The sequence below is a fragment of the Erpetoichthys calabaricus genome, chromosome 13 (assembly GCF_900747795.2).
Source record: "Erpetoichthys calabaricus chromosome 13, fErpCal1.3, whole genome shotgun sequence".
Classification (NCBI taxonomy): domain Eukaryota; kingdom Metazoa; phylum Chordata; class Cladistia; order Polypteriformes; family Polypteridae; genus Erpetoichthys; species Erpetoichthys calabaricus.
This window is the reverse complement of record NC_041406.2, coordinates 65,555,607-65,699,785: the sequence shown is the minus strand read 5'-3', so window position 1 is coordinate 65,699,785 and position 144,179 is coordinate 65,555,607. Positions and strand designations below refer to the sequence as shown.

General features: G+C 38.0%; 1 protein-coding gene across 1 annotated transcript; it reads left to right on the top strand.

Moving 5' to 3' along the window:
- Positions 1-25,116: 25,116 nt before the first annotated feature.
- On the top strand, positions 25,117-114,374 carry hepacam2 (HEPACAM family member 2). The gene is made up of 9 exons (XM_028817094.2): positions 25,117-25,890; positions 54,844-55,200; positions 59,757-60,041; positions 81,072-81,365; positions 99,177-99,302; positions 103,825-103,846; positions 103,937-103,971; positions 105,497-105,570; positions 109,631-114,374. Exons 1-9 carry the CDS (start codon positions 25,830-25,832, stop codon positions 109,745-109,747), a joined length of 1,371 nt encoding a protein of 456 aa, XP_028672927.2. The 5' UTR covers positions 25,117-25,829; the 3' UTR covers positions 109,748-114,374.
- Positions 114,375-144,179: the final 29,805 nt, after the last annotated feature.

Here is a 144,179-nt window from a genome sequence, read left to right as displayed (position 1 = left end):
CACCAACGTGGTGCAAAGCCTGTCTAGATGAACCCTCTGATCTCATTGTTTTGGAAGCATGTGAATGCAAAGACTAAAACTGTTAATATTAGCTAGAGTAGATTTTGAGCAGATGTAGGAAAGTCTAACAAGGATAAACTGGGATAAGGTTTTAAGCATGAAGACAGCTGAGGAACAGAGAATCAGGTTTAAAAATGTTTTATATTAATGCAAGACATGCACATACCTATATCTGGAATTAGTAGAAATTTTATAAAAAAATATCAGCAGTGGGTTAATAAAAAGTTGAAAAGAAGCTGCAGAAGGAAAAAGACAGCTGCATAAGGTGTGTAAGTCGAATAACTCCTAAAGTGAATTGTAGGGCATATGAGGGCAACCATTAAAAAGGATTTTAGAAGATAGTTGGAGAGGAATATAGCAGATAAGGGGAAAGATGACCCAAAGAGATTCTTTCAGTATTTTAGTAGTAAAAGAACAATCAAGGAGGAGGTGAATGAAGTGCATCAGGAATAGTAAAGGGGAATTTAAAAAATACAGACAGTTAAAGAGCGAATTTTCTAAACTCACATTTTTCTGTGAGTGGATAACCTCCCAGCGGTAAATGGCACCACTAAGGAGGTCCTGAGTGATTTAGAAATTGCACGGGGAGAAGAAGGAGTACTGTTCAGATTAAATGAGCTGAATCAAACAAATCACCAGGGGCCTCATGTATAAACAGTGCGTACGCACAGAAATGTTGCATACGAACGTTTCCACACTCAAATCGCAATGTATAAACCCTAAACTTGGCGTAAAGCCACGCACATTTCCACGGTACCTCATATCCTGGCATACGCAATTTCTCCGCTCGGTTTTGCAGACTGGCGGCACCCAGCGTCAAAGCAGTGCTACTGTTCCTGTGTGGTCACCCTTTCTTTCTTAGATCCACATTCGTGACGCGGTTTTATAAATAAACTGAAACTAACTGCTTATTGTTTATTAGTGTAATGCATCTGATTGTAATTAACCCGCAGCAATATAATGGTCCAGGTAATAGCCATAGTATTCCAAATACCATAACTGCTTTAGCATTGTTACTCTCATTGCATCTTCTTCTTCTTTCAGCTGCTCCCGTTAAGGGTTGCCACAGCAGATCATCTTTTTCCATACTACTCTCACTGAACCACTTGGAGTATTTATATCACTGTATCTAAGTGGGGAATCACAGCAGCAGCTGATTGGAAAGAGAATTATCGGTATACAGCATGAAGCAGACGCTGCCTCAGCCACGGCAAAACGCTTCAAAGCCTTTCCTGTATCAAGTCGCGGTTCAGAAACAGTTTCATCCCAAGAACTATAAACGCATCAATCAGTCCATCAATCGCTCATATCGCACTGTAAACTTGCACTACAGTTATAATATTGCACAACCTGAGTCACTTTATAAAGCGCGTATTTACATATGATGACGATATCATTTTTAAGATGAAATGCAGCAAAATATGTTGATTATATTATACAGATAAAACTTTAACTTCATTTAAATAATCTGTATTATTAATAATTAAACATGTGAGGACACGGTGTCGCAGCGCTAGCTAGTTCAAGGATTGTTCCTGCATTGTTTTGTATTCTTGCTGGTGCTGACGCAACACTGGAAGGATAGATGGATAGAATAATTAAACATGTACTACGAAGATATTTCAATGTTCCTTAAAAGTTTTGAAGAATCGGCGTTCTAAGCTTACAGATGGCTTCATGTCTATTACAGAGCTGATTGTGTGGCGATTGGGTATTTGGAGAAAGAAAAGTAAGGACAGGAATTGGAGGTTAGTATGTTTGAAAGAGACAGTACTTCTGTAATAAATTATTTCATCGAAGGTCGCGCATGGTGCAGCAAGCCTCTTGCATGAGACATGAACAAGCACTGCGCCACCATGTTCCAATGTTTAATAACATGCTTTCATTCCTATCATCATGAAAAAGATATCACGTATACATCTCAGTATTTTAATTATTCAGAGAGCTGTAATATCACGAATGTAATGGATTCTGTGTTCTGTTGGAGAAAGAGAAAGAACGGAAGCACGTAGTGATTCACCCACATAGAGCACATAGAAGATCAAATACAGAACAAAGCATTTAACGTGCTACTTTAGTTATGATGGGATTTGAGAAACCAGTAAATTAAACGATTTTAAGATGAACTTTACGATGTTCTACTTTAATGGCAAAATAAACTGCGTGATTAAAGTGGAAATTTCGAGATTAAAGTTGACATTTTGTGCTTTTTTCCCACTGTGTGCCTATTTTTTTTGTCAGTACCCTAATAAGCTTTCATATGACACTCAGACAGTCCACTACGATTTGATATGTGACTTCTTTTTTTATTTCGGGCACTATGCAACTTTGTGAACTTGAGCTTTCGAGTTTCTCCGACACTCTGTCACTTGATCAACTTCATTTTGTTGTTTATACCACTGTTTAAACCAACAAATAGTACGTTTTTCCTTTGCCTCCACTTGGTATTCACTGAAGTTCTTATATTTTCCCCCGTGCTTTTCCCATTGTCTTTTCACGGAAGGCTGAGCTTAAGGGCTATTTATATTGATTTGCATATTCAAAGAGGCGTAATTCTGGGAGGAGTTGGGGCAGGACAGAAGGCGCGTGCACGTGCGTTACTTTTCATGCTGATCGGGATTTATGTAGTGGAAGAACATGAAAGTTTGTGTACGTACAGATTCCTGCATCTGGATTTTTCTCTGCATACGCACATTCCCGCTTTTGTGCTTACGCCATGTTATAGTGTGAGTTCTACGCACGCCGTTATACATGAGGCCTCAGGACCAGATAATATTTGCCAAGTTCTTAAGGAGGCTTGTGAGTAGATATATAAACCCTTGACACATATTTTTAGGAAGTCATTGCACACTGGGGAGATTCTGAAGGACTGGAAAATGGCAAATATTAATATTATAAAAAAGGGTGAATAAGTGGGTCCAAGCATCTATAGGCCAGTAAGCTTAATGTGCATCACAGGAAAATTAATGGAAGGAATTATTAAGGATAAGATTGAGCAGCACATGGCAAGTATAGGAGTTATTCTGAACAATCATCATGGGTTCAGAAGAGGGAGGTCATGTTTTACCAACATACTAGAATTCTATGAGGAGGCAACAAAAGGATATGATCAAAGTGGAGTGTATGATATTATTCATCATGACTTTCAGAAAGTATTTGATAAGGTGCCACATAAGAGATTGGGCATCAAAATAAAAGAAGCGGGAGTTCAGGGTGATGTGTGTAAATGGGTGCAAAAGTGGCTCAGAGAAAGGAAGCAGAGGGTTATGGCATGTGAAACCTCATCAAAATTAGCCGATGTTAAGAGTAGTGTTCCACAGGGGTCAGTGCTAGGGCTGCTGCTATTTTTAATATATATATATACAGTAAATGATTTTGATAGGAATATAAGTAACAAGCTGGTTAAGTTTGCAGAAGATACCAAGATAGGTGGATTGGCAGATAATCTGGAATCCGGTGAATCTTTACAGAAGAACTTGAATAGCATGCAGATTTTGGCAGATGAAGTTTAATGTCAGTAGATGTAAAGTATTACACATAAGAAGTAAAATGTTAGATTTGAATACACAACGGGAAGTCTAAAAGTACTGCTTATGAAAATGTGTAAAAGACTGGGGATGTTACTGAGCCCCAAAACCCCAGACAGTCCCATGGGCAAAATAAACAGTTTTATTTTCACAAAATAACTTATTACTGGTCAATCCGCAGCCTTTCAATATACAATCCTCCTTTTCCTCCTCCAGGTGAGCTTTGCCTTCTACCTCCTAACTCTGACTCCCTGGAGGAGGCTGGACGGCTCACTTTTATGTTAGACCCTCTCCTTGTCGCACCCTCCAGCTGTACCCAAGGAACCTGACAGGGTTGTCCCTCAGGACTACAACTCCCATAAATTCCCAGGTCCACAGCAGCGGAACAATGCCATCTATCATACTGGAGGAGGAACTGCCAAGGATACAATTGCCCCTCCTTATCGATTAAGTTATCCCGTTGTAAGGGATGTTACTTCAGTTCCATCCCAGCCGGGTCATGCCTCCCTCCATACCATTCTTCCATTACTGCATCCTGGCTGGGAAAGAGTCTAGCATAGCATTCAGAAAGAATTTAGGAGCTCTAGTGAACTCAACACTATCAACTTCCAGACAATGTTCAGAAGCCATTAAGAAGGCTAACAGAATGTTAGGTTATATAGCACTCTGATGTGTGGTGTGCAAGTCCAAGGAGGTTCTGCTCAGCCTTTATAATGCACTGATGAGGCTTCATCTGGAGTACTGTGTGCAGTTTTAGTCTCCAGGCTTCAAAAGGACGTGGAAAAGGTACAGAGAAGAGCAACAAGGCTCATTCCAGGGCTGGCGGGGATAAAGAAGAAAGATTAAAAGAGCTGAGGAGACATGATTGAAGTGTGATGATTGAAACACAGGGACACTGTTGGAAATTTGTTAAGGGTAAATTTCTCACAAACAGAACATTTCTGAAGGCCTGTGCGTTGGAGCTGGGGAGTCCTCTACAGCACATCTTCAACCTGAGCCTGGAACAGGGGAGAGTCCCAAGGTTTTGGAAAACATCTTGCATCACCCCAGTCCCAAAGGTATCACGTCCAGGTGAGCTGAATGACTTCCGGCCTGTCGCTCTGACGTCACATGTAATGAAGACCATGGAGCGGCTGCTGCTTCACCACCTGAGGCCATAGGTCCGCCACGCCCTCAACCCTCTGCAGTTTGCATACCAGGATAAGGTGGGAGCGGAGGATGCCATCATCTATATGCTACACCAATCCCTCTCCCACTTGGACAGAGGCAGTGGTGCTGTAAGAATTATGTTTCTGGACTTCTCTAGCGCCTTCAACACCATACAACCTCTGCTTCTTAGGGTAAAGCTGACAGAGATGGGAGTAGATTCATACCTGGTAGCATGGATCGTGGACTATCTTAAAGACAGACCTCGGGAACTGCAGGTCTGACATTGTGGTCAGCAACACAGGAGCGCCGCAGGGGACTGTACTTTCTCCGGTCCTGTTCAGCCTATATACATCGGACTTCCAATACAACTCGGAGTCCTGCCACGTGCAAAAGTTTGCTGATGACACTGCTATTGTGGGCTGCATCAGGAGTGGGCAGGAGGAGGAGTATAGGAACCTAATCAAGGACTTTGTTAAATGGTGCGACTCAAACCACCTACAACTGAACACCAGCAAAACCAAGGAGCTTGTGGTGGATTTTAGGAGGCCCAGGCCCATCATGGACCCTGTGATCATCAGAGGTGACTGTGTGCACAGGGTACAGACCTATAAATACCTGGGAGTGCAGCTGGATGATAAATTGGACTGGACTGCCAATGCTGATGCTCTGTGTAAGAAATGACAGAGCCGACTATACTTCCTTAGAAGGCTGGTGTCCTTCAACATCTGCAATAAGATGCTGCAGATGTTCTACCAGATGGTTGTGGCGAGCGCCCTCTTCTACACGGTGGTGTACTGGGGAGGCAGCATAAAGAAGAGAGACGCCATATGCCTGGACAAACTGGTGAGGAAGGCAGGCTCTATTGTAGGCATGGAGCTGGACAGTTTGACATCCGTGGCAGAGCGACGGGCACTGAGCAGGCTCCTGTCAATCATGGAGAATCTACTGCATCCACTAAACAGTGTCATCTCCAGACAGAGGAGCAGCTTCAGCGACAGACTGCAGTCAATGTCCTGCTCCACTGACAGACTGAGGAGATCGTTCCTCCCCCACACTATGTGACTCTTCAGTTCCACCTGGGGGGGTAAACGTTAACATTATACAAAGATATTGTCTGTCTGTATACCTGCATTGTTATCACTCTTTAATTTAATATTGTCTTTATCAGTATGCTGTTGCTGGAGTATTTGAATTTCCCGTTGGGATTAATAAAGTATCTATCTATCTATCTATCTATCTATCTATCTATCTATCTATCTATCTATCTATCTATCTATCTATCTATCTATCTATCTATCTATCTATCTATCTATCTATCTATCTATCTATCTATCTATCTATCTATCTATCTATCTATCTATCTATCTATCTATCTATCTATCTATCTTTTTCTTTCACAGGAATAAGCTACCAAGTAGTGTGGTAGACAGCAGGATTTTAGGGACTTTCAAAACTCAACTTGATGTTTTTATAGAAGAACTAAGTGGATAGGACTGGTGAGCTTTGCTGGGCTGAATGGTTTGTTCTCATCTAGATTCTTCTAACGTTCTGTTATAATAAAGTAATGCTACAAAAACTTTAAATAGGGCAATAATGTAATATTTGTGCCGAAAGACTCAACTGATGTAAGCGCCAGCTGGTGTCCATCCCGAGCCACTGTTTGCTTTCACAGCTCTTATCAGCTGCACCCCATGTACTACACGGCTCATCTCTCCTTCCATCATTTGCAGCACAGACCTTGTGCTTTGCACACCTGCTGATATATTCCATTCTTATCAGTCATTTTGTAAACTCTACAAAGCAAGATGTGAGAGGAAAGATGAAAAATAATTATACTAAATGCAGCTGAATCACAGCATTAAACAGAGAGAAACCATACAGGCAAACATTGCTGAAATCAGAATTGGCACAGGAATATATTCAATCTGGAATTGACTCAAATCTAATTTGAAAAACATTCATTATATTATAAATCCTTTCTTTGAATAGACGTATCCCATTATAGGTTTGAAGGAGGGGCTGGAGCTTTTTTTAGCAGCACTGAGCACAAGGCAGGATTGAACCCTGAATGGGGAGATTTTAGTAGAGCTGATTTTAAGTATAACCAGTAAAAACATCAAGATTGGATCTTCAAATATACCATAACTAATTCTATTTCTAAATAGTTAGTATCCTGAATCACAGTACTACTACAACACAATGAGAATTACCCAAAAAAACTGAGTTTTAATACCAGAAAATCAATGTATTTCTCAAGATATTCCATCTCTTCCAAGTTAAAACAACTGTTTCAACGTCATCTTTACTATTGATATTTCTCTAAGATTGTTTTTGATGAGGGACACAGTGGTTAGCGTTGATGTCTCTTAGCTATAGAGACCTGGGCTCAGTGGTTGCCATCTGTGTAGATTTTACAAATATTCCCTTGTCCGTGTGGGTTTTGTCTCAAAGATGTGCAGATTCGGTTTATCAGTGCCTACAGTGGCCCAGCGTTAGCAGTGTAGCCATCTGCGTAAATGTACCACACTATAAATGAGTGCCTCATCCAGGACTGGATGCTGCATTAAGTGTGATGCTACTCAGAGATGGTCTGTTTCTTTGCAGGCTTACAGAATGAATGGGTGGATGGGTGGATATTCTCTCAGGAGTGTGTTCATCATGTCTGTGTTTTATGTTGTCGTGAATGAAGAAATAAATACAAAGTACTCTCGGCTGTTTTCCTATTCTGAACTAACCTGCCCTTCATCATCCTCTTCTCAGTCAGGGGCCAAGTTTACTTTATCTGCTGACTGAGTGGGGACTGTTAATAATCTAAATATGTGTGAGGAGCAGACATGTGCCCTGTGAAAAGTGATGGACTTCCCGGAGGTAGTGTTGTTTCAACCTGGCACTCATTTTTGGCACGGTATATTTTGTTTGATGGATATAAAGAAAACAGATCTCTGCAACATGGTCTACATTAATTACAAGTCTAAAACACAAAGTAATTGGTTGTGTAAGTATTCACTCCCTTTAATCTGACACACCTAAATCATCATCCCATTGGTTTAAGAAGTCCATTCATTAGTTCAGTGGAGATCACTTGTCTGTATTCAAGAGGTTTCAGTTGACTGGAACATCTAACTTGTGGTGAGAAGGTATTGTGGTCTAACCTAAACAATGAAGACAAAAGAACACACCAAGCGACTCCATGAAGAGGTGATTGAAAAGCACACGTCAGAGGATGGAGACATGAAAATATGTAATTCACTGAATATGCTGCGATTATTTAAATGAAGTCTGCCTCTGAAAGTAACTGGACAAGTTGTATATTTGACAGGACGCTATCTAAAGTGCCACACTTCTTGTGCCTCACTCTAAATTTTGACTTCTATTATTTGTTAATTATGGACACTATAAAGTGTGGGTTTTATGGCTTGCTTAAATATGTCAGTGGAGTGGATGACTCAGGATTGAGAATTTGATGTTATGTGTTAAAATAATAAGTGTCCCTAACTAAATGAGGTATTGTGCACAAAACATAGATTTTAGTGCATAAGCTACTTTTATATTCAAAAATTAAATGTTTACAATTAATTGTAACTTTAAAATGGTTATCAGTGTAATTCTATTTAATACAGTAGAAAGATAAACTAAGTACATAAGTCCATGTGAGCGCTATCACGATGACAAAGGCCATACTGGCCATATAATTGCTAGTTACTCTAACAAGCACATTTTGTGATTTAGAAGGAAAGCCAGAGTATCATCATGATTTAATGGTCTTTTTCCATTTTTTAACATGTTAGTTTCTTGACACCCAAATCTTTTTCCTCCACACTCCACAGTACTGAGCATCCCTTGGGGAGAGACCCATTCTTTTCATATCACCTGATCCCACCATGTCTTCTTTGGTCTTACTTTGTAGCCTCACCCCTCAGCCTCCATCTTGGTGCACCTCTTTACCCAATCACCCTCTGCGTTTTCTTCCACTTTCCCAAGCCAGCTCAGTCTGTTTCTCCTTATCGCAACACTGATCTCCTTCACATTAAGTCTTTTTCTTAACTCAGCATTTGTCTTATTCTCTTTCCATGGCAATCAATACACCCGGCTAATCGTTCTCATCTGTGTTCTTTCCAGCTTTGCTTCATCTTACACTTTCATCAGCCATGTCTCACTCCCATGGAGCAGAAAATTCCTCCCACTGCTTTTATAAGCTTTAATAACAATAATAATAACTCTTTATGTTTATATAGTGCCTTTCTTATTACTCAAAAGCACTACCCATCAATTTCAGACATCAACTCCTTTAGAAGTCTGAGTGGGAGACATCCCCTAGAATTTCTTCTCTCCTCAGTCTCATGCTGGCTCTCACTGTGGTGCATGCACCTTCATTTGCAATCAACATGTCATATATATGGTAGAACACTCTTATTCTCTTCAAAACTCAGTTGCTGATATCTAAAATTGCATGTACCATTTGTGCATTCTGCACCCCTTAACACACTTTCTACAAATAAATTTGCACTTTCTTCCTCCAGACTACTTTTCACACCAATACATCTTTTATGCACCTACTTCTGACCAATATCTCTACTTCTCACACATCCAGCCACCTTCTGACCCTTCACCTCTTACCATCACCTTGGTCTCTCCTGCATTTACCTTGAGACCTTTCACTTCCAAACAAGCTTTCCATTTCAGTCTCTTGTCCATCAGTTCCACCTTACTTTTCTCAATCAAAATGACTTCATCAGCATACAAGAGTCTTCATGCTCTTCTCTGGTCACCACCTCCATCACTAACATGACCACCAACAAACTTAGAACACATCCTTGCTGCAGCCTCACCTTCACTTCCAACCTTTTGCTATCCCTGTCTGCTCTCATGACCACTGTTCCAGGTAGCTAGAGGAATATCCACATAGACACAGGGTGAAGGTACAAATTCCACAAAGACAACACATGGAATCAGGATGACAGCCACTGCACCACTATAGCCTGTCTTTCTCCTCCTTATTAAAAACCTGACAAGGAGCTGTACACTTCTGGTAGTTGAAGAAGGTTGTCTCATAAGCAATTTTTGCTGTAGAAAGGAGAACTTTGACTGCTGTTTGTGTGTATGTGCCTAACAATTATCCAGAATCTTCTTCCTTTATAGAGACATTAAATTTGCCCCTTGAAAAAGCAGCATTTAACGACTCTTTAGTCTTACTGAATGACTTCAGTGGTTATTTGGAAAACAACACAAATACTTGGAGGAGCAAGACATGGAGAAGCTCAGCTTTCATCTCTAGAAGATCTTCTACTAAATCTCAGGATAGTTTGGGTGTACAGAGTCTAAATGCACTGCATTCAGTACCTCAGTATTGGAGGACGTTTATTGGTGTCTTTCATGTTGGTAGACATGTCAAGTTGAAGGAAAAGGCCTTCCGTTTTAGCAGATACAGTTTTAGATTTGACTGAGAGGTATGGGCGAGTGAAAAAGGCAGCAGCTACAGCAGTGGCTGAAATGAAAGCCCGTGTGTAAGTGAATGCTTTATGAGACCATGAAGAATGACTTTTGAACAACTTAAAAGAAGTTCTGGCAACCATATGATGACTCAAGGAACTGAAGGTGGAATAGTGCCCGGACTTTTCTCCCCTGGGGTGGAGAAATATTAACTTCAACAGAGAATATTGTTGAGAGGTGGAATTAGCATTTTGATGAGTTCCTAAACTCAGTGAATACACCCTACTCAGACGAGACAGTATCAAAAGCATTTTTTGGTGCTGGGCCCAGCTCTGTTGCTGACGTCGCTATAGTAATTAATGAGCTCCAGAGCAGCAAGGCCGCAGGGATGGATTATATTTGACCAAAAATGCTGAAAGCATTGCATATTGTGGAAGTGTTTTTGCTAACATGCATTCTCATTACTATGTGTAAGGCAGGGATTGTGCCTCAAGAAAGGAAGACAAGAGTAGTGGCCCCAATTTTAAAAAGATGGGGCAAGAGTGTGTGTTTCAGTTAAGGTGGGATAATACTCCTCATCCACTCTTTCAAAGCCTATACCAGATAACTGAAATGGAGACTTCATCTGATAGTTGAACCTTAGGTCCATGAGGAGAGATGCGGCTTCCATGCTAGCATAAATACCAACTCTTTACCTGAGCACAAATATTGGTGGTGTTTGTGAGATTTGACAATAATGTCTACAAGTGCCTTGTATATTTTGGAAATGCTTATGACAGTATCCCATAGTATTTTGATGGAGGTGCGGATATATGCCATGCTGTCCTTGTATTTGCAGAGTAAGTGTTTTGTTTGAATATCTGGTGTTGACTCAAGTCTGTTCAGTATGGACATTGATCCCAACAAAGGGTGCATCCTATCTATTCATGATTTTTATAGCATGGGCAATATGGCGCAGTTGACTGAGGATGAGAGATTATCCAGAGTGAACGTAAAGATTGCATCTTTGCCTGTTTGGACATGAGTTTGTTCTATTGACTTCATCAGGCTAAAACTATGGAATATTCTACACCGTAGTGTGATGTGTATGGGATGAGAGCCAGTGCTTCAAAATCTGAGGTCATTGTCCTCTCCTGAAAAAAAAGACTGACTTGATCTCATAGGTAAGGAGTAAGCAATTGCCCCAAGAAAAGGATTCCACGTACCACTGGGTCTTGTTTATGAGGAGGGTAGAAGTGATTGTGAGATTGACCATTGAGCTGTTGCAGTTTCAACTGTTTTGTGGATGTTGTACCATAATATTGTGGGAGAGTAGGAGCTTTTGATTTACTGATCAGTGTACCAGGGACCTTAGTTAGACAATACAGAGGGACCTTGGAGTAGTACTGCTGCTTCTCTGCATTGAGAGAAGGTGGTTTTGGCATGTAGTTAGGATATCCCTGGGTGCTTCCCTTGTCAGGTGCACCAGGCTTAGCTCACTGGGATAGGACCCAGGGGAAGAACCTTGATATACTGGAGGAATTGTATCTCTGAGCTGTCTTGGAAGTGTCTAGGAATTCTCCAGGAGGTGGTGATAGAAGCTGCTGAGGTTTAAGAGGACAGCTCGGTTGCTACCGTGACCTCTGATCAGGATAAGCACAGAGAAAATGTTGAGGATGAATAATTTAGTATCCATTGTTAGTGATAATGGACATTCAATAGGTGTGCTTGAATCAACAATAATGCCAGAAAGACCATAAAACATTCTGCATTTCTGCCTCTTTCACCTAGGCCTTTCTTCCTCCTGCCAATCAGACCTTTGTCCTGCTCACCACCCGACTCCATGTTCAACCTTGGCCTGGCTGAAGCAGCTTGTGAGCCCCTGACAAGGAGCTTCATTCAAGGTGACTCAGGTATAATGCCCAAGGTCAAGGCTGGCTTCTGAAATTCCTGGGGTTATCTGTGAAACACTCCACCTTGGGGTATGTAGGGTCCTTGCAATTTTTAGACTCCATGTCTTATTTAAAGGCCAAGTAACTCTTCCCATTATAATGTGTCGAAGAAACCATGAATAAAACCAAGCTTTCTGTTGCCACCTTCCACACTGGGGAAGCTCCTGCTGCACTCATCTATGTAGCCCAGCATTCTTCCACCTGAGCTACTTCCTTCCAAACTTCACTTTTCAAACTTAATAAGATACCAATCTGAGTGGTAAAGGGCCACTTACTGTGATTATCTACATTCTCAAATTTCGTAAGCACCAGTTTACACTTCTATTATTAGTGTTAGTTATTAATAAAAAATAAAAGTGCTACTGTTTGTGTTGCAGGGTTTTCTTTGGGGAGGCAGGCACCTAATTGAGTTGTCATTGTTATGATGTTGTGACAGTTGCTACAGAACATTTTCTTCAAAAATATCCAAATTGAATTAATTCCTGGGATAATAAAAAGCTGGTGCGTAATATACATCATAATCCAAGATTGTGGATATCCTCAGAAAACAATCTCACACGTGTATGTGTTTAGTTGTTGTGCTTTAGATTGCTTGGTTTCTGTCTCTTTGCTTTGTCTCCTTACTACAATTCTTTGATTTGCACTTTGGTACCAGTGAAAGATAGGACAGATCTCTGGTTTTGACTTTGCCTTTGGTTTTCATTTTCTCTTCTGATTATCCCCATTTCTCAGTCCACCTTTCACTAGTTTTCTGGGGAACATCCCATCTTCCTACTCATGGTGCATACCACTACCCACTGACACCTCTCTTCTCACTAATTTTGCTGGGGCACCTTACATAATTATTGAGGACATACTATCTCACCAAAAGCTACCAACATAAATTCAGCTCTGATGTCTTACAGCTTGGGTCCAGTCTTGAACAGCATACAGTAATATACAGCTCAAGTTGTGACTGGATCCTTCCTGTTCACCCCATTTATTGTTGCAGATATGGAGGTGACAAGTGTACATCAATGTGGAGAGAATTTCATCCATCTTCCTTTCCATTTTTGAATACTTTTTAAGGGTAGAGCTGCAGGGACCCAGAGCTCTTCTCAAGAGCTTGCACACCTTTTGATAGCAAGCTCAATTTAAATTAAAAAACAAAAGTGTAACATTATCAAAGATTACATTTAATTTCTGCAAAAGTACTGAACTACTGAAAGCAGAAATAAAACAAACCACAAATTACACAAAAATGCAGCACAGTGCTTTCAAACCAGTTTAATTCTGGAACTCCTGCAAAATTCAAATATAAATGAATGACCACAGTACTTAAACAAACCAGTAGGTGGCACTGTAAACTGAGTAGCGATTCTTTCTTTTTTAGGCTACCAATGCCTACCCTTTTTGGATAAAACAATTTCAACTCTTTCTAATTTTTAACTGTGAATCTTCTCATTCCTATTTGTTTTAAACAACTCATATGCGGGAAAATATCTGTTAAGTTTGGTAATCGGCTTCTACCTGACCTTGCTGCAAATTGTAATAGAAGGGGAAGAAGATGGTTAATAATTATATTTGTGTTTTTGTTTTTAGAAGAGTAGGTGACAGGGCTTAGTACCCTTATTTATAGCCATTAACCTGATGAAATGCTGCCTGCATTGGACAGCCATGTTAGAATTTAATCGGTTGGATGTTGTGACAACAATTGACAGTAGAGGTAGGCACAGGCTAACAATTACTTGACTAAAATGACTAAAATATAACAAAACATATTGAAATGAATTGCTCACAGGGAATTATACTGTACTGTAATATTTAGGATTGGCTTTAAATATGACTCTATTACTACAAAATTAAAACAGCCTTCCACATTTTTTGATCTAGACTGCTTTTTCTAAACCAAAATGAATAACTACTGGAACTGGACTCAACTTGCGTATATCAATAAAATATTAAAAAATCCAAACAATCAAGCACATTCTGATTTCCTTTTGAAAATATAACCCTTATAATTTACATTATACTGCTGATTCAGTATTTTATCCGATAGTTAATTTACTTTTTAAACAATACAATACATTTTTACATAAAAGAGATGTTATTCTCTTAGTAATTAATATCCAGCTTCACCTTAGTGAATTTTACCAGAACTTTCCAACTGGAAAGTTGAGCTTTTAGCTCAAGGACCCCCAAAAGTTGTAGAATAAATTGTTCTTAACCCTGGGTGCACACAAAGCACTGGTTTTGCAAGACACCTTTTCTGTGGTGTTGTTCTAAGTATGTTGATAGCGGGCAACACTCTATGTCTTCTCTGGAAGAGTATTAGAAACACACAGATGCAACCCTACACCAGTCTTGATCAGACAGAACTTCCATGAGCTGGAGGAGCAGCAGCTCCACTGTGCCTGTCAGCCCAGATGCCACACACTTTGTCTTCCCTAGTTTTCAACCCTATTCCTCTGCTATAGTTTTATTACACTCAGTGGCAGCGTCTCAGTTTTGAGCTGCTAACATTTTACAGTGTCCTGTTTCATCTGACCTCCAAAGCTCCATTATTATTTGAAGTGTATTGTAGCATATTTGCATACAGTCGAATTATAAAATGAACTCACCTTTAAGTCTTTAGGTCTTGAATTGCCCTAAAACATTAATCATTATTCTTGGGGGTGCAAAACCAGATGTAGAGTATCCGAGGGGTGTTTGGTGTAGAAAAAAAAAATAAGAATCACTGATCTTCAGCAGGAGTCTCCAACTCCAGTCCTGGAGGGCCCAGGTGGCTGCAGGTTTTCATTCTAACCCTTTTTCTTAATTAGTGACCTGTTTTTGCTGCTAATTAACTTCTTTTAAATTAATTTTAACTGACTTGCTCTTGAAGATCCAGACACCTTAATTGTTTCTTTTTCCTCAATTAGCGGCCAAACAATAATGAGACACAAAATGAACAAAAGCAAACTGTGTCTGTCGATCATACAATATCTAAAAATAAAGAAAGGTGAAGGACTCAGGAATGCTGATCTGCTCAGGTCCCCAAAACATTTTAACAGTGGTCTTAGAAAAGAGAAAATCAACAATTTCAGACATGTATGCCATTGCACAACAAGAGCAACAAAAAGCCATGGAATTAAAGAACGAGTTTAATTAGCAACAAGAATCAGAGCTGAATTAAGCAACTGGTTGGAGTGAAATTGGTTGGAGTTTCAGGCCCTGAGTTAGTTGGTCTTCTGTTGGCTCACTCACTTCACATTTCAGTTCTGTTTGGGTGCCATTTAAGGAAAGAAATGAAGCAATTCAGAGAAACGAAGAAGAAATTCAGGGGAACAAATTTTAAAAAACAAGTCAATTAAAATTAAATCATAAGAAGTTAATTATCAGCAAAAACAGTGCACTCAATAAGAAAAGGGTTAGAATGAAAACCTGCAGCCACTGGGGCCCTCCAGGACCGGAGTTGGGAACCCCTGATCAAGCCAACTGCATTATTTATAGCCAACCTAAAGGCTCCCTACTTTCATTTTGTATCCCGTTATTAGAGTAGCCGATCAGCAACTTTTACTGTATCTCTTTTAATCATTTCAACAAAAACACAAGTACAGTCATCATTATGAGCTCTTACTGCATTTCCTCTGTTTTCTTTCTCTTCTTGGTATCATGTTGTGCCACTGGGTAGAGAAGTTGTGATGGGCACTTCTGTTGAACTCTGCCTTATCGATTTGTTTGTGCTTATGAATCGATTCATGTGATACATTTACATTTACATTTTGCTTGACATATGCTTTTATCGAAGGTAACTTACAAAAGAGGTAAACATCATCGAGTAACATTAGGCCAGGGCCTGCTTGTTCAGCAAGTGGAGCAGGACAGGTAACAAAAAGTTGATTGCCACAAGTGAAAAAGATGCAATAACTAATAAATTTACAATCACTGATTACAATCTGTAAAGCAATTAAACTTAATTTAACAGCAATATAAAAGATCACAGAGCAAAGTTTTTTTTCTCAATCATTTAGACAGATACTCATAGAACAGATGAGTCTTCAATTGCTTCTTGAATACATTAAGGGAATCAGCAGTTCAGATGGAGGTGGGCAGCTCATTCTAACAACTAGGAACTACACAGGAAAAGAGTCTGCATTGAGACTAGAGGCGGCATCACCAGACCCTGTTCCCTGGAAGACCAGAGTGGGCGAGAAGGGGCTTAGCACCTCACCAGTATTTCCATATACTCAGGTGCTCACCCACTGACTACACTGTAGTCAAGCATTAGTGACTTGAACTTAATTCTACGGCAGGGAGCCAATGAAGTAACCTGATGAGAGGAGTGTCATGTGCTCATCTCAGCTGTTTAAATACAAGATTGGCCACTGCATTCTGACCATCTGCAGCAGCTTGATAGCACATGCAGGTACTCCTGCCAGAAGCAAGTTGCAGTAGTCCAGATGTGACAAGACCAAAGCCTGATCCAGAAATTATGCTGCATACTCTGTCAGATAATGTCTGATCTTGGAGAGGCTGTACCTGCATGAACAAGAAACAGTAGAAATGTGTTCAGATAAAGATAGCTGCTCATCAATCACCACCTCAAGATTACGTACTGACCTGACAGGTGTTAGCGACAGTGAGCCAAGCTGTACGGAGATGAGGAGTTGAACAGATTGGCTGGCTGAGATCACAAGAAACTTGGTTTTTGCCAGGTTGAGCTGTAGATGGTGGTCCTTCATCGAGGTTGAGATACCAGTAAGACACGCAGAGACTGTAGCTGATATTGTGTTGTCCTCTGGAGGGAATGACAGATGATAGCTGTGTATCATCTGCATAGCACTGATAAGAGAACCCATGGAATTGGAGGATGGAGCCTAGTGAAGTGATGTACACCTCAAAAAAAAAAAATTTGTGAATCGCCCATTACTAATGGGAAATAACACAGAGACAGTGGGAGCCTTGGAATTCAAAGATGCTAACATTTAATTAGTTGTTCATTAGACTGTCTGTAGAAAGCTCAGGAGTTTTCATAAAATAACAGTGATTCACTTCACTCCAGAAGACTTGCATAGTTCACAGATTTCAATCCTGTAGAGCATTCTTGAGATAACGGTGAAAGGCAAGTTTATAGCCAAAAACAATGCAGGTACTGTGTAATGCTGTTAAGTCTGCATGAACAAAAATGTTTCAGTAACACTTTAATTTAGGAACTGCAAAACTGCATCAGTTACTCATTTACTCCTATCTAACAAGACCATAACAAAGGCTTCTTTTGGTCTAAACAGCACTTGAAAGCATCAGTTAAGTAATTATTCATTTGTGTAATTTGGCCTACTAAAGTAACTTCACTTTGGAATGGCCTAAGGTGGCTTAAGTTTCTCTTGATATTGCTGTTTCATTATAAGACCTGTGAATTCTTCATATTCACAAGTAATTTTACCAATTGCTTCATATGCCACTCTTCATAAAGATGAATAATTGTTTTTATGATGCTTTGTAATTATTTAGACCATGTAGGACAATAAAGACAAACAGAATGTGATCCCCGTATATTGTAGAACATTGTTTGTAAAAAGAGAAGCATTTGTCTTCACAGACATGGAGCCAAAATGCCTCAAAATGATGGAGGAGGTGGTTTTAAAGGTGGTAAGGCGGGCTCAGTAGACCGGAAACTGGAAGTGACATCATCGGAGACAAGTCCATCAATTGGCTTTTCTGCAGAGAGAGGAAAAGAAAAGGCAGTATGTGATGGTGACATCCTTGGTTTGGAGTGTACTTGCAAGTAAATGACGTTGAGGTTGGCACCCAGACGCATGAGTATGACTACCAAAAAGAAGCTTTTGTTAAAGTCTTGTCACATAACAGCATAGGAGTAATAGACTAAAGCGTTACCAATGTACTATCTTGAATTCACACCCTTAGGGTGTTCTGCATGTAAAAGGGTTTCTGACCTGGTGCTTGAAAGGTGTATATAATAAAATTGTCAGTGAGCATATATTTATTTGTATATACAGTACTGTGCAAAAGCTTTAGGCAGGTGTGAAAAAATGCTGTAAACAAAGAATGCTTTCAGAAATATAAATAATGATTGTTTATTGTTATCAATTTCCATCCATCCATTATCCAACCCGCAAATCCGAACACAGGGTCACGGGGGTCTGCTGGAGCCAATCCCAGCCAACACAGGGCAGGAACCAATCCCGGGCACAGGACACACACTAGGGCAATTTAGAATCACCAGTCCACCTAACCTGCATGTCTTTGGATGGAAACAGGAGCGCCCGGAGGAAACCCACGCAGACACGGAGAGAACATGCAAACTCCACGCAGGGAGGACCCGGGAAGTGAACCCAAGTCCCCAGGTCTCCCAACTGCGAGGCAGCAGCGCTACCCACTGCGCCACCGTGCCGCCCTGTTATCAATTTACAAAATGCAAAGTGAGTGAACAAAAGAAAAATCTAAATCAAATCAATATTTGGTGTTACTACCTTTTGCCTTCAAACCAGCATCAATTCTTATAGGTACACTTGCACAAAGTCAGGGATTTTGTTGGATTCTAGTCAGGTGTCTGATCAACCAATTATACCACAGGTGCTAATGATCATCAATGTCACACGTAGGTTGAAACACAGTCATTAACTGAAACAGAAACAGCTGTGTAGGAGGCTTAAAACTGGTTGAGGAACAGCCAAACTCTGCTACCAAAGTGAGGTTGTGGAAGACAGTTTCATGTCATGGCAAGATTGAGCATAGCAACAAGACACAAGGTAGTTATACTGCATCAGCAAGGTCTCTCCCAGACAAAGATTTCAACGCAGACTAGGGTTTCAAGATGTACTGTTCAAGCTCTTTTGAAGAAGCACAAAGAAACGGGCAACATTGAGGATCGTAGATGCAAGTGGTCAGCCAAGGAAACTTAGTGCAGCAGATGAAAGACACATCAAGCTTATTACCCTTCGAAATCAGAAGATGTCCAGCAGTGCCATCAGCTCAGAACTGGTAGAAACCAGTGGGACCCAGGTACACCCATCTACTGTCCGGAGAAGTCTGGCCAGATGTGGTCTTCATGGAAGAGTTCCAGGAAAAAAGTCATACCTCCGACGTGGAAACAAGGCCAAGCGACTCAAGTATGCATGAAAACATAGGAACTGGGGTGCAGAAAAATGGCAGCAGGTGCTCTGGACTGATGAGTCAAAATTTGAAATGTTTGGCTGTAGCAGAAGGCAGTTTGTTCGTCAAAGGGTTGGAGAGCGGTACAATAATGAGTGTCTGCAGGCAACAGTGAAGCATGGTGGAGGTTCCTTGAACGTTTGGGGCTGCATTTCTACAAATGGAGTTGGAGATTTGGTCAGGATTAATGGTGTTCTCAATGCTGAGAAATACAGGCAGATACTTATCCATCATGCAATACCATCAGGGAGGCGTATGATTGGCCCCAAATTTATTCTGCAGCAGGACAACAACCCCAAACATACAGCCAAAGTCATTAAGAACGATCTTCAGCGTAAAGAAGAACAAGAAGTCCTGGAAGTGATGGTATGGCCCCCACAGAGCCCTGATCTCAACATCATCGAGTGTGTCTGGGATTACATGAAGAGACAGAAGGATGTGAGGAAGCCTACATCCACAGAAGATCTGTGGTTAGTTTTCCAAGATGTTTGGAACAACCTACCAGTCGAGTTCCTTCAAAAACTGTGTGCAAATGTACCTAGAAGAATTGATGCTGTTTTGAAGGCAAAGGGTGGTCACACCAAATATTGATTTGATTTAGATTTCTCTTTTGTTCATTCACTGCATTTTGTTGATTGATGAAAATAAATGATTAACACTTCCATTTTTGAAAGCATTCTTTGTTTATAGAATTTTTTCACACCTGCCTAAAACTTTTGCACAGTACTGTAAGTTTAAATATACATATCTGTTCATTTGCTGTATTTAACAATTTCTCTGTGCAAATGCAAGGACATCAATCTTACCCATTAAAGTAAACAAACCCAATCAGCCAGTTAAATACTTCAGGAAGCAGTAGTAGTTGTAAAATTTTAGATGAAGTAGAAGGAAGGTCACACTCCAATTGGAGAAGATGCTGTGGAGTCAAACATTTTATATTTTTTGGAGTGATCATCATTGATAACATGAATTGGGCTCAACATATCTCAGGTTTAATGTAGAATTCTCATCAAAGCCTTTACTTCCTTAGATATCTGAGGAAAACATGGTTGTCTCCATCTTAGCTCACCAAGTTCTACAGTTGTTCAGCAATGTCCATCTTCACTGGCTACATAACGTCCTGATACAGAATCTGCTCAGTTCATTACAGCAAAATGTTACAGAAGGTGATGAAAGTGACTCCCAAAAATACTGATACACACCTACTTTCTTTTCAGAATATACAATATACATCACTCTCTGCCTTAGAATGACAAATTATAGTATTAAAGGCTTAGCACATCCTGCCCTGTCACTTTTCACCTGTCTCTATCCTGGCAAATGTTACAAGACCTTTAGCATTCACATTGGTAGATTTAAAGATAAGCTTAGGGCAATGAGGTTGAGTATCTTTTTAGAGGAGAAATGTAAAAATCTGGGGTCTCATGCATAACGCCATGCATAGAACTCACACTATAACATGGCGTAAGCACAAAAGCGGAAATGTTCGTACGCACGAAAAAATCCAGATGCATAAATCTGTGTGAACGCCAACTTCCACGTTCTTCCGCTACATAAATCCCGGTCAGTGTGAAAAGTAACGCACGTGCATATACCTGCTGTCCCCACCCAAACTCCTCCCAGATTTACGCCTCTTTGAATATGCAAATCAGTATAAATAGCCCTTAAGCTCAGCATTCTGTGAAAAGGCAATGGTAAAAGCACGGGGGAAATAGAAGAATTTCAGCAAATACCAAGTGAAGGCAAGGAAAAATGTACTATTTGTTGGTTTAAACAGTGGTATAAACAACAAAAGGAAGTTGATCGAGTGACATAGTGTCGGAGAAACTCAAAAGCTCAAGTTCACAAAGTCGCACAGTGCCTGAAATAAAAAAGAAGCTGTCAGATATCAAAGTCGCCGTGAAAAGGCGAGTCGTAGCCCACCGTCTGAGTGTCATATGAAAGCTTATTAGAGTACAGAGAAAAAAAAATGGCACACAGTGGGAAAAAAGCACAAAATGTCAACTTTAATCTCTAAATTTCCACTTTAATCACTAAGTTTATTTTGTCATTAAAGTAGAACATCATAAACTTCATCTTAAAAACATTTAATTTACTAGTTTCTAAATTCCCATCGTAACTAAAGTAGCACGTTAAATGCTTTGTATTGTATTTGTTCTTCTATGTGCTTCTTAAATCGGCTTTCTCTTCCTCCAACAGGACATAGAATCCATTATATTCATGATATTACAGCTCTCTGAATAATTAAAATACTGAGATGTATACGTGATATCATTTTCATGATGAATGGAGTTAAAGCATGTTATTAAACATGGGAACACGGTGGCGCAGTGATTGTTCATGCCTCATGCAGGATGCTTGCTGTGCCATGCGCGACCTTCGATGAAATAATTTATTGCAGCAGTACTCTTTCAAACATACTAACCCCCAATTCATGTCCTTACTTTTCTTTCTCCAAATACCCAATCGCCACACAATCAGCTCTGTAATAGACGTTAAGCCATCTGTAAGCTTAGAACGCCGATTCTTCAAAACTTTTAAGGAACATTGAACTATCTTTGTAGTACATGTTTAATTATTCTATCCATCCAGTGTCGTGCCAGTCCCAGCAAGAATACAGCACGTGGCAGGAACAATCCGTGAACGGAGTGTCAGCTCCTTGCTAGTGCTGCGGCACCATGTCCTCACATGTTTATTTATTAACAATATAGATTATTTAAATTAAGTTAAAGTTTTAGCTGTATAATATAATAAACATATTTTGCTGCATTTCATCTTAAAAATGATATCATCGTCATATGTAAATACGCGCTTTATAAAGTGGCTCAGGTTGTGCAATATTATAACTGTAGTGCAAGTTTACAGTGAGGTAATTGTACTTATAAGTACAAACAGTTCTACAAGGAGCACTTGATGGAATGATTGATTGCATTTATAGTTCTTGGGATGAAACTGTTTCTAAACTGCGAGGTCCGTACAGGAAAGGCTCTAAAGCATTTGCCGTATGAGAGCAGTTCAATAGACAGCATGGCTGAGGCCGTGTGTGCTTGATGCTGTATACCGATAATTCTCTTTTCGATCAGCTGCTGTACAGCTGTGATTCCCCACCCAGATACAGTGATATAAATGAGCAGAGTGGTGCAGTGATAGTAATAAGTAAAAAGATAATCCGCTGTATCAACCCCTAATGGGAGCAGCTGAAAGGATAAGAAGAAGGTGCAGTGAGAGTAACAACGCTAAAGCAGCTATTGTATTTAGAATAGTTTGACCATTCTGTGGACCATTATATTGTTACAGGTTAATTAATATCAGATGCATTAAACTAATAAACAATATGCCGTAAATTTCAGTGTATTTATAAAGCCGTGTCAGGGATGTGGATCTAAAAAAGAAAGGGTAACCACACAGGAACAGTAGCACTGCTTTGACGCTGGGTGCCACCAGTTTGCATAACCGAGAGGAGAACTTGCGTACGCCAGAGTTGGAGCTACCATGAAAATGTGCATGGCTTTACGCCAAGTTTAGGTTTAATATATCGCGATTTGAGCATGGAAACATTCGTACGCAACATTTTTGTGCGTACGCACCGTTTATACATGAGGCCCCTGGTGATTGAGTTTGATGACTGGCTCAACCAAACTGCCACTCAGCATTAGCAAAGGTGATTGTACTGGAAATCAAGAACAGCAAAGGTTCTTCAGCATCAGCATCCATTTAGAAGGTAGAAATTGAGGTGGTCCAGTCTTAAACACCCCCTTGGATGTACATGGACAGCAGTCTGGGCTAGCCTGCAAACACAGTGACCATATACAAACAGGGACTGTGTTTCTTGGGAAAGGTAATGTCCTTTTCCACAAAATATTTCTGCATTGCTTCAATTAGTGGGTGTCAAATGAAGCAAGAAACACTGTGAAAAGGTTTGGGGTAGCCACCCTGTATACTTGATGACCGAGTTGAAAATCAAAGAAAAAGCCAACAATATCTCTTTACAGAGTTGAGTCCAGAACAGAATTGATGTGTGACAACCAAAATGGCTTTTTAAGGCCAGATGGAGGAAGTGACGTCATCGGACCCAAACCGGAAGTGACATCATTGGACCTGGAGTCAGAAGTGATGTCCTCAGGCCTGGAAATGGAGTCATCGGGCCCAGAACTGGAAGTGATGTCCTGGGGACCAGGCAGAATTTCCTGTGGTTGGTCTGCAGAAGAAAGAGAGAAAGGGTCAGTGCACTCTGCCACCCCCTGGTCTGGCATGGAATTACATGGAATTACCCTCTTCCCGAGCCCTTTAGCTGCTCACATGTGCACGTGTGTGACAACGATGATTGCAGGTATGCTCTTTTACATCGTCGCATGTTGAGACAGTTGTATATTTGGTGGTTTTATTCTTTATCTTTTTAGACTGCCAGGATTATTTTTCAGTAGTTATTTCTTATTTGATCTACTGTTTAACGTTTTGAATTTTATTTAATAATGTGCATTTTACTGTTAATTTCACGTCATTTTGTGATTTCAACGTTTTTATGCTAGTCAGTTGTTACGAGCATGGTCACACAAGTCACAATACCCATGCTGATCATTAAAAGGAGTTAAAAGGGTAATTTTTGGTCCATTTCTTCTCCATGTTTACAGATTTATCCCCTAAGACTGTTTAGCATTTTCTAAACTTCTAAGGTCATTTTTGTTATCGACTTTTGCTAATACCTTTTTAACTTCGATTTTTCTTAGTGATTTTTCACTCATCTGAAAGTGCATGTTGAGTTCTAGGTTACAATCCTAGTGTGTATACTGACTGTCTTGTTCCTTGGTCCTACACTTTTCTTCTGAGACAGTACACCTACATAATCGGGGGTCAGGCTATAAGTGGTCTACCTCATGTGGAATAAGGGATCTCAAAAAAAAAAGCAACGGAAAAACAATTAACAAGCAAAAGGAAAGCTATTAGAAAACAAAAAGAAAAATGATTGAAGACACTTAGCACAGTTACAATCAAAAACAACTGAAAAATTCACACTTGGTAAGAAGATAAATGGAAAATACAAAAAATCAGTGCTTGAGGCCAAGTGCTGGGAAAACGCTAACATGTATCAGGTAAACAGAGCTATGAAAAAGCCAAAAAACATTTTTGAATGAATTTTCATATTACTTATCTTATTTTGTCAAAGGTACATCATACTAGGGTCACAAGGTTTCTGATAACATAGCTCTAAGGATCACACATGTGTTTTGTAGGATTTACTTTGATGTTTTATTCTTAAGTGTGGTCTTTCTTAACTTATATAGTATGTATGGAAAACCCTAGTCGTAACAAAAGTTTATATCACATAGAGCTGAATGGGAAAATCTGCATTTTTTTTCCTTTTTTTTCTTTATTGCCTAAGTTCTACAGTAGCAGGCAACTAATCATTTAGGAGCGAGCAAACTGGAAACAGGTGGATATGGTGAGGGCAGTGCCAAAGCAGGTTCTAATTCAAACGCTGCCCTGCTATGCACAAATAATGGGTGTCACTGTGACTCCTGGCTACACTCCCTCACCTGCTGTTGTTAGGAACAACACTCAAGACGGCACAACAAGCAGAGGTCGAAGCGCAAAGCAAGTATGCTTCTGTGAGCAACAGACAACTGTTTATTTTACATTGCTCTGCAAAAACTAAAAGACCTTGCGTTTGTTCCTGTCTTAATTAATTATTGGCAGAACTTCAGCATTTAAAATAAATGGGCAGGCTTGTTTAAAGACAGCTTTCCTTAACATAGAGGAAACAACAACTGGATCTTTCTTCATATTGGTACGGGAAGCCTAAACCTTTATATTTTCATATTGTTTAAAAAAAAACAGAGCTGTTTTGAAGTATATAATTTATTTGTTTAATTCTATTTTGCCAATTGTTATATTTAATCCAGAAATAAAACATTTGAGAATAGCATTGTTATTTAGTATTGCTTAAAAGTGCAAATGGAAAAAGAAATTCAACAAACAAAAAGCTCCAATATAATTGATAATGTCAGATAATTTCATCTGATATGATGTTAGCTGTTGAACTGCAATATAAATTAAGTTCATTTTAAGCCAGTAAACAGAACAATTTAAACAGAAAAGTAACAAAGCTGCCTGTCAAATTTAAATGAACAGATGCTTTCATAAAAGCTGTTGGTGCTGTACAATGGGAACAATGGGAGAGACTGAAATGAGATGACACGGCTTAAAAACATGACTCGGTTCTTGCTCTAGCTCATAATTATAGTAAAAAAATAATAATAAAAAAGGCCACTGAGTGAAAGAATAACTTCTGTATGGAAAGTGTAAAAAAATCTCATAATAATACCAGAGAGCTGAACAGAGCACTCTTACTGTAGTTCAGGGCAGCACCATTTAAATGCTAACAGCATTCGTGGGACGAGTCCTATCAGGAGCACAATCGGCTGCGCATTTGGGTTGCAGAGGTGGATGTTGCTGGAGATCTGTATATCAGGTGAAATCTTCCTCGTCACATGGGAGGGCTGGGCTGGCTCTTCTAATTTCACTGGCAAATGCAGTTATCAGTTTCTCAGAAGTCAGCCTAAACAAGAAAGAAGCTGTTCAGATGGAATAATATGCATTCATGGATCCTTTCCAAAGCACGGTCTATTTTCTTCTGTACGAAACTCTAATTGTTCTCATTGGTAAGCAACTATTTATTTATTTATTTATTTATTTAGTTATTTATATTAGATTGTTAACATTTTCTTTATTAATAAAAATTTATGCAAGGATTATACTTGCTGGATGGCAAACCTCTGTGTGAGGTTTAGTTTTTAATGGGTGGTAAATGATTGAACAAGCAGAACTTTAAAGTATGTCAAATCATTTCAGTTATTGTGATCTAATAAATGCATCCTTTAAACCATCCGAGAATTACAGCTTAAATATATATATATATATATATATATATATATATATATATATATATATATATATATATATATATATACATATATATATATATACATACACATACAGTATAAAGGAACAAATAGCCTGCTATATAAAACAAGAAAATATGAACCTTGTTCCATGTTAACAGAGAGAAACTTAATTTAAATTAAATTCAACCTACTTCTTAAAGCTGAATGATTCACTAAATTATTTATACTTTCAACATACTGAAACCATATGTTTCCCTGTAGCTTTAATACACCATAACAATTACAATTAACACGGCCTGCTGATGGAATAGACAAATAAACTGAAACTCAAATATGAGATGTTGTATGTTTCTTTAAACAACAGGTGCTGACAGAAGACTTAGAGACAAATAAATTGATAAACTATTTGCTTCCATAAAATAATTGAAGCTGAACTTGGGATTAGAAGGTGACACAATATTTATAAATGCAATACGGTTTACAAACTATTCACTGCAAATTATCCCCTTCCATTTAAGAGAAAAAAATGTATTTAATTTACACACTGCACCCTTTGAATGCACAGCTGCATTAAATATGAAATGTACTGTATTTTGAGCAAAAAATGACTTTATAGCTTCCCTAAATGGATTTTGTTGATTGTTAGGATAGGAAATGTGAACATTAGTCGCAGAACATGACTGTCATTGGATAGGCAGAGGCATAACTCCAAAAGTGAGATACTTTTAAAGTATAACAAAGCAAAAAAAACTCATTTTGCTTTTTTATATTGTAAGGTGTCAGTAATACCAAAGATACCAAAATAATCATTTTTTAATATCTGCTGCCTTACAATTTTGCCTGTTTAAAATAATAGATGCAGGCTGGGCAAAATGAACAAACACACTTTATTTTACACAAAACCATTCAATAGCAAGTGATATCAAAAATATGGACCTGTAGTACAATTGGTTTAATATTTCCATGTGAGCAGGGGCATGTAAAGTGATTTGCTTAGGATCATGAAGTCAGTAGATTAGGTTTACACACCAGAATCTATAATTACTGAAAAGTTCCTCATTAAGTTCCTCATTAAGTACTGTATGTTGATTCCATCCATTTTTGTAGCAAACTTAGTCTAATTTCAGGGTGAAGGGGAATTTGGCATAAGGCAGGAGCCGTCCTCGGCCTTGGCAACAGTCCATTGTAGGACACACCCATACTTAGACTCACTTATACTAGGCAACCAGGTCTAGCACACAAGTCCACAAACACCCATAGGGAGAGTGAGGACCTCCGCACAGACAGTGGCCAAGCCACTGTGCCTCTCATGCCATCTACAATAAGGTTTATTTTATACTAGCAAGGGTACCTGATGGTGCCTGGGGTGGAATAAGGTGCAGGTACTGTAAGGTCATTAAATAAATTCCCCAGGGGATAAAAAATGTGGCCACACATCAAAATTTCAATAACTAAACCCACCATGGAGAGTAACTTTGCATATCTCTGCTACATCCCAAAAATGCTCTCCTAGAGTCAATTCCCTAATAAAGCACAGGTGCGGTTACCAAATAAAGTTTCCCAGGGGAAAAACTCTGCAACAAAACATTACCGACAGTTTTCTCCTGTACAAATGGGAAATCATAATTTGACGATTGAAGGGATTTGCATACCGGACAAAGAAACAAACAAGCATTCAGCTTTATTAATTACCTTAAATGACCACCTATATAAATCAGTATGGTGCACGATGAGAAGACCAAGGTTCACATCCCAAGCCCTCTGCGTGGAATTTGCATGTTCTCTCTGTGTCTGTGTGGGTTTCCACCATGTGCTTTAGTTTACTTCCACAATGTAAAGACATGCAGCTTAGGTGGATTGGCTATGCCAAACTGACCCGTGTGTGTGTGTGTGTGTGTGAGTGTGTTCTCCCTGCCTGGACTGGCACCCTGTCTCTTTGCTTGTTAAGAAAGGCTCCAGACCCCCCTACGACCATGCTCAGGATTAAGTGGGGTTACAAATTGGTATGGTATAACTGGTATACGGTGGCACAGTGGTAGCGCTGCTGCCTCGCAGTTAGGAGACCTGGGTTCGCTTCCCGGGTCCTCCCTGCGTGGAGTTTGCATGTTCTCCCCGTGTCTGCGTGGGTTTCCTCCATGTGCTCCGGTTTCCTCCCACAGTCCAAAGACATACAGGTTAGGTGGATTGGTGATTCTAAATTGGCCCTAGTGTGTGCTTGGTGTGTGGGTGTGTTTGTGTGTGTCCTGCGGTGGGTTGGCACCCTGCCCGGGATTGGTTCCTGCCTTGTGCCCTGTGTTGGCTGGGATTGGCTCCAGCAGACCCCCGTGACCCTGTAGTTGGGATATAGCGGGTTGCAAAATTGATGGATGGATAACTGGTATGGTATGACTGTTAAGCGTAATAGTATAGTAGAGTTCACATACAGTATAAACATTAAGTAAATAAATATTCAGCTCTTATTTAAAATGTTAACTCCCTTAAACTTTTTCTAATTTAAAACTGTATGTGGCAATACCACAACTTATATGATTTAATAGGAATTTCAACCAGTGATTAATCAAATGAACTAATGTCAAGGTGAACACAAAAACTGATTCTTGAACAGTATATTAAAAAGAGAAAACTGTGTGCCAGGATTCCCAAAGCCACACTTCTTTTAAGAAGCAGCATGGTTCATTTGCTGGTACTGGTTCATCTGTTTTTTATACGCCCAAAGTGTTAGCATATAAGCAAGATACCTTGGCCTTGGTGTGTAGACAGGCTCAGAGGTCCATCATTGTTATGTTCAATTGTCTTCTTTTGTATTCTCTACATTTTTACATATTTATGACATTGCTTGCTATCATAAACAACAATTTAGCTTTGCCTGAAATGGCTCTGCCATCTTCATCTGCATACGTTTGCATATTTCTGACTACCTATCCTCTACTTCCGGGGTCTGACTGCATGTAACAACAGGCTGCAGTGAGTTCTTGTGGTCCACTGTGTCCTGCTGTCCGATGTGATGACCTGTCTGCCTACATTTCATGGCAGTGGGTTTGCTTGGGCCCCACCCATTTTGAACAAATAGTGTCTCTTCCTGCCAGGTAGCCATTCTCAGAATAAACTCAAGGCACCTGCTGTTTTTTTAATGTATTCAGTCTTCAAGTCAAGTGTTCAGTCTGTAATGTGTGTTTTCTGTGTAGCTTCTGTTTCTGACTCTTGTGCTCACTTTAATGAACATGGCTTTGTAAATCTGCTTGTTGTGTGTGCCACCTTCTGCCAATTTCTGTTGTGGGCACTAGGGGACACTCCATCAAATAAAACACTAAGACTCTCATTCAGGTTTACATTCCAGCTTTCTTGGGACCTTATTTTACAAAACAAAAAAAGTTCCAGTTATATCAGCTTGTATATCCAGGCTAGTTTTGATTGGTATTCTTGTTTAAATTTGCTGAGACCCCTGCCTGCCTAATGGCTATTCTTCCTGAAAATGAATCACTTCCTGATTCTAAATCTTAATTAAGAAAGCACCATCTTCTTATTTTGGTCTGTTCTCTTCACCAATGGAATCACAGCCTTACCTTCTCCACCTTCCTCTTCCACTTACATGCCAGGTGAGCCCTTGCTAACTTCTCAACTCCAAACTCATTTTACTGATGACAGGAAAGGATTTTAAGGTGTATATACAGTATATAGAGAGAACTGGAAAGACTGCACTTTCATTGCACTTGGACCAGGGTTTTTCACAGTGAAAAGGAATATATTCTACAAATAGCCCATGCTCATCGCAATAAAGCTCTATTCAGTCATTGTAGTTTATTTGAAAAATGTTGTCTTCCTTTCCAGTTAGCCTGTGTGCTCATACAGTATAAGGGCAGGCAATGTAGTGTAGTGCTTAATACTGCTACTTCACAAATACTGGCTTCAGATCTCACCTCCTGATTGCTGCCGGTGTGGAGTTTGCACTTCCTCTCCATGTTGGTTTTCCTTAGGGTCCTTCAGTTATCCTCCTTAATCCCCAAACACTCTGATCTCTGCAGCCCTGAATTGGAAAAGGTGGCTTTGACAATGTTACAGTATGTTACAGTGCTATATTATGGCTCATATAAACAGCAATTTTGTCTATAAAAATTATCAAAATAATTGGAATCATACAGAAAACAAATTTATAGCACAGACCAGTGAACAAATTTATTTTACGTTGTCATTATTAGTTTTTTTTACTTTTCATGATGACAGCTGAGACTCTACCTCACTTGCCTCCCCTGACCGCACGTCCCTGACTCATTCCTGCCGCAGTCTTATTCTCTCTACTCCATTCATCCTTTTACTTTTTCCCTGGGAAGTTTATGGAGTCTCAGCCACTAAACAGAATTCTGTCAATCAGATCTTCAAGCTTTTCTTTTTCTAAACCAAAACTGTTTCCCTAATCCACTGTTAACTAACTTCTGTCACTGAACTGTACAAATGGAACAAATATTGAAGGAAATAGTTCCTAAAATAATGTTTAACACATTGACTACCAATTTTGAGTTGGGAGAATTTTCTGTTCCACGTGTTAACTACGATATAACTTGAATTTTAGAGATAATACCTTGTATTGTGAGTTTTGCTCAGTAACACACTGCATGTAATTAGGATAGTAAAACACCCTGATTTTACAAGGTGATCAGGAACAAACTTACCTATTATTGCAGTGGCAATCAATGAGTTAACTGCACATGTATTACAAAGTTTGGGAAGTACTGTCAAAACACCTACTTTGGTTCATGTTCTCCTTTTTTGGTAACTGTAGTTCCCCATTTAAAGTTCCATATAGAAGATTCTTTCATGTAAGTCACATGAAAAAAAAATCATCTGATACTATTATTGCCATTTTCAATACTTTCATCCTTATACCACTGAAGGTATTAATCTCCTTTCCAAGCCTGCTTATTCCATTCTAAAAATCCAAAAACGACCCAAGTAGTATAAGAAGAAAGGAACAAACCACAGATGGAATGTCATCACAAGAGACACATAGGTACACTTAGTCGATCTCATTATTTCAATCAACTTTAACAAAATGTATTTGAACAATTGGAGGTTGTGTGCTGCAGGGGGTGCTCAGCTCCCCAACACCAGACACAGACAGATTGCAGACTTGCAAACACAAGTTTGTCAACACACAAAGGATTTTACTCAGTTGTGGGAAACTCTTCCCTTTCATTTCCTTATTTCCCACTAGCCAGTACAGTACAGCAAAGCACCAGCAACAATAAAGCACAAAGCAATTCTTTTCTTTCTCTCTTCTTCTCTCTGCTTCTGCCTCCACTCCTCCTCCAGTAGCCTTCATCTTCTCCCTTCCAACTCTGGCTCCTGGAGCAGTGGTGGCTGGCACCTTTTATCCTGCACCCAGGAGCACTTCCTGTGGTCCAATGGTGTGGTCAAACTAATAGGTCTCCGCAGTCCCTGCTGCACCCCATGGCAGCACCCATGGAACCCAACTGGGCTGTATCGAACCCCAACTCCCATGAAACCCTGTGTGGATTCAAGGCATTACTGCAACCCAAGGGGGATGCCATCTAGCACTCCAGGAGAGATAATGCCCTGTGCATGTTCTCTCCCCTGGTCCTTCCTTTATGAAGGTATTCCGGCAAGGTAAAGGCGACAAGGTATTAAAAGTTCCTAGTGGAAAGAAAGATGTAGAATTAAAATGAGAACAAAGTGGCTACATATCACAGTGCATCACAATGTCACATTCAGCACATGGTGTATATTTTGGGTTCACAGTGTGTTTGTGATGTCTTTGCCAATCATTGTAATTAATAAGGAAACAGTTTTGTCCTATCGTGAGCTTGATATTTTCAATGATTGCTTCCAAATACTTTACTATTGCTATTTTAAGAAATTTTAGTATGAGGTCAGGTGCATTATGGTGACTCTAAAATGCAAGCAGCAGAAAATCAAGAGGTGAGATGCATAAAGCACGAGAGGGTAGCCATATCAGGTGGAAATCCCAAAATTTGAGGGACAACAACAAATCAGTGCTTGAAGAAAAGGAAAGCTTGTATAGCAACTTGTGATAATATTTACTGTAATGTGCAGTCAGTAAGAAAGATTTGTTTCCTGTACCAATGCCGTATTACACGTAGGGTGAATTGATGTTCCCTTTTTCCCAGCACAGTCCCATTTTTATTCATTGCGTCATGTTTAAAAATTTGAATGGAATAAAATGTTCCACTGTCAAGCGGCTGATCATTTGATTAGCACACATGAGAACTCATCTTCTATCTAGTGCTGTTAGATTTATTATACTTAAAAGGAATATGGAAATCTGGTCAGCCTAATTAGAGTTGTTTGTATCTTCACCATCAAAATAAGTTACCATCTATATGGAGACAGAGGTCTAGGCCAATTTAGAGTTGCCAGTTACAAAAGAGAAAACCGTAGTCTTTAGAATAAAATAAAGGAAATGCAAAGATCACAAGCAAAATCCACAAAGAGAGGAAGTGCCTTACTGCAGTGTGTCTTTCAGGGATTGTCTTATCTAAGACGTGCCCTAGCTACTAGTCACTTCCAGTCTAGGCAGGACCCTACAAAAACCACTTTAGCAAAAAGCTAAAGAAAAGTCTTTTCTTTCACTTACTTTTTCAAGCGTTTGACAGTAAGGGCTCATCTTGCACTTCAGCACAGTACATTGCAGCAGTGAAGTTCAACTCCAGTTTATCACCTTTTAATGCTTGAGCACAAGTGTCTGGTGAGGTCTTTCCTGTAAGTATTTGAAGTTGGGATGCAGTTTCCTGTGTGCAGCCACATTTTCCTCAATGCCATGTAGCATGCAAAGTGTATGACCAATGTTCAGAAACATACAGCACCTTAAAAACGAAATGGCAACACTCATAGTAATAAACCCACAAAATGTCAGTGCCCATGAGAAATGAGTATACAAAATGATGACAAGATGATATGATCAGACTAACAATTAAAAATACAAAGAATAAAAAAAAAATAACAATGCATCCTAAATTCTACAAAACAATTCTTAACTTTTTGCTGGTAAAATGACTTTCCTAGAAAGACAACATGGTGAACTTTAGAAACTTCAAGAATGGAGTAGCTGCAATTTATAGAGCATAGACCAGCCATTACACCACTGACACATTTTCCAATTTTATCTAAGACATTAAAATGTCATATTATTTCCACACAACTTTAAAGAATTTCTAGACTATTTAAAATGAACTTAGCATCCAACTCTTTTTTAATGTCCCATGACTCTGGTCTGGACTAAGCGGGTCAGAAAATGACATGACATGATATGATGTCTCTCTTGGTTGTAGCACTGTAAGAAAGGCAATTACAATGTCATACATTGTTCTGTTTTCTAGACTAAATTGATCATAAATACAAAATTAAATGAAATTTTAAAATTGACATCCGTTCTAGCCAGTTAAACATTATTTCAGAAATCATTTTCTTTTAAATTGTTCATTTGTGGGAAATTGGTAAGGACATGAGCAAGGGTGTCATGGAGGAGCACGGTGTACTGTCCACTTTCCTCGTTGTAAGGAAACTAATCAAACACTAATTCATTGCCTTCAGTGCTGTGAACTTCAAAGTTCAACTCTTAATTTTCATTTTTAAATTTTGTTCATAGCTGGTATTTTGCATTTATTGCCTCAAGGCTTTCGTGTCCTGTGGCTGTTAATTTGATCAGTTGGTGAAAAACAAATGGATTATAAACTGGCTGTATGATTGGTAGTGGGTACTATTTATACATACATCAAGAACCTAAGTCACCCTCATTTTTAATTTAACTAGTTTTTAGTCATTCACTTCATTTGTAAACTCAGTACTGAATTCAGGGTCATATGATAACCACAGAGGTTGTTATTTGTCTATGTAATGTTATTAGATTTAAATAATTTATAGGGACAAAGTTTGTGTATCACAGCTCCAAGTGTCAGGGTTTTATTTCTGGCTAAGTCACAATTTAAGTGTTGTGTACTTCTATGCACATACCATCTGCACTAAACTTACAAAACTTAACCTAAATTGAACATTGTAAGAAATTCAGGAACCTTTGTAGCACTCTCACCGCAGGATTTTGAGCCATTTGTAGTTTCTAGTAGGCAGTTCCTGGTACTTCTTTTAGCTCATACTCCAGAGTATGTACTTTTTGTTCAACTAGGAACTATCATGGGTGGAGTTTGGCTGATTACATGGGTTGATTGGTTGACCACAAGCATTGGCATCATCTTACCAATCAGTTAATAGTTTTGACTTTAGGGAGTTATTGGGGAGTTATTGGGAAAGATGAAGCACAACACTTCACCTCATATCACTCTTCAAAAGCCGCTTCCCTGGTGTGATTTGTGCCGTGAACCGCATAAAAGCAGCAAGTCCCCCGTGATCTCATGAATGCTCTGCACTTTGCACCTCATATCACTCTTCATAGTCAACCCTGTGGTGTGCCACACCATGCACCACATTTATGTAATAATCTTCCTTGTGAACTTCCGATTGCGACGCACTTTCCATTGCATCACTCCTTGGTAACACTTTAGTTTGGGTACTACAAAAATGTCTCTATTACTCATTTACTCTTATGGAACAAGATCTAAACAAAGGGTTATTTTACTCTTAATTATGGATATGATGCAACAGTAAGGTGGTTATTCACCTCTGTTTATATGCTGGTAAAATTACTTAGGAATATGAAGGATTCACAGGTCTTATAATGAAGTATACAAATATCTAAAGAGCTATGTCTCACTTAAGCCACTTCAGACCACTGAAAAGTGAAGTTATTTTAGTAGGCCATATGGCACAGATGAATAACCACTTTACTGATGTTTTGTAAGTGTATTATCACCAAAAGAAGCCTTGGTTAAGTGAGAGTAAATGTGTGATAGATGCATTTTTTCAGTACCCAAACTAAAGTACTGCCCACTCTTCTTTGCATGTCACATATTTTGCATAAAGATTACAGTTCCTTTTCTGTGGTGGGAACACAACACATGAAAGTGGCCAGGAACTAGTAGTGGCCCAGGGCCTACATTGTACAGGAACTCATTGGTTCCTAAGAACAAAGTTTCTGCAGTGAGAAAGTGCATTGTGCTCAACTTTTCTCACTAACTGTCACTAGACTTCTGAAGCAAAAGCTTGCACAATGAAAACAGCAATAACTTTGCAAAACAATGTAATATATTGTTTGTTTTGAGTAGCAGGGATAAGCTTCCATATGATTCAGTATGTGTGCTAGCATTAGGGGTGGGAAATGGCAAAACTCTACCCACAAGGAGACAAGTGAATAGGAAACGTACCCTTTCCCAGAGAAAATATTACCTAGAATCTGTGATAAAAAGTATTATTTACTTTTTTTGTCAAAGTCATGCCTCAGAAATGCGTAATGAATAAAATTGAAACCTTTGTTGCTTCAAAGTGTTTGTATAGTCGTGGACCAATTTATGGCTCCATTTTGGACTGGTCATTTGGCCTTATGTCAAACTGTTCATATGTCGGTCGCAAAGCATACAGGTCATTGAGGCTTTGTGGGTCCAGTGTGGGTAACCAGTACGAATATTTTAGCTGCCACTATGGAGTAGCACAAAGCGATCTTTGTATCTTGCAGCTGCACGCTGAGTCTGTGTAAGGCAGTGTTTCTCATCCACTGGTGGGTTGCAGTTTGTCATTGTTGGCTCACAACTGGGTAATGGTGGGTCACCTAAGCAATCAGCAGCACTTATTGATTGACTGATTAGAAATGTTTTCCCATTTCTAAGTGAGTTTGTTTCACCAAGGGGATGGTTTACATTTGATGCTAATGGGTTGTCAACTAATTTGAAAAGGCAAAACTGAGCTGCAGGACCATAAAGGTTGTGGTGGTGTGAGCTGAATACATAAAAATTACCCTACAAGAGTCAGAAAAAATATAACACCCTGTGAAATAATAATAATAATAATAATGATGATGATGAAAGATTTATTACTGCTGCTGGTTCTGGCAATTTCTTGAACATTATTACACTATTGTTTTTCCTATGGCCCTTGGCCATAAGTAGAATCACCTTCCCTCGGTGGGCCGTAAATCAGCACATGACTGTATTCGGTAAGTTTCAAGGCTTTTGTTTTTATGTTTTGACCCAGGTACTCTTCACCTTGAGTCTAAAAATGTGCAGAACCAGACTAGGTATTTTTTCTAAATTTTTAAGATATTTGTTACTTTAGAAACAATTACTATTAGCCACCATAATTCAGAGTGTTCATAAGTGTAATGATTTACTTCAGGAGGTAAACATAATAGGTACATAATAAACAAGAACAGTTGCATCAAATATTTGTTTAAAGTCCAAATATTCTTGATTGCAATAGTCCAAAAATGATACCCTGCATGCATATGTTTGAAATTTGTCAGTTTTAACATTCTGGGATTGTCTCTTAAAAGGCTAGGAAATCAGATATTATATCAGAAATCAGAAATAAAGAATCAGATATCAAAAATATGTGACCAGCAACCACAAAACCAGCATAAATTGACACTCCACATGCCTATATTATTGATCCTCATTTTTTTATGTTTTGTGAAAAGGAGTAACTCTGACCTCTCGTATCCCATTAGGGGACAATCCCCTGTAGTCAGTTAATGTGGCATGAACTACTTCAAGTCCTTCAGATCGTTTTTGTTGAAGACACCTTTATCATAAGGGTGTAATTTCCTGCACAAAATATAGTTTACAAATGGCCTAAAAATGAGGGGTTTTCAGGTCTAGAGGACCAAAAATACAGGCTTATCCCAAAAAGCTTGACGAATTTAGTGGTATATCATTTGTGAAGGTTTTCTCATACCAGTGAGTCAGGGGGTACCGGACGAAAAAAACTAAAGTTGGTATCTAAGCGTTCATAAATAATTCTTATGAACAGAATAAGATATCAATGCTCTTTTAAAGCTGTGAATAATCTGTGTTTTTAAAAAACAGATTTACCTTGATGGGGAAGTTTCTTTGTTACACCAGGTTGTGTCAGGGGTGCAAGAAAAACTTTGTGCTCATAACCAAGTCCTTGTGCTTCAGTAGAAGAAACAAAATGTAGCGAATTGTATCTGAAATGTCATAAGCCACCTTGGATAAAGGAGTTATATAAGTTGATAATAATAAACTGTTATGAAGAATATTAGCTCAATTCAGCATTTGTGCCTCCATCTCTCACCTGAAAAACCAGGACTTCTGCTATATAAGCATATGCTTGGTGATGGATGTCATGGTATCCCATCCAAAGTTAGCTTTTGATCTAAAGGCTCTGGCTTTCCTAAATCCCAAATCTAAATCAAATGTATTAAATTATAAGAAGAGGAATCAACTGTCTTCTGAGTCTTTACGTCAGAGAGACTCTTAAATAACAATCTGGGCATAGCAATTATGAACTCAAATGGAGATTGCTGATACAGTAAGAATATAATTTCTTGATATTAGAAAAGATTTACAGGATTAATGAAAAACACTAGACTTTTTAAGACTAAATCTACACACATATATATGGTGCCCAATGCATTTGTAAGCTGTCCTTCTAGATGTTTACCACAAGCCACTTAGGTCTTCTGGTTTCATCAGGTCTGAACTGCCATAAACAAGCCATATGCAATTAGTTCCATTATGTTTTCATACCAAACACAGAGTGTTTTAGGTGTTGGCCAGTCAACAGGGAATTAGAAAGATGACTTGATTAGATTTGCCCTAGGATGATCAAAGTCCAAAACAAATATTGCAGCAAATGGATTAAGTACCTTCTTTACTCCATTATGCAAGTATGTTGTGACTATTTTAAACAGGAATTCAAAACTTATAAACAAGGAATGCTCTTATTTGCAGGATACATGCTGTCATTCCATTTTTATAGACTTACACATCAAACACTGGTACACATTCAAAAGCTGACATGGCAGTTTGCACCATTCAGCTTCTTCGATAAACACATTGGTCTGCCTACAGAAAAGATGTAAATCATGTGCTCACATTTATAATACAGACCGTGTAGTTATACCACACTGTCGACTAGAACATCGCATAAAGGGATAATTTTCCTGCAGATCATCTAATGTAGTCTACCTAATTCTCTGTATGAAATGTCCTGACACTGCACTCTATGTGTGAGAAACTGGACAAACACTCCGCCAGAGAATGAATTTATACAGGTTCCACATTAAATGTGGCAACACAGATGTTCCTGTAGCGGCCCACTTCAACAGCCATGGACACCGTGAGAGGGACTTTAAAGTCACAGTGCTTATGGGCAACTTCAGAACACAGCAAGAGAGAAAAGAATGGGAAGTGAAACTCATGCTAAAATTTAACACAACGTGTTAAACATGTTGTTCACAACATGGTTTGAATAGAGGCAAGAGTTTTATTTGCCAGGTATGAGGATTGTTTGCATCTGTAGGACTGACAAAGACAACCTGACTACAGATCCACATTGTATTTAAAAACTTATCAGAAACTTCAAAAGACTTTGTTGGACAGTTATCTTATCCAAAGATCTTGCCTATACACTGTTCTCCTCTCTTGCTAAATGAATCTTATCCTGAAGAGATCTATTCATATTTTTTACATCCAAGATATCTCACTTGAAGGTTTTCCGATGTTCTATCTGTCCTAGTGTGTATATAAACATAGGGAACTCCAGTTTCTGTATTACATCTTGCCTGAAGAAGGGGCCTGAGTTGCCTCGAAAGCTTGCATATTGTAATCTTTTTAGTTAGCCAATAAAAGGTGTAATTTTGCTTGACTTCTCACTTCATCCATAATGGCTATCATGGTACAACACCCTAGTACTTCAATTAACAATAAATGGATAATCCTTTTACTTTTTACTGATCTTACAGTTTCTACAGATTCATGTGACTTTATCATATCATGAGGATGCAGTGAATCGCTGTGGTTCCTTTGACATCAAACTGTTACTTTTAGTATGTTGCACTGAAGGTGTTATAAGAATTGAAGCAACAAAACTCACTTTAGATGGCTGATGAGATTGGTTGTGGACCTGAAAAGGATGGCGGAGTTTGGAGGAGAAATAAGAAATACTAAGCAAAGATGGTGAGTTTGGAGGAGAAATAAGAAATACTAAGTATATTAGGATAAAAAGGTATCGGACAGTTAATATTTTTTGCAATTCAGGAAGTGCACTCTTAAAATCCTATTCACCTCAGTGCTTTCTTTCCTTATAATGCTTACTAACTGAGTTACCCATCAATAATGGACAGATTACAACTTCAAAAACTATAGGGAGAATAAACAGCATTTGATTTAATTTCTTGAATAAATTAATATGTATTCCAGTTTATAATGTATGAATATTAATATTATTTTTACAGAAATTTGTAAACATTTTTTATATTGAGATAATAATTATACTGTTATTTCTAAAAATGGTGTCAACCAATTGTTCTGCAAGTTTGGTCCATGAAACCAATGTCTGATGCAGAAGCATAATCATATAGAAAGTTATAGTTGAAGGCATTTACTTCTCAAGCAGACACTAAATGTTGGGCACGCCTTAAGCCAGTGGTAAGTAACATCCGTCCTGGAGGACCACAATGGCCACAGGCTTTTGTTACAACCCAGATGCATAATTAAAAACCAGTCCTTATCAATATTATAGCTTATTTAATTTTATGGCTTATTAGTGTTTTAACTCTGTTATGTCAGGTCATTCTTATATTTCCTAATGACCCAAATGACTTGAGGCCTTAAACACACAAGTAATTCTTTGTCCTTCACTTTTTTCTCTTCAGTTTCCTTCCAAATATTTAACCAAACCAGATAAACACACAAAGGTGTTAATTGTGATAAGCTAGATGGAGACCTGATGGTTCTGTTGTCATTTGTATCTTATTGCCAATAAGGTTCTATTAAAAACAGTGAATGCAGCTTTTTAAGACTAAAAGTACCAATTAAGGGTGGGAAATGTTAACAAGTGTGACAACTAAAATGAAATATTACAATGTTGCTTGAACAATAAGTGCGTCTTTAGTAATAATTGACTTCTCCTTGAGAAACTGGGATCGAACAAAAACCTGCAGCTACTGCAGCCATCCAGGACCGACATTGCTTAAAACCTGCCTTAAGCTGTTAGATTCTAAACACTTCTCACACTGTTGAGTGGACTCTGCTTGTCTTAACTCCATATGTCTTGGTTGATCAGTGAGCATTCTTCTACACTCTCTCCCTCCCTGATTTGGGTGTGTCTCACTGAGCCAGTTTGCAGCCGCTGGGACTCTTCCTCTAGACTCTCTGTCTGCCTTGCCCAAGTGTGCATGTCCTGATCAGTATCCACGTGCTGTGAGCATCCCTTGTAGCTTTCTTGTCCTCTTTTTTGTATATGACATTCTCCATTTTAAGCTTGGTGCAGTTATCATTCCTCTTGGCTTTTTGCCTCTCTTTCTTGAGCATTCCTCTGGCGGTTGGCAGCTACACAGTTATTTCGCTGCTCCTGGCTCTCACAATTTCACATCAGACACTTTCTTCTGACATCAACTTTTCTTGTATTTAAATTGGTTCTCTTTCTAATAGGCATATTATTCGAATATGAATAAAAAAGAAATAGCAAAAATATTGAGTTTATTCCCCAGAATGTGAATGATGAGATCCGACAGGTTGTATCCTCATCGAAACTCTTGTAACTGTCAAAGTCCACAAATTTGCTCCTGAGGGCAGAACCAAGGTGATGTGTACACTGCTTTTAAGTCGGTCTACCTTTGATTTATTCCTAAACTTTCATTATAATCTGCATCCTTGATTTGGGACTCAAAAAAGTAAGAAAATAATGTGCCACATAGCAAAATTTCTCAAAGAAGCTACCAGTAGAGTCAGGAAGGAAAAAGGTAGTCTGTACTCTGACTGTGACCAAGATAAATACATATACATAGATCAAATTTCATGTAAACCGTTCGAGCCATTCTCGGGTGATGCCTGGAAATACAGGCCAACATTCTTAACTTTATTCAAATAGATGCATAGATTTGTATAGATAGATTTCTAGAAATAGGTAATGCTGTTTGTTTTATTTTATTCATTTATATAATTCAGTACTTACTTAGAGGAAACCTTAACACATGTCTCACAAGTCTTATTTGTCTTTTGACTGTACATGTTTGATTGAGCCTGTTACAGAAAATAATATATAATACAATTTCACTGATTGGGTGATTTTCAACAGTTGTTCAAAAATTAAAGAGCCAAGCGAGAATAACTCTAGAATTATTTATTAAAGAAACATAATACTTTTGGCTACTTTCAAGTGTTAGACACTTTTCCACCCCTTAACTCCAATTTGTAACTTGATGGCATCAAAAAAAAATTAAATTTTTTGTTCAAAAATGTAACTTTGCATCACTGTGGTAATTCAGGCTTTTAATCTGTTTTGTAGAAGTGTTTTTTTTTTTTTTTAAATAAAGCATGTTTAAATAAATCTGTGATGGCCTGGCAACCTGTGTGGGTTAGTTCCTGCCTTGTGTGCAGTGCTACGAGGAGAGACAGCAGCCCCCATGACATTGATTTTGATTAAGCATTCTTAGGAATATAACTTTATGTTTGACTAAACCTTGATTTTGATAACAGATAAATCATAAAATGCAGCTCTTCACTTTTGTGGAGTTTGAAAGTATACCACTGATGTCAGCAGGCAAGGAGTGTGGACATTTTACATCCAGATAGGTCCTCAGGACTTAAATCTTAAAACAGCACACTTTTCTTCAATGTATATACTACATATACAAACTTGTAACAAATCTGCCCAGACACGCCGAAATGAGTCGATCGTTACCACTAACCTGTCCTACTTTAAGGCAGATGATAAAAGTCTAGGCCAATATCGCACCCTGCAGTACACCCCTATAAAACGCTCAGTTCAAACCTGATGACTGAGCATTAACAGTATGAGAGAAAAAAAAATAGCTAGTGGTCAATATCCATAAACATGGAGAAATATATCACAGAAAAGACAGGAGGAGAAAAGAACAATAACAATCCCTTTTATCTGTCCCCCCCTCAACCCAAAAATAACCCCTATACGTGCCGATACAAAAAATATACATATATACAGTAAGAATATCATCACTCCCCCAGTTCCCCTTCCGAAGCTCACATGTAAGTCCAAAGTTCCAGCCCCTGTTAGCAGCAGGTGAAACGAAGAGTATAAATGGATGCCGATCCCAAGCAACGAAAGTCTTAACTGGAAGAAACTATACAGTCAGTCTGCGCCATGATAAAGAACTATAAGGTCTTCATGAAGCTCACACAAGTCCGTGGGAAATAGTGGAACACCAAATCACAAATCAAAAAAGAATCGCCGACTTCCATCTAACAGTCAGGTCTTTAGAAGCTCCGAGACCCTTCTCATGGCCCAGGCAGATTCTGATCTGCTTCGTTCGATTTTCCCATCTTGTTCTTGGCTGTTCTCTCTCCTTACATGTGAGCTTCGGAAGGAGAACTGGAGGAGTGATATTCTTACTGCATATATATATATATATATATATATATATATATATATATATATATTGTATCAGCATGTATAAGGGTTATTTTTGGGTTGGGAGGGCAGATGAAAGGGATTGTTATTGTTCTTTTCTCTTCCTGTCTTTTCTGTAATATAATATATTTCTCTGTGTCTATGGATATTGAACACTAGCTTTTTTTTCTCTTTTACTGTAAATCCTCAGTCATCAGGTTTGAACTGAACATTTTAAAAAGGTGTGTACGAGAGTGCACTGCAGGGTGCTATATTGACCTAGCCTTTTATCATCTGCTTTAAAGTAGGACAGTTTAGCGGTAATGATCGACCCGTTTTGGCGTGGCAGGCAGATTTGTTACAAACTGTTGAAATTAATTCAACTGAAATCTAAAGAAGAACAACTGCATTTGCTAAATGGACAACAATCAGTTTGCTTCTTGAACCCTTTTGGGTGGACCGTATGGATTTTGTCCTGCTGGTCACAAAAGAATCATCTTTAAGTTTCCTTATCATGTACTGTTTTATTACAATCACCTATTTTTGCAATTTCCTGTCATATTTTCAGTATATATTGCATAGTACAACAACTACAACTGAAATATCTGTGGTGACTTAAAAGCAGTGGCACTGCTAGTAAAAATGCAGCTAGCAAATTTATGAATGGGACAGCCATGCTAAAGAGTCTCATTACATATAAAAGAACTGGCTGCTTCATGTGCATTTCATTCAAGAGCAAAAACGTGTGGTTCATGAACCACTTGTTTATAACCAAGATATTTTGGCCCCCTTTTCATCTAAAATTATACTGATAAAATAATTCATGAATAAAATTAAGAGGGGAAGGTGAAGGATTTTGATACTTCAGATAACTGATGGCAAGATTAAGGGAGGCATTTTCATTGGTCCACAGATCCGACACATCATCAACGACAAGCGGTGTGGAGGTCTACCAGTGGGACCAGAGTAAATCATATGGAAGACATGTAATGATGTTGTTGAGAATGTTCTTGGTATCTACAGAGCACCAAACTGCATCCAGCTAGCTGACAACCTGCTGCAGGAATATAAAGCCATGAAGAAAAACATGTCACTAAAGATTCATTTTCTGCATTCACACTTGAACTTCTTCCCTGCTTATCTTATGTAAAAGAGAGCGCTATATAGTGCCCGACCCGGCACAGAACAACACAGAGGCACTATAAAACACAAGGGCTTTATTTTCTTCTTCACCCGTGGGCGCACGTCTTTCCCGTGACCCACAGGTAATACACAGTCTCAAAAGCACCTCTTTCTCCACCACACAATAACTCACTCTTTCTCTCCCATCACTCCACCACAAGCTTCATCCTCCTTCCTCCCAACTCTTGCTTCCTGAGTGGTGGTGGCTGGCCCTTTTTATATCCCACCCGGAAGCGGTCCAGGTGCTTGGCCACCTGGTCCTAATTGCCCTTCCAGGTGGGGCTGAAGGTATGACCAACCAGGCTGCTGACTCCACGCAGCTCCCCCTGGCGGCCATCCGAGCCCCCAACCAGGCTATGGAGGACTCCATCTCCCATGGAGCCATGCGCCGGGTTGGGGAATCATTGGCTGCCAGAGAGGCTGCCACCAAGCATCCCGGGGGAGGTATTGAACAGTCCATGGCTGCTCTCCCGGAACAGATGTAGCAGAGGCGTCCCTGCCGGGCATGGGACCCGGCTGTCCTTTACACTTAGTACAGTTGAACATAATGAAAGGTCTCATTAACAATGCAATGCAGGAAAAGCAGTATCAGGGCAAGTGGAATCCATTAATGATCCTCAAATATTGTTGGGCACTGAAACAAGAAGCATCAAATTCTGAGTACAAATGAAAATAAGCAGTAAAACATTTTAGCTCAATTAAACTAATACAGTATTATGTGCTAGCATCTTTAAGTGATTAAACAAACTAAATTAAATAAAAGTCTCCAAAATCCACTGTGATACAGTCCATCTGAAATTATATTTGTGTTCAACTTGAAGCTGTCTACCATAATCAATTATCCGTGCCCCACGGCTCTGCCTGCATATTAGTGAAAAAGGACAGTGAGGAGGGTCTGTCCGGCTCCCAACTCCTGACGTCACTCTTCCCCCTCCCATCTCGCAGTCTCTGTCTTGGATTAGCACAAATATATCGCTCCTGCAAGCAAACTATGATTCTTAGCGTGACGAGATATTTCTAAACCATAAAAAGAATATGCCCATTTTATAATAGCAGCATATCTAGCTTTTTATTACTAAACAGAAATACTTTCGACAAACTCCTGTCTTACAAAATTATGGCCCTAATAAAATGACAAGCCAATAAAAGAAAGGTAAGTCCTGTTATATATTTAATTGATCAAATTCTGTATCTTCACCAAATTAGAAAGAAGCATCTGGTTGGCAGGGAACAAGGAATGTCTAAAAAGCAAGATGTACAAGTCAGGAGGCCTATCATACTTTCCATCCATCTTCCAAAACATGCAAGTTAGGTGAATTTTAAATAGCTAATCAGGACAACTGAAATGCATCTGGTAACGTCAATTACTTCTGAATTGGAAAATTACAGAAAGAAGCCATCTTGTATTTGTGAGTACTGTTGCCAAAAAGATAGAACATAATGGAATGAGTATAAATAATCTTAAAATTTCCTAGAATTCAAAACTGAATTGTATTGTGAGCAATAAGGGTGCGCTTGAGCCATTCCCAAACCCAGAAACAAACTGGTCAAAGTGTAAGAAACAAGGTGCTGATTAACAAAATAAAAATCACAAGGAAGGAGACATTACAAGGAGTGTTACTTAAAAAACAAAATCCTGGGTGCCCAACTGGGCCTTTCTATTAGATTTGCATGCCTGTCTACTTGCCAGAGTTGCCCTTCCCAATTAAAACACACTAGGACACTTCCTCAATCTCCCTTTCAAATTTCTCACACACGGCCCTGAAACTCTTCCTTGAACCAGTTGAAGCCTTGTCCTACTCAGCATCCGACCTCAAGTACAATGATTGGTGGGACTTTTAAGCCTTGAACAAGTATTGATTCCTCTGTTATCCATAAAACCTCTTTGGAGAACAGGAATGCCTGCTGAATGTCTTGGGGTGGGGGGTGTGGGGGGGTCCTCCTGCTTACTATAGAAATGAACTTACCCACTTTCTCTTTCATTTTACCAGGCCTCTCTTGACTACAGCTCTGGTCCTCACTTGGCACCAGTTCACAATGTTTATATTAAACTGGAAGGCAGTAAGAACTGCTCACATCCTGAACATGACGTTAGAATTCATCCAGGATGCCATGGAAAGAGGTTTTCAGGTGGGAATGGACTATAATAGAGCAGTAAATGAGCAGGGTGCTAGTGGTCAACAGTATTAATTTGCTGTCATGATTCAGGTACCCACAGAGGCTCATGGGAAGTGCAGTCTCTGTGGAAGTAGAGGTGACCCTGAAATATTTGGGGTTCTCCTTGGATGAACCTTATAAGGTCCTCTACCCCTGGATAAGCTTGGAGTTGGGAGGGGAGCTTCTGGCAAGGAGGAAAAAGAGGCCAGTGTATTATTGAAGAGGAAGTCTGGAAGGGAGGAAGGTCAGTTATAGTTATGTAGTGGGGTAGACAGTCCTGAGGAGTGCAGACAGAGCCAGAAGGGCCCTAGACTTTGTTCTTTTGTGTGTTTTATTCTCCTACCTTTATCTCATTTGTAACTTGTGTTATTTAATAAACTGCCCTTCCTAGTATTTTCTTGGACTGTTTTGGTGTTTTTTGAGTACAAGGATCACTCTAGAGAGAACTTATGTGTCCATATATAGAGTGTGAGTCCTCGTCTGATCACTGTCTATACAAAATTGGCATATTCTTCCTGTGTACTGGTAGAAAACGTCAAATACATGTTAGGCTAAATCAGTCCTGTATAGTTGAAATTGGATGGACAGTTGAAGGAACACCTAGAGCAAGTACTCTGTATAATCAACAGCATGATTTTCATTTATTTTCTATAGGCAAACAGGGCAGAAACACTGCTGATGTTATTAGCAGCCGAATGCAATCCATTTTACAAATCAACATCTTTATAATATCCTTTCGCCTAGGATTGTGTTAGAGGTGAATTATTTAGAGAGTTAAAAAGTTCTTAAGTTAAAAGTTCTTACGTTAAAAGTTAAGTTAAAAGTTCTAAAAAAAATGGGGTAGGCCCCCGCTCCTCATGACCCCATATTGAATAAGCACAAGTGACTCAGTATGGCAGTATGCGTTAGGTTTTCTTGCAAAAACAAGCATTCTGTTCAGGGCAGATCCCTTCCTCAATCTTGATGTTGCTGGAGTCAGTTCTAACTCCCTCTGACCCTGTAAAAGGAACTGAACAGATGGATGCCCTGTGGCACAAGAGGGATTATACAGACGTGCAGTAAAGCAATAGTCGGCTTTGGAAGCCGAGAGGTGTAAATAATTATTGTGTGTTTATGGAGCCAGAATGGAATGTTTCGCAAGCAGCATGTTGTTGAGGTGGGTTGTTTCAAGCTTATTATTGTCTTACTTAAATAATGACACACCTTACACTATCTTATTACCCATTATTTAAGGCAATTCAAAATAGGAAAACTATGGCTCTTTTGAAGGCAAGAAAAATGATATTTCGTGTAGGAATTTCTAGCAAAAGAACAACCCTGCATTAATTGTTCTCCCATAAGCTCATAGATATTTCTGGTTCCTGTTCTTAATGAAATTGATAGGTAACATACCTGCATTTATATATATATATATATATAATATATATTGTGGAAAGCAGCCCGGACACAGACAGGCGGACACCGATAGTTCACCCAACAGACGTTTATTATACATTATTCTATTTACAAAGTAAAACACACCACCCCAGTACTCCCCCAAAGTCCAGGCCTTTCTCACGATGCCTTTCTCAGGTCCGCCTCCACTGCTCTCCTCCAAGACTCTGTCTCTCTTCCTCCTGACTCTAGCCATCAAATGGAGGGAGGCAGCCCCGCTTATACACACATGCTTCAGGTGCCTCCTGGTAAGCTTCCGCCGCCCCTTCCTGGTGTGGCAGAAATACTGGCTGCGCACCCAGAAGCACTCCGGGTGTCCCTGGTCTTCTCCCACCCAGCACTTCCAGGTGTGGCGGAAGTGCTGAGGGCCAGGGCTCCACAGGCACTGGGGCGCCCCCTGGCGGTGACCATGGGCCCCTATAGGGTTGAGCTTCTAAGCTCCGTTCCCGTGGTCCCCAAAGCCACCAGGGCGGTCGCCCCCTCATGGTCTGGAGGAGGCGTAAGCCCTACTCCGTTCCACCTGGGCATCCTGGCTGGGTACCACCTCCAGCCGCTTGCCACAATATATATGTATATACAATCCCACCCAGTGGTTTCTCATAAGTTCATGAATCCACCATTAATGTGGAGTTTGCACTTTTGTTTCATGTCTGCACAGGTTTCCTATGGTCCTCTCCCTTATTCTAAAGACGTGCACATTATGTTTATTGTGTTGTGGTCCACTGTGAGTGTGTGATTGTGAGCCTTGGTCCCTTATTGCATAGATTGTTTCCGGCAGGGCAGCAACAAACTGCTTTTTTAAAAGTTTTAAATTTTGGACTATATTTCACTGCGGTGGGTTGGCACCCTGCCCAGGATTGGTTCCCTGCCTTGTGCCCTGTGTTGGCTGGGATTGGCTTCTGCAGACCCCCTTGACCCTGTATTCGGATTCAGCGGGTTGGAAAATGGATGGATGGACTATATTTCATTGCTCAACCTTCTTTTATATCAGGCAACATCATGAGTCAAGAAGCACTCAAAGCAAGTGACTAGCAACAAACACAATTTGTAGCAACAAGGCATCAGCTGCCATAAAAATAACCACCAGAATGGCAGTGCCCATAACAAACAGACTTGAAATAGCAATGCGATGACTTCACTGTGGTAAGAACAAAATATATCAAGTCTGAAAATAAAAAATAATAATATTCAGAAAACAAAAACAAGGAGGGTGATGTGTTCCTAAAGTGTTTGAATTTTTCTCTCTGTAAGTGATTATTTTTGTTATAATTTTGTGATTTTTTTCTTTTGCTTGTGGCATAATGGGTCCGTGGCTCTGAAAGAATGGCCGAGTTTTAAATAACCCATTGGCCGTGTCAAGTCTCCGTGGGCGCTCCCACTCATCCGTGGGGAGTTGATGTGGTAATATGGGCAAGACGCAACTGCATGTGAAGGTGCAATCATTCTCAATTGCTTCATTGGCTTCCTGTGGTGTGTGATTGAGATGCTGTGCCCACAGAGTACAGGCTGGCACAAGAGAGGGAAAGGAAAGGAAAAAGAACAGAAGAAGGAGGTTAAGGAGAGAAGAAGGCAGGAGGCTGTAACAGCCAGTGCAGGAGCAAGCGAGCAGGCTCGCTGGTGAATGCAGGCAGCTGGGAGTAGAGCCCCAGAAGGAGTGTTTGGCCAACACTCGATGGGAGCTGTAGGAAGCGGTCGCTCCAGCTGAGTGGTTCCTAGGAGCTGGAGTGACTGGGAGTAAGGACAGCTTGCCACATAAGGCTGAAAAGGCAGTGGGAGTCGAGGAGGCTTGGCATGGAGAGCCCCAGGGTGAGCACCCTGGCTGTTGGAGGAACCTAGTGAGTGAGTTGTATATAGCCAGGGGACGGAAGGCTACCAGACCAGTAGGAGAGTCAGCTGCACCTGCGGATAGAGTGACTCCCCTGTTGCAAGACCCACATGGGAGAAGCAGGGGAGCCACCAGTTTAAAGGAGAAGGCACCAGGTTTTTATAAAGGACTTTTACCAGCCCGTTGATTTTAACCTTGTTTTAAAGGATTATTTATTGATTTTAAACTTCCACTTTTTTCACCTCATTCTTATGGATTATTTACTTATGGAACTATGGAGATCTGCACTATTTATTTAGACACTCTTGTTTTGTTTTTTTAATAAAAGCACTTTGCACCTTCTGATTACTCCAAGAGTGTTTTGTCCCCATTTACACAGCTCATCCGGTTACATTACTGATGGTGTTGAGTTCATGAGGCTCCCAAAATTAGAGGAGGGAGCATGGAGCAGGACCCACACCATCACATTGCTGTACTTGTTCTGCCAGTGATGGAAATAGGCAGAGAAAGTATTCTAACACAGAGCAGGAGACAGATGTTCCAAAGGTCATAATTGAAATAACAAACAGGGCTCATTGCAGAAATAATATACTCTAAAGGAAACAAACATCCAATACACAATACCAAAATTGAGTTGAAAAAAACACACAAAAAGTTTCAAAGCCCAGAGTCAAAAACACATTCCTAACACCACCAAACTTCTTTTACTTGTTAACCAGTATCTTGAGCAATCAGGAAGTGCACAGTGCTGACCTTTATATTGTTGCAACAGTGACATCACACATTATGACATTCATTTGTCACATATTATTAACACAGCTCTAACCAAAATTGAGGAACCCACAACAAAACCAAGATGGCAGCAGGTTAAAACATGAAATAATTCAGAAACTATCTGAATGATTTTAGACCAAGTTCAAAACCCTGTTTGAAGCATAAAAACTAAGAAAATGTGAAAAATGGACCCAGAGAAAATTAGAAAAACATACAAAAATTATCAGTACTGTAGTATTTTTTTCTGTTAGGAGATAGTTAACATAGGTAGGCGCTCATGCTGCCTGTGTAGAGTCAAGGTGTGAAGCAAACTTTACATATAACATAGGGCCATCTTTTTAATTTTAACTTCAAATTTTTCAGATTAGATCTTTATATACTACATACTGTTTTCAGACTTGTTTGTCTCCATGTCTCTAGTAAAAACTTAAAAATGTAAATCTAGTAAAAACATATAAATTTATATTTATAGTTTTGCATGATAAGTTTAAAAATAGAAGACAACCAGATAGTACAGAGAGGAAATGGACTTGCTTTCTGTTTTAACCTAAATCGAATACAGTGTGGGCACATATGCTATATAGAACCATGGAAGTTGGAGCCTACAAGGACTGTGGACCCCAAGAGTTTTCATTTTTTTGGATTACTGTACTTCTCCCCTGTCAAAAGATAACGTTCTGCTAATATTGTTCCTCTAATATTCTTAAATTGTTCTGCTTTTATTGGATCAACCTTTTTTTAATCCTAATTTGGGGAGGAAGTGATAAAAAATGTATAATTCTGTTTATTTTTGTAACTTTAAACACATTTGTGTTTTTATATGATATATAAAGTTTGAATGTTTTTGTAGTTTACTCTTACAATGTTTTTAGAGAAGTTGGACTATACTGTATGAATAAAGTGAAATTAGTTAAATTATATAGTGCACACGTTACCAACAAAATTAGATTATAATGTCACGCAGTAACATTGCAAATTCATAAATATTAAGATATTGTATACAAACATGAACATTTAGAAAGAAGACTGGCATGAAAAAATCACATAAAAACAAATACTTTTAACAATGCTATAAGCTGATGCTTTCTTTATTCTGGGGATCTAGAATTTAAATCTTCACCCCAAACACTAAACTCAAGGACAGTGCACTGTTTAAACTATTACACATGTTGACTATGGATTTATCAATTTTCAAACCTAATCAAATTAATTTAATAAAATTCAGGGCCACATGGGAGTATCCTAGCAGCATTGCATGCAAGACAGGAAATAATTATTAATGTGACACCAGTAATGGAAATGAGGATCTTATTCAATAAAAATCCAATAATGTATCAGAATTTATCCATTTAGAGTCGCATAAACTGAATGAGACATGGAATAAGATTCCAAGGGGTATGCAAGATTTGATGCCACAGCTGGTTGACCAGTGTATAATATAGCGTATAGTGCTCTTGGACCTCTTCCCATATATCATAAAGCTTCTGTCAGGAACCTAGGTGTGATTTTTGACAGCTCATTCAAACAGATAAATTTGGTGGTTGAATGCAGCTTTTTCCAGCTAAGACTTATCTAAGGTAAAGGCTTTATGACTTCTTGGCAGAATTTATGCCAAAATATGACCAAGTTTTAATTGTTGGGGATTTTAATATTCATGTCTGTTGTACTGAGAAGCCTTTGGTGAAAGACTTTTTAGATTTAATGGATTCTTTTAGTCTAATTCAGTCTGTAACTGGTCCCACTCAGGAATGTGGGCATACGCTGGATCTCATCTTTTCTCGCGGTGTATCTGTTCTTAATCTGGAAATTGGTGATGCAGTATTTTCAGACCATATGCCCGTTTTATTTGATTTTGTTCCTCTCTGTCAATTTACTACACCGTATGCACCTGTTCGGCGCTGCAGTGATCTTAAATCTTCCACTACTGCTCAGTTTTCTGCTGTTTTTAATTATGAAGTGACCTCACAGCCCTCAGTGTCTTCCAATACTGAGGAGCTAACACTTCAATTTAATTCTGCTTGCCAAACTGCTTTGGACTTTGTGGCAGGAGAGCTGAGCGGAGGTGGAAAAAGGACAAGTTGCAGGTTTCTTTTGAAATATTGAGAGAAAGTTGGTTGTATTATCAGAAAGTTTTGAAAGCTGCAAGATCAAAATTTTTTTCTGAAGTTATTGGGTCTAACTCTCACAACCCCCGTGTACTTTTTAACACATTGAGTTCTGTACTTAATGTTCATGAACCTGTCTTTCTGGAAGCCTCTAAGGAAACTTGCAATAAATTTCTTTACTTTTTCTTGAAGAAGGTTGTAAGCACTAGGGCCCTCATTTCACCACCTTCTCATGATCCATCCATTTTAATACCCTGTTTGGCTGTGTTTGACCACTTTGAGTCTGTCACTTTGTCCTTTTTAAATCAGCTGGTTTTCAGTATGAAGCCATCTGGCTCCCCCCTTGATGTTGTTCCTCCTCGACTTCTTAAGGAGGTCTTTTCTACCTTGGGTCCTTCAATTCTTACTATTATTAATAGTAGTTTAACCTCTAGTGTGGTGCCTAAACATTTTAAACATGCTGTTGTGCAACCACTGCTGAAAAAAACGGGTCTGGACCACTCTGTTATGTCTAACTTTAGGCCTATTTCCAAGCTACCTTTTTTGTCCAAACTCTTGGAAAAAGTCATCTATACCCAACTTAAGTCCTTTCTGGATGAACATGCAATTCTGGAAGTGTTCTAGTTTGGGTTTAAAACTCACCACAGCGCTGAGTCCTCTCTGTTAAGGGTTTTTAATGATATTCTTTTGACAGTGGACTCTGGTGACTGTGTACTACTTATGCTTTTGGATTTAACAGCTGCATTTGACATGATAGACCATGAGATCCTCATCTCTAGGCTGGAGCAGTGGGTGGGCATCACAGGTTTAGCTCTCCAATGGTTTAGGTCCTATCTTTCAGATAGAGGTTTTTGTGTCAGTATTGATAATTTTACCTCCACCACTGTTGCCCTCCCCTGGGGGGTACCACAGGGCTCCATCCTGGGACCTCTTCTGTTCTCCTTGTACCTGCTGCCACTCGGCGCTATTTTTCGTAAACACTGTATTTCCTTTCATGTTTATGCAGATGACTGTCAGGTGTATTTCCCTCTGAAGCGCCAAGGTCCATGTTCTGTCCAGCCCCTGCTTGATTGCCTTATTGACATAAGGAGTTGGATGGCATTAAATTTTCTAATTTTAATGAGAACAAAACAGAAGTCATGCTATTTAGGCCCAATAGCACCAGCGGGAGCCCCTGCATCGACCTTTCCACTGTGGCTCAATTTGAGAAATCCATGATCACAAATTTAGGTGAAAAATGGATTCCACTTTAAAACTTGATAGCCATGTGAACGCAGTGATAAAATCTTGCTTTTTCCAGTTGAGGCGGCTGTCAAAAATCAAGCCTGTGTTGTCTAAGCGCAACTTTGAAACAGTGATACATGCTTTTATAACATCTCGTCTAGATTACTGCAATGCGCTTCTTTTTGGAATTAGCCAGGCCTCCATGGCTGGCCTACAGCTGGTGCAAAACGCTGCTGTTCGATTTTTAACTGGCACAAGAAAGAATGAGCATGTTACCCTGATTTTGGCTTCCCTCCACTGGTTTCCAATCTGTTTTCGAATCCATTTTAAGATCCTTGTATTTGTTTTTAAATCTTTTAATGGGTGTGCCCCTCTTTATTTGTCGGAACTGCTGCACCCTTACGTACCGTCTCGCTCTCTCAGGTCAGCAGACCAGATGATTTTACGCATTCCCAAGGCACGATGCAAACTCTGAGGTGATTGAGCTTTTTCAGTTGCAGCCCCCAAAACTCTGGAACGATTTGCCGTTGCACGTTAGGCAGGCTCCTTCACTAGCTGCCTTTAAATCCTATTTAAAAACACATTTTTACTCTCTGGCTTTTAACCCTGTATAATATGTTGGCTATTTGTATACTTTTTATACATTCTATTAAGAATCTCTTCAGTTCTTATGTGTTTATGTGTTGTTTTTCTTTGTACAGCACTTTGGCCAGCCTTGAGGTTGTTTTTAAAGTGCTTTATAAATAAATTAAATAAATAAATCATAAAAGTCTTATTTCTTCTTGCTGGCATCTGGCCCCGTAAGTTGTCTGTATGTATGTCTATGTTGGCTCATGTACATTCATGATTATAAATATGTATGCATGGGAGTGGGTATTTTGAGTTTATGTTTTATGTAGTGGTTGAGTATGTCTGCAGATCTGTGATGTGTATATGTATTTTAACTGCTTCTTTCACCTTTTGTTGTACAGCACGTTTGTCCAGTTTCGGCTGTTGTAAATGTGCTTTATAAATTAAGTTTGACTTGGCTTGACCATTACTGACCAAATAAAGCACATTTAGAAAATAAAGGAACATATGTATGGATGGAAATCATATTTGGTAACTGCTGACATGATGTAAAGGGCTGCGTAGGGCATTGGGAGAGAATGTTGCACCTTAAAACAGGTGAAGAGCTGAAAGTGTCAATAAAGGTTACTTTTTATATATTACAGGATCTTGTGATGCAGTGACTGTACATATTAAAAGCTTGTAGTGTATATTATAAGTATTCCTGAATGTACACATCTGGGTCTATAGTTGATGGTTAAATTATAAAGGGGCACATTTTGTGTTCTAATTTTCTTGTAGTTTTCTGTTATATAAAACATGACTCAGTGTGTGCAGTTTATAACTTACAATTTAAAATTTTAGATCGTTACATACTCTTGCATGGTAATGTTTATGAATATTCTTATTAAACTTCATTATTAGGTCATATGCAGAGAATAGATATGTTTTCTTGTCATTAATATTAATCATTTTTTTCTTTTTATACAGGTTCTAGTTCTGCATTTTTAAAGGTGCCCAACCACATCATACATGGGATTAAAGGACAGTCTCTGGTAATACCTGTGGAATATGATGTTAGGTCTAAGGTTGATGACATTCAGGGTAACTGGGAGTTCAAAAAACTGAATGATAACCACTACAAGCATGTGGTGACATTCCGAAATGACCTGTTCATTTATGATATGTGCATGGAGTTCAAAAAGAAATTTAAACTTCACCCCCCGAATGCGTCCTTACTGATTACAGATTTGGACACTATGGAGGAAGGGCAATACAAGATAACAGTGAATGTTCAAATGAAGCTCATGGTCACAGATGAGAAAACGATCCAAGTTACTGTGAACGGTGAGTTGCAAAAATCCTAATTTTTATTCAATATCGTGATAAATAGCTCAGCGAGGAGAGTGGTATGATTATAGCTAATGCTCTAGAATAATTACTAGTGTTTACAACTTGCTGACATCTGTGAAAAGTACAGATAAAGTGTATTGTGTGAAGAACATTCAGTATTATCATAGCTGTATTGACAATTGGACATGTGACAGCAACAAATGTACAACCTACTTAGGCAGAACTCACTCTCAAAACTGACATGGCCACGTGCTGATTAGTCTGGTTTCCATCCAGCTACAGAGTGCTGGGCTCAAATCCCAGCCCAAGTTTGTACATTCCATGTCTGTGTGGGTTTTTCTAAGGAGCCTTTGGTTTTCCTCCCATCTCTTAAAGACACACATCTTAGGTTAATTGGTGCAGTATGAAGATGTGTGGGTGTATGAGTAAGTGAGTGCTCTGATGTGCATGTCCTCAGGACTGATACTTGTTTTGTACACGATGTTGCTGGGATAGTCTCCAGTTCTTGTGACCATCAATTGGAATAAACAGTTTCAATAATGGAGAGATAGCAGGTAATTAATCTAATATACACATATTGAGAATATTGAAGGACCCCAGAGCAGTCAGACAAGTCTCACATGGAAACAGAGAGAACATGAAAACATCAGGAAAATATTAGCTGTTCTGGGAACTGAACCCCATTTCCTGAAAAGTTATGGTTTCAATGTTACCTGCTACAGTGTGTCACTTATAAATAAAATATTCTAAACAAAAAAGTTACTGGCTTTGTGTGTGTAAATTAAGCAAAATTCTCGTCAACTATCCCATCACTTATGGTCTGGAGGACTAGACTATCTTAGTCAGTGATGTGTGTAGGTGCAATGGCATAGCACAGACAGTGGTAGAGGGCTCCCTGAAAAAAGAATTTACAATAGAACCCTAATTCAATGCCCCCATATTTAGCATTTTCACACAATTTAACATTTTTTGGATGCTGTTGTTGACATAAAAAAGCTCTGTCTGAAGGAGCGGAGTCTCGGCTTTCTTCACACAGTAGCTAAAAGAGACTCAATCCTGATTTTCTCTATTCTGATTTTTACACCATTTGTTTGTTTTTTTGACTGTCTATCTCGAATGTGCTACACATGCACAAAATGAATAAAGCAACTTTGGCAGACAAATGAAAACTGAAAGATGCTGGCTGCTGCTCTACCCCATACCATTTCAGTGTAGGATGTGTGCAAACTTGTCACCTCAAGAATCAAAAAATGAAAGATCAGAGCTGTTGGTTTGGGCACATTTATCCAGGCTGGTATTCTGTACATAGAAACAAGTGGCCCAAAGGATAGAAGGCGGGACTGATGAGAGCAATGAGGATGGTTTGGATGCAAAACAGTTGTTACAAGAGCCATGTAAATACTTTCTGAAAAAGGTTTGATTCTGTCATTTATTGCTAATCATACTTTCTAAAAAATCAGATCTTTGTCACATGTGACCATGAGAGAAAAAATGGGAATTGAGCAACAGTGTGAATGTTATCTTGTTTGCTTTCAAACATCAAACATAAAGTTGTACGTGGAGGTTTATAACAATGTTATGTGTTTTCCTGTATTTCAAACTCATTACTTCTCCTCTGAGGTCAGAAACTATTCAATCATTGTCTACAGTTGTAATTAAACCGGCGACCCAATTTGTTGCAGTTCAGAGGAAAACTATTATAAGTTAATAATAAAGCATTTTGAGACCCCAATGTCTTTTATGTACGTATTTCTCTTCAAACACTGCATATGTTTTTTTCTGCCTGAGTCTGGTGCCATGTATGGGCACAATGGGCACTGGCTGGGGGCCCACGATGTTTCTGATGCCTATATATGCTTCTGTTAGGCTATGAAAACAGTGGCTCCAGTGCGTTACTTTGCCTGGAGGCCTGTGATGGTGTTAAGATGGCCCTGTCTGGGGCTGTCAGGTTGCTCAGCACGTTGTTATAAATAAGCTCATTGTCATCAGCAATGGGAAGTATTAGGCAAGGAGAACAAGCAGAAGAAGGCTTTTTTATCACATGATCTTGATTTGCCATTAATATGCTCAGTTTATGAAACAGATTTTAAAAAAATGTTCTTACTCAGAATATTTTGCAGCTAAAAACAAGTCGGTCACGTCAGTATATTAATGTGCTGTTGTGCTAATGGAGAGGTTTCCTTTTTTGCATTGATGAAAGGTGAATTTATGTGTATGAGTGGAAAAACCTGAGCACTTGTCATTTAATTCAGGTCCCTTCCTTTTAGACTGTAGAGCTGCATTATTCTTAATTAAACCTTCAGGCAATCTTTCCCTCAATTTCTGCTTGCTGAATCTTCTACCACTTTTCCCATATTTCCATAAGACTTTATTATACAACATTCAGTGGCTTGGCATATCGCTCATGGCAAGTGCTCCATTAGTGTTTTGTTTACCCATGCTGCCCTAAATAGTGTACATACAGGTTTATTTAATAAATTGATTAATTAAAACATCTTACAGAAAACATGTTTCATATAACTATAAACATTTTTTCCTCCTATGTGTCTTGTTCTGCCTGAACTCAAAAATAAAAATCCAGGAGATGTGTTCAATGTGGTTGGAATCAACCAGTGGATAAGAGACAGAATTGTAGTTTTAAACAGTCAGGGTCATGAATTGGAAATACACCCAAAACACTGAAGCACTAAAACTCAAAACATCAACCAAAAGTCAAAGTTCATCCAAAATTCCTGTTTATAGACTAAATCTAACTACAATCACCACAAAGATTTGAATTTTGTATCCAGAAACGTGAATGATGAACCAACTGTTGTGCCATCGAAAATAACAGCACCACCATGGCATCACATAATTACAGTGAGACATCATCACTAGCAACCCAAAATGGTGAAGAAGTGACCTCAAGAAAATAACATATCAAAAAACAAAATTAAGGTACAAAATAACTGCAGAATTAAACTGATGTAAAACTAACATTCACATTGTGTGTCTCTATTAAAATTGTCTATTAGGTTTACTTGTATCCAATAATGCCCTATATCTGTTGCACTTATATGGAACTTATGAGCGGACATGATGTACCGTATATACTCACATATAAGTTGGGTCTTGAAACCTGAAAAATCGATCATAAAATCAGACCCCGACTTAAACGCCCGTTCAAAAATACAACACTTTTTTTTTTTACATCTTCTTGCGTCCTCCAATCTCTCATCAGTTCCTCAGACACAATTTTCTTTTGCCACTTCAACAACTTTTATTTTAAAACCAGCTTCATTTTTTCTTCTGATCAAAGGCTCCATCGTAGATAAGGGATGCTCTTACGATAAAGATGTATGAGGGTGTAAGATACAAAAAACACAAAACAGTGCAAAACTCGCTTCGGAATAGTTTGTGTATTACCGTGTGGTCACGTAGGCACAATACATAGAAAAGAAAAAGGCAGTGTGCTCTGTGGTTACTCTCTCAGGTGGGCGTTAGCATATCATAATCTCTTGGACCAATAGCGTGAGTTTTCCGCATTCAACTTATACGACTGACTGACATTATAAAATACCAGAAATTATACAGTAAAATCAGGCCCTGACTTATACGCAGAAGAACTTAAACACGAGTATAAATGGTAATTATTTTTCTGGCAAAAAATCTGGTACGTAACAAATGTTATCGTGTACATACCAGATGCTATTTCATGACCAGTAGATACTAACACGTGCACAGCATGTGAACTAAAGTCGATCAAATGAGACTTCACATATATATTCACATATGACAGAACTGATTATTTAGTTTAATATTTAAATATAATAATGTGTAAATATGCAAAAATATTAAAGCAATAAGCATACATAACTTGCTCAAACCAAATTAGGTTCATGGCAGACTGGAGCCTATCCCAGCAGCATTGGGTACGAGGCACTAAGTAGCTTTGAAAAGGGTTTCAGTCCATCACATTTCCAGTTCACACACACTCCCACTATCATATGGGGCCAAATTAGAGGTGCCGCTTAACTTAACATTTACGTCTATAGGAAAGGGAAGAAACTAAAGTGTTTGAAGCAAAACTCCACAGACAACCACTGGGCATGACATTTTTACAATAAAGTTTTTAGATGGCACCGCTAACCACTGATTCACACTGCAGGTATGCATTAACGTTAATTATTTTTGTGTTGTGGATTGCATTCTCATAATATGTTCCAATTAATTTTTACTGAGCAAAATTAGCATTTTGTGCATAGCAATAAAAATATTACTTAAAATGAGAATAAAACAATTCTAATATCATAAAGATGCATGAAATAAACAAAGACAACACTGTAAAGGCAAGTCAGAATATAGAAAATTTAATTTTGGGTAAATGTAATTTGAAACCAGCAAATTTATAAAGTAGAAAATCAAGAAAACCCTAAAAGAGGTTGTGCACTATTACTATTGAAAGAACTAAAGAATACAATTGTTAGGGAAAGTGTCTGATTAGTTCAAATACAGAAAATGAAATGGTCTGAAGTACTCATTTTTGGCATGTTCTTTGCTTTTTATTTCAGTGCCTGCATCGAAACCAGTTATTCAAATTATACCGATGTCTGAAATAGTCGAGGACCTACATAATGTAACATTACGCTGCTTTGTTGAGTTTGGGACAAACATAGAGTATCAGTGGCTACATGATGGGAGACTTCTTCAAGGAAATCATCGCCACAACTTTTATGAAAATAGTAGTGTGCTTTATATATCTCCTGTTAAAAAAGAAGACATTGGTGACTACATTTGTATGGTGAGGAACTCGATTAGCAAAAACCAAAGTGATCCAACGGCAGTTAATGTTTTCTGTGAGTATATAAAATACTTTACAATTGTCACTATCTACTTCTTTAGTACTGAATAGTAAAAATTTGTCTGTATATAAATTTAATGATTTTATACTTTATTGAACATGTTTTTTATTTTAAATATATTGCATTTGAAAACATATAGACACCATCTTATTGTCATCTTGAACTTTTAATAACTTGGTATAGAGTAAGAATTGTTATAATAGCATGATATTAAGATACTATACGCCATACGTGTTCCAGAAATCCTCACCAACTTGGTTACCTCACAAACCTTTCAGAAATCCTAAAGGTGCTAGAAAAGACTGATCCCTGTCACCCCTACTTTTTAACCTATCATTTGAGTCCCTTTCCATTGTTTTTTACAATCTTGATTACTCCTTTTGCTTATTAAGGCTCCTATCATAAAATGTCTCTATATGTACATGACACCTTCCTCTTTTTTAACAGTTCCATCTCCCTCTATCAGGTGTAAGATGTTTTCTATGCCCTCATCACTACTTTAAGTCTTGTTCTCTCACCATCTAATAGAGAGCCATCTTTAACAACATTCCATCATTGTTTAAAAACCTAAACTATCAACATATGCATTTAAAACGTGTGCACCATCTATACCTTACTTTTTATGTACTTTAACCAATACATTTGGTTACTGAACCCAGCTGTCACTATTATGACTATTGAGGTAATTTGAGCAAATAAGTACCTCAAATGAGCTAGTTGCACGCAGATTATATTAGGCAAGCTTTCCATGAATTGTTATCTGTGAACTGCCTGAGCTCTACACCAAAAATAACTTGAGAAAACCAATCAATAATAAAATTAACAAGGACCTAATTTACTAATCAGCAATCAAACTCGAGTTCCATGTTTAAAGAGACTTTCCCTAAGTAACCTAAAGCACACAAGAGATTTGTTGATTGTTTTGATATTCCTTCCAAAGTCTGGATGCAAGAGAACAAGCACTGTTGTCTTTTAAAGTGTCAGCATCGTGCCATCACACTCATGACTAGAAACAGAACCCATTTTCACAAACAACATGGTGATGATTTTGCCAAAACATAATCACAAAATGGCAAGACAATGACATCACTGTCATAATGATAAACATTATTAACTATGATAAACATTTATAACAATAACAGAAACAAATTAAAAAAGTGTCAAAACAGACTGATATCCTTTGCTTAAGCAACTGTTATCATTGTTCCTTAAATACCTCTGACATTTTACTTTAGATGCCTTGGGATGTTTCTCCAGTTTTTACTTTCTTATCTGCTCTCCCCCAACATTTTGTCTTTGAGTGTTGTCATTTATATTACACTCGCATATATTCCTGTTTCACAGCGTCTTTGCTCTTTTTGTCACTTTTGTCTGTCAGAGACTATTCTCTCTGAATAAGATTGCTACTAATTTAGTGCTGGCCTCATATTTGTAATCCTTAGCAGCTGTCATCGTAGTCACAGTAGTATTGACATTTGTACAGAAACAGGGAAATTCTTACTTACGTCTTGGTGAGACGCACATCACCAACATACTTCCTTAGTTTCTCACTCTCTCTCTATATCTCTCTCTCGCTCTTTATCATCTTTAATTTCTTCTTTGCTTAATTTAGCTTTTCTTGAACTTTCTGAGGCACAGATCCCAAGATACTGAGGCAGTATAGACAAGTAGCAGCCTGCTGTGTAACTAATTGTGAGCTTGCTGGCTTGCTGTCAGCAATTTCAATCTCAGTCTCTAATCTTTTTTGTAGTCTCTGATCTTTTTGTCTCTTTTTCTTCATCTTTTCTGTTCTACTTCCCTCTTGGATTTTCACAGGCTTCAGTGACTCTGCATCTTCTGGAGACCCTTTTTACAGGGCTAAGGTAGGGAAGAGTAGGGTGTTTGAAGTGGTCATGGACACACGGTTTGACATATTCTTTTTCACTTATTTTTATTGAAATTTTGGTAAATGCTGGGTTTTACTGTTCCTATTCTTATTTCTAGTTTGATTTCAATTAACAAAAAACAAAACATATGCGAACTACGGAGAATATAAAACTTTAGCAGGGTTCACCATGTTTAAGAACATTTTGTAGAGTCACAACAAATCTCTGACCCTTCTGAAGGCTTATTTACAAAACAATAACAGTTTTTGTTTTCACACCAAAGCACAGATGTAATATTTTCAACAATTCTTTTTTCTAATAATGTTATTGCGTTTTTCTGCTGTTTATTAAATGTAGTTTAATTGTTATGACAGGTAAATTGTTTATGATATTTTGTTAAGTGTTTGAAAAGGATGTTACATTACACTTTAGCACCTTTTAGAACATTGTGCATTCAGAGACTTGAAATTAAATGTGAAAATGGGAACTGCCTAGAGTTAAAAATGCTTTGAGTATAGAATTGTTTTTTATGTATGAGTCAAACAAACATTGTTGTCTTGACATACAAAGCAAAAAGAAAGTCAAACAAGTTTTTGTATTTGCATGAAAACTCGATTTGCATGTTAACACCCTGGTTATTTTGGAGAGTTTTCTTGATGAGTGCATATTTACTCTGTTTATTTTTACACTTTCATGATAAGCAGATAATAGCGTTGGACACTGTATAACAAAAATAGATAGATAGATAGATAGATAGATAGATAGATAGATAGATAGATAGATAGATAGATAGATAGATAGATAGATAGATAGATAGATAGATAGATAGATAGATAGATAGATAGATAGACTGTTGATGTTGCCCTTTTGTGATATTTTTATTTTTGTACTTATTAGATAAATGCCTAAATTTTATGGAAGTTAAAGACATTGTAGGCTGCTGATATGCTGTATATCTAAACTCTATCAAAGTTATTTTGCAGTGTGCTATTTTCCGTTTGATCTAACTGCAAGTTCAAAGTTCAAACTTGAAAAACCGTAACAAAAAATAAGAACGTTCATGTCACTAGTGATGATGAATGTCTAAAGCACTATACACACCACAGACTACACAGTTTATCAAATGATGTACTTGCTCAACCTTCAGGGACAATCACATGCAACAAGGAGGATTTTGAAATTCTAACAGCTGGAGGTAAAGTATGACTAGCACATGATACACATTAGCTAACTTTCAATGCTAAAATGCTGGAGCCATAGTAAATTTTGTTGTAAGCCCTAACTTTCAGTCTTAGATAGATAGATAGATAGATAGATAGATAGATAGATAGATAGATAGATAGATAGATAGATAGATAGATAGATAGATAGATAGATAGATAGATAGATAGATAGATAGATAGATAGATAGATAGATAGATAGATAGATAGACGGTTGATGTTTCCCTTTTGTGATATTTTTATTTTTGTATTTATTAGGTAAATGCCTACATTTTTATGGAAGTTAAGGACATTGTAGGCTGTTGATATGCTGTATATCTAAAGTTTATCAATGTTGTTTAGCAGTGTGCTATTTTCCATTTGATCTAACTGCATTTTTAACAAAACAATGAGAATGTTCTTGCCACTAGTGATGATGAATGTCTAAAGCACTATGCAAACAAAATAAAATGTAATTCCTTCAAGAATAATAAATAACTTGTAATGAGTTATCCAATAAAAACATAAAACAAAAACCACTCATTCGAATACAGCATGACAACTGCCATTCAATTAGCCTTTCTAAAAAATTATCATGTTACAGTGTACGTTATAAATATCACAATTCCCCCCATGAACACTCTTAGGATATTGAATTTTATAAATTATTTACAATTGTCTTTTTGAAAATGTTTGCTTCATTTACTTCAATGCCACTTCTGCTTGCGGTAACTATTTCACATGAATATCTGTTAACAACTTCTTTTATTCCATTCCCTAAACTAAAAACTATGAGGTTTTATTTAAAATAGCCTGGTAAGATTCAGCTCTTTCAGTCTTTCCCCATAAATGACAGTCCTGGACTTAATCTAGTGTAGAAGACTGGCCCGGACACCGACAGACACGAACTGAGAATGTTCAAAATAACACACATTTATTTCTATAACTGTACTGCACACAACACAGTGCTCCAATACACACAGTACTCAGTCATTCTTTTCCTTTCGCTGCCTCTACTTCTTTCTTCCTAAGCTTCGTTCTCTTCCTCCTGACTCTGGCTCCTGAATGGAGTGACGTGGTCTCCTTTATAGTGCACCCAGAAGTGCTCCAGGTGTCTCTTGACTAACATCCGGCAGTACTTCCAGGTGTGGCAGAAGTGCTGCATAGGAACCCTGCTCCTCTTCTGGCAGCGCTTCTGGGTGTGGCGGAAGTGCTGCATGCCCAGACTCTGGAGCTGTCCAGGTGCCCCCTGGTGGTGGCCACGGACCCCCACTGGGTTGAGCTTCTAAGCTCCAATTGCATGGCCCTGATGTAAACCAAGGGGACTGCCCTCTCATGTCCTGGGGGAGGTACTCTTGGTAATCTTCTCTTGAAAAGGGCATCCCGTCCCGGCAGGATCTCCGGCCGTCCATCACACTAGTTAGAATGAATTCACCAGATGTCTGTATAAAGCATAAAAGCTCACGTCGCTGCACATCCTACTTTTGTTCTCCAAAGGTACAATGAGCATCATGGGGTAACAAAACACAAGAAGGAACTGCAGATACGAAGGTTCATGTATAGAGAGGGGGGGCCTTGGGGTATCAGTGATGATAAAGGGCAACTATCAGTAGCCACTGAAAGCACTTATTGCTGTGGCTCCCTTGGAAGTACAGTAAGTCTTATGAGGATACTTATATGAGAAAGAGAGGCCTCAGGGCACTGGTACTCCTCCAGCCTACCCAGAAACACTATCTGACTTCTTTTAATAGGACAGGTAACCAGTAAAAATCTTGAAGACTTAGCCCTTTGAAAATAGAGGAGAGCTTAGGTATGCCTTGATCTCTTGAGTCTGTGGTTGACCCTGTAGCTTGGTGGCCCTAATAGGTTTTATATGAAAAGCTGCCCCTTAACAAAACTCATTATGTCTAGATTTGAGAAGAAACAGGTCAGTGTTGTGAAAGAGACACAACAAATTTGAAAAGAGTGTTCTTTTATGGTATTTAAGAGGCTTGTAAGGTGATGAGCCACACTACCTTGTTCGAACCTCAAAGGCCAATTGGAACAGCAAGCATCTGTCATTGCTTGTTCAGTCTCATATTTTATATGCATTTTTTAGAGAGAGAATCAGTCATTTAATTGAAAAGCACATCTTTACCTAAAGATCATCTAAAAGTTTTTAAAGTTAAGTTTGTTGAGTTTGCAGATGAAGTCAAGCTAGGTGGATTGGCAGATAATCTAGAATCCATTGAATAATTACAGCGGGACTTGGACAGCATACGGGCTTGGGTGGATTTGTGGCAGGTGAAATTTAATGTCAGTAAATGTAAAGTACTACATATAAGATGTAAAAATGTGAGGTTTGAATACACAATGGGAGGTCTGGAAATCGAAAATACACCTTATGAGAAGGATTTAGGAGTCGTAGTGTACTCTATGCTATCAACTTCCAGATAGTGTTCAGAAGCCGTTAAGAAGGCTAACAGAATGTTAGGTTATATAGCACGATGTGTGGAGTACAAGTCCAAGGAGGTTATGCTCAAGCTTTACAATGCACTGGTGAGGCCTCATCTTGAGTACTGTGTGCAGTTTTGGACTCCAGACTAAAAAAAGGACATAGTAGCACAACAAAAGGTCCAGAGAAGAGTGACTAGGCTGATTCCAGGGCTACAGGGGTTGAATTATGAGGAAAGATTAAAAGAGCTGAGCATATACAGTTTAAGCAAAAGAAGATTATGAGGGGATATGTCTGAAGTGTTTAAAATTATGAAGGGAATTAATACAGTGGATAGAGACTGTTATTTAAAATGAGTTCATCAAGAACACGGGGACACAGTTGGAAACTTGTAAAGGGTACATGTTATACAAACATTAGGACATTTTTCTTCACACAGAATACCATAAACATTTGGAATAAGCTACCAAGTAGTGCGGTAGACAGTAGGACTTTAGGGACTTTCAATTTTCAGCTTGATGTTATATTGGAAGAATTAAGTGGATAGGATTGGTGAGCTTTGTTGGGCTGAATGGCCTGTTCTCATCTAGATTGTTCTAATGTTCTAAAAATGTCCAGGATATGAAGAAAATCATGATCCAAAATCTTTTTTTTTAATTATACTTCAGAATTTCATGCCAAAAACAGACTACAAAAGAAAACAAAATATGCTGCCTTATAGATGCATATGCTGGCTGCAAGTTTTAGCAGTGAGACTAAATAAATTGTTTAAAATATTAAATGTGGAAAAAGCTTTACACACTTCCTAATATTACTGTGGAAATCTATTCTGTATGGCTGCAGAAAACAAATAAATAAAATGAAAATGATTTCTAACTTTAAATACAGTAACTGTGGTCAATCATGGATGTGTTAGCATGCAGCAGAATTATATGGTGTGCTTCAGACTATGTGCTGTTTGCTGTTTATGGATTGCACACTGCAGCCTTTGCACGTGCCATCACTTTTGCGATGCCTTTTGGCACAAGACTGTACATTACGCATGTTGTTACTGTTTGTTTACTTCTACAAAAAGAAGTAACTTGTCAAGTCATGTCATTTTCTAACCAGCCTAATCCAGACCGGGGTCATGCCAGGTATTGGAGCCTGTCCCAACTAGCATACGGTGCAAGGCAGGAACAAACTTGACAGGGACAGGGGACAGGGGTTCTCAGTCCATCACAGGATGAGCACACACACATATACACACACATGCACACACCCCAAACACACACTAAGGACAATTTAGTGTCACCAATTCACCTAACATGCATGTCTGTAGAGGAATCAGAGCACCCAGTGAAACCCACACATACATGGGGAGAACATGCAAACTGCACACAGGGAGGAACCAGGATGTGAACCCTGATCTCACTGTGTCACCCCAAAAGAGTAACATGAGAGGATGATAATCACGAATTACAGAATGAAACATTGAACCTTACCCAATGAAATCATGAGATGGTTACTAAAAATGTAAAATTAATACCACATATAGTAAGTGTTAATCTACATTATATATTTAGGTCATTACTGTTACATGTGCAGAGTACAGTGAAATTTGAACTTGTCTGTGCTAATCAATATGCAACATTGCACTACTCTCCAGCACAATAATTATTGAGCATGTCTATTTAACCTTAAAACATCTGTGTTCTTTACCTGAGACATCTCAAAAAAAAGTTTTTAACACTGCCATTATGAGACATTAAACTTATATTCAAGGTAAAAATTATAAAACAATAAAAACCTACTGTTATTATCATTAAACTACACTATTAAAGATCAATAAACATCAACTAATCTATCTATCTATCTATCTATCTATCTATCTATCTATCTATCTATCTATCTATCTATCTATCTATCTATCTAATGTGAACAATGGACTAAAAAAAGTATAGAAAGGCAGCAGCTAGAATTATAAGAACAAAAATAAAATTCTTTTGCTTTTTCATAGTCTTAATCTTTGAACATTACAACATTATCCAGGGCCCTGTTTTAATGCCTGCAAATGTTATTATTTCTGTTGATTGTACAAAAAAATTATAGTTTAGTACCCTATAGCTAGACCTCACCTGCACAACACTAAATTAGAACCCATTCAACATTAAAGCCTATATCTGTGCCTCACTCTTTTAGCACAATGTTTTTAGTATAATTTATTTCAGTAGCTCAAAATATCTTCATATTTGTTGTTATTTAAAGCTGGAAATGCACTAAACATTAATAAGTGAAGTGACTAACCTCTAGACATCATGTTCCTATTTCCTGATGATGGCTGGTAAAATGTGGCAATCATGAGCTATGAGATGTTTTGGAGTTTCCACTTTGGATGTCTCACCTTTCCACTCTATGGCATAGCAATGGATTGTGCAGATTGTGCAAAGCACAAGGGCCTACGAGCTTGGAGGGAACCACTCGGGGCTGTATAGATTTAAAATAAAAATTGAATAACTTAAATCACTTGCACAGTTCATTGCGTTAATACTTCACAGTTTCAATGACAAGTTTGCACCATCACCAGTCAAGTCCAGTCCAATTCGTGATGATATTACGTATTCGGCAGGCCTACAGTTTACACAAATTTAGACTTTGAGAGTTTGGAGTCTAATCAGAGGCACAACATGTCCTAGTCTGCCTTACAGAGCATATTCCCAAATTTGGTGACCTTTGGTGTGCCCTAGCGGATGTGAACAGAAGAAGTTTTGAAGGAAGTCACATGAATAATGTAAATATATATTATTATTGTAAATAATTGTTACATTTGTACTTTGATTTGATGTCAACAGTTTTCGAAGTTCGAATTTGTAAACAATAAATCATAGCAATTCTGTTGTTAAGTTATGGTCCCTGTTAGTCAGCAAACGCTGAACATTTGAACAATTTGATGCTTTTTTATGCTCTCGTCATACGATGCCATGTCAGCCAGTAGCAGTGCATCCGGCAAACATTATAATAGTGGTGCTCTTAAATGTAAGGCACGCCTGCAACAGGAAAAATGCTAAGCTTACCAAGATTTCTAACTTTCTCCAAACTGAGCAAGGACTAGCGGTAGTAGCTAAGAATGCTGATGCTGGTAAATTGTTGCAGCGGCCACAAGCAGGTTATGCAGACAGTGCATTGAGTGAAATGGTTGCAACTACCGAGTCCAGAAGTAGCGATACAAGTGTTTCAGATCAGGTGCTATCTGCTAAAACCGTTAAAAATGGAGAAACTACTAAAGATAAACAAGCAATATACAGTATATGACAAAGCAATTTCCTACCAAAACGGCAAATTTCTTGGAACCATTGACACCTCAATTTATGATGTCCATTTTCTCAGAACTTGTGTAAAACAGGTCAATTGTGTAGTAGTATCCTGTCAGCCGGTGTTGTCGATTTAACATTCATTACAAATTGAAATGGCTTCATTTTACAGCACAGAACAGTTTCTACTTTCTAGCTTACGTTACATTTTAATCATCTTCTGTCACAAAGTTGTCTTGGAAAAATAAGTGGATCCACATCTTAAATATATTTATGTACTACTATTACTAACCACACCTCCCACATTCTATTTCCTTAATTTATTTTATTTTTGCTAACTTACAGCTGTTGTAATAAAGCGATTAAAAAAGTTATTGCAAATTCCGTTTAGAGAGACAGTTTGTTTGTCACCAGCGTGTGATCAGATAGTGACATGGCCGTGGACACCACAGCCCAGCCGGCCTTAGGGTAGTTGTGAATAAATTACTAACAGTTATGCTAGACAGGAGCGGCCCACCTCAGGGCGCTGCACAGGGGCCTTCATCAAGCTAGCTATGCCACTGTTTCCACTTAATTGTGTTCATGTGAATTTTTGGTCATCGTTGTGGGAGAAGCACAAGTCACAGCTGATTTCCTGCTTGGTCCACATGAAAAACTAGTTCTCTCTTTTTTTTTCTTTAAAAGTAAAACGCAAACTAAATTCACTCATTGTGTATTGCAATGCTCCAGATACAATTCAACCATTTACTAGGTTTACTATAATAATAATAATAATTCATTACATTTATATAGCGCTTTGAGTACTATATTCTTAACATTTTACTAGTGGGTATTGTTACCTAAAAGACTGACATTTGATTCACCAGTAATCGGATTAATTGCTGATCGCTCATGTTTTGTATTTCTCTGACAGTAAAAGCCAGTGTCTGCACAAGTTAAAACAGTGGCACAAATGAAACACAGAATCCTAAACAACTCACTGATTTACAAGGTTTTTATTTCCTTCATAATTATAAATGTGTGCCAGATAGATGTTGAGATGCTGATCACAGAAATAACTTTAAAATATTCCCATCATGCAAGGTTTTTGAGAAACAGCTAATTTTGTAATAAAAATTATGAAATTTTCAAATCTGGGTGTTTCACATAGTCATGGGTGCTCAGGTTTAGCTGCCTGGCAGTAGTTCATGATCTGCTTAGGTCAAAATCTTTATATTTTACAGTCATAACTAATGAAATTTATACTAGAGACTCACTTAGCTAAAATACTGCAAGAAAATCTCAATTTCTCAAGCAAAGCTCAACAATCTTGTCAGAGATCTGGATTTATCGAAGAATCAAGCAGAACATCTTGGATTAAGAATGGAACCTTTTGTCACCAGGTACAAAAAAACAGTATTTTGCCACTGACAGTCTGAATTTTTGTAGTTACATCAAAGGAATGCTTTCTGCTCTCAGATGAGAACATGATCCAACAGAACTGAGTCATCATTGTTAACTTTGAAGGCTGTTTTGCTGTACAATGGTAATATCAACCCTTCCAAACCTGTCAGACATGCCGTTTAAATGAAGGAAATGTATGCAAACTTGCAACTGCTGCTGAAACAGATTCAGTACTCGAGGTACAACTGGAATATATGCGGCGATCTGAAAGTGGTTGCAGTTTTACTCAGTTTGCAGCTTGGATGCTGTTGTTTTCTTTGTGAGTGGGACACCTGAGCAAGAGATTTAGATTATGTGATAATGACTTGGCACTTCACGAAAACTGTCTCCAGGGCAGACGAATGTTGCACATGACACACTGGTCGATCCAAAGAACATATTTCTATTTGCACATCAGCTTGGGTTAATGAAAAACTTTGTTAAGACAACAAGTAAGTAAAGTAAAGCCTTGGCACACTTGCAACAGATGTTTCCAAGAATGAGTGATGCCAAGATAAAAGAAGGTGTTTTCATTGGCCCACAGATCTCAGAGGTGATGAAGGATGGTCACTTTGATGGCCTTCTGCAGGGTGCCAAACGTGTTGCATAGACTGCCTTCAAGAATGTTGTTTCTATTTTTCTGGGTGAGTACAAGGCACCAAACTACGTCAAACAGGTTGAAAATCTGCTCCAGGCATACAAGTCGATAAAGTGCAACATGTCACTGAAGATACATTTTCTTCATTACCAGTTGGACTTCTTCCCAACCAACCTTGGTGCTGTCAGTGAAGAAAATGGAGAAAGGATTCAGCAAGATATTGCAATCTCTCCTCTCTGACTTTGTCTCCCACCCATCCAACTTGAGCTGACCCTCTAATGTACTCATGTCTAATCCTGTCCATCCTCGTCACACCTAATGCAAATCTTAGCATCTTTAACTCTGCTACCTCCAGCTCAGTCTCCTGCTTTCTGGTCAGTGCCACTGTCTCCAACCCATATAACATAGCTGATCTCACTACCGTCCTGTAGACCTTCCCTTTCACTTGCTGATACCCATCTGTCACAAATTACTCCTGACACTCTTCTCCACCCATTCCCCCCTTCCTGTACTCTTTTTCACCGCTCTTCTACAATCCCCATTACTCTGTACTGTTGATCCCAAGTATTTAAACTCATCCACCTTCGCCAACTCTACTCCTTGCATCCTCACCATTCCACTGATCTCCCTCTCATTTACACACATGTATTCTGTCTTGTTCCTACTGACCTTCATTCCTCTCCTCTACAGAGCAATGACAATTAGGACAATGACTAAACACAAAAATCTGTGCCAAAACATTTGTAGTTTTCTCTCATTTTGCTTACATTGCAATATCATAGCATAGGCCTATGCAACTGGAGATATTACAATGTTAAATGCGCAATTGCAGTTTTCTTGAAAACCCTGCATGATACAGAATTTACAAATACATATTTATGCTCAGTGTGTAAAACTCTATTGGTTTCACCAAAAATTGTACAGGCATCAAATAAAGGCATCAGAGCTCTTGCGATCTTCAGTCTCTATGAAAAGCAAACCCTAGTTAGAGACCAAACTTCAGTCTTGTCAAGTGACCCATGGTTATGGTTTCCTGGTAGCTTTGATGGTCATGTCATGGATCTGCACTGCTTGATAGATTTGACATGTTTTTGATATCCATACAATAGTGCAAAATAAAAGAGCTTAGAGTAGGGTGGCATGGTGGTTTGTGCTACTGTCTCTAAGCTTCACTGTTGTCTGTTTGGTCCCTGCTTGTGTAAGGTTTCAGAAAAACAGAGGGATTAGTTTTGTTTAGGAGTTGTGGATTAGGAATGAACATTGGTGTCTATTTGAGAGTTTAAGTGTCATCCCATCTAAGTGTAGTTGCTGTTGGAGCAGGCTGTAGCTTCCCAGTTCCCATAATCCTCTATTAGCACAAGAAGCTCCAGAAAAGGAGCAGATGGGCATTTAAGGTTTGTCTTTACAACTCACATTCCAGAGATGTGCAGTGGGCTGGGTTTGCTTCTCATTACGCTCCCAATGTTACCTGGATAGGCCTCAACCTTGAAACAGAGACAGAACCTCTCTTAACATCATTGAACCATTAGGAAGTAACCCTGGATGGGAAGCTAATCTATCACAAGACACCCTCAGAAACACAAAAACTCTCACACACAATGGGATAAATTTGAGTTATTAGTTATTGTAGTGTGACCAGGATGAGCACCAAACACAGGCTTGGGGACCTCCTATAGTACTGCCATGCTATGTAACTAAGAAAAAAGCAATTTTAATTTTATTATGGCTCATGTCTATATTGGAGAAGTCTTATAAACAATAGTGGCCCCCATATAAAAATGGGACTAGATGCAGAAGAAGATGAAGTCTGGATTTCTATGCATCAGTTTTTAATGTATCAGTTTTTTCCAATAAATGGTCACAGAACACTGAAAAGTGTCCTGTCATCAAAAACCAAGCCTGAATGGGACACCAGCCCATCACAGAACACTTTAGCATTCTGGCATGCTGGGAAAAACAGCTGTTATCAATTAATGTAATAAGCAAAGGTTGAAGGGAACAAAAGTGCATATAGGAAAATGGGCAAATACCATAAGAGCCTAGGCTGGAAATTATTGCCAGGACCCTACACCACCATACTGTCTAACTAAAAAAAAAATAATTCAAGCACTTATTTTTTGTTTTGTATTTTGTCTCAAATGTTTTAACATTATTTTGTTTACAAGACATTTATAGATGAGACTGATCAACACTGTAACCCTTAGTTTGGTAGCTTAGACTGTTATAAGCTTGCTCTCAGTGTGCAACCTGCTACCAACTCATAATCATGACCGAGCATCTATTACTTTTCACCAAAGAAGAGTAAAGAAGTGTTATGTGTTTTTAACAGAAGGTATGTGGGACATTCAAAAAGTTTTCACACTTTTATATTTTCATTGGAAATGGTGAAGGCGGGAGGAGTAGTAATTGGGCATTAAAAAGCTGATACGACGCTGGAAAAATTCCATTGCAAAGGAAGGTGACTATGTAGAAAACTGATGTAATTTGTTTTTGAAATTCTTAATAAATAGAGTTTAAAAAAAAGTTCAGAAACTTTTTGAATGTCCTTTGTATAATCAGAGTTCACAAGGCTTGTGGAGAAATTTGGTTTGTGGTTCAGGGAGAACCTTCTGTATCTCAGCATCAGCAAGACTTGGTGGTGAACTTTCAGCACCTCAAGAAGCCTCTGAGACCAGTCACCATTCATGGGGAGGATGTGGAAGTGGTGCAGAGCTACAAGTGCCAGAGGGTTGACCTAAACAGCAAACTGGACTTGTCTGAAAATACATTGTTGATGTAAAAGAAGGGTCAGAGCAGACTATACTTCCTATGAGAGACTCAGATCTTTGTATATGCACAGCAAGCTGCTGGAGATGTTTTAGCAGTCCACAAGTGCCAGTTTATTGTTCTACACTGAGGCCTCCTGGGGATACAACTTAAGCTCAAAAGACGCACAACGTCTGGACTAACATATCAAGACAGCCTGCTCTGCCACAGGGCAAACACTGGATGCACTGGAAGCTGTTGTAGAAAAGAGGATGATGGATAAACTGTATGCCAACATTAAAAATCCACTCCATTCCCTCCAGAAGTGCCTCTGGGGATCTTTCCTGCCTGCTGCTATCTGACAATTTAGTCACTCATTCTGATGTCGCAGGCTAAGTATTTATACTCTTTATTTTGCTATTTCTGTACAAACATATATTGATTTATTTATCTATTGACTGATTGCATTATTTTTCCTGTCAGCCCATATCTTTGTTTTTATATTTCTGCTGCTACAGTATATGCATCTAAATTTCCCTTTGGAACTAGCACAGTTAATCTAATCTAATCTAATCTAATCTAATCTAATCTAATCTAATCTAATCTAATCTAATCTAAACAAGCTTAAACCTGGTCTAATGATACAAGAGTGATAAATATGTAGGTTTAGCAATGCCAAATAGGGAATGTTCGAAGTCCACTAATTAACATACACCGATACTGAAGATCGTTTTTTCTGTGTTAACTTTTGACCATCTTCGATGTATTTTTGATTTTTTCCTGAACTCTTTAAAACTGGGAAAACTCTTATTTAATTATATTCTGATTACATTTATGGTGTGTCACATATTGGAATGACCAACTGTTTAATTGTAGTTGAACACAATAAAAAGTAAGATGATAGAGTATCGTAAATGTTTTTGAAAACATTTTCACAACCATTTACAGTACATACACAGCATGAGAGCATGCTTTACTTTTACCATTATGAACAGACAGAGGTGTTCAAAAATGGTTGAGCAAATGTGACAGATGCAGATGACCACTGGGAAGGCCATCAGTACCAGACTACCCAGAGAAAATCTCCTGAAGAAATTACAAGAACGTGTCCCTATATTACTACAATCAACCACATTACTTGGTGGGTAATTGCAAGTATCAATGATTCCTTGTGTGAAGAAAAGCTATGTAATGTGTACACAAAATTGACCCTTAACCAGTTTCCATCTATGACCATTTGTTCTTTTTCAAGATCTCATTTCAAAGAAACTGTTGGGATCCACCGTATTGGTTCCTTTCATAATTTTGAAACCTTTTATTGTGATTTCTTAATGTCTGTTTGTTTAAACTGAAAAGATTCACCTTGTCAAAAAGACGAGACACACTCAAATAAAGGTTTGGGGCAGCCACCCGTATAATCTGGTATCCTGGCTGCAAAAGTCATTTTATGTAAATAAACAGCACTGGTGTGCATACAATTGAGTCCAAGACAAGACTGAGGAATTAGGACAAAGGGCAGGGTTTTAAAGGGAAAGACAGGAAGTGAGGTCATAAGGATCAGGGACGTGTTTGTTCTCCATTGGTTCGGGCCCGGACGTGATGTCAGAGGGGCTGAAGCCAGTAAGGACTCCTTCCATTGGCTCGGTCCCGGAAATGATGTCACGAGAGCCAGCTGGAATCTCCCGGGAATGGTCTGCAGGCAAGAAAGAAAAAGAGTCAGTGCACTCTGTCACTTCCCAGCATGTCTCAGAACTGCCGTCACTCAAGCCCTTTAGCTGCCTCCCATGCGCACGAGTGTGACAACCTCCTTCATTTTCTTCTCACGACATCTCATCTCTAAATTTTATCTAGTGTGTTATGCTATTTTTTTGTAAAACTGAGACCAAAACCACACACACTACTCCAAATATGGTGCCCCTGGTCCATTATATAGTATTAGAATAACCTCCCTTGATTTGTTCTGTATACCTTGCGCTATATGACCTAAAATTGTATCAGCCTTCAGCATCACTTTTGTTGACAGTCTGGATTTAGATGCTGTAGTGATGAGTTCATTGTGACTCCTGGCTCCAAGTCTACTTTTCAGTTGCACACCTCCTACTGTGCCTTTAAATCTATCATTATCATTTTTACTTTTCATGTATAATACTTTATATTACATTTCTTCTGCCATGGAAACTGTACAGTACATGGTGCTACTACTGTACCACCAAGTTGTCCAACTAAATTATATTTACGTTTCCATGTTATGTTTGAATCAGTTTTTACTTTCACCCATTCACATTTCAGGTTAAATATTACTTGCACTGATCATCATGTTCTCATTTATTTTCACTTCATAGCCTTTTGTATTCTATTCTGTTCACATTTCAGTTTATTTAACTGCATGAACCGAGAGTGATAAATATGTAGGTTTAGCGATGCCAAGTAGGGAATGTTTGAAGTCCACTAATTAACATGCACTGATACTGAAGATTGGTTTTGCTATGTTAACTATTGACCGTCTTCAATGTACTGTATTTTTGATTTTCTGCTGAAGTCTTTAAAACTGTGTAAACTATTATTTCATTATGTTCTGAGTACTTATGCTGTGTCACATATTGGAATGATTGACCAATTGATTAATTGTAGTTGAACATAATAAAAAGTAAGAAGAAAGAGCATTGTAAATGTTTTTGAAAATTAGCTGTTAATCTTAAGAGGTCTGCACACATTTAGTTTTATTCTTCATTACAGTAAAGCGAGAGAGAACAGACAATGTATTCATGAAGGCGTATCTTACTAAGAGGTACTCTTTCTCTGCAAAATACCATTTAAGTAAAATATTAATGAGCTTGGCCTCTTCACTTGTCCATTTCTTTTCTTACAATACATGCAGTTAAGTGGCTCTTGCTCGCCAGATGTCACCAGTTTTCAGATTGGTCTTTGATAGCAGATCACCCACAATGAAAAAATCCACCATCTGCTTGGAAACAAGTAAAGCGAGCGTGTGCTAGGCATAAACGAACAATAGTAACGTGGTAAATGTTATCAAACACTTTATCTTTTTGCTCCCGGCCTGACTCAAATATGAGCAACAGATGGTCTGATTGCTTTACAACCAAAAAAAAAAGTGTTTTTGTTTTTTTTTTCTGTATTTTGACAAGTATGTCCAAAGATAACAAATACGTGTTCTGTAATTAGGGAATCATGTCTTTTATTATTTAAAAAGGAATTGTGACGGTCATGTAGTCAGGAAGAGAAAATGAAACTTTAATGATTAAGCAGCTCCATAATATAATAGAATAAAATACTACAGTGGATTTAAATTTAATTGATACAATATGACTTAATAATTAAAGGTAGAACAGTTAACTACATATTGCTCACTCATTAAGGAAGGAAACTTCACCAACTTTTGTTGTTTAATATGAATCTTGAATGCTTTGCCTTTCAAACCAAAAAAGAAACAATCCTGTTTTATTATTATTATTATTAAAAATACAATTTATATAGTGCCTGTGGCCGGGTGCAGGAACAACAGACTGCCTGATCAAAATCTGGGGTGCCAATCAGGTCATCCCACTTAATATGAAAAAAAAATAAACAAAAGTAAAGCCCATCTTGGCATGGTTGCCCTGTATCTCAAGCCAAAATAACAAAAGAATCTTCTTCTCTTTGAGAGGTCAGTTTGTAAGAAGAGTTCACCTCAGCAGCTCGTCTTGGAGTCAAATGACACCTCCTTCCAGGATTCTTATGGACGGGCAGTTTCTCAGTGCTACGGGGAGAGAAGGACAATGTTAGTAATAGTGCCTCCTCTCATCCTGGAGAGTCTGACATGCCTGACAGAGCCTGTAAAAAGGCAAAGTAAAACCAAAATATTTAAGATAACACAAATATAACAAAGTAAAAATTATAGTTGACATTTACAGGTAAACTATAAAGCAGTAAGACTGCAAACAGAAAAATAACTGTAAAAATAACTGTTAGATCTTAATCAAGGTGTGATGATATTGGGTGAATAGATATGTTTTAAAACTGGACTTCAAAGAGGAAAGACTTGTGCAGTTGTGGAGAGATTTGAGGAAGAGTGTTCTGCAGTTTGAGAGTAGCCACATGAAATGACCCTACACCAACTATAGACACTAATGAGTAGGGCACAGAGAGAAGATGGGTGTCAGAAAAACTGAGGGAATGAGCTGGTGAATGAGGTAGAAGAATAACAGGAAGAAAGAAGTGACAATGCCCATAAATGCTTCGTATGTTAGTATGAGGAATTTACATTGAATATGAACGATAATAGGTAGGCAGCGTAACTTGAAAAGAATGGGAGCGATAACTTATGTTTAGATTTAAAAGTATGAGTGAATAGTGTCATGGAAAAAACTTTTCCCTATCTTCAAAGAAGGCAGTTATGGAGTCCAAATGAGAATGCAGAATAATTTATTTATAGTGTTATGCACAAATGTCTCAGTCCATGGAGTGAGCAACAATTAAACAATTCATCTCCTCTTTTTATATTTTTGTAATTCCATCACCTTATCTAATACATCTGATTCTTAATATGAAGAACTTTATCACCTCTTCTAATCACCTAATGCCGCCAGTAGTTTCTGACTCATGACGATTCTCCCATTATTCTGAACACTGCTTCGTTAAGAGAGGTGTTTAGCGGAATTTCCCATTAATCTGAGCACCAGTTTATAGGATGGGCTTTCCTATCAGTTTATCCTCACTTTCTGGAGTGGTGTTCGTTACTCATTTATCTTGTCCTAACCTTGGAAAATTACATTTGTAGCTCCTCTAAGACGAGGCAGAGACCTTTTGCTTTTTCAGGTTTAAGCTACATTTAGTTAACCTTTGAGTTACTGTACATTCTTTCCTTTTCATTGTGTTTAATAATTCATTATGTTATATCTTTATATATATATGCAATGTGGACAACATGGGGCGCATCAGCCACCCAAACACAAACAGATCCCAGGCACAAGTTCGGCAACACACAGGGGCTTTATTTCAGTAGGAAATGCTTGCTAAATCATTTAACCCAAATGCAGCACCAAGCACAGTTCAATAAGCACAATATACACAGTCAAAGCACCAATACAGCACTTCTCTTCTCTCTCTCTCTCTTTTTCTCTCTTTGTCTGCTTCCTCCTCCATGCCTCCTTGATAAAGCTTCATCCTCCACCTCCCAACTCTGGCTCCTGGAGTAGTAGCAGGTAACTCCTTTTAAGTGATCCCTAGAAGTGCATCCAGTATTATGAAGGCTTGGCCAATGAGCACTTCTGGGTAAGGATTCACCACCACAAAGTAGGGCTCCCCAATTCCAGCAGCACCCTCTCACCCAACAGGGCTGAGTCACAGAACTCCAATTCCCATTTATCTCTATGGGAAACCATGGCACTGCCACAATCCAGGGGGGCTGTCATTTAGTGCTCCGGGAGAGATAATGCCCTACGCACGTTCTCTCTCCAGTCCTTCCAATATGGAGGGGTCCTGGCCGGGTGAATTCCGTGAGATGGGAGATCATCTAGGAAAAAGCCTGGGTTACTGCTGGGAGATATGGTGAGGCCAACAAGGGGCACTTACCTTGTGGTCTGAATGTGGCTTCCAATGCCCCAGTGAAGTGATGGAGACACTATGCTATATAAATGGCACTGTTCTTCGGATGAAATGTTAAACCAAGATCCTGACTCTATGTAATCATAAAAGATCCCTGGGCATCTTTCATAAAGAGACGAAAATTGTGTACTGTAGAGCGGGGCATATCCCAATGCCCAGGCTAAATTTCCCTCCATGGCCTAGTCATTCTGGCTCCTAATCACCATCACCATCTAATTGGCTATCTCTCTGTCACCACTTTACCACCTAACAGCCAATAAGTAGTGAGCGTACTGGTGCAAAAGTCTTTGCCGTTAAATTATCCAGGTGGATGCTACACATTACAGGTGGATGACGTGGCCTCTCATGCACTATGTAAAGCATTCTGAGTAGTGTAACCCTTCAATGTAAGTTGGTTATAGTGGCAAGGTAGAAAAGCAAATTATCCATTCAAGAATGTCAAAATTTTAGATCGCAAAAGAAAAAGACCGGCAAGAGCTAATAAAGAACATTGAAAAAAAGAAAATGAACAAAAAAGGGCTGCATATAATAAAAATCAAGAACAAAGAGAATAGTCCAATAAATGAAAAAGAGAAAAATATCCCAAACAATATGTGAACAGAAATGCAAAAAAGCAACAAAAATAGAATGTAAGTTAGAGGATACGGTAACTCATAATATCGTTTTTAACAAAGCATTAATGTAATTTAATTTTTTATTTATTTTTTATTGCGTTTTATTAGATTTTACTCTTTTACTTCTACTTTTACTTTACTGCATTTTATAAATTGGTATTTAAATAGACAGTTGTAGTGAAATACTCAAGTAACTGGCTTTCAATCTGTAATAACTAGGCACCAAACCATCTTCCTCCCACGCCCCACATTCTCTATACTCTTTATTCTATATACCATCTCCATAACAGCCCCTTAGTTATTATTATTATTATTATTAGTTCAGAAACTTATTTAACATTTTTAAATGGCTTCCTGCAAGTTTGAATTGAAACAGTGTGTTTGGAAAATAAGTCTCATTTTTAATTAAGGCACAAAGGAGCATTTATTGATGGTACTGCCAAAGCTCACTGTTCTGGCATGTAGTATTTTCCATGACAAGGATAACCTGCATATTGAGACTTTGAATCTGCCATTCAGCACTTTTTCATGCTTCAGCAAACTGTCCATGAGCAGAACATTTTTCATTTCACATTAAAGAAGTAGACATGTTACATGTTCATGAGATTGGGAAATGCAATAGAGTTGTAGCAATTCAGTATATATAAAAATATCCATCTCACCATTTATTACATCTTGTTATTCCAGTTGTAGTGTGATTAGGGCCAGAGTCTATCCAAGAAAATCTTATGAAAATCTGTCTCCAGCTCCAAAAAAAAAACAGACATTCTTTTGTAAGGCACACTAAGGAGTACAATCACTCACATGTGCAGACTTTAGAGGTGCCAGTTAACCTAAGACGCCTAACGCAAATGTCATGGGAGAAGATCCATTTTGACATTGAAGGACATAGAGTATGACCTGAAGACTAAAGAGTTGTATTGCAGAAGTTGTAATAAATCCTGGTTATTGGCTTCATAGAACTTTTGTTTTCCTTTGACTCTGTCATTGTGTGTATGTGCATAATAGCAGTGCACCATAAATATATATATTTCCTTAAAAAAACAAGAACACTTAGGTAGTCATACTATATAACGATGTATTGTATTAACCCCATTGATGATGTTTAACCTCATTTCTGTGTTAATTTATCTTGCCTTGCATTAAGTGTATAAAATCCATTACTGTATACACTTTTTTACTTTTAATTGTAAACAAGATGGAAAGTTTATATATACATATAATTATATATGCATTTTTGTATGTTTTTTAGATGGACCCTATAACCTAACTGTGAATTCTGATAAGGGGCTGAAAACGGATAAAGTATTTACAGTTCATGCAGGAGAGCCCACTTTGTTTCATTGCTCTGCTGACTCAAACCCACCAAACACCTATGTGTGGATTCGCAAACAAAACAATGAAACTGAGAAAATTAAAACTGGACCCAATTTTCTCATAAACTCACATGACATTGCACAAAAGGAGGAATACATGTGTCACGCTTACAATAATGTCACCAAGAAGGAGGAGCAAGCTCAGTTTACTCTTATAATTGTTTTTATGGGTAAGTATTTATTTGCGTTTTAATTTCTAAATTAATTAAATTTAATTATCTTTACAAATGTCCACCAGCTAATCCATTATCATGCCCACTTAATCCATTTTACGGTCATAGGAATATTTATAGTTATAATCTAATTAAAAAACACATTCAATTAAAAATAACATCACACATTATAAATATACCTCTATATATATTTATTATATACAGTAATCCCTCCTCCATCGCGGGGTTGCGTTCCAGACCTCCCCGCGAAAGGTGAAAATCCGCGAAGTAGAAACCATATGTTTATATGGTTATTTTTATATTGTCATGCTTGGGTCACAGATTTGCACAGAAACACAGGAGGTTGTAGAGAGGCAGGAGCTTTATTCAAACACTGCAAACAAACATTTGTCTCTTTTTCAAAAGTTTAAACTGTGCTCCATGACAAGACAGAGATGACAGTTCCGTCTCACAATTAAAAGAATGCAAACATATTTTCCTCTTCAAAGGAGTGCGCCGTTAGGAGCAGATAATGTCAGAGAGATAGAGAAAAGCAATCAAATCAATAGGGCTGTTTGGCTTTTAAGTATGCGAAGCACCGCGGCACAAAGCAGTTGAAGGCGGCAGCTCACACCCCCTCCGTCAGGAGCAGAGAAAGAGAGTGAGACAGATAAAAACAAACAACCAAAAATCAATACGTGCCCTTCGTGCTTTTAAGAATGTGAAGCACCGTGCAGCATGTCGCTTCACGAAGCAGCTGCACAGAAGGGAGCAAAGTGAAGATAATCTTTCAGCATTTTTTGACGAGCGTCCGTATCGTCTAGGTGTGCGAACAGCCCCCCTGCTCAATCCCCCTACGTCAGGATCAGAGAAAGTCAGCGCAAGAGAGAGAGAGAGAAAAGTAAGTTGGGTAGCTTCTCAGCCATCTGCCAATAGCGTCCCTTGTATGAAATCAACTGGGCAAACCAACTCAGGAAGCATGTACCAGAAATTAAAAGACCCATTGTCCGCAGAAATCCGCGAACCAGCAAAAAATCCGCGATATATATTTAAATATGCTTACATATAAAATCCGCGATAGAGTGAAGCCGCGAAAGGCGAAGCGCGATATAGCGAGGGATTACTGTACCAGTAACGGCATACTGCACGATAACGTGCTGTGAATGCACTTGACTTGAGCATTCATAGTTTTCATACTCTTTCTCTGTACATTTACCATTTGTTTGCTCAGAGGTTGATGCGCTTGCTCCTTCCTGAGCAGCTCATCTTTTCTCCACCCTAGTGGTCCGCTTCTTCTTTTCTTTCGTTGGCATCTTTTCGCGTTAAAACTGATTAAGTCAGTGTTTATGTTGCAATTCCTTAGTACGTTTTCCTTAATTTTTCACTTAAGCTTGCACTTAAGTCTTCAATCTGCCTCAAGGATGATTTAAGATATGAAGAGGTAGGGAAAGTGACAGCGAAGGTGGTAGGGATGAGAATGGCACACAGCCACCCTGCTGGCTGCTGCCGAGAGTTGATTCTACAATAAAATAAAATAAAAATAAAAAGAGGAAAAACCTTGGAGGTCAATCAACACACCAAAAGCGGATAGTAGACCAAATTTCAGGTCAATAGTTCAAACGGTTTGCGAGCTACAGGTGATTTAAAATCCTGGACAGACAAACGGACAACCACGGTAGCGTATTATATAAGAAGATATATATATATATATAAAACCACCTCTGTCGGGTTGCTTTCCCACTTCATATGTCAATCTGGCCCTGCTAGGACACCAGGGGCTTCATATATAAACGGTGCATATGTACACAAATGTTGCGTACGAACGTTTCCACAATCAAATCGCGATGTATAAAACCTAAACTTGGCGTAAAGCCACGCACATTTTCACGGTAGCTCCAACCTTGGCGTACGCAAGTTCTCCACTCAGTTTTGCAAACTGGCGGCACCCAGCGTCAAAGCAGTGCTACTGTTCCTGTGTGGTTACCCTTTCTTTTTTAGATCCACATCCCTGACGTGGCTTTATCATATACACTAAAATTAACCAAATATTGTTTATTAGTTTAAGGCATCTGATTGTAATTAACCTGTAAAAATATAATGGTCCACGGAATAGCCAAAGTATTCCAAATACTATAGAAGCTTTACCGTTGTTACTCTCACTGCACCTTCTTTTTCTTCTTTCAGCTGCTCCCTTTAGGGGTTGCCACAGCGGATCATCTTTTTCCTTATTACTCTCACTGCACCACTCGGAGTATTTATATCACTGTATCTGAGTGGTGAGTCACAGATCTACAGCAGCTGATCGGAAAGAGAATTATCGGTATACAGCATCTAGCACACGCTGCTTCAGCCATGTTGTCTATTGAACTGCTCTCATACGGCAAACGCTTTAGAGCCTTTCCTGTACTGACCTCGCGGTTCAGAAACAGTTTCATCCCAAGAACTATAAACGCACTCAATCAGTCCATCAGGTGCTCCTTGTAGAATGCTTTGTACTTATAAGTGCAATTACCTCACTGTAAACTTGCAATACAGTTATAATATTGCACAACCTGAGCCACTTTATAAAGCACGTGATATGATAACGATATCATTGTTAAGATGAAATGCAGTAAAATATGTTTATTATATTTTCCAAATAAAACTTTACTTCATTTAAATAATCTATATTGTTAATAATTAAACATGTGAGGACACTGTGTCACTGCGCTAGTCAGGATCTGGTGCTTCATTCACGGATTGTTCCTGCCTTGCGCTGTATTCTTGATGGGGCTGGTGCGACACTGGAAGGATAGATGGATAGAATAATTAAACACGTGCTACGAAGATATTTCAATGTTCCTTAAAAGTTTTGAAGAATCAGCGTTCTAAGTTTACAGATGGCTTAACGTCTATTACAGAGTTGATTGTGTGGTGATTGGGTATTTGGAGAAAGAAAAGGAAGGACAGAAATTGTGGGTTAGTATGTTTGAAAGAGACAGTACTGCTGCAATAAATTATTTCATCGAAGGTCGCGCACGGTGCAGCAAGCATCTTGCGTGAGACATGAACAATCACTGCGCCACCGTGTCCCCATTTTTAATAACATGCTTTAACTCCTTTCATCATGAAAATAAAATCACGTATACATCTCAGTATTTTAATTATTCAGAGAGCTGTAGTATTACGAATGTAATGCATTCTGTGTCCTGTTGGAGGAAGAGAAAGCCCGTAAGAACGTAGTGATTCACACACATAGAGCTCATAAGAAGAACAAATACAAAACAAAGCACTTAACGTGCTACTTTAGTTACGATGGGATTTGAGAAACTAGGACATTAAACAATTTTAAGATTAAGTTTATGATGTTGTACTTTAATGACAAAATAAACTACGTGATTAAAGTGGAAATTTCAAGATTAAAGTTGACATTTCGTGTTTTTTTCCCACTGTATGCCTATTTTTTTTCTCTGTACCCTAATAAGCTTTCATATGACACTCAGACGGTGGACTACGACTTGCCTTTTCATGGCGACTTTGATATGTGACTTCTTTTTTATTTTGGGCACTGTGCGACTTTGTGAACTTGAGCTTTCAAGTTTCTCCGACACGCTATGTCACTCGATCAACTTCCTTTTGTTGTTTATACCACTGTTTAAACCAACAAATAGAACGTTTTTCCTTGCCTCCACTTGGTATTCACTGAAATTCTTCTATTTTCCCTCGTGCTTTTGCCATTGTCTTTTCACAGAACGCTGAGCTTAAGGGCTATTTATATTGATTTGCATATTCAAAGAGGTGTAATTCTGGGAGGAGTTGGGGCGGGACAGCAGGTGCGTGCATGTGCGTTACTTTTCACACTAACCGGGATTTATGTAGCGGAAGAACATGGAAGTTGGCGTTTGCACAGATTTATGCATCTGGATTTTTTTGTGCATACGAACATTTCCGCTTTTGTGCTTACGCCATGTTATAGTGTGAGTTCTACGCACAACGTTATACATGAGGCCTCAGATCTTTACATTTCTCCTCTAAAAAGATACTCAACTTTTAAGACTAGGCTCTTGAAGTAATAAAACAAATCTCTTTTCGTCATACTACCCATTTAAAATGAGAATGCTTCACTTTTTCCCAAAAATGCTCATAGCATGGTTATGTGCATTGCCGTTAATTCATTTGTTTTTTATCCTATGCCTTTTATTCCTTCACAGGGTGCCAGAGTGTCTTTCAGCACCAAGGTCTGTCAGACAGGGTTAGCCTGTCTAAAGCAGGAAATGCTCAGCCCAACACACACATACACACACGCACACACACGCACACACACACACTCTCGCTAAAGCAGTTTAGGGTGACCAAACACCCAAGTTGCATGTACATATGGATCAGAATCACTGAAAGTCTGATATAGAGCATGAAACAAAATCAGAGCAGGTTTTTGTGAACTAGGGGATATAGAAAGGAGATTATTGGACTTGAATTCAGCACATATGAAATACTTTTACATGAAACAAAGAGAACTTTTGGAAAATGTTAGTTATTACATAATTTCATGCAGGTTCAGCAAGTGTAAGGCCCCCTTTGTGACAAAACTGATTATATTAAAAGCCCACCCATAGGGGAGAATGGTAATACAGTGGCTAATGCTGCTGGCTGCAATTCTGGTCATTGTCTGTAGAATCTGAATTGAGAACAGCTATCACTCTGTAAAATTATCCCTATGCAGAGACTTCATCCATGCTTTATTATAAGGTTTCTGCATTTTTTTTTTTTGTTTTTGTGGGACAGAGCCAGAATCTTTCTTTGCTACAATACACAGCTCATTACTCTTAAATAAAGACCTAACTGCAAATTACTTTGCTCATGCTGGAATTTGTATTTCCTGGTTACCACAGAATTGACTAGTCTTGATTACTCATTCACACAATGATCTTAGCAACTCGCTGAGTTGCACTGCAATAATGGATGCACTTTTTGTTTTATTTTAGCACTACTTGTTTTTCCTCTTTCATTAACCCAGGTGCTGTTACTAAGCAATTACTGTTAATAATACCAAATGGTTCCTTAGGTCTCATTTTTACAAATTAATGCAAATGCATACTGTAAAGCCATGCTATTTTACAGGGTCCCATTTAGATATTATTGCACAGTAAGTAAGTTGATGATTCATTGTTGATTTATTTCCCTCTCATTTTGGTTTTGGGAGTGGTTATTACCAAAATGAGCATGGCTTCCAATGAGCCACTGCCGCTGGAGTTTGGGGTTTAGGAGGCTTTGTTTTGGACACACAAGTTTTTATTTCAGGTCTATTGTACGTGAAGACCCCTGTCCTGTACTCAGCCATAATGTCAGGGGCACTCAGGGTGAGGGCGTATAAAAAATATCAATATATTTTAGATTTAAAAAATTTCTGATACTTGAACAATAAAGCACGGATGAAGTCTCTACGTAGATTAATTTATTAAGAATATTTTAAATTATAGTTTGTGACAATAGATGGCGCTTTACCAGACAGACCTATAAAAGCACAAGCTTTTATTTTCCTTTTTCTTCCCTCGTGGAGAACATCTTCCCCGTTCCTACGAGCCCACAACACAGTCCAAGCACAGCATAACTCTTTACTGTCTTTCTCCTTTGTCTTTCTCCTCCACTTCTCCTCCTCGGCAAGCTTTGTCTCCCTTCTTCCGACTCTGGCTCACCAAATAGTGGCTGCTGGCTCCTTTTATAAGGCACAATGAAATGCTCCAGGTACTTCCGGGTGTGGAGGAAGAGCTGCTCTCCAAGGCTCAGCAGCAGCTGCAGCACCCCCTGGCGGCACCCATCCAACTCCATCTCCCATGAAGCCCTGCGGGAGTCCAAGGCACCACTGCAACCCATGGGGGCTGCCATCTAGCATCCCGGGGGAGGAACTGTTCTAGACACTCTCAGTGAGAAGGCATCCCGGATGGACAAGGTTCCCTGGCCGTCTGTGACAACTTATAACAATATAATTCAAGTTATATTTGATTAAGGTCCTACAAATAAAACATCAATTTAAACATACAACACAAGGCAAACTGTAGACATTCCCCAATACCATCCAAACAAACAGTTTAACCAAAAAAATTCTGAGATATGTTAATCAAATTGAGATCAATAAATTCATATATCTGAATGCTTGTCGGTACGGACTTTTATGTAATCTGGTGGTCCTGGTCTTCACGTTCATTTTAAGCATATGAAATAGTCCTGAAATCCTTATAGAGAAATGATGACGAGAGGTACAAATTAAGACAATTGTATCTCAAACATAGTTACCCCTCAGTAACTCATTTCTCAGTTATATACATAATACAGAAGAATTTATCTTTGTCATTCATTATTTGCCCAGTTTTACTTTATAACTAAATGAATTCATAAGTGACCAAAGTGTATAAAATACCTAGTCAGAGGCGGAACAGTATTTATAAAGAATGTCTCATCACAGCACCAACTTCACGGTAGAGTGAAACCTCTATAAAATACATTATGGGAGATTTTGTATCAGATCTAAGGGACACCCACAGCAACACTGTTGTGTTTCAGCCGTGGTCGCCCCAAAGGCTAGGGTTCAAATTCATGTTTTAGGTCTGTTTTGTATATTTCTGATTCTTTTATTTATGTTAATACTAGCAGCGTATGGTCTTCGGGACAAAAACCAACCCAAAGAATCCCTTGCAGTTTTACTATGGTGCATGCATGTGCCATCTAGTGGCTGTGGTTGAGCGTGAGCAGAGCAGACTGCTCCATACACACACACACACAGGTCTTTCATTTATATATTTCTAATTACTTTTGCCAATTATTAGCAATATTCTTTGCTTTTGAGTGTGTTTTTGTATGTATGCTGCCTGGGTTATGTTTTCGGTGTTTTGTGGTTGGTTCCCCAAGAGGTGCCAATCACCACCAGGAGCTACCCGCCACCCTATAAATCTGGAGGATCTCCCAAAGTTCCTCGCAGTTCATTTAAAATGAGCTAGGGAATTTTGGGGAATTCTTTTGTTTTGCTGTGTTTTTGTTAGTTTATGGATTTTTGATTCTCCTTTTTTTCTGTTTCTGACCATTCTCTGGATTTGTGATTTCGGACTTAGTTTGCCTGGATTGCCTTGCAGTTTAGGCAACTCTATTTTGCCATTGTACTCACGTCATAGGATTACAGAGCATTTTTTTGTGAAAATAAACCCTTTTTATTTGTATAAAGTTTCTGTGGTTGCCTGTTTATCTAGCCAGGTTTTTTTGGTATAGCCCCCTCTAGTGAGCATTTTTTGGAAGTGCTTTTTTTTTGATTTGGGATTCCCAGTTGTAGCATACATCTGCACAACACTTTGGAGGAACTGGCTGAAACTTTCAAAGCACACTTTCTGAACTTGTGGCCAAGCAGCGCTGCACAACTAAATATTGTATTAAAGCAGATGAACTGCAGAATTGCAATTACAAGGCATTAGAATATGGCTGGTGCTGTTGCTTCCAAATGTATACATTCCAAATGAATGTGCCATTGACAGTGATGTGTGTTGATCCATATTGTTCTATCTACTATACAATAAAACACTAAGGTCTGTGTGTGCCAGTGGGGGCTGGGCAGACCTTTGGCCTTGGGACCCCTGCAGATTTTGTTTTTTTTTTCTCCAGCCTAACTGGAGTTTTTTTGTTTTGTTTTTTTCAGTCCTACTGGCCATCTAACCTTACCATCTTTTGTTGTTACTTATTTAATATTACTGCCTAATCTTGATTGTTTTTATCTTGTAAAAGTACTTTGAGCTACATCTTTGCATGAAAATGAACTATATAAGTTAAATTAATGTTGTTGTTGTTGTGTATGTCCAGTCCCTTAGAGCAGTCTGATTGGTCAGTTTGGCCTTGATGACACAATCACAAGAGAATGTGTGAGTGTGAGACACACAAGGAGGAATAAAGGAGTAGGAGGCATGCTGAGAAAGTCATCCTCAAGGATGGGAAGTATTAAAATGGATAGGAGGCGAGAAAGGTGCCTCAAAAACAATGACAGAATTTGAGAAGGATGCTTTACAGGAACACACTTGAGAAATGGAACATCAGTGAAGAGAGGTTCAAACACACATGAATAAAGAGGAAAAGGTGCTGAAGATACACGTAGGGCAAGAGATTGCAAATATTTTTAAGTTATTCTATTACCTGTCTTTGACAGGTTGCCTGGCTAGTTCCTTATTATCACACAATATGAATATTTCCATGTATCTTGTCTTGTCTTTTTCTATGGCACTGAGATAAATATATTTGATTCAGTATCACATTATACATCAGTCCAAATATAAATATAAAATATGGTTTCCATGTTTTTAATGGTATATTCATGCTTTTTCATGTCATAACAGTCTGTCTGATGCGTGCAGAATTTTATAACATTACCCCTTTTCCAACTCCAAGAAGCACATTGCATCTGCAGTTAGCCTTAGTCTTGATCTTGGTCTTGGTCCTCTACTAGTCCACAACTCTTAGCCACACTGCCACAGTGCCAAACTCGATGGTTAACTCTGTTACCTTCTGTACTTACTGAGACCCGATGAGCACAGGATCATCCCCAGCTCACAACACACTACAACTGACCCCACATGTTTTTCTAGGTATTAGATCATGCAGTTTATATTTTTATTATTTTCATTTTGTGCTTTAGTTTTGTGAGAGGACTTGTAGTATATTTTGATCATTATATTTTCTTCTCTCTAGTGACACAATTTTGTTTTTTAGTAGGCTCCACTATTTTGCTAAGACTCAGGCGTCTATCGCCAGGAATGTGTCTACATAATGTCATAGGCACAGCTGTAGTTCAGGTGGTATTTAGGCTGAAAAATATATAATCTTGCGGATTCCATCTGAAAACATTTTTAATGAATGTTTTAATAAATTAATGTTAATGTATGGTTCTTGAAAATTTTGGGCTTGATTTTTAAGACTTTGGTTTATGAATTGGGTGGAAATGCATGACTGTAGACTGCTTATTATCCCTCTTCTCTAGCCTCTGTAGTGTGTCAATTTTCTATCTCTGGCTTTTTCATGGTTCCATTCCATACTCCTCATATGGATATGCAACACCATTTTTGACTGCTTTACTTGTAAAGGCACAACAATGAATCTTTCTGTAGTCTGCTTGGATTCTACACAGAAGAGGCCAATGTCAGTGGGCCATGCCAACCAGACAACGGCCTCATGTGATGAATCTGGGCATTTAGCATCCAAAATACTGTATATATTATTTTTTGAAATAATTAGACTTAACGTTTTTGTTAATTTAATAGTATTCTTATGATGACATTTAATTTAACATTTCTAATTTTGATGGTCTGCCGTGGGCTGGCGCCCTGCCCAGGGTTTGTTTCCTGCCTTGCGCCCTGTGTTGGCTGGGATTGGCTCCTGAAGACCCCCGTGACCCTGTAGTTAGGATATAGCGGGTTGGATAATGGATGGATGGATGGATAGTTTTGATGGTTGTGTTTCTGATTGATTCTTCCAGTATTTTAACACCTGCCTGTTCCTATAAACCAAGACTTCTAGCTTACTCCATTTGTAAATGAGCTATATTGGTTCCTTTGTGTTTGAAAACCTGGTTCAGTCCACGTGTAATGTTTGTTCTGAGGATCTTTAAGTAGCATGGGGCTCTTTAGTCTAGCAGTGCACTTCTCTCTGCATGACTTGTTTGTTCTGTTTTTTCTTTTTGATTGCATAAAACCCACAACTGCACACTAGATACCAAATATGGTTGGACTAATGGAATCTATTAAGAGAGGGTAATTAATTCATACCCTACAGCTTTTACAATGTGAGCTAACATTTCAAACACATTTTAAGTGCTACTGCACATTGCCTAGATGATGAGAATGTTGTGCCAACATTATTGTAATGAATTGTGTATGGTTTTATTTTTTTTTCTCATGTAAGATGCTTTTTGGGTTATTGGATCCATTTCTTATATGAATATGGAGTTTTATTTTCTTATAGTTAAAGATAAATTGTGTCTTTTCCAACACTATTTTGTTTTATTTTGACAAGTAGTTGCCATAGAGCAGTGTGTGACATCCACATTTAAAAATCAATGCTGTGCACTTTCTGGTTATCCAAGATTACAGATTCTTCAAAAGTCTTTGCGAGTGTGTTTCTTTGTGTTGCCTTTCTATTAAAACATTACAGTGCTTTCTCCTTTTGAATACAATTCTAGTTTAGTGATTTGTCTTAGTTATTTGATACACTTGTCTTCCTGGTTATTGACCTCGACCTGTTATTAGGAGTATGTTTCACCTTCTGGTCCAAAAACAACTGCCTTCTGACCACAGCAGGCAGAACAGTAAACCCAAATTCAGTTTGGAATTTGCTTTTTGTAAGCCGACATTCCAATCTTGCATTTAGATTCCATGTGTCAGAGTACATAGATAATATTTGCTTTAAACTTTTCTTCTTATTTATTTATTATATCTACCAAAATTTCAGTGACATCATTTTTGTAGAAAAAATATCAGACTAATAAAATGCATGAAAAGATAGATAAGGAGTGAATCAATCAATGTTTAGGTTTTCTTAGAATCATTTGGTTTCATTTTTGGATTTATTTAATGAATATTTCTCTTTGTATTTTTCTGACAATGACGTCAGTTTTGCACCTTTGTGAATGGTCATTTGTTTCAGGTTCTGCCATTTCATGAATGTTTTTAATTGGCCACAGCCATGTTGTTTATGGTCACTATGTCCATTGCCAGTCCAGCAAATGTACCCCTTACATCTAAAAGTAAGATAATTTCTTTAAAAACATTTGGCAAGTATTAGTTTTAGTTAGGGGCAAATACAACAAACCTGTGTAACGACTTCAATTTGATTCCTCGATTATGATTTTTAGCTTTGTGTTTTTGGCTTAGACAACTTTATTTGGTTTTATGACTCTTGCGAACTTATTAGATTATGTTTCTGCCCATTCCTATGCCCTTCAGCCATTTCCTGGTTATTTTCCCTGAGCTGTAAACATCTCTATGCAATTATGTTTTGCCCTAACAAGATGCTTGAATAACTTTAGAAAGCAGATGCTTTTTTTACTTAATTGATCTGTCCATCCATTTTCAAACCTGCTTATGCAATTCAAGGATGTAGGTTCTCTGACCTTGGCTCAACTGGGAAATGAGGACTTGTCTGAGGAGATGAGAGTCAGACATTCAATTACTATGTCCTGTGCAGAGATGTGGGGTCTGCAGGACTGTGGCTTCAATGCTAGCCCTTGGAGAGGATGCCAGAACTAATGCAGTGACCAATTTAGTTGATATTTGTCCTTTGCTAGTACCACCATCTTAAGGTTGTTGGTTAACATTATAAGTCTATCTTGGAATGAAACTGAAGCAACAGCAGCACCCAGCACCCTGGAGGAGAGAATCAGCAACACTATAAGGTGCTATTCCAATTTAATATTTGAAAATAAAAATACATATCTAAGTTTTGTAAATTCAAATAATGATTTACTTTATGAATATACTTTACATTAAGAAAGCACAGTGTTTTTCACTCCACTGTCTTTCTATATTGAATTTGAATGTTTTTCAGAAGTTCAGGGGTGTGTTTCCATACCTTACTCAAAGTGCTAGTTAAGTCCAAAATGACATTTGAAGAATAAACTGTTTATTCTAGTCACAGTGATGATATGAAATAACAACATCTAGATGGAGTTCAGATAATAATTAATAATAATAATAATTTTTTGCATTTATATAGCGCTTTTCTCACTACTCAAAGCGCTCAGCAATTGCAGGTTAAGGGCCTTGCTCAAGGGCCCAAGAGAGCAGAGTCCCTTTTTGGCATTTACGGGATTCGAACCGGCAACCTTCCGATTGCCAGTGCAGATCCCTAGCCACCAGATGACCGAAGACCTTTTACATAATACTCTAATTACTAGAAAAGCCTGAGAAATGTGAATTTTCACAACAACAAATCCATCATTAGTATTGTCTGTTTAAAGAAATAAAACGGGGCTTTAAATGAAGTAGATATCTAAGATCAAGTCTTCAGCTGTTTTGCACGTCACCTCCATCCATATGGTGGGTTCGAAGATCTGCTGTTAAATCAACAACGGACAGCAGGTGCCATTTGTTGACACTGTTTTACTGTAATCAGTTCTGACCATATCTCCTTGGTTACAAAAGACTTAACAATAAAACCTTTCATTGGGCCTTCCAGGATCAAGCACCATGACGTGGAAGGACCTACACTGGTGAAAGATACTATTATTGAGTAACAAATTCTGCCATCATCTACCATGGAGTTAAGAACAACATTAGTGAGTTCTGTCACAGACAGACAGACAGACAGACAGACAGACAGACAGACAGACAGACAGACAGATAGATAGATAGATAGATAGATAGATAGATAGATAGATAGATAGATAGATAGATAGATAGATAGATAGATAGATAGATAGATAGATAGATAGATAGATAGATGAATAAAGACTATTTGTTTCTTATTGCCTAAGAGTCAGGTCTATTTCATTTTTTCCTCACTGATGCAAAGTACTTCTTTAGTAATATGTTATGCAGAATCTGATTATAATTAAAAAACATTCATACTGCAATAAATTGCTTATAAAAACGTTTTTTGATTATATTACAATCCACATGTTATGGAGGTGACCAGACACTCCCACAGAAACAGGACTATGTGCAGCGCAGCCCCTCAGTGCCGGATTTCCTGTGAAAGGGGCTGAGTAGCTGGAAAGATCCAAATAAATATTTCACAGAACAGGCAGATGGTAATATACAGGGAGTGATAAAAGATTAAAATGAAGGCAATAAAAAAGCAGTAGGCAAAGGCAGTGTCCAAAAACAGGAATAGGTTATAAACTAGATTTTCAAAAGCAAACAAAACACCAAAGGAAATTGTAATCCAAAACAAGCTGAAGCAAAAGAGTTAAAACACAAGAGTCCAAAAAACATTTGCACATAAATCACAAATGGAACTGAAAAGTGATGGCTGTTGCAGAGGCACAATGATATACAATACTAGAGTAACATCACCACTTACACAAATTACTGATGGTATTCTGTATATGGTGATATAGTAGCTCTCAATCAAAGAGAAGGTGTGGGGGGTTTGGTGAGGTGAGGTTTGGAGTACATGAAAGATTGAGTGTTGTATTCCAATAACATTGAAGTGCGGGAGGATGTAGTGGAGTGGGGGTGCAGGTTTATATATCATGTAAAAGGAAGGGCTAGGGATAGAATACCAATTAATTTCTGACCCTTTGGTTCTAAACCAACAGGATCTACTCTTTCCCTTAACTTCTTAGGTGACTCTTAAGTTAGACCTCCTTTATTATTAATTATTATTAATTATTAATTAGAAATGTGAATTTCCCCTTGGGATTAATAAAGTATCTATCTATCTATCTATCTATCTATCTATCTATCTATCTATCTATCTATCTATCTATCTATCTATCTATCTATCTATCTATCTATCTATCTATCTATCACAGCAGTGTTAATGTGCCTCAAACCTGTTAAGCAGGGACCCTTCTACCACACTGTATATCAGACTAGTTACTGGTTGTCTCTCATCCCATATAATAATGTGACCTGCTCTTAGTAAGCAATCTAAAAATGTGATCCTTTCTGGGATTCAGAAACTCTTTTCTGTGCTCTGTGCAGAACTCAATGGGAACCCTTTAGGAGTGAGCTCTAAAGAGTTGCTGTTGACCTAATAATGATACCCAGTGATTGTATATACCGTACAAATAAAATAGCATACACAGAGCAACAGTGTTTCACAGGAGACAAGAGGTTCATTGAGATGCTACACGTCATCTCGATACTGAGCAGAACTGATTTTACCAGAACAGAGAATTGAATTGTCCTTAATGTAACACCAGTTGGTGATTCCAGTGAAAAACAAGTTAGGATTATTGAGTCCAGTGCCGCTCATTAACTTGAATATGTCTAATATGACTAACAAAATGCTTATTTGAGAATTAAAGTCCACTAATGAAAAACTCATTCTTTATTGAACTATTTTAGCTAAGCAAAACATATATTAGAATATGAGCAAAACTAGCACACCCTTACTTTCCCATCCTTCCATATATGCGATACAAAAGTTATCCAGTTTGCCATTTCTAAATTCCACAAAAGCAAGTATAAAGCACATATTAAAATGGACACCAGTCCACCAAAGAACATACTCATATCCACAAAAAATGTGCACTGCTCCATTTTAGAGTCATGATGATTTCTTTAAGATAAAAAAATAAGCATCTGGAGGAATCCAACTCAAATATCTGGAGAATGTGCACTCCCCACAGAAATCAAACCCAGCCTCCATTGGGTCATCTCGGTAGAAAAGCTACTACAAGTAGTTAACATTTCTAGTTGAGTCTTGGGGTTTTTCTTTTACTAGGAAAGGGAAACTGGAGGCTGAACATGAATGACAAAGCCAGATAAGCTTCCATATTATGTAACAGGAGTGTTTCACCATGATGTATAGAAAAATAGTGACACAGCATTACCAACTAGGTAGCCTGTATCATATAACTGCCATAACGGTCAAAGTTAAAAAGGCACTTTTGTCATCAGTCTCTTTAGCGCTGCTCTATTAAAATATATGGTCAGACATAAACTAAGAGATATGTCCTACATTGCAACATCAGTCAGTTTATTGCTTTATTGTTGTTTGCCACAAAGAGAGTAGAAGTAAACATGTAATATATATAATGTAATACATAGTAATACCTTTAAAACATGTAATATTTATAAAGAATATAATACATGTCGTATCTATCATCACCCATAGTGTATATAAGGCTTATAAAACAAATGCATGCAATTAATCACACAACATATACTGTATTAAAAAAGAAGCTCATAAATGACTGTACAATTATGAATAAAATATACATTATTCAGCACTATTTTAGAAATGATCTGACCTCACTGACCCTGTCAGGTAGGGCCCAGGAGTGAAGCCGAGGCCTTCATGAGACAGCTCAGTTGTCATAAGTTATCTCTGGAGCTTTTTTCTTTGTGATGTACAGCAATCTTGCCAGCACTTGTGATACTCATTGAAAATGTATGTAACTTTAGGGATGTGCACATGTACAGTGGATTCCAAAAGTAGTCAGACCTCTTCACTTTCTGAAAATGTAATTACCGTATATACTTGCGTATAAGTTGGATTTTGAAACCCTAAAAATCGATCATAAAATCCCGACTTGTACGTCTGTTCAAAAATACAACACTTAAATTTTATTTTGTTTTTACATCTTCTTGCTTCCTCCAATCTCGCACCAGTTTCTCAGACACATCAAATGTTGTTGCAGCAGCGCAGTTACCAATTTCTTTCGCCACCTCAACAACTTTTAATTTAAAACCAGCTTCATATTTTCTTCTGATCGAACGCTCCATTGTAAATAAGGGATGCTCTTACGATAAAGGTGTATGAGGGTGTGAGATACAAAAAACACAAACCAGTGCAAATGTCTCTTCAGAATAGTTTGTGTATTACCGTGTGGTCACGTAGGCACAATACATAGAAACAAAAGGCAGTGTGCTCCGTGGTTACTCTCTCAGGTGGGCATTAGCATATCATAATCTTGGATCAATGGTGTGAGTTTTACACATTCGACTTATACGACCAACATTATAAAATTCCGGAAATTCTATGGTAAAATCAAGACCCAACTTATCTGTGGGAGAACTTAAACGTGAGTATATACGATATGTTGCAGATTTAACTACAAATGGACACATTTGTCATTTCTGTCCAGTAGTCTACACTCCACCATTCATAATGACAGAGTGAAAATGTTTTCAGGAAGGTTTGTAAATTTAATTGAAATCAATAACTGAAATCTCTCATTCATATAACTGTTCATGCCCTTTAATTCAGTACTTTGTAGAAGCCACTTTGCCAACAGTCACAGCTTGGAGTCTTCATGGGTAAGTCTCATGAAGGTTTGCATATCTAGATTTGGGCAGTATATTCTGTTTTTCCTGACAAATATATCTCTAAAAAAACTGGACAAGACAAGACTTTTTAGCCTGGGATGAGATGTGACTTTTTCAAAGAGATACTTTCAAGTCCAGCGAGACAAGACTTTATACCAAGAGATTTAACCATGTCCGGGGCCGGAAATAAAAGACAAAGGGTAGATTACAAAGTAGAACATTTGTAAAGAGCTTCCAAAACATTGGCACTATACACATGCAGAGCAGGTTAGAGATAATGAAAGTATTAAAATTTGAAAATCTCAAAAAATTATAGTAAAGATTGCATTAGCGCAAACAAATGTAAATTATTACTCGGTGAAATAACAGAACAGCAAAAAGAATTCAAATATATTGTTCAGATTTAAACTTTAAGTCGGAGACTTGTAGATCGTCTAATTCGTGTTGCCATCAGGGAAAAGTAGTGTTTCTTTCCAAAAGAGGCGTACCTGCGAGAATTAAAAGATTTGTTGTTTGGTGAAATTGAACTCCACATACATGAGCGGCAGAAGCGTGAAGTAGCTGGCGCATAACACAGGCCAGGGGGTTGGTGAGCAAAGCGAGCAGGGGGCAAAGCACTCTAGTATACACTGTGAATCTCAACCTATATATGGAGATTATTTTGTTTTGTTCATCTATCATTTGTACCCACTTTGCCCAATTCAGGTATGTGAGGGTTACAACTAATTCTAGCAACATCGGATACAAAGCAGGAATCAACTCTGTATAGGGTATCATGTAGGCACAGTCAAGCTCTAACTCCATTGCACCTGTGTGCCACTTAGATGGCTTTTCTTCTCATTAAAAAAGATCAAACTGTTATCCTGTAGTCAAATTAAAATAAAGAGAAGGAGTCAGGTTACAATTTACATGCACTGTGATACACAGGGCACTTTTCAAGACCACCCAGAATCAGAAATATATACACACCATATACACTAAATAGAGTATATACACATTACTCGAGAATATATAAAATTATTTTATTATGGGTTAATAGAGTGTCTATATACATTAAGTATAAAAAAAAGTTGCCCTCCTTGTGCGAGCCATCCTCTACTTCACAGCTACGGTAACTGTTGCCTGGTTTGATGCTTATATGCCTTGGTTTTAATCCAACAAACCACCACCTCTCCTTTTACATGTTGTCTCTCTCACGAAGATTTCTGCTCTTCTCTGTTTCAGATCTACAACTCATTGACCTCAGCCTAATGATGACCACATGTTTCTTTACTCCTCTAATTTCCTGGTTAATATCAGTCTGAGGCTTACCACTAAGTTCTGGTCCATTCCTATACTCAGATACAAAGTTAAAAGTTCAAGCATGGTTCCTTGGATAGTGATTAATGCTATTAGACAGCAGGACTTCTAATGTAACCCCACACAAAATTCCAGGCTCCTGAATTGTGCAATATACTCTTTCAAATGTCGTCCGACAACTACCAGTCTAGCAGTTTAGGACCACTGTACTTTTGTAATAAAATAACTCTCTTTCCTGTCCTGTTATCTCTCATTGTCATTTTCATGAGCTTAAAACCTACTTCCTGCGTTTACACAACACATTTTGATTTGGCAATGCAGTTATTAAATATACTGTAAAAAGATAAAATGGTTCAAAAGAAGTACAACAGAGCAAAAACAACATAAACAAAAAACTACTCATGACAAATCAGTTTCCCTGAGAACTGTAAAAAACTTTCTCCTCACTGTTGTGCTGGTGATGTCTCCATATCTTCATTTCTGCTAATGTAAGGGCTACACATGGCTTTGACTTGTCACCATGCTGCAACTGCTTAAAGTGAAATTCTTGCTAAACAAATTCAATCTTTTTTATTTTTTACAACAGATAAAGAAAAAATGGCCCAGAAAGAACAGCTAGTGTCCTCTTTAGAAGTGCTGACAGTAATCTCTGTCTTTATAATTTTGAGTATGCTTGTTGTGTTCATCTGGAAAACATGTCATCCACGAAAAGGTAAGAATGAAAACAATGTCTTAAAAATGGAATGCCTAATATTCAGTTACAATTTTCCAAAACTGCAATTGTTTTGTACTGTGTTTGTGATGGTGGAAGTCACTATGAAAAGGCTGCCACATTTTCTCAGGTTACTACATGGCAGCTGAGGTATATAATCACTTCAGCAAATCCTGGTTGGTCCTCAGCATCTCCTTGGAAATGCTCAGGTGGTGTACCTGCTAGATGCCTCATTGTCTCAACTGGATTATCTGAGTCCAGAGTCATAACAAGTTTGCTTCAAGCCTTTTCAACACTTTTACACTTTCACAGATGGGAAACTCGCTACATTGAGGAGGAACCATATCTGGTGTGATAAAATCCACAATCCCATTCTTTTGTTCACTGTACAAGGCTAGCATCCATACAACAGAATGGGAATGTAGAATCCCTTATCTAATGTCTGGTGCAGTTCTTACATAGCTAAATTAGTCTTTCATACACTGATTCCTGTCCTATTAATCTGCATACAATTTAAAACATTAGAACAATCTAGACTAGGACAGGCCATTCAGCCCAACAAGGCTTGCCAGTGCTATCCGCTTAATTCTTCCAAAATAACATCAAGTCTGTTGTGCTACTTGGAAACTTATTCCAAGTGACTATAATTTTCTGTGCAAAAAAAAAACTTATATTTTTGTATGAAATTTACCCTTAACAAGTTTCCAACTGTGCCCCAATGTTCTTGATGAACTCATTTTAAAATAACAGTCTTGATCAACTGTACTAATTCCCTTCATAATTTTAAACATTTCAATCATTTCTCCTATTAATCTTACTTTACTTAAACTGAAAAGGCTCAGCTCGTTTAATCTGTCCCCATAATTCATCCCCTGTAGACTTGGAATTGAGGTAGTTGCTCTTCTCTGGACTTTTTCTAATACTTCTAAATCCTTTTGTAGAACCAGAGACCAAAACTGTACACAGTACTCCAGATAAGGACTCACCAATGTGTCTTAAACCTTGAACAAAACCTCCTTGGACTTGTACTCCACACATTGTGCTACATAATTTGACATTCTGTTAGCCTTCTTAATGGCATCTGATCATTGTCTGGAAGTTTATAGTGTCGAGTCCACTACAACTCCTGAATCCTTCTTATAAGGTTTACTATTGATCTTCTGACCTCCCATTGTGTATTCAAACCTAACATTCTTACTTCCTACAGTATGTGTAATACTTTACTGACATTAAACTTCATCTGCCACAAATTTGCCCAAGCCTGTGTGCTGTCCAAGTTCTTCTGTAATGATGATTTAACAGATTCCAGATTATCTGCCAATCCACCTATCTTGGCATCATCTGCAACCTTAACCAGCTTGTTACCAAAATTCCTATCCAAATCATTTATAAATGTTAAAAATAGCAGTGACCCTAGCACTGACCCTGTGGAATGCCACTCTTAACATCTGCCAATTCTGATGAGGTTTCTCATACCATAACCCTCTGCTTCCTGTGCCTGAGCCAATTCTGCACCCAACTACAAACAACATCCTGATCTCCCACTTCTTTTAGTTTCATGCCCAACCTCTTGTGTGCTACTTTATTAAATGCTTTCTGAAAGTCATGATAAATAATATCAACATGCCCCACTTGGAGCTGTTTCTAAGATATAAGGAGAGAATTGTCTTTTTTAGTCATTTCTTTTAATGGAGTACAGAATGTTCCCTCTGAAATTTGAACATATTTGTTGGGCTGGTCACCATTGAAATGTAAACCTTTATTTCTTTTACCATTATTTGTTTCACGAAGTGGCAGGTCACTTTCAGACTAATGACCTCTGTGCAGGGTCGGCAGCAAAACATTTTGCAGGGGGGTATTTGGTTTTCATGGGGGTATAATGCATGATTGCTGTACAAATAAAACCCACACCATTTTCAAGTTACAAAATGACACCTTTTATTGGCTAACAAACAACTTGACTACAGATCCACATTGTCTTGAAAAACTCATTATGAACTTCAAAAGACTTTGTTGGACAGTTATCTTATCCAAAGATCTTGACCATACATTGTTCTTCTCTCTCTTGTTAAATTAACCATTTAAGATTTCTCATTTAAATATTTACCAATGTTGTTTCTCGTCCTAGTGTGTATATAAACACAGGGAACTCCAGTTTCTGTATTACATCTTGCCTGAAGAAGGGGCCTGAGTTGCCTCGAAAGCTTGCATATTGTAATCTTTTTAGTTAGTCAATAAAAGGTGTCATTTTGCTTGGCTCTTCTCTACATTCATAATGGCTAACACGGTACAACACCCTAGTACTTCAAGTTACTGTTCAATTAACAAACAGACTTAAGAGTACATATGCACCAGACTACGGCTTACAGAAGGATATCCTACACGATGCAACACTACAGATTCACACAGGTGCTCAACAAGCCCACAAGCCAAGCAGAGCTTGTATCTATAAAACAAGGTGGCACCTGGACGTGCATGGGCTTAAACATGCAGAACATCCACCACACAGCACTGAATACTGTTTGGTGCAATAGAATATCATAAAAATAAAACAGAGCTGTGGGCAGCCACAGCAGTACTGGAGAAAAAGGACATTCTAAAATGAAGTATTATGATTTTAAAGATGGTCTTTAGATAACTTTTTATAGTGCCTAAATAAACATAACATAAGTGTACTTCAAATGTTAATGTTGCATAATAGTAGGCCTATATCAATTTACTGTAGTTATAGCCTAAATGTCTTTAAATGTAATAAGAATTTCACATGATTACTGTATAAATAGAAGCAAAATTAAATATTTATTGGAATTTGAATGTAAATGATTTTGTTTTACAAGGAATCATTAGTATATTTAGATAAGAATATAAGGAGACTTATTAAAAAATGAAAAAGACATTGGTTACTTGATTAATACTGTAGGTCTTCTATTATACAAATTAGACTGTGAGACTACTGTTAGCAGTACCCAAGATGCAAGATCATGCTCCACTTTGTAGGATTTGGTTTAACAATATTCCGGGTGTCCATGGCATGAAACATTTGGGAACCCCCCCCCATTTAGTCTAATAATGTATACAGCTAACACACCCAATAAAATATCACCATTAATGTACTATTGGCTTAAAATTTAGTTAAGTTTAGTTATTTACTTAAGTAAAATAAACTCCAAGGCTGATGCATAATTCGCTGAACTCACCATTAAGAGAATTGCTACTGAACTCCTGTATTTGAAATCGCTATGCACTGCTGTCAATGCTGTTGCATTTTACATATTTTGACAAATAGCAATTTGTATTAACTTAATTTTTGTTATGTACAACACATATATTAAACCACATACATATATGCTTTTTAAGAATTCATGTGGGTGGTGCAGTGGTAGTGCTGCTACCTCACAGTTAGGAGACCTGGGTTCGCTTCCCGGGTCCTCCCCACGAGGAGTTTGCGTGTTCTCCCCATGTCTGCGTGGGTTTCCTCCAACAGTCCAAAGACATGCAGGTTGGGTGCATTGGTGATTCTAAACTGTGCTTGGTGTGTGTGTGTGTGCACGCACCCTGCGGTGGGTTGGCGCCCTGCCCGGGGTTTGTTTCCTGCCTTGCGCCCTATGTTGGCTGGGATTGGCTCCAGCGGACCCCCGTGACCCTGTAGTTAGGATATAGCGGGTTGGATAATGGATGGATGAAGAATTCGTGCTGGGTGCAAATGCAATGATAAAAGAAAACTGAGATTAACACAGATTTTCAGGAACTTTTCCCAAACAGAACCTAATTGTATTATCTGATTAATTTATTATGTGTGTTTTTGTCTAATTTGGGGATTTTATATGTAAACATTTTTTCAAACCTAGTTCTTACTTTAGTTTTTATTTCAAAGGTGTTGATTTTTGTTAACTTCTTTATTTTTTTTATTTTACTTGATGTCATTTTTGCCATGAGTCATTATGTTCCTATTCTTGTGGAACTAGTGACATCACAAGGACTTCTGATATTAATGGCAAGTGGTGTGTTCATTATCCCTCTGTGGAAATCCCAAACTTCTTAGTGATAGTAATAGCCCTCACACTGGGTTTCATTTTGGATTTGACTTCTGCTCTGTTTGTGACTTTCAGTTTGTTCTTACCTTTTGATGGTGTTTGCCACACTAGCTTGTCCCTCTGGCCTTGACCGTTACTCTTTTCTGACCACATCTTTTGGTTCTTGAATCAGGCCCCTGTTGTGTTTAAGCTCACAATAATTCTGTCCACTGTCCTAGCTCTGTGGCTCAGAGACTGCACTACGAAGGTCACTCAAATAATCTTGAAGGGTTTAATTCTTATTTCAAGTGATAATGATGGTTTCAAATGTTATTTTTAATTGTTTTGTGCTTAGCCTACTTTCTTTTAATAAACACCACCATACCACTCATTTAAGGTAAAACAAATAATTCATTGGAAAGCATCTTGATATTCTTCAGAAAATATGAAGAGACAGTACGTCTTCATCCGTTATTCCTGATAACTGACATTTTTAATTTGTTTTTCAGTAATAAAGCAGATATACAGAAGGTGAGTTTGAAAAACTATTTAAATCAATATCTCTTTCAGTTCCCTCTTTGTAATTCAATACAGTGAGCTGATTATCTTTCTTATTTCTAGGCCAATGTCTGAAAACAGGAGACCTCATCGCTCAGGTACAGAATTTTAAAGTTCATTAATTTAATCACATTCTTAGAGTTGAGAACTAACGTGAACAGGACGTTGTGGTGTCATCAAGTGAATCTAATCATACTACAAAGTTAAAGAGCAGATAAAGTTTTGACCTGTTGTCATAGTTGGGTACAGTCATACTACAGTACCTGGATTCCTCAACTGAAAATACATTCCAAATCTCTCTCTTTCTCTCTTAATAAATTATCATTCTTGATTCTACCTCTGCACCTATTTCTCTTTTCATGACAATCCCCTTCTGACATGAGCTTCAGAAAGCCGTGATTCTCCATCTAAACCTTTATATTGCCATGTGAATCCCATACAAATACTGTGCTCCAAATCCTGTTTATGAATGTTGATCTGTATGACAGTAGAGTGTGAAAATGTAGCGATCATTTGGCTTAAATTCGTCATTTTCAGGACCATGACCATGAAATGCAATATCAGTGAGGTTGAATATATTTAAATTGTGTGCTGGCTGCAGGACGATTCAACAAATGATCTCTTGGCTTATTTGCATACTCTTATAAGACATTTATTAGTTTACATTTTGTGAAGTTTGTGTATATTTTTGCCCAAAATGCTTACCTGGAATAAAAAAACAGTTTTTCTTGTGTAGGTTGTTCCATTTTATTGCAGGCTCTTTTTGTTAACACTATTTCATAGATACACACTCTGCTTTACTCTATGTGAACCTGAGACAAATTAATTAATTGTATCACACTTGCATCCTTGCTTTTGTTCTCTTGTGTACTGACCCTTATCAATTTTTAGCCACATCTTGGCTTGTATTACAGTTGTAAGACTTGATGAATCAAAGCAATGCCATCAATGGCGATGATTGTTCTTAAGTCCAAAAAAAAAAAATTACTCACAGCTCATGAGATGTTATAGAGGATAATAATAATAATAATAATAATTCATTACATTTATATATCACTTTTCTCAGTACTCAAAGCGCTATCCACACAGGATGACCTCCAAGATCTGACCACAGACTGCATAAATTTATTCATGACAATATCACAAAATGAATACAACAGTGCATGTAGAACACAGGAGGCAGAGTAACTTTGACATGATTCTGGCATGGCATTGTGGAAAAAATAGATAATTACATGAATGAGGATACTTAGTATATTTTGAGAAGAATTTAGTTCAGTTCTAGTTCAGTTCTTTGGAACGCTGAAACCTTCAAGCAATCATTGACTTAAACATGACTTCTAAATGGCTAAGAATCCACATCTTAAGTATGTATGAACAAAACTCAATAGATTGTTGGGGTTTTCTTACACATTGTTCAGTTACTGTATACTTGAGTTTTAATCTCCTTTAATTTGTATCAGAAAGACATAAAGTAGTCTAAATAATTTTACATTTAAAAGGAATATGGATCAATCTTGCCAGTCTATGATACAACTAGTCCTGGGGTTGCTCTGCTCTGATGTCATACAACTGTGTTCATCTGACAAACACAGTTCTGAAATTCTTTCATTCCCTTCACAGGTCATGAAGATGCAAAAGAAGACTTTGGAATTTATGAATTCATTGTCATTCCTGGTACTTCAGAAACTGCCCAGGTAAACATTATTGAAAGATTTAGAAGATAGTACAGAGCTTTCTCAGTCATGGATTTGTTTTTGATGTCATTGGAGTTTTTTTTTATTTGACTATAAACTTTAATCATTCATCATTGCTATCTTATATTTATTAAACAGAATTGGGTATTTGACTCTACTAAATTATTGTCATCTAGCTTCATATGTTTTAACAAGTAGATGAATGTTGTCTTTTGTTACGTGTTAGCTTATTTCTTCCCAATCTTGTCTCTAGCACTCCACTGGGTCATGATCTGTCTTTCTGAACTGTCATTTGCTCAACATGTGGATTTGTGGTCATTTTTAATTGTTGTTTTGAATTTTTTTTATCTATATTTGAATCAGCATGACTTGTTTTGTTTTTCAGATGCCACCATCATTTTGTACGTGTTTTCATGGCCACGGGGACATTGTTTACTTTTGCTATGCCCAAAGTGCATAAGACATGCATGTTAATTGCCACGTGTCATCATGGCTCACCTATAAGAAAATGGCAGTACACATAGCTTAGCACCACTGTTTTCAGTTTATTTTTTTGCTTTACAACTCGCCTTAGTGGCAGAGGAAGTTAAAAGATGTGTTTTGTCTTTTTTGACTTCCCCTGTATTGTTTCTGATGAGCAAAAAGAAGGCTTGTCCTGATAATGGCAGTGACAGGGGAAACGGGGGGAATGAGGCGATGAGGCAAAACAACGTCAAAAATAGGCTTATTGGAAATCAAGAATCAGTCTTGAAGTCTTAGTCATAAAGATTATTAACAAGGAGGAAAAAATTGAAAAAGTAAAATAACCACCAGCAAAATGCGGTTAGGTTATTTGGTGAATGGCAGTGAAGGAGTGTGTGTATGTGGGTCCTGCAATGCTCTCTCGTAGCTCTGGAGGAATTGATATAGGAAATGTGTATGTTGTGAGAAGAAGAATTGATATCTTTGATGTTAATCAATCAATTAATTAGTTATCAGTGTTACCTTCAGCAATGCCAGTGATTAATTAAAAAAAATTGTAAGACACCCCCCCAGGAACAACAAATTAATGTAGTGTATGTGAGGATTTTAACTTCTGCTTACCCTTCTGTTTCACCTTCCAGCCAAGACACCAGAAAATGTGAAGAGATTGATACAATTTATTAACAAAGTCTATAATTGGCCAAAATTTACATTCAATATTTTCACTTTCTTTGTTGTAGTTTGCTTGTGACAATAGACATATTTTTAACAAATAACCCAAAACGCTTGTTGTAATAAACCAAATAATAAAATGTAATCACAAGGGAGTGCCACTGAACCCCAAACCACAGACAGTATCACCCAACACAATTCCAGGTTCAAATACAACCAACACTTTTTCAGTTAAGCACCAGCCAAAATACATAAATATAAACACAGGCTTTCTTCCTCCTTCCATCCTCCTGATAAGTGTCTCTCGACTCTGATTCCCACAAGAGATGTAGCGGGCTTCTTTTATATCTTACCCGGGAATGCTTCCAGTGTTGCTGCAGCGGTCATCTAGAGCACTTCCAAGTCATATGGAAACCAGGGCAGTCTTCCCCGACAACAGCCTCTTGTGGCACCAAAGGACCCTGACTGGGATGCTCTTCCCAGATAGATAGTGTGGACCACCAGGATAAATAGATAGATGTAGGTATACTGTATAGACAAAGACCAATAACACAAAACATCAAATTATGACAGTTAAATTTAACTTGTTCTCTCCTATAGAAAAAGGCACATGACTTATGACATGTGTATGTGTGTGTGTGTGTGATGCTGCTCTGAACTTCCCTTCAGGATTTAGGAAGAATCTTAAAATAGCTAAAGATGTATCTTTCACAAAAGTTACTACTTTTCAGTTAACGTGATGCCAGCACCATAATAACATAGCTAGCTTTATCTTAACTATTAAGTTACAATTAATAGTTATCTGATTCATTGCTTGGTGTAAGTAATGCTTTTTAACTTTACTGGTTGGCTTTCTCCTCACACATGGAAGGATCTTCAGCATGCTTTTGTTTCTTTGTTCAGGAGCTCTTCCACTTCTTTACCTTGACCACACCTTCTGGTTGCATAAAGTATTGAGTTTTCTCTTTAAGGTCTTTACATGTAATGTCCTTGGTTGCTAGCAAATTTAATCTTGCTGGGCAGCTGGTGATCTTTTATTTCCTGTTATTAGCAAGACAAACATATGGCTTTTATGCAAGTCTCTCTCTTGCTTGTGCATTTGCTTTCCTTAGCAAGGTTTCGACATGTGGTCCCCTTGTCCAACTCCAACACAGGGAAGTGTTCCACCTTTCCAGACCTGCACCAGATTGTCCTTTGGAGTGAAGGGGATTACTTTATCCTTTGTTGTGGCCACATTTAGGTAACAGGTTTCCACTGTAGAGAGCAGAAGTTATAGCCAGGTTGACAGCAGTGAGCTTGATATTAACAGCCCAGATTTGGCGTGTGCAAGAGTTTTTAAAGGAAGAAATAGACATCTTGCCATTGATTTCTTGGTTACAGATAAGTATTAGAGCACAGTTGTGTCCATCAAGGTTGCCAATCGTTGAGTTATGGCTCTTTGTTTGGGCTTGGGTATTTAGATAGTGCCTCAAAGAACCATCTCTGGGATGTCATTTTGGTTTTTGATTGATCGTTTTATCACATAAGGTGCAGAAGCTGCATTCAAAAGAGAGGCTCAGTCAAGAAAAAGCTTATATTAAGAGTGTCTAGCAGCGGCTTTTTAAGGACTTGTGTTACAAGTATAGCAATATGGATATTGCCAGTCTGTCCTACATTGGTACCATTTAATTAAGAATCCTAAGCTTGGATGGATTTTACAATGGAATGTCCAGGGCTGGTTTCTACCTTGCACTCAAATGCTACAAAGGTACACTACAGCCCCTCGTGACCCAGAATGTGATTGCGCAGGTTTAAGGGTGATAAGATATGTTATGGAGACAGGAGAAGAGAGAGAGAGCGAGATGACCCACCTATAGCATTTATCATACTTGCTGTATGAGAAACAAAGAATGAGGAGTGCAGTGATAAGAAATAATAAAAAAATAGGCTTAAGTGACTTACTCTTTACTTTGGATAGAGTTATATAAACTACTCATTGTTCACAGCTGTCACAGCTGATTATTCCCAAATTATGCAGTCTACATTGTCACCTCTGTTTTGTTATCTTGATTTTCTGTAAACTTGTCTACATTTAATTTGGACACCTAGTATAAAAATCCTGATTTGATACTAGAACTAAAAACAATCCCTTTGTTTAAAAGATTACACAACCTGTACTTGATCTGAGAACTCTCCTGCAGAGCATAACATTGCAGTCATTGTGCAACAGCACACAAGTAGAATCATGAGGCCTACTCAGGATAAACGCAGATCAGGTTCTGTCATAAACGGAATATTGTAGAATTGGTGCCATTTAACACTGGAGGCAATTCATCAGGATGCAACTATTTTTAAATGTGTTACATTTTCTCTGAAGCTTGTGGTTTTAAAATAAAATAAAATGTTGTAAATAATTTGATTTCTTATATCCTCCTGTACTGCAGATGCTAGTAGATCTCACTGATATGTTTTGTGTTTTTTTTTTTTGTTATTGTCAATGCTTTCTTAATGCTTTTCAAGATCACTGAAGCCTATGCCAGTATCAAGAGAAATTATACTTCTATTGGAATGCCGCATATTGAATTTTTATATATTCCACAATTGTGATATTTACCTAATATTTTGCTTTAGTTATGCCACATTTGTTGCTTACCATTACCGCATTATTACCTACTAATTAGTATTTTTTTACATATTCTTTTTATTTAGCAGTTTTACCTGTAGTACTTTAAAGTTACTGTAAAAATGATTGTTTTCATTTTTTTCACTGAATCTGAAGGAGTAGCTGCTGTGTAATTTTGTTATACATGGTATAATGACAATAAATGCTTCTTGTTAATTCTAATTCTAGTTTCATTATATCTGAAACTTTGTTAAAGTATTGTTACAACCTGCATGTCACAAGATTTTGATTAAATCTTAACAGCGTTTTTGTGTTTTTTCCCAGTTGTCCAGCAAATCGCTATCAGAACCCGATTCTGTTCAAGCTCAGGATTTGCACACAGCAATCTATGATGTCATCAGGCACCTTCCAGAATCTTCATCTCAGGGTCTACTGAAGTAACGCCACTGGCTGCTCTTCACTACAGTCTTTTTCTTTCTTGACAAAAAGTATCCCTCCTACAAGCAATATGGTTTTTGGACAGTATGGATGCTTCCACTGTCAAAGTGCATTGGTTGCTTACTATTTTTATAGAGAAAAGTCTTCTGTGAAGAAAAAACATATTCTGCTTTGACAGGTTTTTTAAGCAAAACAGGCAAAGTTGGCTAATTTTATTTTATTAGGCAGAACAGTTGCTTGCCATCATCTAAGGGTTACATCCAATTATGACATATTTCACAATGATGAAATGATAGACCTTCATGCATCTTATCCATTTCTTTACCAACACATTCTTCTTCATTAAAGCAGTAAATAGATGGACTGATATTTTCATTATCTTAAGGTCCTAAAATAGTAAATCTGCGCTGGACTGCTTAGAAGACCAAGCTATAAGTAAAATCTCCGGAGCATGTAGCACACAAAGAAAAGCAAAAGATATTCTTAAAGTATATGCTAATATTGACAGAGTAGTAGTTTAAAAAATATATATAAATTTACTGTATATATTTATGATATTAATTCTCCATTCTTGCTTTAGTCCTTCATTCACCTGGATAAATTTATTTAGACCTTTTCATCATATAATTTCCCCTCAGGCAAGTAGTCATAACTGAACATTTGAATGCCAGTAATCATTATTCACAGAATAGGTGCACAAATAGACCTGCTCATTAAAAAAGCATTATTTTACATTGTAATATTAATTCCAAATTTTAGTTTATGTTGAAACGTTAGCAAAAGTAGGAAATATGCTGCATCTGTCCCTGACATTCAATCTGGAAATTGGAGTCTGTAGGACTTCAATGTTTAGAAAATATAAAGTACAAAATGTTGTCCGTGCTGCATGTTTTGAATTTCATTCTGCTTTAGAGTCCTGCAATCCACACTTCCTCTGTATGACTTGCAAGTAAAAACAACTTAATTTCTCTTTTGTTAACTGCTGAATTGAAAGACCCAAGTACTCCATTAGGAGTTTTAAACAAATAAATATGTCTGCTATATATAGTTATATATGTAGACTTACATAGGTGGCATGCAGTGGTATCACTGCAGTAAAGAGATCAGTGTTCCCTGTATGAAGTTTGAATGTGTTCCCCATGTCCGCACTTTTTTCCTGTAGGTGCCCCGGTTTCCTCCCTCACTCTAAAATTATGGAGGTTAGGTGAACTGGCTTTGCCAAAGTGTGTGTGTACACGCTGTGATGTCCTGGTGCCCTGTCCAGGGATTGTCCCTGCCTTGCTCTCTATAATTACTGGGATAGGCACCAGCTGCCCTGGATAGGCAGGCTAGTAAGATGGATGGATTGATCTTCAACACATTTATCATTAGTACCCTAGTGGATTGTTTCTGCCAAATTAAGCTCTTGTCTTCCATCGGCCAATCAGTTTCTTTTTATCTACAGTTGATGGTCCGCTGATAACGAGTACTTTTACAAGTAGGCTGAAGTATGCACATTAAGGCAGCCTACATACGAACCCACATTTTGACTCTTTTTTGATTATCATCAACTAATTGTTAAAAGATAATGAGCTGCATGGCATACTACTGCAAATGAAAAAGGATTGTCCAGGCATTGGACATTTCAGACATCACTTATATGTTATTCTTTATTTTTTGATGCTAGCTTTTTTAATTATTAATTTAATTTGTTTTGTTATTTTTTCATAATTTGGTCTAAAGGATATGACGTCTTTTTAATTGTCAGTGTGTGGTTTCCGTTGCTTCAAATGCTAAGGAAGATAATGCTTTTGCTACTTGACTAAACTTTAAATCAGGAAAGACTCCTTTCAAACAAATCAAATTAAAGTAAGAGCCTAATTTAAGAATTTCTGAAAATTGCTCACCAGTCGCAGTTAACTTTGTATTTTTCCTAACATTTGAATTCATGATCCCTGCAGGATCATTTCTTAAGAATTGCTGTCCATTAATTATGATTTTTTTTGTATTTTTTTATTCTGTCTTTGCCTCTCAGAAAATATTCATCCATTTAGAGAAATATATTCCTTGTTCTTATGGACAGACAAATCCATTTTTATCTGTTCTGCTATAAATCTACTTCTAGCACTGTTACCATTCAATGGATTGATTACAAGCCAACTAATAGTATGTGTCAGTATACTGTATTGAGATGTAATTCCAGCCATTTATTTTTATTTAAGATATTACTCACTTAATAACAGCCTTGAATGAAAGCACAATGTACACTGGTTTGTCTACCTTTGCCTATGAACTGCTAACATTCAACAAAATTGCTTTAATGATGCCAAGTGATCCCATCAGCCACTGCATTATTTCAGAATTTAAAAGAAGAAAATTCCCACCATCTGTTCATAAATAAATAAAATTGCAGTCATAAAAACACTTTGGGCGTACATTACATAGACAGCAGACATCCTTCCAGGATATGCAGAATGTCTGTGCTTTAAAAGTGTCCGGTTTACAGAATGACATATGTATTTACAGGGCGAGGCTTTTCTCATTTTTACATTTGTTTTGTTAAATCCATGAATTATGTGAGCATGTTAAGTCAAGAAAATACAAGTGTTTAGTGCAACTGTCAAAGTCAGGTTTCTGCTGTTACAAAAGTGGCACTAAAGACAAACACTGCCTTACTCCCTGATGAATGTGCTATACAGTACAAATATTGGGACTTTTGTCAATTTGCCTTTATATAAAGCAGGTATGGCGTAAGACAACAGTTTTTCTTGTTAACAATTTTGCTCAGGTTTGCTATGCTTGTTTTCTATGTTTTTACTGTTTCAGCAAGCAAACAGTAATGTACTGTATATAGTCAACAAAAAATATTTTACATGGACCCTTTTCACAAAATCTGGAAGTGGAGCTTCAGAGGGTGTAAATATATTTTCAGCAAAATACCTCATATACAAATAAACATCAAGAGGAAAATTGGATTTTAAGTTAGAGAGTGGCACATGATTGTACTACTACAAGGAAGAAAGGGTTCACACATCCTTGTGCCTAATTTCGGATGTGTTGAAGAAGTGGAGATCAAGCTGTCCTCAGATATGGACAGAAGGTGATTCACAGGTTGGGAGTATGTGTGCTGCAGGCAATGCTGATAAAGTTAATCGTGGTATTCTTGTGCCAAAATTCAATTAGAACAGTAATTGTTGCAGAGAGGTAACCATGGATATCAAGCAAGTAGGCTTCTTGCCTCTTTGTTTCATTTTTTTAAAACAGTTAAAGACATAATCCATCCAAAATCGTAAATATGTGCCAATGCAAGTAATCACCTCTTCTCAGGAATTCACTCAGAGAAATCCTTCCTCTCAGCTTCACATAACACTGGAGACAGCAGTGGTGGGACTTGAACTCTGGGACTTGGGATTACAGAGCATCCTTTCAGCCAAAGAAACTAAGGAAGAAATGCCTTTTCTGCAGTAGAGAAATGACTTTTGACTGAGGATACTTCTCTGCAGCGACCTGATTCTTTCTTTTCTCTCACTCTCATCCACGTTACACTTTGCCACTCTCATTACAGCAATGTATATTCAGCATACATTTATAGGTATGTACATTCAAATTTAACACTCTTATTGTGCAAAATAAGCATTATAGTATATAAAGACGCTAGAGTGCAAGGTTTCTCAACCACTTGGTTAAGTCACACTTTTGGGTCGTGAGTTGCTATAGGTTATAGTGGTAGTGGGTTGCATTTCTGACAATCGCATATGTTACCTCCTTGTCCCACGATTGCGCTCAGTTTACCCAGGCGAACCCTCACCTTCACTGCTATAATTGCACTCAGTTGAAAGGGTTGCAAACACATTTCAATGGGAAAAAAATGGGTCGTAGTACCAGTAAGTTTGAGAAACAGCATATCATGAAACAATGTATAGGAGATTTAACATTTTAAAATTAATTCTTGCTTTACTTGAAACTTCGGTAAATATAAATACTCATATGTTGCAAATCTTCCATTAGCATTGTGTGGTTATTGTGGAAACAGAGAATAATGGAAATATTCAAAAAGGGACAAATGGGGCACATTACCAGGAATAGATTATTTGTTAGAAAAGCATATCTCATTTTGTATCTAAGTAATGATGTTCCAAATAGACTAACCAAAGTTATAAGGAGACCAGTTTCCCTATCAAATGCTGATTCTAAGAAAAGTTGCACAAAAAGTTTTGGGAAGCTCTATACTTAAGGTGCCTTTTCACATCAGTGGTATGAGTGATACATGTCACTGGCATGGTGTACTGTAAATAAATACTTTTCTTTATTACTTATCAAATCAACCCATCATTTTCTCGACCCCTTTGTGCTTCAGGAAACTTTTGAAAGCACCCTGTTGTTCACGATAGCAGCTCTTGTTGCATAATTCTATCATAGTTACTGGGTAAATAAAAATACACTTTACTCATTGGGAGCTGCTTTTGGAAAATAACAGAAATTGTGAAAAGGGTCCAGTGGGTAAAACTGTAAAAAACAGTAAAAGAATGGTTAACACAGAACTAAAAGACTGGAAATTGTGTTTCTCTTTTTTGTAAGATAATGTGAAAAAAGGTATTTAGTAAAAAAATGAAAAATATTGCAGCTCAAACACATATTAAAGTTTTTTTTTTATTATTTTCTTGACTATTTTTTAAATTATTTCCGTGACTGTTTGTCCCTATGCAACTAGTCTGTGGGCTTTGCTATAACAATGTTTTGTCCATTTTTACTTTGAAATAGGATACAAAAGGTAAACAAAAATGAATGATTTGTTAAATAAAAAACACAAACATGAAAGAATACAAAAGACAACACCAAACACAAAATAATCAGGAGAAAAACTATTGCCCCTTTGGGCCTGGCTTTCCAGGTTTTGAACCCCTGTCAATCCATTGTAGACATTTGTCTGACACAACGCCACACCCAAACTCTCCCCCTCACCACATCCTGATTTTACTTCAGCATCATCCAAAAGCCAGCATCTTTCCTTGATTTTAGTTCGCCCATTCTTCTTCCTCTGTGCCAGGGGTGTACAAATCCAATCCTGGAGCGCCTCATTGGCTGAAGATTTTCCTTTCTGGCACTTGCTTAATCCATTTGTGCTGTTAATTGACTTCTTTCCCCTTTATTTTAATTGCCTTGATTTTTAAAGACTAAGTTCTCTGAATTTCTTCCTTCTTTCTTAAATGGAAGCCAAACAGAAAGGAGATGTGAAGTGAGCCAAAAGATGACCAGCTACCTCAGGACCTCAAACTCCAACCAAGTCCACTCTAAGCATTTTCTCAATTTGAAGCAGGTTCTTGTTGTTAATTAAACCCATTATTATTATTAAACCCATTGCTCTCATTCTGCCACAGTGGACGTTTCCAAAATGGTGGGTTTTCTTTTTTCTAACTACAGCTACTGAGGGTGTCCAGATCCAGGATCGGAGGAGGGATACCCAGGTTATCTGTCTTTCTTTCCAAGGCTAAGGGGTGAGAGATATGGAGGTAATTGTGACCTTAGGGCCCTTAAGGTTCACCCTGCAGTTCCACATCCCTGCTCCTAGTAACTCACGTTGAGACTTTAACAACTTTGGCTACTTCTTGGAGGCCATTGTCTCCATGTATGTAACATTCTTAACCCAAATAAGCTTGGAATGAAACAACTAAGATGACACTCCCCAGCACCTTAACCTATGAGACCAGAAAAATATAAGAAACTACAGTAATCCCTCCTCCATTGCGGGGGTTGCGTTCCAGAGCCACCCGCGAAATAGGAAAATCCGCGAAGTAGAAACCATATGTTTATATGGTTATTTTTAGAATGTCATGCTTGAGTCACAGATTTGCGCAGAAACACAGGAGGTTGTAGAGAGACAGGAACGTTATTCAAACACTGCAAACAAACATTTGTCTCTTTTTCAAAAGTTTAAACTGTGCTCCATGACAAGACAGAGATGACAGTTCTGTCTCACAATTAAAAGAATGCAAACATATCTTCCTTTTCAAAGGAGTGCAAAGCAAGCAGTCAAAAAAAAAATCAATAGGGCTTTTTGGCTTTTAAGTATGCGAAGCACCGCCGGTACAAAGCTGTTGAAGGCGGCAGCTCACACCCCCTCTGTCAGGAGCAGGAAGAGAGAGAGAGAGAGAGATAGAGAGAGATAGAGAGAGACAGATAAAAAAAAATCAATACGTGCCCTTTGAGCTTTTAAGTATGCGAAGCACTGTGCTGCATGTCCTTCAGGAAGCAGCTGCACACAGCCCCCCTGCTCACACCCCCCTACGTCAGCGCAAGAGAGAGAGAGAGAGAAAGTAAGCTGGATAGCTTCTCAGCCATCTGCCAATAGCGTCCCTTGTATGAAATCAACTGGGCAAACCAACTGAGGAAGCATGTACCAGAAATTAAAAGACCTATTGTCCGCAGAAACCCGCGAAGCAGCGAAAAATCCGCGATATATATTTAAATATGCTTACATATAAAATCTGCGATGGAGTGAAGCCACGAAAGGCGAAGCGCGATATAGCGAGGGATCACTGTATACCAAATTAATATTAAAAGTATTTATCATATTTATTAAATCACAAGAATAAAACACAAAATTAAAAAGATTAAATAGAAAATATAAGTAATAGAAAATATATGTATACCAGGTAAATAAATCAACAAAAAAAACTCAAAATAGAGTTGGGGAATTGTCCCCTTATAATGTCCAGAGATCTTGCAGAAAATGAATTGATCGAAAACATAACAATTGATAGCAAACAGGAGTTGTTTGTGACTTTATATAGAAAATGGTGAACAGAAGGAAGTACTGATGGAAGTGACATTATAATTGGAAGACAGAAGTGATGTCATCGGGTGGTGACTGGAAGTGGCATCATCAGGAAGGGCCGGAATTGACGTCATCAGGAGGCGACCGGAAGTGACGTGATCTTTGGGAGCAGGAAATGGAAGTGATGTGATGAAATGTAAGCCATTTTGGGAATCCGGGACTGCTGGAGGTGAGTGAGTTATGTTATTATTTTTCTTCCACAACTCTGGTGAAAGAAGGAGAGAGGTGTTAATAGTTGATATCAACCCCTTGTCTCATGATACCTTACTCACCTCAGGACTTGTTCGCTGCCTCCTAAGTGCTCATGTGTGACAATATTTTTACAGCAGTTTGGCAGTGATGACACAGATTCAGACCTTCCCATCTATGTTAAAGATGATCTGCATTTATTACAAATTTTATTATGTTTATACAAAAAATATTTTTGTGCATCTGCATCCAGATCCTCTAATTTATTGATTAATTTTTGTCCCACCCCAGACTTTCCCTTCTGGTTTCTTGTTACATCCTTAAGACATAATTAAAATATATTTTTCTTTACATAAGTAATGTTTCCTTACTTCTAATTTCCCTATGTTTCATTTAAATAAATATTTAATTAGTTATGTCATAATGTAGCAGGGGCGGCACGGTGGCGCAGTGGGTAGCACTGCTGCCTCGCAGTTAGGGGACCCGGGTTCACTTCCCAGGTCCTCCCTGTGTGGAGTTTGCATGTTCTCCCCGTGTCTGCATGGGTTTCCTCCAGGTACTCCGGTTTCCTCCCACAGTCCAAAGACATGCAGGTTAGGTTCATTAGCAATTCTAAATTGTCCCTAGTGTGTGCTTGGTGTGTGGGTGCGTGTGTGTGCGCCCTGCGGTGGGCTGGCACCCTGCCTGGGGTTTGTTTCCTGCCTTGTGCCCTGTGTTAGCTGGGATTGGCTCCAGCAGACCCCCGTGACCCTGTAGTTAGGATATAGCGGGTTGGATGATGGATGAATAATGTAACAGTTCAAGAGATCAGCTTCCTGTGCTGTACTTGTCAAGTGACAGTTGAAAGGTCAGCTTCCTGTGCTGTAGTTCACAAGGTGGCTGATCTTTAACTGACTTTAAAATTCTGTTGTTCCCTAAATTAACAGCCATATCTTAAAAAGCTGATCTGAGCATTTTGTTATCTGAGTCTCTCTAGTCCTTTTCTGGCCTGATCCAGTTTAAGACTGAGCTTTTGCTAGAGGCCCAGGGTGGTCTGGTTTCATAACAGGGTGAAGAACGTAACATTGATGGGTAAAGTAAAAGAAGACCTGAAGGAAAAGTGCTTGACTGGCGAGGAGGTGCAGGACTGAGCTGTTTGGAGAAGGCTGATGAAGCACATCGACAAACAAAGAAGTGGGAAAAGATGAAGACGAAGAGAAAGATCATACATGCAGAGTGAAAAAGAGGCTATTCAGTCAATATATAACAAGAAAAAGAAATGCATTGGCTTCTGCCACTTTGGTGTATTTTGGGTACCTAGGTTTAGATTCTTGGAAGTCTTCATTGCTCAAAACTGAGAAACAGAGATACTGAGCTTTGTTAGACTGCTAGAGGAGGGAATTTCCCTTTAGCCTAATGATGCAGATACTTGGTTTCTCTTCCTTGTATAGATTCTAACATTTCTGTTTTCTTTTTGGCTGAACAGAACAGCCCACGGTAGTCTAAAAGATATCACACTAGCGCATTGTTTGAACAACATTACTCTTTTGTTTCTATTCTAGCCTGCAAGTTTTCTTTATTCAATGTGGTGAACAGTTTTTGGAAGCAACACAAAAAATAAAGCATTCATGCTAAATTTATTATAAAGCAATAAATGTGCAGAAACACCTGGAAAAAAAAAATGTTCACACTGAACCTCAAGTACAGTGGCTTCCCTCAAAATAACTTCTTAATTAAGGGCAATTCCCAAATTTACTGTACATGACCTCTCATTTTAATTACACTTGTTCTTCTGCCACTCCGTAATCAAAAATTTATGTTCCATAAAAAAATATATCAGAAATCAGAATGACTTTTACAAACAAGACAACTATGCCTCAAGATGTTTATTGAGATTTTGAAGAGGTGTTTATTCTTAAAAAGGTTCACCTGAATTAAAGATACTGTAGATAGATAGATAGATAGATAGATAGATAGATAGATAGATAGATAGATAGATAGATAGATAGATAGATAGATAGATAGATAGATAGATAGATAGATAGATAGATAGATAGATAGTGTAAATAGGACAAGCACAAAGCGTCAAGGTTTGGGGTTTTTGGCCCCGTATACTGTAACAAAACATGGTTAAAATTTTTCCAAAAGAAAACATCAGACAAATATGGATGGGTGGACGGACATTATAAAGGGGCGGACCAGAAATTAGGGACATGGAATGCTTGGAAGGTGCGGTGGTGGATGGGTAGTGGACATCATCAATGGGGGACCAGAGGAGAGAAAGGAACTCGGAAGTGTTAGTGTTCTGTTTGTCCAGGATGGATTATGGCAGCTGCGCTCCGTCCTTTCTATGGGAAGAGAGAGAGAAAGGTTAGTACCACACCTTTGGCCCCGGCACGACTTGTCACGATGCCCGTCGGGTCCTTAAGCTGCTCCCCATGTGCTTGTGCGTGACAATAGATAGATGTTTAATTGTCCCTGTGATGAGTGGTATGTGGCACAATGTTGGTTTCTAAATAAATAATTGCCGAGAGTGTATGGGTGTTCAAATGATGGCACCACTCCAGGGTTGATTACGGTGCTTGTCAGATTGCGCACTCATGTTAACTCATGTTAAATTTAGGTGCCTCATTCACATCTCGGAGTGAGTAGAGGGTCACTTCTGCACCCGATCAGTCCATATGAAGGATCCTGTATGGCAGAGAGAATGGAGAACGAGACAAAAGTCAGAAAGACAGACAGATCGAAAAGGAAAGAACAAAGGGGAATGAGATAAACAGAGAGCGACAGGCAAGGTTGGGAGAGCCAATGCTAAGGAGGAATGATGGAGGTGGTCGGTTGTGAGTCTCAGGGAGAGGAGCCTAGGGCTGAGGAATGGGTGCTGCTATTGAGCAATACTGAGGAGTAGGAGTGGCCTGTGATGTGGTGTTTCTTTCAAAAGCCAAATTACCGGTGGCGGCAGACATGCGTGTAGCTCAGTGTGGCACCTCATGGAAGCCAAAGGTCTGGCAATGGGGACCTGAGCCAGGTATTAATGGTTGATTGCAACTGTTGGCGGATGGCTCCTCCAGTTGCAAGGTCTGGATAGGCGGAGGTGACACCAGGTTGTAGAAGGAAGCATTGGGGCTCATATTCTCTGGATTTGAACCTTGTTTTTTTGGATTTATTAATTAGGACTTTTTAACCTCCACATATTTATGGATTATTAATTTGTATGGAAGAACTGACACACAGCTCAATGAATAAAAGAACAAATAAATAAATAAATATTATTATGACAAACATCAATCCCCCTCTCAATACACACTTTCTTTAAAAAAGAAAAGAAAAACAAAATAATGATTTCTAAAAGTAAAAAGAGCAGTCATAGTGAGGCATTATAAAGGCAAATTGCCGTTAGTATAAAGGAGCCCCCAGTTCTTATTACATTTCTGCTAAATAATTTATTGGCAGAAAGAACTCAGTGTTAGTGCATCAGAGAGAGGGTGCACAACATTGTTCATAAAGGTATTCATAAATACTAATATGACTCCAACAATATATATTGCCCCCATTGAGTGTACTGTGGTGCTTAAAAGATACTTTTAATGCTTGCATTTTCACCCTTTATTTCAAGTTCAGACCAGTAAAGGGAAGAAAATAAGGAGGCTTTAATTCATGCTAATACAGCAAACCTAAGGTGCCTCTTCAGATCACAGAGTATTCTTGCTCACACACCAATAGTTAATCATATTCTTGTTCACAGATGAAGTTTCAGGGGTTCATGGCAGCTGATTTCTAGAACAACCTGCCAAGTCTACATTGAGAAGAAAGGCTAACAGCATTTGGCTTCCAATCGTAACTCTTTACAAAGTTAAACTTTCTAGAGGCACTAACCTCATTTGAAGACAGTGGCTGAAGAGCTACGTTAGAAGACTCTGCAGCTATCTTTATTGGGATCAGGAATCATTTTTTTTGTTAGGGGTTTATGAGAAGTATTTTGTTTTCTGGTTTAGAGCAGGGTGCTACAATGCTCAGCCTCAGTGGGTGAGCCAGACAAAATGTTTACCCTTTTGTTAAGAACATTCATCTGAATTTCTTATAGCACTACAGGAAAACACTGTTCAGTACTGACTAAAAGGAGCAAGAGCAAAAGTTAAAGTGCTATCATAATAGAAATGTCCAGTAAACTATAAGTTGACTTGATTGTTTTATCAGAATTTGATATATGTGTTATCAATTTATGTCAGGTAACCACTGTGTTAATGGTGACTAGATATGTGATGTAATGGTGGCCATTATATATAAAAATGTGGAGGGCCATATGTTCTTTTGTCTCAAGTTAGTTTTCAAGAGGAAAGAGAAATTAAATCTCTCAGTAATGGAATTAGTTCATGTACAGTATATTTTCTCAGACTGCAATGGACTGGGAGCCCTGTCCAGGGTTTGTTCCTGCCTTGTGCCCTGTGCTAGCTAGGATTGGCTCCAGAACCCACCACGACCCTGGTCTGAATTAAGCCAGTTAGAACATGACTTGACGTATTGTCTCAGATGTTTTTTTCCACTGATTTTATGTAAACTCTTTATCTTCCTTCAGATATTACGCCAGCCTGCACACTTGTTGAACTGCTGACTTTCACAAAACTGTCTGAAGCAACCAGTGCATGATTAGGACTGCTTGCTGCCCTCCAACATTCCTGGGAGTATCATGTAGAGTTCATCCCATACCCTGTCTACAAGGTACACCATTAATACTTGAAACTGGCACATGCCTTGCACTTACAGAGCAAGCTCATAGTGGTTACTGATTGCCTATATTTACATGTGTAACATATGTTCTATAAATCTACTCTATAAATATAAATTCCTAAGCCTAAAAGTGAAATGATTTTGTGCAACGATTTTATGTGATGTTTTTATGTAACATTTTTTGTCACACTTTAAATTGGGCTTATTTTAAAACCTACATATATATTTTTGGTATCATTCTTTTCAGAATTTATCTAACTTTAATGTGATGTTGTTAGATTTTCAGATTCTTATTCCCTTTTTAAAATAATAAACCACAAAATATCTAGAACTCACATCCCGCGAGACGAGAGTTTGTGCCAAGAGATTTAAACACGCCCGGGGCCGAAAATAAAAGACAAAGACAGCTGCTGTACAGGCTTTTAAATGTTTGAAGCGCCACGCGAGATGCAGATCGTGTGGCACGGCAGCAGCAGCAATCCAGCAAAGAGGAGGTAAAAAAAACCTGTATTTGTTTCCCATTGTATTACCGTTTAAGAGGGGGTTTCGGAAGAGCGACCGCATCTCCTTGGGGTGCATTCAGACCCCTCTTCACAACCCAAGCGGCAGAAACTTGAAGTGGCTGGTACGTAGCGCAGCTAAGGGGGGTTGGTGAGCAAAGCGAGCAGGGGGTAAGCACCCTAGTAACATATATATTTATTAATTTGTTACTTTTTCCACTCTCTATCTCTTAATTGGCTCTTCTCATTTTGTGTATAACCAAAGTTCCATTTTTTGCCTTCCGTCAGGCCCTTTCTAGTGTTTAATGTCTCGTTCATGTCAAAGGTGTCATAGGATAAGACTATGCATATGTAATGGAGGTTAAGTAGCCTTCCACTTACAACCATCCAGTGTTACTTTTTTGGTAATTTTAATTAGATTACAAGGGATAAAAAGCTCACGGATGTTTTGTTAAGGAAAGAAACCGTGCCATTTGCAGTAGTGAGAGGTAGTTAACACTGACATCCCCGCTGTGTAAATGGAACCTTTCTAAAGGAAAAGGGTAAGTTTCACTGGAGGCACTTGCAGTTCTGTAATGGCCGCTATGAGGTGATGGCTTTTCTTTTGGCTTTGTAAAGAGTTTCATTTGATAATTTAATAATATTTACCTTAATACTAAATATAAATATATTTTGTTTTTCAGGGCATGCAGGTGATGAGACCCTGTATGTGTTTTGTATAGCAGGTGTGTGCTCTATTTAATGTTTTAAAAGTTTATTTAAAATGTTCTGTAGTACTAGGGTGTTTTACAATTAAAATGTTCTGTAATGGCCGATGTGAGAACATGCAGATAATGAGACCTTGAACATTTTTCTGTATTACAGTGAATTAAACAGACATGTTCGGTAAAACATTTTGTGGCCCCTGTCTTTCACCTAAATCACAATGCAGCGGGGTACCCAAGACTGAGGCTACGTACACTTTATTAAAGTTCTTACACAACCTCCACAAACACATTCAATTAGCCATTTTTTCTAGCAACCATAACAGGGTGACCCTGTACTTGAGTACCATGAAGACATTCAGAAGAGCAAGCAGAGATGGAACCAAGAATACGTATGCAAGTAAGCCTCAAATGAACTTCACGTCAAGTCTTTCAAGTTACAAGTCAAGTTATAATGATTACTTTCAGGCATGACAAGTCAAGTCACTGGTTTTATTCATGCAAGTCAAGTCATAGTTGAAAAAACTTGAGCAAAAAAGTGGTTACACTTAAATTAAATTAAATTGAATAGAATTGAATACATACTGTAAATATAACCAGAGAATAAACTTTCTCAGAAAAAAAAATTCTTAATAAGAAGTAACAATGATTGATTTTTTTTTAAAATACACCGTCTCTTCATCATTTTATTATGTGGGTGTATGTGAGTGTGCCACGCATCCAATGTTGTTCATCAGATGATTCACCCTGATTGACTGTGCCCAGCCCTGATCTTTTTTCTGGAATGTACAAGAGTAATATCGGTAATCCCCTGATCTTTTTGTCTGTCCTGTTTGATTCAGTCCCTGATCATTGCGTAAAAAGTCCAGGGGTGAAGCTCTTCGATTTTATATGTTGGACAGATGAACGTCGAAACTTCAAGGGGGATTGCCCTGACTTGTCTTCAATTTTATATGTCGTATAGATGATTCTGAAACTTCAAGATGGAAACTGCTCTTTGATTTTTTTTTATCCAACCTCTACTGACTGCACATGAAAAGCACACAGAGTGGTCTAAGACCCTGATCTCTGCAAATCCTAATGACACCTCTGGACGGATGCATACATTTATGAAGCTCAGACAAAATGTAATAAAGGTGTATTAAAATACATTTTGAATCTGCCATTGAAAAGTAGGGTTGGCAATAATTTCATTTGGTAAATTACAGACATAAACTTTGATTGCAGCCAAGTGAAAGTATTCAAAGTACAACATTTTGTGATGTGTTGAAGACATCAGAAGAAGCAACCCTGCTTTCCTAGAATAGTATTTAGAGTAGGTATATGTACTCAGCAGACATCTAAGCAATGGTGTTAGTGAGTCAAGCAGTAAGCTCATCTATTCAGAGATGACCTTCATGTTCAGCAGTGTCATCAACAGGCAAATGGAAAAAAAAATTCATGCATACTCTTGTACGCATTAATGACAAGTACATCTTGCACAGATGTTTGATTGACATTACAAAGAAAAAGCTACAAGCACATGTGATTACCTGCAAAGAAGGTCAATAACATGCAGCAAGAGACAAAAACACATCCTGTAATAGCAAGCCCCATTCAGTTTGGTGTAGTTCTTCAGTTGTTTAAAGTAGATGTTGCTTTCAGCAGCAAAATCAGAGGATGACACAGAGTGAGCATTAAGGCGTAATTGAGAAGCCTATTTTTGATTTAGAAATTATGCTTTAGCGTGACCATCATACCAAGGTGCTTACACATAAACTCCAGTTGTTGACGTACTGTGTATTTACAAATGAAACACAAGCAGGTTAAGTAACTTGATTAGGATGACTTAGTAAGTTAGCAGAAGGGGCTGAAAACCTGCAGCGCTGTACTTGCATTTAGTATGTTAGCCACATCTCCTTCTGGATGGTCAGTTTCATACATTTTTTGTACTGCATTTTGCCTTTACAAGCCTAGAATATTATACATGCATTGTACCATTAAAGTAAAACACACAGTAACATTTAATAAAATACTATGCAATATGTACACAGCGATATAAATATTTATAAATAGATAGTAACAACTAGTCACAGTTTTCACTAAAAAAATATATTTATTTGTATCAAAGCTAATATACAACCTGTGGGGGTTTATGCAATCATCATTCAGTCCCAGATAACAGCAAATTATATATCTTTAATCGAAAAATGAAAGACAAATAAAGTTCTATCTATCTATTGTGAAAGATAGAGGCACTGTCGGCCCCTTGAACCCTCAGATCAGACGTCAGACACCAGATAAAAAGTCCAATATGACATTATTTTATAATAATAATGTGCACAAAGCACCGTCCACTCCACACTACTCATACAATCAATAATCAATACAATAATCCAATCCTCCTCTCCCAGACGCGTTGCCACCCTTACACCCAGCTCAGCTCGCCGTCTGGGATCTCCCATAATCCTTTTATAGTCCGTGACCCGGAAGTATTTCTGTCCCTCAGTCCATGTGACTTTCTATCACTTCCGGGTCAGGTAAAAACTTCTTTTCTTCATCAGCCCGGAAGCATTTTATTTCTTCCAACCATGTGACTAGGATTTACTTCCAGGCTGTATGGGAAATAAACTTCTCTGTGTCTCCCTGCAGCGTCCCCTGGCGGCCCAGACGTTATCCAGCAGGGCTGTGTATTAAAACTCCATAATCCATGATGCCCAGCTGGAATTCGGGGCATCTCCCCGTTGCAAGGAGGGCTCCATCTAGCGGCCTGGGGGTATCGGCCGGGATAAATGGCCAGCCATATCCCACACTATCTATCTATCTATCTATCTATCTATCTATCTATCTATCTATCTATCTATCTATCTATCTATCTATCTATCTATCTATCTATCTATCTATCTATCTATCTATCTATCTATCTATCTATCTATCTAAAAAAATTCTTGCTAGAGAGAGAGAGCTCAATAAAAGTGTCTGTAGCAGCAACAGATTGAAATCTCCATGAAAGAGTCTGTTTTAGCTGAGAGGCCCCTTACAACAGTTCAAATAGCTCTTTGGAAAAGTGTCAGAAAAGCAATAGCTGATAGAAAATTCAACAATTTTTGAAAAATTTCTAATAAAGAGACTGCCACTCTTCCCCAGCCTTTCACTCATACACAACACCTGGCTTACTTGTTTTCATCTCTGTTAGCAGAGTGCACCATTACATTTTACAGTTTTCTCAAAACAAACAGAAAATGTTACTAAATCATTAACACAAAGTCAAGGTTATTTTCCAATGGAAATCAAAAGCTACACATTCTAATTAAACACAATACTCTGAATTCTGCTTTGCCTTTCGTTAACTGAACTCCTTTTCAGCATGGCAAGACTTTCAGGATTAACACCTATTGCCTTAAATCTGTCAACTTAAAAGATAAAGGATCTCCCATTAAGGAGCCTCATGTAAAAGTTAACCATAAATAATACAACAATATTTGGAACAAGGCAAACACATTATGGAGTAAGTTGGAGTTTATTGGCTTAGATACCTGAACAATGTTTAAAGGCACATCAGAGTTTTATCATGTTTTTTTCCTTTTTAAATTTTTTTGGGAAAAGTCTTGAACATATCAACTTACCTACCTTTCATATTATTGCTGCCGTTTTTGTCATGTGTTGTGATCAAGCAGTTTGCTGATTTTGCCAACTACACTTATGACTCTAAAGTCTCACTGTCCAGCATTACTAAATTCTAGTATTAAAAACTATTTCAGCAGCGTTTTCCATCACTCTTCTGGACTAAACAAGTAAAAGAAGACTGTAATGCTTATGGATGATATCTCAGAACATATGGTATATTAAGATTTAATAAAACAGCAGTGCTAATATCAAAAAAGAATCTTGTTCATTGCAACAACAGCCCAGCCTAACCTGGAAACATTGTTTGCAAGCATGGGCTGAGGCCAGTAGCCAAGCAGTGACAATAAATAAAAAGACTGTTGAAAAGGTACAGTGTTCCCCGTCAATACAAAAGAGAAATAACGAAAATCTTGGTGTGTGAATTACAAGATTAAGTAAACAATTCACCAAACCGTAACACATTTTACTATGCTATGTGAATATATGAATGTTTATTTCATGTGAACTGCAATCAGTCAGGCTCCTTTGATACTACAGTGCCTGAGTATTTGGTAATCTCTTTGAAAAAAATTACGCACTTTGCAATAACTGTTATGCAACAAGAATGAGGTAAGTAACGGTCTCCATATAGGAAATATAAATCATGTCTAATTTGTTTTGTCTATGTATTTCTTTAAGTGGCAGCATAAGTTATACTTTTAATAATTATTTATCCTCCCATTTTACAAATATGCTTAGTCCAATATGGGTTTGCATAAAATCATTTCCCACTGTAAATATTTTGTAAAAATTAACTTACAGTATGACCCAGAATGGGTCAGCTGAAATGGCTTCAGCTGAAATATTAATCTAAGCCAAGACAGTATCACAGAAGAAGACATGTGATTCCAATGATGAGCATTAGTGTCCCCCAAATAAGTTTATTCTTGTGAAAACTGAAATATCTAGGCAGCTGAAAATAATTATGTGTTAGACACTCCATCTGTTCTTTATTTCTAAACCTGTAGGCATGTTTAAGGTAAACACAGTAAAAGAAATGGGGTTCGGTTGGGATTCCTCAGTAGATGAGAACCGCAAAAATGAATGGTGTCACTCAATATATATTCAGTCAAAACTTTGTTGCATTGCGGTCAGACTTAGACTGGTGTGTCAGAGAGAGGATGTGCAACATTGTTCACAAAAGCACTCAGTTTTGTTTTAATTGTGTCCTTCGCTACTACCTCCAGGGGTTTCAGAGTGTGTGGGAAGTGCAATTTTCTGCACAGTGGTGACCCAGGCTGGTAACATCACTTCAAGAAAGGCCAGTAAATCAACAAACTAATTAAAAGGGCAGGTTCAGTTATATGACGCACTCTGATAGTCCAAACACAAATGTCAAAAATCCAGCACAAATGGTAGAGAATAAATGACGCTAGAACTTTCAGTTGACAGACAACTCCAAAACAAGAACAAGCACAGACTTGTGATAAGTTAGTTTAAATATCTGATCCAATTAGCAAGCGAGACAAGCATGAAAGCACTGTGCGAAACTTACTGAGAAAACTATATGAGAAAATTCAGTCTGCAAGTAAGCAGACAGCATTATGACCATAATATGTGATGCTGAAACATTGATTTTATCAGGTGGCTGATTCAGCACATACTGGAAGCCTACAATTTAAATCAGTATAATACTCTATGGATGAGGGAAGTTTCTCATAGCAAAACAACACTTTCTGCGGGAAAGAAATGCAGCAATGTAAGAGTCTTCAACTAATTAAAAAGGGCATGCACACTAAAACAATGCAATTCACCTAAGCACTCACAATTTCAGGCTTCCTGTGGTATGTGAAACACATAGATTTATTCTTTTGTGCAGAAAATGGTCAAGGATGATTCATCTGACCATATTGCATTTCTCTACTGTTCCATAGTCAACTGCCTGTAGTCTTTGCATTACTATACCAGGAAGCATTGAGCAAACACTGCCAGCAGCAATGAGTGGTTTTCTAAATGAGACTTTACTCGCCTGTTCTTTATATTTTCCTGCAGAGCAGCCCTTAATAAATTGTCAGCTCTTGCTTTAGACTGAATTTCTCATTCATCCCATTTTAGAGTTCATTGTACATTGAGACTGAAAGTGATTTGTTAATTATGGCTGAAATCAATACTGGCACTGCAGTAATACTCTGACATGAAGTCATAAGAATTTCACTGTACTCTGTATATATGACATTGCTACTAATAGTACTATTGCAACTGCATTGTAGAATTGAAAAAAAAATGAATGTAAACTGACTAACTCATACAGTATATAATACTTGAAGGTAAAAAACAAAAACTACTTTTGCTTTGAAAACTACATACCTCTGACATGCCAGAGGACTTACGAATTGTGTAATTTCAATATGCCTTCTAAAGGTTATTGCAGAAAATGATTTTTGGGGACAAGATTTTAATTCTTTACAAATTACAAGTAAATATATGCATACTGCTTCAGAGTATTGCACAGTCCTATGCAGAGACAGTATACCATCTTAATATCTGGACACAGATAATGTTTGTCTGATGCTACAGACCTTTCATATGATTTTCTACCAGTCATACCATATGGTGTCTTTGGACGTGCCTGTATTTAATGGGTGGGTACAGTTATTTGCACTAACAGAGTAAACATGCCAGAAGTCAAAGAAACAAAATGAACCTGGATTTGACTGGTAAATTAGATATGAGGTCACTAGTTCTGTTAAAGGTAACTCTTTATGTATGTTACCTGGAGATATTTAAATTATGATCCCAATGATGGATGTCTTACAAAACAAAAAAAGGAACATTTTAACCATTTAATTGCATGTTATTCTAACAAAGTTTAATTTATGGGCCAAAACACTATGCTTGCCAGTGTGTTCTTTTTTATTATGTACTATATTTAATACAATAAAATAAATTAAAATAAAATAGAAATAATTCTTCAGGTCACTGTGAAATGGAGAGGTCTGTATTCAAAACTACTTTACCAAAACTCAAATTTGTGTGATCAAAAAGAAAGAATTAAGAACAGCCTGGTTCTCTTTGAACTGCTCTATAAGAAAGCAGTGCCCACTGGGCTGCCAGGATACAAAACGGGGTCTTCATACTTTGCAATATGCAGAAAGCATGCATCTCAGCCTGACTAATTGGTCTTTGAATGCAATAGTGTCTTTTTTAATATAGCTGTGGTAGTTTAAAGGTGTCACATCTGAGTTACGCTAATAAGGATGTATTGTAAATTACCCTACCATTTGCCTGTGACTTATATTAAGCTCACATTTTATTAAAAAACTCTAGTCAGTGATGACATTGTGAGTTTGAAATAAGACTAAAGCCCATGCAAGTGAGATGTAGAGATATTGGAGGAGTACAAAACCATGTCAAGGTTTTTTTTATATCATTCTGTGCACAGGTGTCTAAATAATTAAATCAATTATAATCACATTACAGGCAGTCCTTTAAAAACTCGTGAACAGAAAACAAAAAGACTTGTAAGGGAAGCTGAACAGAAGCCACCAATCACGTTGAGTGTAGAATGTAGTGGTTAAGGTGCAATTAAGCTGCTTTAGTCAAGTACAATTAAATCTAAGCATGACGCTTGACAAGTAATAGAGGCCTAAGAGAAAGAAACTGTTACTCGCAAAGAACAATCCTTAGGCCCAAGCAGGGTGTTTCATAAAGCCTGACAGTAACGATTCAAGTTTTAAGAAATATCTAGTGCTACAACAGCAACAAGATTACGTTCCTAGCCAAAATTCGGAGCACTGCTTATAACACAAATCTAACAGGATCCATGTCTCAAGAAACAGTATGCCTACAAGAAAAGATTGTGGTAGCAGCACCATACATTGGGTTACGCTATATCAGCAACTCTAGATAACTTGCTAGAGCTAAAGGAAAATTAGTGGAGAACAACAATGAAAAATATTGTAAATAAACTGCTCTCAGTTTTCTAAAGAACTAATGCTAGGAAGAATATTCACTTTACATTGCACAATTCTAAATAAGGTCTAAAGTAGTATTGGAATAGCTCAAGAGTAACAAGGTGAATGTCATTGAGTGGCCCAATCAAAATTCCAACCTCAACCTTGTTCATCTTTGACACTATTTGATAACAGCAACCACATCCCAAGACTTAATGACATGTTGTACTCTGACAGAATGAGAGAATTAAAACTGTTTATAGTCTAAAACAGAGGGAAACAAAGTCACTTCTAACGAGTTTGTAGAATGTTTAGAGACAACATTCAAATGCGTAAAGGTCAATATTTGGACAAAGAATGCTTATGCAAGGAGCATATTGCTTTTTTGTCTTTAATACATCTGTTGTGCAAATAAGTATTTCATTTGTTCCTGAACATCTGAGTTTGCAATTAAAAATATAAACTGAAGAAAGATGTGTATGTCATTCTCTCGATTCACTTTGAAACCTGCTTTAATAGTTCACAGAACATTGAAGCCTGTTTCAGGTTACTGCAGGACCGACTTATACACACATCCACATTCACTCGTACTAAACCAATTTATTGTCTCCATATCACTTGAGAAGCACATACAACATATGTAAGTAACATTTGCAATCCAGTAGTATTTCAGAACTTCAAAAGGTGACCTGGGGTGATGGAATCTAAGGACAGTGCGTAGGTTCAGCTCTATTAGCTGACTGTATAATGATGTTTAATCTTCCATCCACCATGAGTTCATGGTAGGACCCTCGAGACTGAAAGCAGCAAGTTTCTATATTTATAATTATCCCTAAAAATTTTCGGACAGGTTACATGTTGTTATTACAGATCATTAAAATGACATAAAAGTATTAAAAAGGTAACGGAAGCTAAAACATTATTTGATGTATAGATTCTATGGTTAAGCCATGCAACGGTAGAAGCAGTTTAATAACATTATAGATTCTATGTGAAGATTTGTGTTCTGGTACAACATTTGCAGACATTTATTTTCAGAGTTAAGAGAGTAAGTGTTGTTTCAGTGTCTTTTGTGACTTAAGTCTGAGTCAGTTTTATCATTAGTGCTTTCTTAAGATTTAGAGGAAGAACTCTCCAACCCTTTACAAAGTTAGGTTGTTAGCTTTTGAGGCAACTCATGACCCTTCTTCAAGCAAGATGTAATATTCTTGCAAGAAAATCTACAGTATATAAAACATAAAGACCATTATTGTGTATACAGCATCTGCATTACCTTAATAAATTTGGAAACTGCTTTTAATAGACCATTGGTACCTTTTTGTAAGGTCTAGAGGAATATCATATATAAAATTTAGGGCTGATTTCTCCATCTTATTAACTGTTGTTTTGATGTATTGTAATATTGAAATACAAGTAAACCAGAACATTTCTGAAATCAATTGAGCATGCACATTTTATTCATTATGGCAGTGATAGATCTAATGCTAATTCTAGCAATTACATCAAAAATCATAGAATCTATAAATCAAATACAGTAATGGCTTAGCTTCCATTACCTTTTTAATACTTATATGTCATTTTAGTTATCTTTAATAACAACATGTAACCTGTCCAATAATTTGAGGCATAATTATAAATATAGAAGCTTACTTCTTTTACTCTTGAGGGTCCTATAATGGACTCATAGTGGTTGGAAGATTAAACATCATTATACAGTCAGCTATTAGAACTGAACATAAGCACTGTCCTTACATTCCATCACCCCAGGTCACCTCGCCTGGACACTCTTGATAATGTACTATTACACTGCTCATGCTGAGATAAGAATTCATTATGCCCATATAGTATTTAATAAATTGTGGGTCATTGTTGACTCGTTTTTCTCCAAGAGTCATGTCGTGAGTATTATATACCATATTGGCATCCAATGCTTACTTTTCTCTATGTTTTTTGCTTTACACTAAATTAAAGTTTGGTTATCTGGTAAGTAATCTAAGCCATGAGGTAAAGTGAAACACTGCAGGTAAAAATAAAATATTTTAAGGTTCTCACAAATCGTGGGCTGTGATTGGTCAGAATGGGCAGAGGAATACAAGTGTAAGTGCAGGTGTAGAAAACACAAGCAGCTTCTATATGTATGAATCATAATGAAACCAAGCTTTATTGTTAATATATGTGCATATTTAATATTGTAAACAAAAAGACAATACTCTATTTACATTTTACTCTCCATTGGCACCTGTGATCCTTACATGTTAATTTACAAAAATGAGAATTCCATGTAGTCTATTGGATTTGTGTACTTTTTCCATAAATTTCTAAAGGTGGTTTCATGTATGCTATTTGGTGATTTTACAATAGTAACAGCTTTGTATAACTTTCACAAGATCCATAGTTTTATAAAGAATGGAACACAGCAGGCAGGTAACTGTTGAAGGCAGAGATGTATCTGTGGTCAATCAATGACAACCCATGGATGAATGGACAAAAACAACTTCTCAACTTTAGGTCAAAAACAAAAGTGACCAAAGGAAAAGCATAGAACCACAGATGGTGAAAACTTGGGGTAAAAAAAAACAACATTAAGATTGAATGGAGGTTCAATGTAAACAGCTTAAATACTTTTCATAGTTACCAAAGGATTTTAGTTGAGTAAGAAGCCAACAGATGTTAAAGTTATTCTGCAAAAGTACTGCTTTTGAACAAAAATTAGTTAACAGCATTACTGTGCAGCTCCACCCTATGCTAATAACCATTAAAGCAGGACTATTCCAATCATTATGCAGGATTACAAAATTTTCTAAATTTACCAAAGTCAAAAGTTTTGTATTTTCTCAAACCAAATACTTTCAGAATAAAAAACTGTCAAACACTCCATGGTCTTACCAATGCAGCTCCTCACTATGAAGAGTTCACTGAGCATGCCAACCTGAATCCAGGGTTCATAGACCTACACACTTAGATAATCAGCAATTCAGTAAGAAGTTCTGACTAATTTGCGACTAATGCATAAAACAAGAGCTTTGGATGCTGTGGCAGGCATATTGCCCTAATGGAACAGTATCAAACACACTTGCAGGAGGATTTTGAACTGGGAGTTTAATGGATTCCAAAGCTAAAGTAACTGACTTGGACAAATCGCCGAAAAGTTGTAAAACTGATGTGACAACCTAATTTTGTAAAGGGATGGAGAATTCTTCCTCTAAATCTTACGAAAGGACTAATGATAAAGCTGACTCAGCCTTTATTTACAAAAGACATTGTAACAACACTTACTCTCTTAACTCTGTAGAGAAAAGCCAAGCAAAATGACACCTTTTATTGGCTAACTAAAAAGATTACAATATGCAAGCTTTCGAGGCAACTCAGGCCCCTTCTTCAGGCAAGATGTAATCAAACTCTCTTAACTCTGAAAATAAATGTCTGCAAATGTTGTACCAGAACACAAATCTTCACATAGAATCTATAACAACAACAACAACATTTATTTATATAGCACATTTTCATACAAAAAGTAGCTCAAAGTGCTTTACATAATGAAGAAAAAAAGAATAAAAGACAAAAAAGAAATTAAAATAAGACAACCTTAGTTAACATAATAAGGAGTAAGGTCCGATGGCCAGGGTGGACAGAAAAAACAAAAAAAAACTCCAGAAAGCTGGAGAAAAAAATAAAATCTGTAGGGGTTCCAGGCCACGAGACCGCCCAGTCCCCTTTGGGCATTCTACCTAACATAAATGAAATAGTCCTCTTTGTAGTTAGGGTTCTCACGGAGTCACTTGATGCTGATGGTTATACAGACTTCTGGCTTTTAATCCATCCATCATTGTTGGAACATCATGGTGCTTTGGGTAGATGGTGGTGGCACAAGCCACCACCAATAGGACACCGGAAAAGGAAACAGAAGAGAGAGTAGGGGTTAGTACAAATTTTGAATGAATAGTTATTATAATGAATTGGATATACAGAGTATCAGGATTAAATTACAGTGAAGTTATGAGAAGGCCATGTTAAAGTAATGTGTTTTCAGTAGTTTTTTAAAGTGCTCCACTGTATTAGCCTGGCGAATTCCTACTGGCAGGCTATTCCAGATTTTAGGTGCATAACAGCAGAAGGCCGCCTCACCACTTCTTTTAAGTTTTGCTCTTGGAATTCTAAGGAGACACTCAGTTGAGGATCTGAGGTTGCGATTTGGAATATAAGGTGTCAGACATTCCGATATATAAGACGGGGCGAGATTATTTAAAGCTTTATAAACCATAAGCAGAATTTTAAAGTCAATTCTGAATGACACAGGTAACCAGTGTAGTGACATCAAAACTGGAGAAATGTGTTCGGATTTTCTTTTCCTGGTAAGGATTCTAGCAGCTGCATTCTGCACTAACTGCAAACGATTGATGTCTTTTTTGGGGAGTCCTGAGAGGAGTGCATTACAGTAATCTAGCCGACTAAAGACAAACGCATGAACTAATTTCTCTGCATCTTTCGATGATATAAGAGGTCTAACTTTTGCTATGTTCCTTAGGTGAAAAAATGCTGTCCTAGTGATTTTATTAATATGCGATTTAAAATTCAGATTACAATCAACGGTTACCCCTAAGCTTTTTACCTCCGATTTGACTTTTAATCCTAATGCATCCAGTTTATTTCTAATAGCCTCATTGTATCCATTATTGCCAATCACTAAGATTTCGGTTTTTTCTTTATTTAATTTGAGAAAGTTACTATTCATCCATTCTGAGATACAGGTTAGACATTATGTTAGCGAATCAAGAGATTTGGGGTCATCAGGTGCTATTGATAAATACAGCTGTGTGTCATCAGCATAGCTGTGGTAGCTCACGTTATGTCCCGAGATAATCTGACCTAATGGAAGCATGTAGATGGAGAAGAGCAGCGGACCCAGGATAGAGCCTTGTGGAACACCATATAGAATATCATGTGTCTTTGAGTTATAATTACCACAACTAACAAAGAATTTTCTCCCTGCCAGGTAGGATTCAAACCAGTTTAAGACACTGCCAGAGAGGCCCACCCATTGACTATAATGCAATTAAACTGCTTCTACTGTTGCATGGCTGCACTCGGGTCCTAATCAGGTGGTTTGTCATATGGAGGGTGCTGTCGCATGCTTCTAACCTCCCTCTCTCTGTAACATTTTCAAAACAAGGGCCTGGTATGCAATAACCACACTGTGTTGCTAATAGTCATTTTCCAACCCGCTATATCCTAACACAGGGTCACTGGGGTCTGCTGGAGCCAGTCCCAGCCAGCAGAGGGCACAAGGTAGGAACAAACCGGGCAGGGCGCCAACCCACCACAGTGCACACACACACACACCCACATACCAAGCACGCACTAGGGACAATTTAGGATCGCCAATGCACCTCTTTGGACTGTGGGAGGAAACAGGAGCACCTGGAGACACAGGGAGAACATGCAAACTCCATGCAGGGAAGACCCGGGAAGCGAACCCAGGTCTCCTAACTGCGAGGCAGCAGCGCTACCACTGCGCCACTGTGCCATCCGGATTGAATCTGTTGGTCATGATATTGCAGTAAAGTTTTGAGCCAAGTAAAATGCTAGCCTTTCTTACAGTTATTTTTATTTTGCTTATAGCATCCACAGGATGCCCTGTAGAGGATGCAATTATCTATCTGTTCCATACGGCTTATTCTCACCTAGACAAAGCTGGTAGCACTGTGAGGATTGTGTTTTTGATTTATCCAGCACCTTCAATACCATCCAGCCATCTCTGTTAAGGGGTAAACTCAGAGATATGCAGGTGCATGAGCCTTTGGTGTTGTGGATAATGGGACTATCTCTTGGGCAGGCCACAGTTTGTGAGACTCAAAGACTGTATTTCTGATACAAATAATGAACAACACTGGAGCACCACAAGGAACCATCCTGTCTCCTTTTCTCTTCTCTCTGTACACCTCTGACTGCAAATACGAGATCATGGCACTTGCAGAAATCTCAGGTGATTCTGCATTTAAGGGGTGTATTGATAAAGGGGATGAGACAGAGGATAGGAGTCAGGTGGAGAACAGGGTTTCTTGGTGCAAAGAGAATTGTCTGCACCTTAACATTAGCAAAACCAAGGAACTGGTTATTGACTTTTTTGCACAAAAAAGCCTCTATGTTCAATCACTTTTCAGGGAGTCGATGTAGAGGTAGTCCACTCCTACAAGTTCTTGAGGATCCACATTAATGACAGGTTGGACTGGTCTTTGAACACACAGGAACTATACAAGAAAGGGCAGAGCAGGCTCTTTTTCCTTAGGAGACTGTGTTCCTTTAATATGGGAAGTGACATCTTTCACATCTTCTACAACTCTGTTATGGTCAGTGCAATTTTCTGTACTGTGGTGACCCAGGCTGGTAACATCACTTCAAGAAAGGTCAGTGAATCAACAAACTAATTAAAAGGGCAGGTTCAGTTATATGACACACTCTGAAACCTCTGGAGGTAGTAGCAAAGGAGAGAATTAAAACAAACTGAGTGCCATTATGAACAATGCTGCACATCTCTCTGTGACACACCAACACTGAGGACTTTCAGCCAATGACTCATTCAGCAGAAGTGTGTCAAGAAATGCTACTGGGGCTCCTTTATACCAACAGCAATATGGCTGCAAAAAGCCTCACTGGGACTGGGACTGCCAAATCAGAAGTTTGCTTTCTTTTTATATTTTGTTCCTTTTTAGTCATTCTGGTGTGTGTTCAGACCATAGTGTTGGTGAATATATATTTATTTATCTATTTATGTAAGAAGCCAAATTCCCCCCCCCTGAAGACAAATACAGTTCTATCTATCTCTCTATCTATGTTTTGATAATTGTGTGGACATTAGAACTTTAGGCTGAATGTGATAAATAGTGAAAGCTGGATCCAATATAACTGAAAGATACATTAACTAATTTTCAGCATCAAAAGCAAATTGTCACCAGTAGCCCAAACACAAATGTCAAAAATCCAGCAGATATGGTAGAGAATAAATGAAGCTAGAACTTTCAGTTGACAGACATCTCCAAAACAAGAACAAGCACGGACTTGTGATAAGTTAGTTCAAATATCTGATCCAATTAGCAAGCGAGACAGCATGAAAGCATGGTGCGAAACTTACTGAGAAAACTACATGAGAAAATTCAATCTGCAAGTAAGCAGACAGCATTATGACCATAATATGTGATGCTGAAACACTGATTTTATCAGGTGGCTGGTTCAGCACATACTGGAAGCCTACAATTTAAATCAGTATAATACTCTATGGATGAGGGAAGTTTCTCATAGCAAAACAACACTTTCTGCGGGAAAGAAATGCAGCAATGTAAGAGTCTTCAACTAATTAAAAAGGGCATGAACACTAAAACAATGCAATTCACCTAAGCACTCACAACTTCAGGCTTCCTGTGGTATGTGAAACACATACTGTAGATTTATTCTTTTGTGCAGAAAATGGTCAAGGATGATTCATCTGACCATATTGCATTTCTCTACTGTTCCATAGTCAACTGCCTGCAGTCTATACCAGCAAGCATTGAGCAAACACTGCCAGCAGTAATGAGTGGTTTTTTAAATTAGACTTTACTAGCGTGATCTTTATATTTTCCTGCAGAGCAGCCCTTAATAAACTGTCAGCTCTTGCTTTAGACTGAATTTCTCATTCATCCCATTTTAGAGTTGATCGTACATTGAGGCCGAAAGTGATTTGTCAGTTCTGGCTGAAATCAATACTGGCACTGCAGTAATACTCTGACATGAAGTCATAATGAAACTGAAACTGTACTTAAACATTTATAGCACAAGGAACTTAAACTGAAATGTGGCTGTACCACGGTGAATATACCTGTAAACCATAAATACGAAAACCTTTTTTCTTCTTCTCACTTGAACAAGTGCAGCTTTTAATGAACCAATGAACTAACATAACACTCACACTTTTTAAGCAAGTACTTTGGGCTATCATTAACTAAACAAATAAATAAAAATGACAATCCTGCTTTCATATCAACCAGCCTAACCTGCTACTTATATTGGATATGAGCAGGTTATATTATGATGTAAACTCTATTCATTGCAAGTCAAGATTATCACAATACCAAATCTCTAACACTTGTCTTAAATAAAAATGGAACATTCTGTGTTGTTTTTTAATATCGTTAATTGAGTTCTGTTTTTCCAGGATAGTTTTAAATGACTGCATATGTAATTAACAGGAAGCTTTCCATACATACATATTCATTACATTTTGTCACAGTTAAGTAATGTTCGATAATGGCATCATTTTCTGTCACATATCTTCCTCCCAAACACCATAAAACTGCCACACAGAGATAGTTTTAAATAGTTAAAAGGTTTTCAGATTGTGCCAGTACAAATATTTTTATGAATTTTGTTTTGCATATATTAGCTGGATAGGTGCTTACAGCTGAAACTGCTTCAGATAAATGTATAAATTTTGCCGAAACTGAAATCATGTTTTAAGTGCAAATTTTGTCAGTTTGGGTACCAAACTCTGAAACCAACTTTTGCTTTGTTTCTAATTCCTTGAAATAATTCTAATTCAAAGACTGTGCAATCCAGGAGTACATTCTCTCAACCATAATTGCACTTTGCTTATGATATCCATTTTATCTGAGTCCTAAACCAACATCACCTTAGATAATACTTCTTAGAAAATATTAGAAATCTGTGATGTCATTGTCAGTGAAACTCTTTTAAATGTACTCCAACATTTCAAAGCCAAACAGATCTTGGATTTTATGCATAATTACATGTAATATGGCTAGTTCCTGGGTACATAGGAATGTAAACTACTGTAGCTGATTAACCAAAGACCTACGATTTAACTAAATGGATCTTTAATGGTACTTTACTTGGTCGTGTGGATTCCTTGTAGAATCATTGTTTGACAAAGAGCCACTTCATTCTGAGAAGGGTTCTTTATATATGGTTCTGATATGTGCACAACAAAATTAATATTTTGTAGGCTAGCTAGCAAGATGCTAACAGATCAAGAAGACCTATCCTATGTTATTGTATGCAGCCTGAGTCCCATTAAAATCATTACCATTTATTCATGGATATATTTGTAACCTGTAACAGATTTAAATAAAAGTTTCTTTCTTGTATCATCATGTAGATGATTCTTTTGGAAACCAAATATGGTTTCCCTATGGCATCACTCTGAAGAACCACTTTGGCACCTTTATTTTTAAGGTTCTGGTTCTGGCCTGGTTCTCATGAGTGTTGTGCATTTTGATTTTTTAAAAAGTAAAATAAAATTAATTGTTATTTATTCTGCAAAAAAGAATTTTGATGTTAAAAAAAAGCACACCGCTTACCTCAAAATTAAGGGAAACATATTTAACTGTATTATTTAGAAGTTTAATAAAACAGCTACCCATGAAGCACTATAAAAATTATACACATATGTTCTTCTGCAACTGAGTTCCCAAGAAACTAGTTTAATTTACTAGATGAAGATAATGTAATACTATGGGGCTTTGCCCCCTGCTTGCTTTATTCGCCAACCTCTGGGCCTGCGCTATTCGTAAGCCACTTTGCAGTTCTGCTGCTCGCGTATGGGGATGCAGATGTACAATTTAAACAGATTGTTATTTTCATGGGAATTGTTACATATGCATAATAGAGCTAACTATTTTACATTACAGTGAGTAATTAACCATATTAAAAAATAGTCAAAAGTTAATAATTTGAAAGTAAATTATGTTTCATGTTGTGTTCGAGTTTTTCATTGCGTTATATGATTTTGTTCTGTTTGGCTTTGAAATTAGCACGAAAATATTTTTTAAACTTACACTTTTACTGTAAAACTTCAGTAAAAACTATTTTTTAAATTACATTTTCATCAATATTGCATTGAATCTTGATTCTGTGTTTGGACTTTCATTGTGACAATGCAACATATAACTGCCCGTGATTGAATTTCGTTTCATTCTCTCTATTAAATAAAATGACTTTTTTGAATGTTTGGCTCTGAGATTTGTTAATTGTCTTTGCAAAAGCTATTCTAACAGGAAACTGTTAACATTTTAATACGAATGGTATATCAAGATCTCCTTTGTGGTCTAATATTATCCGCGGAAGATTTAGTACATTACCTTTCTTGGACACATCCTTTTTTCTAAAGTAATTCGTGCCTTGGAAGACCGGACGATGTTAACGGTTGTTGATATTCTTCGGGATATTGTAAGTTGATGTTTTCATGTTTCACACGATCACCACCAACTGTTTCAGCCTAGTCTATTGATACGCATTTCACCAATTTGTCGTGTAACCAATTAACATTTTTGCCGTTAATTCGTTTGACTTCATCGTTTCTCGGTGCTAGGAATGCCCATGTACTCATTTTTTCAATTGATAACCCTTTGTGATGAAATTCTTCAATAAGATTTGGACACAATACGTATTCTTTAATTGGCAACTTAAAGTGAGGAAAATGTTAAAATTTATTAGAGGTGAGAGAACAGGAACTGTGTCTGACAAAAGCATTTACATGAATGAGAGGTACCGCGTGTGTGGTTGAATATGGTTGGGAAGAGGGTGTGACTTGAAAAAATTTCATGGCCAAAGTCTCGCAGGACTTGAAAAAATCTCTTCAAAAATGTCTCGTCTCGAGATATACAGTAACTGCCCAGTCCAATTCAGGGTCACAAGGGGCCAGAAGCAATTAAGAAAGCAATGGTCAGAAGGCAGGCACCAGCCCATGATAAGGCCCAGTGCATCATAGGGCTCACTCAAGCACACACGGCACTCACATACACACATCTCCCGATTTAGAATTTCCAGTTACCCTAACATGCATATCCTTCAGATGCACTAGAAAACCTGGCATACCACACAAAGTAAAAACATAAACATATACTGTGAAAGCTTGGGGGGCCAGAGAGCCCCAAACCCCAACAGAAAACACAAAGACAGTCTCGAGTTCAAATAATGGGTGTTAATTTCACAAATACCTCACAAAAAGCACCAAAGCACTTGTCATCTCTCCTCCAAACGCCTATCCTCTCTCCACCGCACTGCTCTCCTCCAGTTGAGTGTTGTTTGCTCTCCTCCCAGGTCTAACTCGTCTGGACAAGACAGTGCAGTCCCTTTTATTGAGGAGTACTTCTAGTGACATGAAGTGGCCAGTTGGAAGCACTTCCGGGTTGTAAGAATGCCAGGGAGATCCACCCCCTCAGAGCCCCTATCGTCCGCCAGGGATCCCCACAGGACTGCTTCTCTGGACTCCAACTCTCATGCAGCCCTGCAGGCATCCAAACTGGGACTTTATGTGAAGGACACTGCCACCTATTAAAGTGGGGGATGAGCTGCTCTTTGTCATGCTCTCCTGCCAGTTCTTGTACTCTTCAGGTATCCAACCCAGGACGGGGATCATAAGGCATCCTGAAGGGGTATTACCTCCATTAAGTCCATCCTTCAATTATGGCATTCCGGCTGGGTAAGGACTCCACCTCTGTCCTGGGCGTATCCACTGGGATATCTACAATGTGTTGTCACATGCATGTGCATAAGGGACAGTTTAAGGGCTCTGGTGATGGCAATTCTCCGCCATTCCAGGGGTTGGTGCTGTACAATAGTACCTTCTCTTTTCCTCCCTCTGCAGACTGGAATATTTTGACAGCTTTTACACCACCAATGTCACTTCCATGTGTGTCCGCCTGGATCTGCCTTTTCCTGTTGGAAGTAAAAATAAAAGCACTGCCATTTTCTGATCAGTCAGAACCAAACTTTGATCTAAAAAGACATTTTCATTTAATAATAATAAAAATAATACATTTTATTTATACAAGGCGCCTTTCAGGGAACTCAAGGACACCGAACAAACAATAAATAATTAATTAATTAAATAAAAGACACAATTATAAAAAACTTAAAACATCAGAAAATCTAGAAATTAAAAACAAACAAAACCATTATAATCAGGAGGAGAAAGAAAAAGCCATTTTAAACAGATGTGTTTTAAGTTTACATTTGAAGGATGAATATGATTTGATATTTCGGAGATCCACAGGCAATGAATTCCAGAGCTTGGGAGCAGAACGGCTGAAAGCTCTGCTCCCCATGGTGGTTAGACGGGCGGGAGGGACAGTCAGATGGGTGAAGGAAGAGGATCTAAGGTTACGGGATGGAATGGCAACATGAAGAAGGTCAGACAGATATGGCGGGGCGAGGTTATGGATGGCCTTAAATGTTAATAGTAGAATCTTAAAATCAATACGAAACTTGATCGGGAGCCAATGAAGCTGCTGCAAGACCGGAGTAATATGGTGAATAGATGGGATTTGAGTGATGATACGTGCTGCAGAATTCTGGACTAACTGAAGCTTATGAAGAGATTTATTAGGGAGACCAAAGAGGAGTGAATTGTAGTAGTCCAGCCGAGAAGTGACAAGACTATGAACAAGAATGGCAGTGGTATGAGGAGTGAGGGAGGGGCGAATGCGATTAATATTACGTAGGTGGAAGTAAGCAGACCGGGTGATGTTATTAATGTGACATTGGAAAGATAGAGTACTGTCGAGGATGACACCCAGACTCTTGACCTGAGATGATGGGGAAACAACAGAGTTATCAATAGTAAGAGAAAGATTATTGGTTTTGGATAATGATGATTTTGAACCAATGAGGAGAACCTCAGTTTTGTCACTGTTTAATTTAAGAAAATTCGAAGAAAACCAGGATTTAATTTCAGAAATGCATTCAATAAGTGAGGGTGGTGGAAAAGAGGAGGTGGGATTACCAGCAAGGTAGAGCTGGGTGTCATCAGCATAACAGTGAAAATTAATGTTATATTTGCGAAAAATATTGCCAAGGGGAAGAAGGTAAATAATAAAAAGAAGAGGCCCCAGGACAGAGCCCTGGGGCACACCAGAAGTAACAGCGGTGGGTTGGGATGTGAAGGTTTTAAGTTGTATGAACTGAGAGGTAGGATCTAAACCAGTCAAGTGGAGTGTGAGTAATGCCATTCAAAGATAATCTATTAAGGAGAGTGGTATGACAAATAGTATCAAAGGCCGCACTCAGATCAAGGAGGATGAGAACAGTGATTAGACCAGAATCAGCAGCCATAAGGAGGTCATTAGTAATTTTAACAAGTGCGGTTTCTGTACTATGAAGGGGGCAAAAACCAGACTGGAACTTTTCATATAGATTATTGTGAGATAAATGGGTGTGAAGTTGGATAGCTACTATTTATTCAAGAATTTTGGAGATAAAGGGCAAGTTAGAAATGGGGCGAAAATTATTGAAATTAGTAGGATCAGCACCAGGTTTTTTTAGTATTGGGGTTATAGCAGCAGTTTTAAAAGATGAGGGAATAATACCAGTAGTAAGAGAAGAGTGAATGATGGCAGAAATGAGAGGGACTAGAGAGGGGAGGCAGGCTTTAACCAGAACTGTAGGCAGGAGGTCCAGCTGACAAGTAGATGACTTGGATTTGCAGATGAGATCTGAGATTTCAGAGGAAGTGGGAAGCTGGAAAGAAGAGAAAGAGTGAATAGCCGAGTGTAGTTCAGAAGGAATATAGAGAGGATCTGGACCAAGGTGCTGATGTATCTTTTGGATTTTCTTGTTGAAAAAAGACATAAGAGAATTACAGAAAGCAGTTGAATAAAGGTGAGATGGTAAAGAGTCTGGAGGTTGTGTAACATTATTAAGTAAAGAAAACAAAGTCTTGGTGTTACCTGTATTACGAGTAATTAACTGAGTGTAATAATTAGATTTGGTTTGAGCTATACAATTTAGCACAGTTAATCATGTTTTATTTTCTTTTTGAAAATCAATTATATGGGGTTTACCCATGGGTGCCACAACACTCCTTACTGTGTCTTATGTTCTTACAATGCATATTAAAATATTAATTATTGGCTATTGTCTTTGCATAAGAAGTTTTGGTCAAAAATCATTAAGCTCTGTTATATGAAAAATGCAGGATCTTAATGTTCCGAT

Coding starts and splice junctions, on each gene's coding strand:
- hepacam2 (XM_028817094.2), top strand. CDS start 25,830: ATGGATCCTTTCCAAAGCACGGTCTATTTTCTTCTGTACGAAACTCTA. Junction 103,972..105,496: donor CAGGAGACCTCATCGCTCAG/GTACAGAATTTT, acceptor TTCCCTTCACAG/GTCATGAAGATGCAAAAGAA. Junction 105,571..109,630: donor GTACTTCAGAAACTGCCCAG/GTAAACATTATT, acceptor GTTTTTTCCCAG/TTGTCCAGCAAATCGCTATC.